Genomic DNA, 105,082 nt, shown 5'->3' with positions numbered 1-105,082 from the left:
GACGAAGAAATTGAAGAAATGTACGATGAAATAAAAGAAATTATTCAGATAGTGAAGGGAGACGAAAATTTAATAGTAATGGGTGACTGGAATTCGAGTGTAGGAAAAGGGAGAGAAGGAAACATAGTAGGTGAATATGGATTGGGGCTAAGAAATGCAAGAGGAAGCCGCCTAGTAGAATTTTGCACAGAGCACAACTTAATCATAGGTAACACTTGGTTTAAGAATCATGAAAGAAGGTTGTATACGTGGAAGAACCCTGGAGATACTAAAAGGTATCAGATAGATTATATAATGGTAAGACAGAGATTTAGGAACCAGGTTTTAAGTTGTAAGACATTCCCAGGGGCAGATGTGGACTCTGACCACAATCTATTGGTTATGACCTGTAGATTAAAACTGAAGAAACTGCAAAAATGTGGGAAACTAAGGAGATGGGACCTGGATAAACTGAAAGATCCAGAGGTTGTACAGAGTTTCAGGGAGAGCATAAGGGAACAATTGACAGGAATAGGGGAAAGAAATACAGCAGAAGAAGAATGGGTAGCTCTGAGAGATGAATTAGTGAAGGCAGCAGAGGATAAAGTAGGTAAAAAGATGAGGGCTGCTAGAAATCCTTGGGTAACAGAAGAAATATTGAATTTAATTGATGAAAGGAGAAAATATAAAAATGCAGTAAATGAAGGAGGCAAAAAGGAATACAAACATCTCAAAAATGAGATCGACAGGAAGTGCAAAGTGGCTAAACAGCGATGGCTAGAGGACAAATGTAAGGATGTAGAAGCTTATCTCACTAGGGGTAAGATAGATACCGCCTACAGGAAAATTAAAGAGACCTTTGGAGAGAAGAGAACCACGTGTATGAATATCAAAAGCTCAGATGGCAACCCAGTTCTAAGCAAAGAAGGGAAGGCAGAAAGGTGGAAGGAGTATGTAGAAGGTTTATACAAGGGTGATGTACTTAAGGACAATATTATGGAAATGGAAGAGGATGTAGATGAAGACGAAATGGGAGATACGATACTGCGTGAAGAGTTTGACAGAGCACTGAAAGACCTGAGTCGAAACAAGGCCCCTGGAGTAGACAACATTCCATTAGAACTACTGACAGCCTTGGGAGAGCCAGTCATGACAAAACTCTACCAGCTGGTGAGCAAGATGTATGAGACAGGCGAAATACCCTCAGACTTCAAGAAGAATATAATAATTCCAATCACAAAGAAAGCAGGTGTTGACAGATGTGAAAATTACAGTTTAATAAGTCACAGCTGCAAAATACTAACGCGAATTCTTTACAGACGAATGGAAAAACTGGTAGATGCGGACCTCGGGGAGGATCAGTTTGGATTCCGTCGAAATGTTGGAACACGTGAGGCAATACTGACCTTACGACTTATCTTAGAAGAAAGATTAAGAAAAGGCAAACCTACGTTTCTAGCATTTGTAGACTTAGAGAAAGCTTTTGACAATGTTGACTGGAATACTCTCTTTCAAATTCTAAAGGTGGCAGGGGTAAAATACAGGGAGCGAAAGGCTATTTACAATTTGTACAGAAACCAGATGGCAGTCATAAGAGTCGAGGGGCATGAAAGGGAAGCAGTGGTTGGGAAAGGAGTGAGACAGGGTTGTAGCCTCTCCCCGATGTTATTCAATCTGTATATTGAGCAAGCAGTAAAGGAAACAAAAGAAAAATTTGGAGTAGGTATTAAAATTCATGGAGACGAAGTAAAAACTTTGAGGTTTGCCGATGACATTGTAATTCTGTCAGAGACGGCAAAGGACTTGGAAGAGCAGTTGAACGGAATGGACAGTGTCTTGAAAGGAGGATATAAGATGAACATCAACAAAAGCAAAACGAGGATAATGGAATGTAGTCAAATTAAATCGGGTGATGCTGAGGGAATTAGATTAGGAAATGAGACACTTAAAGTAGTAAAGGAGTTTTGCTATTTAGGAAGTAAAATAACTGATGATGGTCGAAGTAGAGAGGATATAAAATGTAGACTGGCAATGGCAAGGAAAGCGTTTCTGAAGAAGAGAAATTTGTTAACATCGAATATAGATTTAAGTGTCAGGAAGTCATTTCTGAAAATATTTGTTTGGAGTGTAGCCATGTATGGAAGTGAAACATGGACGATAACTAGTTTGGACAAGAAGAGAATAGAAGCTTTTGAAATGTGGTGCTACAGAAGAATACTGAAGATAAGGTGGATAGATCACGTAACTAATGAGGAGGTATTGAATAGGATTGGGGAGAAGAGAAGTTTGTGGCACAACTTGACTAGAAGAAGGGATCGGTTGGTAGGACATGTTTTGAGGCATCAAGGGATCACAAATTTAGCATTGGAGGGCAGTGTGGAGGGTAAAAATCGTAGAGGGAGACCGAGAGATGAGTACACTAAGCAGATTCAGAAGGATGTAGGTTGTAGTAGGTACTGGGAGATGAAGCAGCTTGCACAGGATAGAGTAGCATGGAGAGCTGCATCAAACCAGTCTCAGGACTGAAAACAACAACAACTGCACATATGCTATGAAAAACATTACAATATCACAGAGAGAGAGAGAGAGAATCTAAAAGATATTGTTGACAATGAAAGAACAAAAAATTTTGATCATCAAATGGAGTCCATTGTTCTGTACATCAAGAAGTACTTTGTGCTAAATTTGCAGCCATAGGGCAATGGTACAAATAGTAAAATTTCTGGAGTCACATGCATTATTCCACTGTCATACACTTGAAAATTCAGAATGGAATACATCATCTTCCTTCCACTGTCAGTTGCAATGGTTTACAGTGGAACTGAACTAAGAGAATAGAGAGTTCGTGTATTACTGGAAAGTATGTTGGTTAAGTCAAAGATCATGCCCTGGACAATTTTTTGATTTCAAACCAGCTGTTGTTGAATTTATGAAGGAAAAAGGAGTGCGGGAATGAAAATTAGAACATCCATAATGGATTACAGATCTTGTATATTTAATTGGATGTGGCTGCTCACTGGCCACAGAGCGACATTGGAAGGTGAGAAAGCTTTCTGATTTGATGGGGATGCATTTAAAAGGAAAATCTCATTGTAGGATGGACACGCACATTACAGTTCCCTGAACTGCCTGGTGTTAAAGAAATGAGGTTTGAAGAATTCATTGCGGCCTTAAAAGAATTACAAGGATAGTTTCCTAAACATTTTTAAGGAAACTGGCAATCAAATATCTGTTTTAGAGCTGTTTTCAAGACCTTTTCAGTTTAAAGTAACCCTGTGCATGTGCAGATGTAACTGATTTATCTGCAAGGTAATTCCAATTTTAAAGGCAAGTCCGATTAATTTTAAAACTGCCCAGGACTTCTACATTGTTTTCCTCAGATAGAGATTCTGTGGCTCCAGAAAGAGGCAGCAAAAGTATTACAATATCTCAGTCAACATGAGTGTATGAAAGACCTTTTTCTGATTACGAAACTAAATGTGTGTCAATTATATGGCAATCTGAATGCAAAAATCTGTGAAAGTGTCTGCATCTGTCCATATAAACAGTTGGAACCAGATAAAAATTGTGTCTTCAGTGCACCAAAAATGAACAATGCAGAAAATTTGTTTTGAATCTGTGTTGTTGATAAATGTGAACTATAAAACAAAGTTCTATGCAGTGTGATTTAAATGTAGTCTGTTCACAATTTCCCCCTCCTTGCAATCAGACAGTGTGGCATGGTGGTGGGGAAAGTGTGCCAGACAGACTGAGCATTGTGGCACTTGTGCTCACAAGATCCATGCCCATCCCTGGTTTAGATACATTGATGACTCCTTTGCCATTTGGACAAGGTATGGCCAACCTGTTACAATTATTGGAACCTCTATATGCAGTCTCCCAATTAAATTTCAAACGATCCTATCGTGAATCTGATGCCACTTGTTTTGACATCATCTCCGAGGATCAGATAAACACTTATATTCACAGTAAACCTACTAACAAACAGCAGTACTTACATTTTGACAGTTTCCATCCTTTCCTTGTCAGATGTTCCCTCCCATACAATCTTGGCATTCGAGGCAAACACTTTTTTTCAGATGCAGACTCTTTACAGCAACACCCCACCATTCTCACCTCTGCATTTAGTGAATGTAATTACTCCAAATATCTAGTTAAAATGCAGATTTCCCAGGCCATCACATCCGATCCTGGTACTTCTGATACCCTCCAAAAACCAACTTAGGAGTCTACCTCTTGTCACTCAGTATTAACCTGTTTTGGATGTATTAATCAGCTTCTTCAACAAGGCTAAGATTTCCTAGAATAATACCCTGAAATGTTTTCCATTCTGTCTGTCATATTACCCACCACACCTAGGATACCTGTTCGTTGCCCTCCTAGTGTCCACACTATCCTTGACAGACCCTGTCAGTTATGTAAATACTGTTCGGCCTTTTACATTGGCATAACTACCACAAAGTTATCAGTTACGTTGAATGGGCATAGGCAAATGATGTATACTTAGGGGGACCAGATGCAATTGTTTAAAAAGGAGGTAAAACAGCTTCAGAAAGGAGGACAAAGGATGAAAAAAAGAGGACACATCAAACAGGTCAACTGCAGATGAGGATACCACCTGTCAGCTTTGGACAAGTCACGTGACTGCCGGGCTGGTAAAACTAGTAGTTAATTGGTACTGATGGTCAGGTGGTGATTCCCAGAGCAATATTTTTTTTATTTTTAATTAAAAACATTGATTGTGGTGACAGTGTGGCATCAATTGTTTTTATATTTATATGTAGTTTTAAGATTTAACAAAGACAGCTTCCTAAACGCCACTCCTGATTGACTACTTTCATGTGACTTGTCCAAAGCTGACGGGTGGTATCCTCATCTGCAGAATTCCCCATCAAACATATGCTCAATTTTAATAAATTAATTTATTATTTATAGACATAACATACATACATTCCTTAACAATTATTGATACTTCTTGGAGGAAGCAATTTTTTTTGCAGAAGTTTAGGCTTACTTAACAGATAATTGTAAAATGACACACACAAAAATTCTTTTAAATTATATTGGACCATCAACAGACCTTTCACTGATTCAAGGTTTAATCTCTTCCTCTCATCAGTGCACTGTGTGGTAATTAGAGAAAATATTCTTTCGGCGTTATCATTATGCTCTGAAATACTGAAAAAGTACTCGGCAAGTTTCAGCAACTCTGAGTGACAGTCAACTGACTTGTTTTTGTTGTTGTTGTTGTTATTGTGGTCTTCAGTCCTGAGACTGGTTTGATGCAGCTCTCCGTGCTACTCTATCCTGTGCAAGCTTCTTCATCTCCCAGTACTTACTGCAACCTACATCCTTCTGAATCTGCTTTGTGTATTCATCCCTTGGTCTCCCTCTACGATTTTTACCCTCCACGCTGCCCTCCAATGCTAAATTTGTGATCCCTTGATGCCTCAAAACATGTCCTACCAACTGGTCCCTTCTTTTTGTCAAGTTGTGCCACAAACTCCTCTTCTCCCCAATTCTATCCAATACCTCCTCGTTAGTTATGTGATCTACCCATCTAATCTTCAGCATTCTTCTGTAGCACCACATTTAGAAAGCTTCTATTCTCTTCTTGTCCAAACTATTTATCGTCCATGTTTCACTTCCATACGTGGCTACACTCCACACAAATACTTTCAGAAATGACTCCCTGACACTTAAATCTATACTCGATGTTACTTACTGTCACAAAAAACTTTGCCCATTTTTTACTACAAGATAAAGTCCTAAATTCTGGATCATCATTATTCCTTTTTAGAAATTGCACAAATGATCAAAACATTTTGCATCTTCAATTTCAAAGGCTTTACATTTCTCCTGCAAATACTCAAGGCTTTTCTCATCATCACTGTAGCAAAAAACATTTTTAAGTGACATCCATCTAAAACATGAGAAGTCCTCAAACATACAGAGCCACCTTTTCAAATATTCATGGCATGATTGATAAAGTAAAATAGCTTCCTCCATAAAAAGTTTGACTTCTTTCTCGAAGCCTTCCTCTGTCGCAATTTTCAGGATCTGCTTGATCTTCAGGCAAATGAATTTTTCACTTAATCTGTCTTCAAGCACCTTACATACTGACTCTAAAATTTCAATGACATCAACTACAGAGTTGTCCTCCTTTTCTAATTCCAGAATACTTGTACTGAACAAAGACATGAATGAATGCAAATACCATATGTAAGCTTCACTCAATCTGTTCTCAAAATATTGGAACAAAACCTTTGATGGTTTGCTTTCAGAGAGAAAGTAAGCCTTAAGAGCAGCATACATTTCCAGTGCCCTTTCAATGGTTGGAAAAAGATACAGCCACCTTGTCTTCACATGAGACAGGACTTGTTTGTAACTAACTTCAACAAATTCGTAGAAAGATCGCAACTGTTCTATTCTAACTGTGTAAATAGAAAAATAATTATGTATTTTTACAATAATACACTTTAAATCAATAGAAAGACAACCAGCTCCATGATGAATTGTATTGTGTAAAATGTGAGCCGGACATCCCACTCCAATTAAATGCTCATTTTTCAGAGATTTCTTTAATCTGTTGTATATATTATTGCCTTCCTTGCAGTTAATACCACCAAAGTTTGTGTTTGCATTATTAACAGTAAATGACACGCACTTATTAACAATACCCAAATGCTGTAAAGTTTCTGTAATGTACTCTGCAACTGTCTCAGATGTTTCATTTGGAGTAGATTTTAGCTTGATTACTTTTGTTTTTAAACCACTCTGTTTTTAGTCAAAATATTGTATAATAATCGGAAACATTTTTATATTGCCATGGTTACTTCCATCAGTAGAGACACCAAAGCGAGATATGCCACTCAAATCTTCCATTGTTACAGTCAAGGCAAGCAAAGCAATCACATTATTAACAATACTTTGAGTATTGGTGCCACCTACTAACACTGCCTTTGTGTGTGTTTATGACGAAGGCTGTGCCAATAGTTAAAGTATTTAAGAAAGGAGCAACAGAACGGGACGAATTGTAAATTTAACTGTATTAGGCACAACTTTTCAAAAAAGCCGGACACTGTAAAAATTCGCCCAGACTCCCGACAAAAAGCTAAAAAGGAGGACATGTGCAGATTAATCTGGACATCTGGTCACCCTATGTATACTGGCAATGCACAATATCCTGTTGCAGAGCATGCTCAACAACATGACACTACAGTGCCTGTTTCAACACACATGCCGTCTGGACTCTGCTCCCAGATGCCAGTATCTCAGAACCTTCACAGGTGGGAACTGGGGTTACAACATGTTCTTGGTTCTCACCACCCACATGGCCTCAGCATTCTGAGAAACTATTCCTTTCTTAACTCCCTATAGTTTCCTGTATATTTTATTTCCTGAGCTATCTATTCCCCCTGCCCTTACCACATACAATGCACTTAGCTTTCCACTCTTTGAGCACGATGTTTTGTCAATAAGCTCTGTCTTGCGTATCACCTTATCTTCCACCTTTAAGCTCCCAGATTTTCAAATTTCAACCAGTGTGTTCCGCAACAATCAGTCTTCCCATCTCATCCTGTCTGGTAAGTCTCCCTCGTCCAGGATTCTGGGCAACTTTTTTTGAACTGTCCCCATTTTCTAAACCCCACCAGTCCTTTTCCCTTGGCCCTCTTCCTTCCCCTTCAATCCTTCTGCCAAAAAAAGAGCCACTGGATTCTAAAGCTTGCAAGTTTCAATACCTTTATGTTCGGCCAAGAAGATTAAACTGAAACGTATTCTCAGCAAATTTAAATAAGAAAAGCAACCATAGAATTTATTAACAATTCTTTAGAGCTGAGGGAGCATTCAATGTATTCTTATGATGTTTATGATGACAAGCTTTGTTGTAATCATGAACTTCTGAAAAACTTGAATTATTCTATTTTCCAAAATTGCACCACATATTATGAAATATTAATGGAGCCTTATGACAACTCTGAAAATGGTTAACAAACATAAGAACTGCTGTGCCTCAAGTATGTAGATGTTGAGATGCTGCTATTGAGAGGTGGTGGTGGATGACTGATCTGATGTCCTAGTGTTCTAGTATGGGTGACTATTATTACAAGCCCTTGTACTCATTGGTGCCAATTTGCTCTTGGTAGCTGCACCCAATGTTGCCATCAATTTTAGTAAAGAAAATCCTGCGTTCCACAACTTATACATAATAACAAACAAATGACTTTTTCCCATTACCTGCTGCTGCCACTTTTGATGTTAGAGATGGTCACATTTTTCTGAAATCTCAACAGTCTTAATGAACTCTACTCATGTCCGCACCCATCTTTTTCACTGTTTGCACACCCTCAGAATTGCAAGGTCACCTTGTCTGCCATAAGGAAAGTCCAAAGTGGGTCCCCTTTATATATGCATTTACATCATTTTACTGATTGAAACTATTAAATCTGAGAGAGTGTCAGTCAATTTCTTTTAGAAAAATAACAATGATCTACTTGAAACTATTAACATTTATTGCATTACGTATCTTCGTTCATATTTGTTGCATGATGGTCACATTCTAGGTGTCATGGCATCCCCAATACAAACTTACCATTGGTAAGAGAAACTTCTTTTACATTTATTTTTTTTACAGGCTATGAAAAATTCTGAACATAAATTTAGGTTATGTTACATATACTGCACTTCGTATGAAATATCTTTATGTGATAGTTCAGCAAGTAGTAGTCTGCGAAGTGTAACTCTTTGCATTGCAAACTCAACAATGATACTCTGATTTATTCCACCAGCATAACGCCCCAAACAACTTGTCCATAATTATATATTGTAACAACAATTATGAGTACTTTCCTCTATTCTTCTATATAAGTATACCTTTTACATTAATTCTCGTGTAACACTATGTAAATGTGTTTTTCCATAGTTTTGTGGAATGTACCAAATTCAGACTATCAAAATATCACTAACTAAATTAAATATTTTTATATAAATATACATAACAAAACACTTTATAATCTAATGACTTCAATTTCTGATGTAGATGAGTATCTTTCGCCTTTATGCCACCCTTCTCCTTCCATATCAGTTTCACTACTTCTTAATGAGTCTTCTGCTCATGCTTTCCATTTCCTTATGTATTTTACCTTATGTGTATACAAGGCTTATCGTGAAGCAAAGTTTTTCACAGTGCCATTACTGGTTTAGAGGTTTTTTGTGACTTAAAGAACTCTTTCAGTATGTGATGCCTACATGAATGTTACATTTGAACAGACACAAACTGAATACATACACACTTTATATATTCTCTGTTTCCTCTTAAATCTTAACATTTAGATACATACAACAGTATTTTTGTAGAGCTTTAACTGTGTCTCAAATCAGACTTGTTTAAACTCTAGTTGCATAACTCTTTAAGGCACTCATACTTCTGCCTCCCTAGTGTGTGCCTCTTATTGTGTGCCTCTTATTGTTTATTCAAAATAATAAGCATGTACATTAGGAATGTCTACTGATTTAAATGGGCCATTGTAAGTGAATTTAAATTTGCTGTTCTCACTGTTTATTTCATTTGAATTCTTGTAGGTTTTCACAAGTATGGGATCACCTACCTTAAATTTGGGCATTCTAACACTCCTGTTGTGCCTACAAATTCTTTCCACTGCCTGCTTTTCCATCTTATCTGTGAACATCAGTTTTATAACACTGATGTTTACCTCATCCCATGGAGGCAACTCTAGTAGCTGCTACACTAAATTCTTAGCTCATCTTTCGTTTAGGATCTCTTCTGGAGTGAAACCAATGCTCTCGTTTGGTAATGAATTCATAATTTCTTCAAAATCATTTCCATACATGCCTCAATTCTTATGGTTTTTGTGACAACACATCTGACATACACGGCCTTTTTACACACGTACTGTTCCGCCAGTTTACTACAAGGATGGTAGCTGAAATGGGGACCATTTCCACCTGTTGCTCAGCCATTCCATCTCAACATTAATTCGAGCAAAACTGAACACTGTCGTCTGACAATATTCTTTTCTGCTTCCCTACATTCACGAAATAGTCTCAAACTATCTTCTCCAGTGTGTATACACCCTGGGGCAACCGGGAAATTCGTGAAAAACCTGGGAATTTTCCCATCCCGGAGAAAAAGGGAAGAGACCCTGGAATTTTCTACAATTCCATGAATTTTTCATTGTTTTTGCAGTAAAATAAAATTTTGACAGGTAAGAGCTGAAACTTAGCCCACTACTACACCAATAAAACATAAATGAGAGAAAAACACCGAATTAAACTTAAGTTGTGCAATTAAACATAGTGCGCAAACAAGCGTCTGCCGACAGCAAAATGTGTCAAAGGTATTAGGTTAAAGACTATGTAATACTTCATGACAACAAACTGTGTTTGATGAGTGTGAGGTCGCAATTGTTTTAATTAGGTGCAGAGATGAAGTCACATATAAGCAGTGCTTTCTCCCATTTCTGGCTACTTGAAGTGTGACTGTTAGCTGTATGAGAAGCAAGCAACTAGATGCTACCCTGAATTATTTTTTTTAGCAAGTCCGTGCTGCCAATTTTGCACATGCATAGAGCAGTGTGAGTTGCGGAGGGGAGGGGGGGGGGGTGAGGGACCTGTGTTTAGTTTTATGATTTTGCTGTTTTCTCTTTGTTTACAGCTCTCACATAAAATGAAAACAAAATGGATTTCCATGGCTGGGAGCTATCAAGTGAATTAAAATACATTCATGTAATTACGGAAGATGAAAATATGTTATTAGTTTCAGTCATTTTATTTTGTTTCCACATAAATGGCAATCAAACATTAATCATCTTGCAGGACAATGAAGTTATTTCTGTCACTTTGTTAAACAAATTTGGATTTTATTAATTTCTCTGCAGAGGCAGTCAGGTTATTTAAAACGAAGTGTTTCAATACACACTACTGGCTAGTTTAAACTGTTCACTGAATTTCAAGTGCACATTTTCATCCTCTGGCACGTATGGCATTATACCATAATAAAGAACCAAACTTGAGATAATACAGGTACTCCAAAAAAACTGGCTTCCTGAAAACCACACTAAAAAGCTTAATACCTGAATCTGGACATACGAATGTGCACTTTAATCACAATTATGTATTTTAGTATGGTTTATGAAATTCTGATGCTCTGTGAGTTCTTTCGTGACATAATGCAAGATCTCTTAATACTATATGCGAACGAACAAAGGTAAATTTTCACTTTAAGATGAATAAGCAGGCATATTGACATAGTAGTGTTGAATAAAATGTTTTGTTTCAAATATATTGACAGTTTTAGCAGAATTTTACCTATCTGCCTTCCATACACTCATTGTTTTTCGATCACAAGACATATTTCAACACTTGTCTGGCCCTTCCTGTAGGCTTGAAGTTATTTCTTAATTTGTGTTGCAGACATCTTAAATTTACACAATGTCATTCTTAATTATAGATGGGCAGCTTACCAGGTTTTATCATTGTAACTCCCCACAAGGCTTTTGATTTAGTTTTGGAGTAAACTGCCAGTTATACAGTTTCTTAGCTTCACAAATACAGTAACTTTGCTAATTTTTTATACTTTTTGAAAAAGTCATGGAAAGCAATTTTTTTCTTTATTTTTGCAAGAAATTGGTATTCCTTTATACTAGCTTTTTACACTGCTGTGTGGATGTAAACCTGATTGGAAATGTTACATAACAGGATTGCAGAATAAGAACAAAAAATTACAATACCTTGAGTTGTAGAGTCTAGTTTTGAAATGGATATTGTGCCAAGGACTGTTTTCTTATTTTGAATTCCTAATCTGTATAGGACCCCCCCCCCCCCCCTCCCCCCCGACAACATGCTGCAGTGTTGCACATGGTCACGTGTTGCTCCGCCACATGAAATGCCAAACAGAAATGTGATGTAAGGCTTATGAGGAAAGCAAACACCAAGCACTGGCTTTTTATGCCATAACTGCTGCGCATGCACAGAACTGTACATTTCCTAGTGCTCTCTGACAGCTGCTTAAATGAACCTATTTCTAGCAGGTCATGGGGAAAAAATGGAGAATGGTGCAATTTCATTACTTTGGAAACTAATATGCTATGTTTAGTGGAATTCATATATATACTTCTGTGCATAACAGATCTTTCCAATAGTCTTGATTTTTTTTTCTGGGTTTTGTTCCTTAAAGTGCCGAGAAGTTCCATACCAGTGCATAAAAACTTTCCCATTCAGGGGAGTGACAAGTTTTACAGTTCCAAGGGAAAGTATACTGTCACTTATCATGGAAAAGTGTGTTTTTAACTGTGGAATCTGGGACTTTTTTTTTTTTTTACTTGTCTCCATATACATCCTGTTTTCATACACTGTCGTTGATGTGCCTTCCTTGTTGGGTATAGTTTAATGTATTTAGAGAAAAAAATCATCTTGAATTAAAATACACCCAAACCACCCACTGTCTTTTGCAGCGAACAAAAAATGTCTACAGTACTACTATTGGCTTTATGGTTTGTGTTGGTTGCATAGTTACTTCTGACTTATAGCAAAGGTCACATGACTTTATCCTATGTGCAACCTTGTGCACCATGTTATTAAATGTCACAGACTAAGACATCATCTTGCTAAATTGTCTTGTCGTAAAATGTCCGTAGGCTGAGTGAAAATAGTCTACAATTGCTTCTATGTGCTGCTAAGGCCAACACACTCTCTGTACGGATGGAGTAGGTATTTTCTTCAAATATGCACCCCTTTGTATATTATATATGAAGCTCTTATATTTCAGTGCACACATCATCAAATCTGATCCGACTTACCTGAGCAGATTGTCAGCCTTCGTATGTTCTGACGTATATCTTTTATTTGACTTTTCCTTCTACTGTCTTGAAATAATTTACTGCATGTTCAGCATCCTTCATATACCTAATTTGCATATTGAATTGCTGCAGGAACAGAGCCTGTCAACCTAACTTATGCAGTAACCGACAGTCTTTTGGGAAGATTAAGGCCCTATGATCAGTATGAATGATTGTCTTGTTTCCCTGTAAAAAATTACAAAAGCTGCACAGTATGGCAAGTGCCTCTGCTTCTGAGAGCGAATAATTTCTTTCATGGTTAGTCATGGTCCAACTTGTAAAGGCAATTTTTATACTGGTTTTTACATGTTTTCTCATTTCGACCTATTGCCCATACCAGTGGCAAGGTTGCTGCCCCCTCTCCCCAGCACTCAGGTGAAGGAAATAGTGTAGTCAGGAGTTTTTCTTTCAAGAAAATGATTTAAAAGTCTCTCTCTCTCTCTCTCTCTCTCTCTCTCTCTCTCTCTCTTTTAAATGAAGGCGGGGGCCAAAAGCTTGGTGTAAGTGTCTTTTAATTGTACCTGTCTGCTACTTAACATGCCATTTTTAAAGTAGCAGTCTATCTTTTCCTATGTTGTTAATTTTCCAGCCTGGGGTTTCCATTCTTTCATTTAAAAAAATCTGTATTACATAGGTTTTTAACAGTGTCAGAAGTGGAACTTTTTTATGGCTACTTAAAAGTTGCCATTTGTCTTACAGTACATAAAAAGGATCCATACCCCCAGGTCTAGCCCTCCCACCCTTACAGACTATCATTCGAAAGCCTTTCCTCTGTACCCATGGCCCAAGTTACCTGTAACCATATGTAATGGCTCATTTGATTTAGCATGCTACAACTTAATATTCTTGGCTAAATTCTCCTTAAGTCAATTAAATGCTGCATTACATTCATCTGTTCAACAGGATGCACAGTGTTCTTCAATAAGTTGTTTAGATGTGCACTATTAAATACCCGATTGTCCACATATTTGTGATAAAATGAACATAAGCCAATAAATGACTAATTGGTTACACGTTCTTGGCACCAAATGATTTTGACAGCTTTTCCGGATCTTTTTCTGACCCTTGTGCCATAAAAATATGTCCTAAGAATTTTTTTTTTTTTTCTTGACAAACTCACACTTTTTTAACCACATGCTCATCACTCATCTTATTAGAGCTCAGAACACCCTATCAATCAATGTCAAAATATTCTTGCCACATTTTCAGGTTTTGGTTGTGATCATTAGGTCATCTACACATACCGCTATCAGCAAACTGATTGTCTAACACACGTATGAAAACAGTGGTGGAAATATGCAGTATGAATGGGACCACAGTGTAGTGATAAAATTTTCCTGCAAACGGAAATGCTGTATACTTCCATGATTCTGCATCCATTTGATTGTGATTGTCGTAAATCTGGTTCTGATTGCCATTGTCATAAATCTGGTTCCTTTCCTTCCCCTAGAATACTCTGCAGTGGACACTATTTATACCTAGATTCTAAACCCAAATTCACTGATTTTTCATACAAGTTACTTTGAAAGGAATATTTATTAACTTCCCTCTTGCATAACATACAATAGTTTCTCAATCACAGTCCGTTATGATCGTCTTCTTAACCAATCAATCGCTAAGATAACCTCTGCATTTAGTTCCAGTACAACCAAAAATATGTAACTGAATAGCTCTCCTTGTGTTCTAAAGTCCAATAACACTTTGTACTTTATGGCCTTCCTACTTTTTCTCTTAGCACCTATTACTTTAATGCCCATTACTAGCATTAGTTCAACCTGAAATTTGTGCATGATCATTTCAAAGAAGAATTCAAAATAGCACTTACAGGCACTCCTGTGCCCACAATTACAAACATCTCTTGTCCATTTACTTTTATGTGAATGATCATATGCAACCTAGTATCTTCCTTTCAATCTTCTTTGCATACCCACAACAGATCCTTTTCGATTGCAAGGTCTTGCCTTGATATCCGGACTTTACACGGAACGTCTTATCTGGAGGTTGTTTCCTCCTCTTCACCTTAACATTTTGCCCTACTTTTTCCCATAACCCAATGGCTATGATTTCTACTGCTACATCCTCATCTACTGTATCTGCCGCATGTAGAAAACTACTTCTGCTCTTACTTCTTCAGCATTGTTCTTTGATGATAATGATGCCTGATCATTTACAGATTCTTTCTGTCCAACCTCTTCTTTAAATAACTCACTCAAGTTAAAAGCAATTCCATCTATCTCTTTTTCTCGAAAAATAAACTCATCATCACAGCTACTTGTGTCTTCCTTGTCTTCCTTTAGATGCTCTAATTCATACAAGATGTCTATGAAAGTACAGTTAGGTTTTTAGGTTTCATCACTGTCAGATACCGCTTGTTCCTTTCTTATATATGACTCTCTTCTGTGGGTATGTACTTCTGCTATCACTAGAACATATTGACTCAGAAAGGGTCTCCACAAACTCCATGTCAGGATCAGAATTACTCTCCTCTTTGACAGTCACCAGTTTGCATGAACAGGATAATATCTGAATATGCATATGTGCCTGGACCATGCTCCTTTTAACTATCTCTCTTTCGCCTAAAACTCCTCCTTGTCATAATTTGTTGACTTTTTGATTGATTTCTGTATACTGCTGCTGTATGCAGTCTCTGTTGACGTCATTTATGGCAACATGCGCCATGATCAGCATTTCCTTTTCTGATTCCACTTGTTGACCTCAAACCCGCTTATCATCTTTACTTCTAGCTGTGATTCCACTCAATTCAACTGTATCCCCCCTCTTCCACTAGCAATTGTTTCTTCTTCTTCTCTTTCCACAGTTTGAATTCCAATGGTAGTCCTTTTATAGGTTTGGTTTCGAAACTGCTCTTCATGCGGATGCGAACACCACTTGACGGTTTTGCTGCTATTGTTTCTTTCCCAGTACTTCGTGAAATGCCTATTATTGTTTTTGGCCATTTATTCTTTCCTGTGAGCATTAGGTCTTCAGCCTGCACTACACTTACTTTTTCACTTCCTAGGACCCCGTTACTATTAAAATTTCCTCTGCCACAGTGAGAATAACTTTCTTGTCCTCAACTCATCATATTATTGTGTGGGCCGTTTTGGTTCCTGAACCCTCTTTCTCCATTCTTGGGCAACTTTTTCCAAAGCTCCAATGCAAACTCTGATTCAGACCTCCTACTCTTCAAATATTCCTTCACAATTATCAATACTCTTTTTTGGATCCACATCCATGTTTTCACATTCTGGTAGCGACAGATTCTAGTCATAAGCTGTCTTTCTTCTGGATAGACTAAAACTCTTCCAGAAAACTTAAAATTTCAATTTCTCCATGTCCAAGTTCAGTCCCCAGTGCTTAGTATGCCCTGCTAATGAATCAGTCACCAGACTGATTTTTCCTGTTGTCGGCATATCTACGGATAAAACATGCTCACAGGTTTTTTATGAAGTTACATGGATGCCAACATCCCTGTCTTCTGAGGATCAAACTTAATCTCTTTACTCAAGATCACAGATGTCTGTACCACAAATGGTATCCAACTACTATGTGTCAGGCTCTGGACTTTTACTCTTAACAGTTCCATCTCACTATGAAGTTGCCGTCACTTCTTGCTTCTCTATACAACAACCTATGCTTTGTTGCACAGTGTTACACAACTCTTTAAATTCAGCCATAGTCTCTCCTGCATGTTCTGTGTTCACTGCAGGTACTATATTCTGCAATTTCCCATAAACTAGAGGTTCCACCATTTCCTCTATTCTCTGAATTTCAGAGTCAAACCTTTCCTAAATTTCGGTAACCTTTGTTTGTACTTTTATCACTTTCTTTCACATTACATACAGATTTACTTATTTCTGTGATGTGTTGGCTTTGTGTAATCAAAATAGGTAAGTTTGCCTCAATTTTTTCTGAAAGGTTTGTATCCAAATTTGATGTTATGCCTTCTAACTTAGAACACTCGGTTTTCATTTTGGTCTCGATTTCATTTTCATATTTTAAATTCCCTACTTGAATATTGGTTTCCAACTGATTCATGTTGGTTTCCATCTGGGTCATAATACCTTCTCTCATATTGTTCATATTAGTTTACATTTGAGCTACCATGCTGTTTAATAAACTAACAAAAATCAGCACCAGTATCCAACTGTGCTGCCTCCATTGTTAGATTTGTTCCACTTTTAATTTGTATGGGAATCATATCCTGCTACACAGTTCAAATCATGGTAGATTTGTTCAACGGATTGTCTAAGCCACTTGCACCATCTATATTTCCTGCTAATGACATGTTCTCCATTTCTGATGCTTGTTGAAGCATGTTGGAACTGTCTGCCAAGGTGTTGTTCTGCCCTGCTTTCTCATCAGGAATCTTGTGATCCGTGCCAAAGGTGTCATCTTGTACATTATGACCTGATGCCATTTTGTACTGCATTTGTTTGGGCCTAATTCAATTTTCCACAGTCAAGTGTTAACTGTTTAATTGTTCTAATTGGTCATTTATGTATTTTTTACAAGTTGTCATCATGAACCTACCAATTTTGCTATGCAGTTTAGAACACAAGATGCACAAAACTGAAGGTTATGTTCATCAAAATTTTGTTGTGATGACATGCAAAATTAACAAAGTCCTGTCACACAGCACTATGTGTAACTAAATCACTTGTCACAACTTTTACTAATATCTCATGTGTAGCTGTAGGTGAAGGGTGACCCACTATATCTTTTTGTAGTGTTGTAATTCAAGTTCAACTGTGATAAACAGTAACTTATGCACCTGTGTATGTGCTTACTGCCACATTCACTGAGAAGATTGTACTAAATGAAGAATATTTTTCTCTGCCTTGAAGGAAGTTAACAGAATCTGTGGCCATGCACTACAAACTTTGCCAACACATTTGCCTGTTATTGCTGCAGAGAGTGGCCACGCAACTCTTAGTCACAAAAAAGAGCCATCAGTCCTGCCTTCTGTGTGTCGCTGCTCTGTCACTGTTCACCTGCATTAGCCCAGTTAGTCCACTGCACATTTCTACATTTGAAAAAACTAAATCTTTTTCACCTTTTTTACGTTACAAGATAATTGCTGTACTTTTGAATGTTGTTGTTTCCTAATTTAATAACACATTTTATAGTCTCAAAGTTCATCGCTAAAGTACAAGAGTTGATTGGATGGTTCAGTACATGATAGAACAATATCCTAACCATCACACAAAATAAATCATGACAAATCTTTTTGTGGTTTTGATCAACTTCCACAACAACAGTTAGCCTCAGTGAGACTTGATGAGAGCTGTGGTCACTTACCATAAGACTTCCCCTGAAAAGTTGAACTAAAACTATGAAGATTGTTCACCAGCTCAGAGGGAGCAAATTTTATTCAACAAATCTGAAGGAAACATGAACAAAATTCAATTCAGGAAAAAAACTTTGTCTGAAATCATTGTTTCAAGAAGAGACTTTGTTTTTATACTGAAATATTTACGTATTCTGTGTTACACATTTCTGTGAACTCAGCCACAACATGGATTAGCCAACTTCAATTTAATGGTAGCACATTTCCTGCCGAAGCAAAACCCTATTGTACAATGTGACTAAAATAAGTTATGTTAGTAAGTACTTCTTTATTCAAAAGAATTTGCTTTAACTGGAACATATTCTCAGCAATTTTAAATAGAAAAGCCGCCACAGAATTTATTAACAATTCTACAGCTCTGAGGGAGCATACAACATTGTATTCTTATGATGTTTATGATACATTTTTGTCATAAATGTGAACTTCTGAAGAACTTTTTATATTCTCAAACTTATCAGTTAAACAGAGGAAACAGGAAAGTTGTTAAGGCAATTAACTTGAATTTCTCTCCTCTCTAAGACTGCACCACATTATTTCAGATACTGTACTGACTGAAATTCTCACAATTCTGAAAACTGTTACCAAAAGTAAGAACTACCTTGCCTTCAGTATTTATATGCTGACATGAGGTGATGGATGATTTATGTCATCACGTCTCAGTATGGGTGACCATTATGACAAGTCCTTGAGTTCATTGACACCAGTTGGGTAGCGATAGCCGTACCAATGTAGCCATACATTTTACTTAAGAAAATCATACATTCCAAAAACTTACATAGTAGAGATGACTTTTTGCCATCATCTGCTGCTGCCACTTTTGATTTTAGAGATGATCACATTAATTCTGAATTCTCAACATTACTATTTTGATGACAGAACTCAACTCACGTTTGCACCCTCTGCCTACCCATCCCCATGTGTCTTTTTCATTACTTGTACACAGCTCAGCATCGCAAGATCACTATGTCCACCAAAAGGAAAGGCCAAAGCAAATTCCCTTCATAACTGCTTTTACATTATTTTACTGATCAAGAACTATTAAATCTGGGATAGCATCAGTCAGTTTCTTTTGTAAAATAACAATGATCAACTTGAACCTATTTGGATTTATTGCATTGCTATCTTCAGTGAGATACGTTGTATGATGTTACTTTCTGGATGTTTTGGCTTTCCTGATACCACTGGTATGGGAAACTTTTACTACGTTTTTTTTATAAATGAAGAAAAATTCTGAACATAAATTTAGGCTATGTTACAGCCTTTGAAAGGTGAATTAGCAGAGAATCAAATTGGCAAAAAGATAAGGCTCAATAGAAATCCTTGGATAACACTGGAGACACTGGATTTAATGGATAAAAGAAGAATTTTTTTTTAAAAAAAATGCAGTGAAGTAGGCAACTGGGAAAACAAACATCTAAAATTAGAATGAAATAAAGTGCAAAATTTCTAATCAGAAATGCCTAGAGAACAGATGCACAGCAGTGCAAGCATGTGTGACTGTGGGAAAGATATTTGCTGCTTACACGCAAATTAATGAACAGGTGAAGTATGTTCTTAGACTCACTTTATTCATACAAACCTGAGAATGTTCTCTGATATTCCGAGAAAAAGGTACATTCTCTGCTTTATTTCTATGACCCCTTGAGGCAGTTATGATTATCAGAGTACAAAGGGCAATTAAAATGAGTAGAAAGATTTACATGTTAAGTAAACTAGATAAAGAAGTAGTACTGTCAGTTTCAATGAAGAACTTTAAACTTTTAGCTAAGGACAGAAGGATGTAAAGAAACTATAACTCAGGTTTAAAAGAATAGTTGACTATCCTCTAGAATCCTAGATGGATGTGTGCCCAGTGAAACAGTTCACGATGTAATAGGATCCTCCATGATATACCGTCATTGCAAAGAAACTTATACAGAAAAAGAGACTACTGCATAATAGGTGTAAAATGAAGCATAGGGTTACACACGGATCAGTGCTGAATGAAATGCATTTGGCTGCCAAGACAATGCAGGATACTGTGGAACGATCTCTCACAAAATTCTGGTCATATGTAGAGGCTGTTAGTGGCACCAAAGTTAGTGCCCACTCACTCACACATGAGATGGGGTAGCACAGCAAAAGCAGAAGTGCTCCTCTTCATTTTCAAATGTTTATTTAAATGAGAATTGTCCCAATTTAATCCACATACCACTAAAAATATGAATGGAATAAGTATTAGTGTCAGTCGCATTGACAAACCATTGAAATCGCTAAAATTGAACAAAGTTTGAAGGCCCAATGGAATCACTATCAGGTTCAATACCGAAATTGCAGTTGAGTTATCTGCTCTTTTAAATATAACATACCAAAGTTGCCTCAAACAAAAAAAATGTGCCCAGTAGTTAGAAGAAAGCACTGATCACAACCATCTACAAGATTAACAAAAGCGATCCACAAAGCTACTGTTGAATATCCTAGACATCCATTTGTTGTAAAATATTAGAACTGATATCAAATGTAATGAGATATCTCAAACAGAATGACCTCCTCGGTAACAATCAACATGGATTCTAAAAACGTCAATCATGTGAAGCCCAACCCACTCTTTTCTCATATGAGACACTGAAAGCCATAGATCAAGGCAGGCAGGCAGGTAGATGCAGTATGCCTCAATTTCCGAAAAACATTTGACTCAGTAACCACAGTTATGCTTATTATCAAAAATATGACTGTATGTGGATGTCAAGGGAAATTTGCAACTGGATTGTGGATTTTTTGGTAGAGAGGACACAGCAAGTTATCTTGTACAGTGTGTCATCATCAGATGTAGAAGTAACTTTGGGTGTGCCCCAGGGAAGTGTGTTCGGCCCCCTACATCTATACTCTGCAAACCACCATGAGGTGCACTGGAGAAGGTATGTCTAACTGGACCGGTTATTAGGGTTTCTTCATGTTCCATTCATGTATGGAGTGCGGGAAGAATGATTGTTTGAATGTCTCTGAGAATGCACCAATTATAGAGAAACAGTAGTAGTAGTAGTAGTAGTAGTAGTAGTAGTATTCATCCGTAGATCTCTTTTTACAAGGAATATAGGACATGTCAAAGTATTTACCAGTTTAGACCAATTTAAAATAATCTAATTCTTATACACATCCATTTACAGACTTCTAGTTACACACAATCGTTAGAAACACACACACACACACACACACACACACACACACACACACACACACACACACACACACACACACACACACCGGTGCTGGGCCATTTTCTGTACTGCAACTTCCCATTTGAAACTTCCCATTTGCTATCCTGAAAAACTTAGTCAGCATCTCTCTATAATCAGTGAGATGTTGAGCTCAGAAAGAGGAAGAGGTGTTGGTATTGTGCTAGCATGGCTTTGGGGTGGGGGTATGTATTTCTAGAAAAGGAAAAAAAGGAGAAAAACAGTGTGAAGGCATTATGTGGAATGTTGGATGTTTTATAATCATTATGATTTATTTATTTGTACAAATTTTTTAACCAAACTCCTACTCTGTTTTATCTAAGTAATCCTTCAATGTATAATATGTATTGCATAGCAGGTACTTGTTAGCTGCCGTTTTAAATAAGTGTATTTTTGCAATTTCTTTAATCTCTTTTAGTAATTTATTGTACAGTTTTATTCCTTGGTAGAAAATGCTGTTTTGAGTTTTCTGTTTATTTTTTCTTGGTAAATGTAAGTTGAGTCTAGCTCTTGTTCCATGGTCATGGATACAGCTGCTTGTGCAGAGAGATTTTAAACTTTCCCAGCGCACATATTATTCCACAAAATTTTGGGAGAACTGCCAGATGTTTGTAACTTCCTGCCACACTATTTCAACACAGTCTTCTGGCCATCTTCAGGTGATACTGGCGAAAACTCCCTCAGCTCTGGAATTTAACTGAGGAACTGTTTGCACAGTAATTACCAAAGTTATTTTTTATGCGTACAACTGACTGGTAAATTTAGTCTCACAGAGCAGTTAAAATCCCCAGTGTTTTGAACACATCTATATAATGTGCTAGACTACTATTTTTGGTTAATATTCTTATGGATCTTTTCTGGAGTTTGACAATTGTGTTTATATTTTGTGCATTTGTTTCCCAAAAAAAGAATGTCATAGCTAAGAATTGAGTGTACACATGAATAGTTTGTAACTAAAAAACACTACCTGTTACACACTGATGATAGGATTCTAAGGGCATAACATGTTGATGACATTCTGTTTGTACCTTTGTGTGTTCACACTACTTCAATTGAGAATCAATATTTATTCCTAGACATTTTGCATTTGTTACACAGTCTATAGAGATACCATCTACATTTAACACTGTCATTTTCCCTTTTCAAACTGAAATTCATGGCATTAGTTTTTGTTATATTCAATGTCACTTTATTGCTTATTGACCAATCGCAAACTTCCTTCAGAGCTTCATTTGCTTTCGCTGCAAGGAGTTATCGTCTTCGCAGCGACTATAATATTGCTGTCATCAGCAAAGAAATTTTTTGCCATGAGTAACACTACTGGGAAAGTAATTGTTATAAATAAGGAATAGTATGGGTCCTAATACGCTACCTTGTGGAGCCCCGTATATTGATGTATTTTGGTTCTTGTAAGTGTTTTAGTAAATGTTTGGATCTGTTTGAAGTATGTGTTATTTCTACTCTTTGTACCCTATATGCTAGGTATGATTGAAACCAGCCATTAGCTACCCCTCATATTCCTAATGCTTCTAATTTAATTTATAGAATCTTGTTGTCGACTGTATGAAAGGCCTTAGACAGATCCAAAACTATGCCTGTGACATACTCATCTTTATCAAGAAAGTACAGCTTTTGTGAATTCTCCTATGGCTGACTCCGTATTTTTGCCACTTGGGAAACCAAACTATGATTCGTTTAAAACATTGTATTTATTCCGATAATTCATTAATCTCTCTTTCATAATTTCTTCTATTATTTTTTAGAATGGTGACAGCAGGGAAATGGGCCAGTAATTTTCTGTCTTCTGTTGTTGTTGTTGTTGTTGGGATGTTTAAGGGGGCTAAACAGCTAAAGTCATCAGTCCCCCATTCCAAAAAAACCGGCGAAACAAAATTTACGGAACAGGTAAAACCCCAAGGGGGGAGGAGACGCCCCTCCCCCCAGTCACTGAAAGAACACCAATGTGGCAGCGAACACTAGAGACAAGAAGAGTACAGACGAACACTGGACAGAAATAAACGGAAGAAAATAAGAGGGTCGGAGACTGGTTGACTGACCATGGGAACAAAAATTGGGAAAGAGTCAACCACCCGAATACACACATTAAAATCTGCGACCAATGGAACACTCGAGGACAAGATACACAGAAAGGGAAAGGGACAGGTCCCCCCTAAATGGAACCATAAAAAGGACTACCACGGATAAAATTTAAAACGTCGTCAGCCATGGAGGCATCGTCGCATAAAACCAAAGGCAACGTGCCCGGGAGATTAAAAGTCTGCCGGAGGGTGCACAGGCGGGGACACTCCAACAAAATATGGGCGACCGTCAACCGGAACCCACACTGACACAGGGGGGGATCCTCCTGACGCAAAAGATGTCCGTGCGTCAGGTAGGTATGGCCGATGCGGAGCCGACACAGGATGACAGAGTCCCTGCGAGAAGCCCGCAGGGAGGACTGCCACACATCGGTCGTCTCCTTAACAGCCCACAGTTTATTCGGAGAAGTCAGGCTACGCCACTCGTCACACCACATCTGAAGCACCTTACGGCGCAACGCCAGCTGCAAATCACGAGCCGGGAGGCCGATCGCCAAAGTGGGGGCGTCGAACGCCCCTTTGGCCAGCCTGTCGACACGTTCATTCCCCGGGATGCCAATGTGACCTGGCGTCCAAACAAAGACCACCGAACGACCGGAGCGGGTAATGGCAAAAACAGACTCCTGAATAAAGGATACCAGAGGAGAAGAGGTATAGCAGCGGTCGATAGCCTGGAGGCTGCTCAGGGAGTCACTGCAGATGACGATGGACGTACCTGAGCAGGAACGCATATGCTCAAGAGCGCGCAATATGGCCACCAGCTCTGCAGTAAAAATACTGCAGCCAGCCGGCAAGGAGCGCTGTTCAACATGGGCAGCATGAGCAAAAGCATAGGCAGGACGACCATCCACCAGGGAACCATCAGTGTAGACAGGCTCACAGCCTGAAAATGAGGCGACGAGCGCAAGAAAACGGTGACGGAGGGCCACATGCGGAACCGAGTCCTTGGGTTCCCGTGCCAAGTCCAGGCGGACGGACGGACGGGTCATACACCAGGGAGGCGTGGGTGCACAGGCCCGGAAGGGCGGCAGAAGAGGGAACGATCCCAGTTCAGACAGCAGAGACTGGACGCGGACAGCAATGGAAAGCCCAGACCTAGGTCGCCGGTCGGGCAGAGGGAGAACCCTGGCAGGGAAAAGCAGGCGATGATTGGGATGGCCCGGTGAGCAATGCACGTGGACAGCATAGTCGGCAAGTAGTCGGTGGCGGCGAATCCGCAGCGGGGGAACCCCGGCCTCCACCAGCAGACTATCCACGGGGCTCGTACGGAAAGCGCCAGTTGCAAGCCGAACCCCACAGTGGTGTATGGGGTCCAACAATGTCAACACTGAGGGCGATGCAGACCCATAGGCCAGGCTCCCATAATCAAGCCTGGACTGCACAAGGGCTCTGTACAATCGCAACAGCGTGCTGCGATCTGCACCCCAAGACGCATGGCTCAGGCAGCGGAGGGCGTTGAGGTGCTGCCAGCACTTTTGCTTCAGCTGAGTAACATGAGGAACCCACGTGAGCTGGGCATCAAAGACGAGTCCTAAGAAGCGGCTAGTGTCCACCACTTCAAGTAGGTGACCGTCGAGGTAAAGTTCCGGATGAGGGTGGACCATCCGACGCCTGCAGAAGTGCATAACTCGAGTCTTGGCCGCAGAGAACTGAAATCCATGAGTCAGAGCCCATGATGCCGCCTTGCGAACGGCTGCTTGCAGCCTGCGTTCGGCGACTCCCGTAGTCGTTGAGCTAAATGAGATGCAGAAGTCGTCAGCATACAAAGAAGGAGACACCGACGACCCCACAGCTGCAGCCAGACCATTAATGGCCACTAGAAATAAGGAAACGCTCAACACCGAGCCCTGCGGGACCCCATTTTCCTGTATATAAGATGAACTAGAGGCGGCACCGACTTGCACCCGGAAAGAGCGTCGCAATAAAAAGTTTTGAAGAAAAGCTGGGAGCTGACCACGAAGACCCCACTCGCGCAACGTAGCAAGGATGTGATGCCTCCATGTTGTGTCATGCCTTCTGCAGATCAAAAAATACAGCAACGAGATGCTGACGGCGGGGAAAAGGCCGTACGGATAGCAGATTCCAGCCGCACCAAATTGTCCGCAGCAGACCGGCCCTGACGGAAGCCACCCTGGGATGGAGCGAGGAGACCGCGCGACTCAAGGACCCAACACAAACGCCGCCCCACCATACGTTTGAGCAATTTGCACAAAACGTTGGTTAGTGTAATGGGACGATAGCCGTCCACCGCCAGAGGGTCCGCACCGGGCTTCAAGATAGGAACGATAACACCCTCTCGCCATTGCGACGGGAACACGCCCTCGCTCCAAATGCGGTTAAAGATGGTGAGGATGTGTCTCTGGCAGTCCCTGGAGAGATGCTTCAGCATCTGCGCGTGGATGCAGTCCGGTCCTGGCGCTGTATCAGGGCAATTGGCGAGGGCAGCGAGGAATTCCCTCTCGCTGAAAGGAGCATTGTATTTTTCAGAACGACGTGTGTGGAACGATAACGGCGTCCGCTCGCGCGCTCCTTTAGAGAGCGAAAGGCAGGAGGGTAAGTTGCAGTCGCAGAGCTCATAGCAAAGTGCGTGGCAAGGTGTTCAGCAATGGTGGCAGCGTCCGTGCAGACAGCGCCGTCCAGGGAGATTCCAGGGACACCCATAGGGGTCTGGTATCCATAAATCCGCCGGATGCGGGACCACACGAGCGACGGGGAGACACGGGAGCCCAAGGATGAAATGTACCTCTCCCAGCATTCCTGCTTACGCCGTGCAATAAGACGACGGGCCAAGGCACGGAGCTTCTTAAAGGCGATGAGGGTCTCCAGAGACGGGTGCCGCTTATGACGCTGGAGAGCCCACCTACGGTCACGAATAGCCTCAGCAATCTCCGGCGACCACCAGGGGACAGACTTCCTCCGAGGGAGTCCAGAAGAGCGAGGGATGGCAGTCTCGGCCGCAGAAATAATTGACGAGGTCAAGACACGGACCACCTCGTCTATGTCACCCTGTGGGAGAGAAGCAATGGTGGCAGCGGAAGTAAAAGCCGGCCAGTCAGCCCTGTTGAGAGCCCAGCGGGGCAGGCGCCCAGAAGAATGACACTGGGGCAGTGACAAATAGATGGGAAAATGGTCACTACCACACAGATCAGGATGCACTCTCCAGTGAAGGGATGGGACAAGTCCGGGGCTGCAAAGAGAGAGATCGATGGCCGAGAACGAGCCATGGGCCACACTGAAATGCGTGGGAGCACCGGTGTTCAAGAGGCTAAGGTCGAGCTGATCCAACACATGCTCCACAGCGCGACCGCGGCCATCGGAGACAGTCCCACCCCATAGAGGGTTGTGGGCGTTGAAATCGCCCAGAAGCAGCAATGGCGGCGGGAGTTGAGCCAGCAGCGCAGCCAAGACATGTCGGGGGAGTTGCCCATACGGAGGAACGTAAACAGAGCAAACAGTAATAGCCGGCGAGAGCTCAATCCTGACAGCGACTGCCTCTAAAGGCGTCAGAAGGGGTACTGGTGAGCTACAGACAGAGTGGTGAACAAAGAGGCAAACTCCACCTGAAGCTCGTTGACAGTCAGCGCGGTACTTATAGTATCCCCGATAACCGCGAAGGGCAGGGGTCCGCATTGCTGGAAACCAAGTTTCCTGAAGAGCAATGCACAGAACAGGGGAAACACTCAGAAGCATCCGGAGCTCAGGCAGGTGGCGGAAATAACCGCCGCAATTCCACTGGAGAATGGAAGCAGGAAGGGACTGGGAGGGCGTGAAGGCGACTAAGAGGCAGACGGCGCCGCAGAGTCAACGGCCGCCACTGAGCGAGAGGCAGCTGTGTCCATAGGAGAGGTCCCCGAGGGTTCCGTGAGGGCGAGATCCCCGGCAGAGGCGAGGATCTCCACCGCATCCCCAGAGCCAGAGCTATTGACAGCAGGCGGTACTGAAACTGCCGGAGTGGCCTTCTTCTTGGATACGTTCCGGTCCTTCTTCTCGCGTCTGTCCTTTGGCTTAGAGGGCTGGGAGAGTTTCTCTGAAGGAGCGTTGGAGGCTGACGACGACGCAGAAGCCCTACGACCAGCAGGTGGATGAACCTTCAGCCACTGGCTGACATCCGGCGGGGTAGCAGAAGAAACGGAAGAAGGGAGGGCCCCGAGGGACCCCTTCCGCGAGAGAGGAGCCGGCAGAGACGACGCCGGCAGAGAAGGGGGAGGGGGAGGGGGAGGGGGAGGGATCGAGCCCCCTGGTTTTGGAGCAGATGTCACTCCTGAAGCATGTGCGGGGGGAGTGACAGAAGGGGGTTTGCCCCCAACTGCTAAGGGGGCAACAGAGGAAGGCTTGCCCCCAGACACGAGGGAGGCAGACAGAGATGGACGGCTCCGAGGGCCAACTGAAGGCGGCACAGAGGCGGCGATAACTGCCGCCCGCGAGGGCGACGATAACGTAGCTGCAGCATAAGAAGTTTGAAGAAGGACAGGATGCAACCTTTCAAATTTCAGTTTTGCCTCGCGATAAGTAAGTCGGTCCAGGGTCTTAAATTCCATAATCTTCGGCTCCTTATGAAGAACGGGACAGTCCGGCGAGCATGGAGAGTGGTGTTCCCCACAGTTGACACAGACAGGCGGAGGCGCACATGGAGAATCGGGATGAGAGGGGCGTCCGCAATCTCGACATGTGGCGCTGGATGGGCAATGGGAGGACATATGCCCAAACTTCCAGCACTGGAAGCACCGCATCGGGGGAGGGACGTATGGCTTGACGTCACAATGGTAAACCATTACCTTGACCTTCTCAGGCAATACAGCACCCTCGAAGGCCAAGATAAAGGCACCGGTGGCCACCCTGTTGGTCTTGGGTCCTCTGTGCACACCACGTCGTTCCAAGTCAGCTCTCAGCTCGTCATCGGACTGTAACAAGAGGTCGCGATGGTAAATAATCCCCTGGACCATATTTAAGCTACTGTGGGGAGTGACGGTAACAGGGACGTCTCCCAGCTTATCACACAAGAGCAACGCCCGTGACTGGGCTGGGGAGGACGTCTTGAGGAGGATGGACCCATTCCTCATTTTAGACAAACCCGCCACTTCCCCAAACTTATCCTCCAGGTGTTCCACAAAAAACATAGGCTTTGTCGAAAGAAAGGAGTCACCATCAGTCCTGCTGCAGACAAGGTATTGTGGTACATAAGGCTCCTCCTTGGCACTAGATCTGCGTCCCTCCCATGGCGCAGCCAACGAGGGGAACGACTGAGGATCATATTGTGCAGCATCGAATTCAATTTTGCCTCGCTTAGAGACGCTGGTGGCTCTGCGACCACCAGCTTGGTGAGATTTATTGCGCTTCATTGCGCCACATCCGCCCAGATGCCACCTACTCCGAACGAGGGCTCTCCCCAAGGGCGCCACCCAGCCAAAGCAACGGGTACCTGGCCGATATCCCATTGCCCGGAGTCCCCGTGCCCCAGACACCAGCTTGGTGAGATTTATTGCGCTTCATTGCGCCACATCCGCCCAGATGCCACCTACTCCGAACGAGGGCTCTCCCCAAGGGCGCCACCCAGCCAAAGCAACGGGTACCTGGCCGATATCCCATTGCCCGGAGTCCCCGTGCCCCAGACAAGATGGGCACATACCCCTTGGCATGCATGGGGAGGAAACAGCTCTGGCATCTGTAGTGCGATCCCTGCGTGGTCAGGGGGCTACCACCAAGAGGGTACATGACGACCCCACCACAACGGACTGGCTACCGTGCTGGATTTTAGGTGTTGAAAGGGTCCACAGTTGCCGTGGGCGCTAAGAAGGGGATTGCGCACAAGACGAGGAGGCAACCCAGAAGACATGGGGTGTAAATCCCTCCACACGACAATAGATAGCATGCAAGATGGAGGTGCACGATGGACCAATAGAAAAACACCACGTAAGGCGTCCTTCCCCAAATGGCACGCACTAACAACGGAAATTTTGAAAATGGCAGGTCAAACCCAAGTGGGGACCATCACATAAGGCCGAAACTTTGAAGACTCCTTTTAGTCGCCTCTTATGACAGGCAGGAATACCGCGGGCCTATTCGTACCCCCGAACCCGCAGGAGGGTGTCTTCTGTATTACCTTTCTTAAGCAAATGTACAACTATTGCCTGTTTTAATTGCTCTGGAAATGCCCCTGATGTGAAGGATTCATTTATTATATTTGTTAAGAGGCCTTGGATAATCCCTATGCATTGTTTCAATACACACATTGGTACGTCACCTAAGCCTACTGACTTTTCATTTTTTTTTTTTATTTTTTTTTTATTTTTAAAGAGTTTTATTGACTTTATTCTCTGTGGTTGGAAGTAACATCATTGCACTTAGTGCAACATTATTTACCGGTGTTATATTTGCTTTGGGGAATTTTTGCTGAAACTTCTCTAGAATACTTGAATCGTCTGCATTGTTTGCTAAGTGTTTGGATCATTTATCATCTTAGCCCCCTCTCTTAGCAGAATGTTATTCTGCATTTGTTTGTCTCTCCCTGTTTTCTTTTTAGAACATCCCAGACTGCTTTACTTTTATTCTATGCATTATATCTAATTTTGTCATTAAATGACTTTTTTGCAGCAGTCAGCACCTTCCTATAGATCTTTTTGGATCTATGATAGAAATTTAAGAATTCTGGATCATTGCGACTCTTTTTCGTGGAAGTGAGGTATTTAAGTGTTTGAGAGGACTTCTCAGTACCTGCTGTTATCCATATATTTTTATGAGATGGTGATACAGACATGCATACTTTTGGAAACGTCTTTTCAAAGTTCAACTTAAATAATGTGGAGAATTTAAAGAATTTCATGTTCACATTGGTTTCCTTATACACTTCATCCGAGCTTTCATTTGCTAGTTCTTTTGAGAAATATTTAATTTTGATTTCAATGTAGTCTGTAGGCTTGTAGTTTAGGGAAAGATCTGACACCTGATATTAGTGTTGTTATTTGACAGAGATGGTCTGATAGTCTGAGATCTTTTACAGCTACATCAAATTTTTCCCTATCCATATTTGTGGCCACATGGTCAATTACTGATGCAGTCATTGTAGTAACCCTTATTGCACTGTTGACTAATAGGGACATGCCAAAACTCTGAAGGATATTTATGAGGGTGCTGCTGGATTCATTTATGATATTAGTGTTGATGTTAATATCAGCACACAGAATTATGTTGACCTTTGTACTTGAGACTATATCTAGAACTTCTGTTAATTTATTGATAAAAGTGTCCACACTACCACTGGGAGATCTATACACACACGAAATAATTAATTTCTTGGTGATATCAATTCAATAGCTGATATTTCAAAGTGTTTGTCTTCAACTACTGTACTGAAGTCATATCTTGATTTGAACTGTGTTCCTTTTCTAATATAAATGTGTGATCCTCCACCCCTTGAAGCAGTTCTGCAGTATGAGTTTGCCCTTTCATACAATGATAATACTTCATGTTTGATTTCTGTGTCTCTACACCAGTGCTCAGTAATACAAACTACTGTGCAGTTCAAAGACTGGAGCTCAATTTCTAATAGTTGTATTTTATTTGTTATTGACTGCGTGTTTTGATGCAGGACTGTTAAGTCTGTAAAATGACCATGTTACTCTTTCCAATGGTTTGTTTTTCTTTGTCACATCTGGTATGTGTGATACCTGAAGTGTTAAAATCTGTCTTGCGGGTGATTGTTTCAGAATTTTTTAAACTGCTAGAGATACTCTTTAGGCAGGGGAACCTGTTGTCTGGATTTATCCTAAAAAAAAGATATTATTATTCTAATCTTATCTTCACAACCCCTATGTTAGCAATACATACGGGGTTGTAGCATATTCCTAGAGTCATCATTTAAAGCCGGTTCTTGAAACACTGTTAATGGACTTTCTCAGAATAGTATATGTCCATCCTCCAAGAGTATCTCAGTTCAGTTCCTTCAGTATCTCAGTGACTCTCTCCCTTGGATTAAACACACCTGTGACCGTTCGTGTTGCCCTCCTCTGTATACATTCAATATCCCGTCAGGCTTATCAGGTGTGAGTCCCACACACGTAAGCAATATTTTAGAACCGGTCACATCAGTGATTTGTAAGCCATCTTCTTTGTAGATTGATAGCACTTTCCCAGTATTTTATGCATAAATTGAAGTCTACCACTTGCTGCTTTATGCATGACTAAATCTATGTGATCATTCCATTTCATATCTCTAGACTTTTTTTGACCAGGAATGCCCTCTTTTCCTGTACTGCTCTGGTTTTTATGTCATCCTTGTCTAGCGAATAAAGTTTTGAACAGTTCTGCGCAGTGACGTGCCGCCGCTACGTCCAGATTGTGTCGTAGTAACTTTTAGTAGGTGTGCGTGACGTGGAATGTCCGTCGGAGAGAGAGAAAGCACACAGGATGTGTGGTGAGGAAATGAGGCTGATTGGTTGCGGCCGAGGCTGCTGGACGCCTGGGCTAGTCAGCGTCCTTGGCACCTGCTTCGGTTCCTGCCGGAGATTGGAGTCGCTGCCGGCGCATTCCTCCCTTGTCACGCACCTGTTTAGTCTTCCACCTTCATTAGGAAATGCATTTCCAAGTTTCTTCGATACAGTACTTTCTGCAACACATGTAGCAGCACGCAACATAGTGCTTTCCCATATTGTATGATTATTTGATAGTGGAACAAACATTGGTAACAGTTACTTCTGTAAAATATCTGGGAGTACATGTACGGAACGATTTGAATGGAATGATCATATAAAATTGTTGATAAGGCGGGTGCCAGGTTAAGATTCATTGGGACAGTCCTTAGAAAATGTAATCCATCAAAACACTCGTTCGACCTATACTTGAGTATTGCTCATCAGTGTGGGATCCATACCAGGTCAGGTTGACAGAGGAGATAGAGAAGATCCAAAGAAGAGTGGTGCGTTTCGTCACAGGGTTATGTGGTAAGCATGATAGCGTTACGGAGATGTTTAGGTAACTCAAGTGGTAGACTGTGCAAGAGAGGCACTCTGCATCGCAATGTATCTTGCTGTCCAGGTTTCGAGAGGGTGCATTTCTGGATGAGGTTATAGAGTATATTGCTTCCCCCTACTTATACCTCCGAGGAGATCACATATGTAAAATTAGAGAGATTAGAGTGCGTACGGAGGCTTTCCGGCAGTTGTTCTTCCCGCGAGCCGTACGCGACTGGAACTGGAACGGGAGGTAATGGCAGTGGCACGTAAAGTGCCCTGTGCCACACACCATTGGGTCGCTTGCAGAGTATAAATGTAGATGCAGAGATATACCGACGTATTTGTATGAATTGGTCGATTCCGCTGCTGTTCCTGTTGTATATTAATGACCTTGTGGACAATATGATAGCAACCTTAGACTTTTTGCAGCTAATACAAAGACCTGGGTGTAACAACTTGCATAGACTGGCAATGGCAAAAAAATGCATTTCTGAATAGAAGAAATTTGTTAACACTGAATATAGATTTAAGCATTATGAATGAAAACATACACAACTCTGCTGTAATATTGTACAGTATTTATCAGTTATTTCACAGATTTCAGCTGTTACACCATCAGGTACAAAGGTAAGTATGTAATTTATTTTTTTTAATCAAAGATTTTAAACTAGTGTGTCTACAATGTACCTCCATTTCCGGAGACGAAAAATGTTTATTTCATATTTAGGAATAAAACATAAGGGATTTGTTCCTAAATCTAACATCAACATTTTCCTTCTCTCAAAAATTGAGAGACGCTTTAGATATACAAGTTTGAAACCTCTGATCCAACAAAACTGCACCACGTACTTATCTTTGTATCTGCTGATGGTGTAAAAGCTGAAACTGGTTTGTGAAATAAGTAATAAATATTATGCCAGTGCAGTGTGTATTTTCATTCACAATGTATAAAATATTCAACCAAAAACTGACAGAACAGTCAATCAGTGCAATACATTTAAAGGTCAGGAACTCTTTTCTGAAAGTATTTGTATAGAGTGTTGCCATGTATGGAAGTTGCAGTAATCAACTGGAGATGAAGAGGCTTGCAAAAACTAGAGTTGCATGGAGAGCTGCATCAAACCAGTCATTGGACAGAAAACAACAACAACAAGAATTTGTAGGAATATGAAATGGAATTGTCACGTAGACTCAGTGGTAGGTAAAGCAAGCCGCTGATCGCAAATCATTGGTAGAATACTAGGGAGGCATTATCAACCTACTAAGGAGACTGCATAAAAAGCGTTCATGTGACCCGTCCTACAATACTGCTCCAGATCGTAGTACATAGACCAAGCAGGTCTGACCACGAATATTGAAAAGATAAAATGAAGGGCACCACGAATGGCCAAAGGTTCATTTGACCCACAGGAGAGAGTCACATAGAGGCACAAACAACTGAACTGGCAGACACTCAGATAGATGCAAACTGCCCTATCAGAACCTGCTTAGAAGTTTCTAGACGCAATTTTAAAAGTGATGAATCTAGGAGTATAGTACAACCCATGACGAATTGCTCCAATAGGGATCACGAGGACGAGATTAGTCTAATTATAGCACATATAGACGCATTCAGGCTATTACTCTTCCCATGCACCATATGTGAATGGAATGGGATAAAGCCCAAAGAACTGGTACAATGGAATGTAACCTCTGCCATGCACATGGCACTGGTCTGCAGGATATAGATGCAGATGTAGAATAAGCTTTCACATCAAAAAAGCCAAATCTTCTGTTCACCAATTTTTGCAATTTGACTAAAATTATGGTGGTGCAACAGAATCTTATCAGACAAATGCTACACATTTGGCACAAGAATGGTGATGCACTTTAAATAAGGATTTTTTTTAGTTTCATTTTACCTCATTAAAGAAATTTTCTTACATTAAAAATGCATGCAAAGATACAACAGCTAAAAATTATAGCCTTTCATAGGCATTGGTCTTGCCACAGATTCAGTCTCCAGAGATTTCGAGAACATTATGTAGACAAATTTAGTTTCCAGTGATAAGCTTACTTTGAAAACACACAAAAATTCTTAAAGAGTTCCATGTACCACTTTACAGTCCTGCAATAATTGTGTACAATAGCAACAAGTATGATGTAATTGTCTCATTTCTTTCGCTACAGAAAGAGAAGTACCAAGTGGCCTGCCCATTTCCAAGGCCTTTAGATGTGTTGCTATTTTCCTGAGGACATTTTAACTGTTTCACTGTGACATTGGAAAAGTGGATGCAAAACCCGTGTATACTGCTAGAACATATAGAGCAGAAGTTACACAAACTGGATCTACAGCCAATACTGGTGATGGAAACATGGCTTTAAAGAAACAGGATTGTGTTCCTGTCTTGACTGTGGGTGGTGGACACTAACTTTGCCACTAACCGCTTTTACATATCACCAGAATTTCTTTGGGTTATGTGAAAAAAGCTTTTTTTAATTGGTTTATTGCTAAAATCTTTTGTGACATCTCTCTTCAGTTGTCTGTTATGTAGAAATCAATGTATATTTTGAAGATGATTTACTGCATGAAATATCCACAATGTCAGATGTATTAGATTCTGAAACTTCACATCAGTGCACACTCCGCTGCAAAGCGAAAATTTCATTCTGGAAAAATTGCCCAGGCTGTGGGTAAGCCTAGTCTCTGCAATATCCTTTCTTTCAGGAGTGCTAATTCTGCAAAGTTTGCAGGAGAGCTTCTGTGAAGTTTGGAAGGTAGGAGATGAGATACTGACAGAATTGAAGCTGTGAGGACAGGGCGTGAGTTGTGCTTGGGTAGCTCAGTTGTTACAGCACTTGCCTACGAAAGGCAAAGGTCCCGAGTTCGAGTCTCGGTCCGACACACAGTTTTAATCTGCCAGGAAGTTTCATATCACTACACTCTCCACTGCAGAGTGAAAATATTCTGTATTAGATTCTGCTTGACATTCATCCTACTCATTTCAAATCACTGTGGTTACCCAAAGACAATCCTCATATTTCTTCAGTGTCATCATTTTATTGGATATATCATTAGGCACTGAGGCATTCAATATTTTAGGTAAATGCAGATGCAATTTTTTATTTAATAAAATAACACTCATAAAATATTCAGGAAATCTCTTTAATTTATTGACAACACTGGCATAGCATATTTACTTCACAACTTGGAATGTTATTTACAAATGAATGAACAGAACCACAAGTTCTTCACTGTACAATCTATGGGTAACATACCCACGGAAAGAGGGACTTCAATGATCAGAGATAAAACATTTAACTTGCAACCATATCTTACACACTTGACTTTATGGCTGTACTCTTGTGCTTACCAAAAATTTACAATAAATTAGTCCTGACCAAAACCAACAGTTATCCATGTACTGGATCCAGGCACCGGAGCACTAATGAACAGTCTAAACATCGCTTCTACAACAAGTAACAACAAAATTTAAAATATCTACAATATATTACATAAGGAGAAAGGTGCCCTACCATATAACTTCCTCCAGCACTCCACACTGAGTTGTAACACTAATCCCTCATAACTGTCAAGTTATTTTTATATACACACTTCCAATAAAAAGAATGCTCTGCATACTGCTGACTATGGGAGACACTTTTTTGTAGTTAGTAAATAAAACTGAGTGATCATATATGACAAGTTCAAGCATGTTTTAGTTTTTATTGGCAATGTGGTATGGTCTTCAATAAAATCTAGTGAACTATACAATAAATATAAACATAAGATAAAACTGTAATTAAGAGAGATGAGAAGGGTGAGGATATTATATGAAGCAGGAGTATTGAATGAGATTCCACAGATTACCATTAATAAAATGCAATTTGGAATCCAGTTCCTTTCCTTTGGGAAGTTAAAGTACTACTGTTATTTGATTATAAAATATTCCAATAACAAATAATTAACGTTTGATATCTCAAAGGCCAGGCAGATGCATGGAGAGCATTTCTTTTTTAGGTTTAAAGTGAAAAGCTTCCTGGAAGTAAAAACTTGAAGTTGTGCTACAGACAATGTACACACAGTTTCAGCTTGCTGCATTTCAGATGATTCTCTCTCATCTAACATTCAATTTATTTTAAATACTAACATTCCAGTGGAAGACTGAATGTCACTACTACAAGAATACTGGCAGCACTGTGCCATCTACACAGAAATAATGTCTGATACAATGTGGAATGTTCTGGAGAAGCTTTTACATTTAAAAAAAATGAACACATACCAACTTCCCTTATTTGCTGTACATAATACTATCCGTAATGAGTTGGCAATATTACAGAAAAGCTTTTTACACTTTAGTATCAACCATATCAACATTAATTTTGTAATAAACATATGGGTAATACTCAGCATGGCCAAACCCAAGTCCTGGTATCTCCACACTCTGCAAAAACATGAAACAAGTTTTAATTGTGGATAAATACTTCGTTTCAAGTCTCACGTACTTTTTGTGTCTAATTATTTAAAGTACCACGAAAGTTACTCACGTCATGTGCCCCCAGGCCTTGTGAAGCACTGCTGTCTAAATGCCCATACAACTGGTTTAAGAGGTCTCGTAACCTCTTGGTACTTTTTTTGTGTGGATGTAGCAGCATGGCTTGAAAGTTCACTGGCAGTCCATACCTGCACAATTAAAATTACTGTAAAACATGATGATGATGATAAGTAAGGTAGCACTTTCACTTTAGAAGAGAATCTATTTTTTACTGTGTTTAAACAATCATATTTCCGCAACTATTGGCCTTCAGCTGCGGCACTCAACTTTTTATATTCCGGCTGGTGCATATTTTTCACATACTTTAACTCTTCAGGGGCAGATTGTGTGAATTAGTGCTTCCTTCTGGAATTTTGGTGAAACTGTTTCGGACTACCTTATTTTATAGCAAGGCACACCAAAATTTGATCAAAGCAAATTTATCTTTTTCATATTGACATTTCATGTTGCACTACTTCTAAGGGGAAGACATATGAAAAAAATACACAACATGCATCCAGTCTGTACTTAAAGAATTTCTGCATTTAAGGAATACACAGTCTGAGATCCACTGATGGAGAGAGAACTATTTTACTGGCAATAGTGTACAGATCTATTCCCAAATGACTTTTCATTGTGCAGCATTGAGTGTGCTCGTTTGAAACTTCTTGGAGAATTGAAACTATGTGATAGATTTGAACTTGGAACCTTTGTCTACTGTGGGTAAGTGTTTTACAGGTTGAACTATCCAAGCTCCACCAACTTCTGCCAGTGCCTCTCTCCTACCTTCCAAACTTCACAGACGTTTTCCTGCACGCCTTGTAGGACTCACACTCCTGCAAGAAAAGATATAAAGAAGAAATGTCTTACCCACAACCTAGGCATTGTTTCTGGAAATAATTTTTGCTCTGCAGCAAAATGTGTGCCGATTTGAAACTTCCGGGATACTACGTAAAAGCCTAACACACAGTTTTAACTTACCAGTAAGTTTCAAATCAGCGCACACTCCACTGCCAAGTGACAGTTCATTCTGGAAACAATCCCCAAGACTGTGTCTAAGCAATTTCTCCATAATATACTTTTTTCTGTACTGTTGGTCTCACAAGGTGTACAGAGGAACTTCTGTAAAGTTTGAAAGATAGTAAGGATGTGCTGGCAGTAGCAGAGCTTTGAGAGTGAGTCTACGGGCAGCGTCTTTGATTCATAATCAAAACGTCTTCGGTCCCGGGTTCGATCCCCGCCACTGCCTAAATTTTGATAAATAATCACCATTGGCGGCCGAAAACTTCCGGCATAAGAAGTCAGCCTCATTCTGCCAACGGCCTTGTCAAAGAGGGCGGAGGAGCGGATAGAGGTTCAGGGCACTCTCTTGTCCTAGGGGTGGGAAATTGCCCCTAAAGGCGGAAGAATCAGCAATGATCAACGACATGAGGATGCAGAAGGCAATGGAAACCACTGCATTAAAGACATGTAACGTGTATCCACAGGACATGTGGCCTGTAGTTGAAGAAGTGTCATGATGATCTCTCCATTGGCAAAAGATTCCGGAATAGTCCCCCATTCGGATCTCCGGGAGGGGACTGCCAAGGGGGAGGTTACCATGAGAAAAAGATTGAATAATCAACGAAAGCATAATGTTCTACGAGTCGGGGCGTGGAATGTCAGAAGCTTGAACGTGGTAGGGAAGCTAGAAAATCTGAAAAGGGAAATGCAAAGGCTCAATCTAGATATAGTAGGGGTCAATGAAGTGAAGTGGAAGGAAGACAAGGATTTCTGGTCAGATGAGTATCGGTTAATATCAACAGCAGCAGAAAATGGTATAACAGGTGTAGGATTCATTATGAATAGGAAGGTAGGGCAGAGGGTCTGTTACTGTGAACAGTTCAGTGACAGAGTTGTTCTAATCAGAATCGACAGCAGACCAACACCGACAACGACAGTTCAGGTATACATGCCGACGTCGCAAGCTGAAGATGAACAGATAGAGAAAGTGTATGAGGATACTGAAAGGGTAATGCAGTATGTAAAGGGGGACGAAAATCTAATAGTCATGGGCGACTGGAATGCAGTTGTAGGGGAAGGAGTAGAAGAAAAGGTTACAGGAGAATATGGGGTTGGGACAAGGAATGAAAGAGGAGAAAGACTAATTGAGTTCTGTAACAAGTTTCAGCTAGTAATAGCAAATACCCTGTTCAAGAATCACAAGAGGAGGAGGTATACTTGGAAAAAGCCGGGAGATACGGGAAGATTTCAGTTATATTACATCATGGTCAGACAGAGATCCCGAAATCAGATACTGGATTGTAAGGCGTACCCAGGAGCAGATATAGACTCAGATCACAATATAGTAGTGATGAAGAGTAGGCTGAAGTTCAAGACATTAGTCAGGAAGAATCAATATGCAAACAAGTGGGATACGGAAGTTCTAAGGAATGACGACATACGTTTGAAGTTCTCTAACGCTATAGATACAGCAATAAGAAATAGCGCAGTAGGCAACACAGTTGAAGAGGAATGGACATCTCTAAAAAGGGCCATCACAGAAGTTGGGAAGAAAAACATAGGTACAAAGAAGGTAGCTGCGAAGAAACCATGGGTAACAGAAGAAATACTTCAGTTGATTGATGAAAGGAGGAAGTACAAACATGTTCCGGGAAAATCAGGAATACAGAAATACAAGTCGCTGAGGAATGAAATAAATAGGAAGTGCAGGGAAGCTAAGACGAAATGGCTGCAGGAAAAATGTGAAGACAACGAGAAAGATATGATTGTCGGAAGGACAGACTCAGCATACAGGAAAGACAAAACAACCTTTGGTGACATTAAAAGCAACGGTGGTAACATTAAGAGTGCAACGGGAATTCCACTGTTAAATGCAGAGGAGAGAGCAGATAGGTGGAAAGAATCCATTGAAAGCCTCTATGAGGGTGAAGATTTGTCTGATGTGATAGAAGAAGAATCAGGAGTCGATTTAGAAGAGATAGGGGATCCAGTATTAGAATCGGAATTTAAAAGAGCTTTGGAGGACTTACGGTCAAATAAGGCAGAAGGGATAGATAACATTCCATCAAAATTTCTAAAATCATTAGGGGAAGTGGCAACTAAACGACTATTCACGTTGGTGTGTAGAATATATGAGTCTGGCAACATACCATCTGACTTTCGGAAAAGCATCGTCCACACAATTCCAAAGACGCAAGAGCTGACAAGTGCGAGAATTATCGCACAATCAGCTTAACAGTTCATGCATCGAAGCTGCTTACAAGAATAATATACAGAAGAATGGAAAAGAAAATTGAAAATGCGCTAGGTGACGATCAGTTTGGCTTTAGGAAAAGTAAAGGCACGAGAGAGGCAATTCTGAAGCTACGGCTAAAGAAAAATCAAGACATGTTCATAGGATTTGTGAACCTGGAAAAAGCGTGCGACAATATAAAATGATGCAAGCTGTTCAAGATTCTGAAAAAAATAGGGGTAAGCTATAGGGAGAGACGGGTTATATACAATATGTACAACAACCAAGAAGGGCTAATAAAAGTGGACGATCAAGAACGAAGTGCTCGTATTAAGAAGGGAGTAAGACAAGGCTGTAGCCTTTCGCCCCTACTCTTCAATCTGTACATCGAGGAAGTAATGATGGAAATAAAAGAAAGGTTCAGGAGTGGAATTAACATACAAGGTGAAAGGATATCAGTGATACGATTCGCTGATGACATTGCTATCCTGAGTGAAAGTGAAGAAGAATTAAATGATCTGCTGAACGGAATGAACAGTCTAATGAGTACACAGTATGGTTTGAGAGTAAATCGCAGAAAGACGAAGGCAATGAGAAGTAGTAGAAATGAGAACAGCGAGAAACATAACATCAGGATTGATGGTCACGAAGTCAATGAAGTTAAGGAATTCTGCTACCTAGGCAGTAAAATAACCAATGACGGAGGGAGCAAGGAGGACATCAAAAGCAGACTCGCTATGGCAACAAAGGCATTTCTGGCCAAGAGAAGTCTACTAATATCAAATACCGGCCTTAATTTGAGGAAGAAATTTCTGAGGATGTACGTCTGGAGTACAGCATTGTATGGTAGTGAAACATGGACTGTGGGAAAACCGGAACAGAAGAGAATCAAAGCATTTGAGATGTGGTGCTATAGACAAATGTTGAAAATTAGGTGGACTGATAGGGTAAGGAATGAGAAGGTTCTACGCAGAATCGGAGAGGAAATGAATATGTGGAAAAAACTGATAAGGAGAAGGGATAGGATGATAGGACATCTGCTAAGACATGAGGGAATGACTTCCACAGTACTAGAGGGAGCTGTAGAGGGCAAAAACTGTAGAGGAAGACAGATTGGAATACGTCAAGCAAATAATCATATTTGGATAGCTCAGAATGCAAAGGCCTTGCCCAAAAAAGGCAAAGGTTCCAGGTCCTAGTCCAAGTCCAGTACTGGCACGCAGTTTTAATGTGTCATTAAAGAGAGATCTTTTGTGTGCTTTGTGGACAGTTAAGACAGAAAACCCAATAGAGAATGAAAGATCCTGTATCTGAAGCCAATGTGTACATTATTGTTTGAGAAATCAGTCTTTCAATCGGTTTGATACTGCTCTCCATATGTGACTACTTTATAATAATTTTTTTCATCTACCCTTACTTACTACCGGCATCCTTCGAAACCAGTTTGACATATTCTAATAGTTTTCTGCCCAAGTGTCTTTCACTTAAACTGCTTATCTCAGAATCAGTTTCACTATTCACTGAGCCCTTGGTATATATTTCATTAACTCATTTGTTCATTAATTCATTATGTTTCGGAGACCACATCCTTTCGTCTTTCCCTCTCCTTCCTGAAGAAGCAACCATCGGTTGCGAAAGCTAGTAATTCTGTGTTTGTGTGTTTTGTTCATGTGCCTGTCTGCCGGCGCTTTCCCGCTTGGTAAGTCTTGGAATCTTTGTTTTTAATAGATCATTTATGTATATAGAGAACAAGAGCGGTCCATCTCATTTCCCTGCGACACGCTCAACAATACCCTTCTCTCTATGAACATTTGTTGTCAGGGACAACGTACTGGGTTTTATTACTTATGAAGTCTTCGAGCCACTTACATCTGAGAATCTATTCCATATGCTCATACCGTCATTAACAGTCTGCAGTGGGGCACTTTTTCAAACATCCTCTGGAGAGTACTGTGTCAAACACCTTCTGGAAACCTAGGAATATGGAATCTGGCTGTTTCCCTTCATCCCTGGTTCTCAGGATATCATGTAAGGATAGATCAAGCTGAGTGTGCTGAATTGTGGACAGAAGCTTTTTCATCTTCAGGAAATTTATTGTATTCACATTCAGAATATGTTATACAATTCTGGCACTATCCAATGTTAAGAAATTAGTCTGGGATTTTGTGGGTCCATTCTTTAATAGTTCATATATAAGTAGTCACCTGCAGTTTTTTGCCATTGCTTGGGACTTTGCAAAGGGTGAGAAATTTGTGATAAACACTAGTTCAGAAAGTGTCAACGCCAAAGATTCCATCTGGACCTGGCCTTGCCAAGGTAGACATCTATTTATTTATGTAACATTTCCTTGATTAAAGTGGTCTCCTTGAAAGAAAATTACTTACATCTGTAAGTACCACGGTATGTTTACAATTCGTTAACATTGGATATGCTGTTTTACAATGAACACTCCTAGTTGCCTTGACCTCACAGAACACTTCCACCATCGAATTTAAATATTCAGATGATTTGCAGGAGCAGTTACAAATGGCATGGTTTTACTTTTATTTTAAATTGTTTAGGATTCACAATTTCTTCCTTTATGTTAGATGTGAGCCTGTGGAATACATTTGCACTATAGTACACAACTCCACTCTGAGCCCAACACAAAGTTTACCTGAAATTTGGTTTTGTGTCCTGCACTGTGTATATGTACACCAGAGTTCAGGTAAAACTGTTTTTTTACTGTCAGTAACAAAAACCATCAAAAGCAAATGTATGAGTAAGTGAGTGCAAAAATTCCAAGAGCCTTAAAAATACCTCTGCAAGAAGTGCAGTTACCTGCTTCACAGAACATTCTTACAGCTTACTTCTTTTGAATGAATACTTTTCTTTAGGTGCACTGCCCCATCAGATAACACCATAAGCAACTGTGTGGAAATACACAAGTGAAGTCAACACTTGTCCTTAAGTCAATACAATGAGAAGACTTCTAAGGGTGAAACATACTGAACTAAGCCCCTTTGCCAGTTTGTCTAAATGTTGCTCTCATTTTAGTTCATTACCTAACTAAACTCCTAAGAAAGTATAACATAGTGTTTCACTTACTGTATGATCATTAAAGTTTATTTCCTCTGCTAGCAGGTCATTTTTGCTTTTTGAAATATTATGAGTATTTGTGAGATTAGGGTGAAAAGTTGTGCAATTAACCAATTGTATAGAGATAATTAGAAATAAAATCTTAACTGGCCAGTATGTAGACAGATAAATTAATTTTTTATATTTTTTTAAAAGCTGTATATAAGTATTCAATGTTTGGTTCTGTTAACACCATTTCAAACTGCAATGTTGGTCAGGAATTTGATACATGGAACTCACTAATTGTTCAGTTACCACATGAGCTGTCCCTGCTAAGATTAAGTTTAGGACCTTGATAAGAAATCCTGTTTCATCAACAAGCTTAGCCTTTGAACTGCTGCTTAAAGTCACTGGATGATCATCTGTGTATATTAAGGACAAGAGTGCATCCAGCGTTAATCGTTGTGATCCCACGTGTTATGTCCCCCCTTTTTCTGAGGTTAGTGGAATGGTCTGAAAGTGGTTACATAATATACCAACAGGATCATTTTTGTTATTTAGTTCTGCTAGCACTTAACTTATGAGGCATTTCATTGCTTTGTCTGTGGAGAAAGATTTACAAAAGCCAAACAAATGCAATTAACAATTTTTGTTCAGAAAAATAAGTGACTATTCTAACATAGGCCTGTCTCTTCTTGATTTGCTCCAGATATGGCAAATGCAAATTCCGAGAGATACAGTATTAATTCTTTATGCACTAATTCACTGTTCAATGTTGCATCTACATGACAAATGATTGCCTTTCCTCATACCAATGTTTAACACGTCACCCAAATCACTTCAATGATATATTGGTTCAGAATGAAATACGAGTATTTGTAATATTTGGCCATTACAATATTCTCTCATTACTCACTCTCTGTGGTAATAGTAAGTACCATGAAGTACATTAGTTCATACTGTGTCTAACATTCATTTTATACCTTAAACTGTGCAGTGAAAGATATGTAAAGATTGCTTCCTGTCAGGAAACAGAGTTCCAAGCATAACTGAATAAAACAAAAGCTGTAAATGTTACCATCAACACAAGATAATTAATCATTAGATTCACATTACTTCTAAGCTTCTTAAGAAAGAAACGTTGTTTAGGAACTTGGTAGTATTTTACTATCCCATATTATTTACATGTAAACATTTTAATATAAATTATCTACATAAATAAAAATCAGCTGTCACATGTTTGAAAGATCGCAATTCAGAAAATCTGGTGGTGGAGGGAAGGATCCAAATGGCACGGGTAGGGAAGCAGCCATTGAAATCAAGTGTGTTATGTTCAGCTGGATGTAGTGCCACAGGGTGGTCTACTTTGCTCTTGGCCACAGTTTGGCAGTGGAAGTTCATCCTGACGGACAGGTGGTTGGTAGTCATACCAATCTAAAAAGCTGTGCAATGATTGCAGCAGAGCTGGTAAACGCCATGGTTACTTTCATATGTGGTCTGGCCCCTGATGGGGTAGGATGGACTTGTGACAGGACTGGAGTAGTAAGTGCTGGGTGGGTGGATTGGGCATGTTTTGTACCTGGGTCTTCCACAGGGATATGATCCTTGTGGCAAGGGTTGGGATTGGGAATAGCATAAAGACAGACTAGGATCTTGTGGAGGTTGGGTGGGTGAAGGAACATCACTTTAGGAGAAGTATATTGGGTAAGATGTCCCTCATTTCAGAGCATGATGATAGGTAATCAAAGCCCTGGCAAAGAATGTGGTACAGTAGTTCCAGACCAGTGTGGTACTGAGAGATGAAGGGGACACTACTTTGTGGCTGGTTCTTGGGGATGGTGGGAGGATTGGGGGAGTGTGAGGGGAAATGGTACAAGAGATCTGTTTGCTGACTAGGTCTGGGTGATAGTGAAGGCCTTGGTGAGACCCTCAGCATACTGGGCATGGGAGTTTTTGTCACAGCAGATATGCCATCCCTGGGTGACCAGGCAGTATGGGAGGGATTTTTTGGTGTGAAAGGGGTGACATCTCTCAAAATGCAGGTACTGATGGTGGTTGGTGCGTTTCATGTCGACAGAGTTTTGTATGGAGCCATCAAAGAAGAGGTGGCCAACAACTGGGAAGGTGGCACATTGAATTGAGGAGAACCAAATGAAGCAGATAGGGGAGAAGGTGTTGAGGTTGTGAAGGAATGAGGATAGGGTGACTTGGCCCTGAGTCCAGATCATGAAGGTGTCATCAATGAACCTGAACCAGACTAAGAGTTTGGTGTTTTGGCCAGCTAGGAAGATCTCATCTAGATCGCCCATAAAAACATTGGCATAAGAGGGTGCCCGTGGCTGTGCCGCAGATTTGTTTGTGTACCTGCCCTTCAAATGAGAAGTAGTTGCAAGTTGGGATAAAGTAAGTCACCTGCAACTATTTATCACTTGAAGGGAAGATATACAAACAAATCTGTGTCAAGCCAAGGGCACCCACATGGCACACTCCTATGCCCACCTTTTCATGGGCCATCTAGAGAAGATCTTCCTAGCCTCCCAAAACACCCAACCTCCGGTCTGGTTCAGGTTCATTGATGATACCTTCATAATCTGGACTCAGGGCCACGACATCCTATCTTCGTTCCTTCCAAACCTCAACATCTTCTCTCCCTTCCATTTCACGTGGTCCTCCTCCATCCACCTTACCACCTTCCTAGATGTTGACCTCTTCCTCTCTGATGGCTCGATGTGCACCTCTGTCCACATTAATTCCACCAACCACCAACAGTACCTGCATTTTGAGAGCTGTCATCCCTTTCACATCAAAAAATCCCTCCCATACTGCCAGGCCACCTGGGGACAGCATATATGCTGTGACAAAAACTCCCTTACTCAGTACACTGACAGTCTCACCAAGGCCTTCACAGGCAGACACTATCCTCTAGACCTAGTCCACCAACAGATCTCCCCATGCCATTTCCCACACATCCCCAAGAACCATCTACAAAGAAGTGGCCCCTTCATCACCCAGTACCACCCTGGACTTGAACAACTGAACCACATCCTTTACCAGAGCTTGGGTTACCTACAATCATCGTCAACCCAACCTCCACAACATCGTAACTAATCCCTATGTCATTCCCTATCCCAACTCCTTGCCACAAGGATCATATCCCTGTGGAAGACCCAGCTGCAAAACTTACCCTATCCACTCACCCAGAACTTCCTATTCCAGTCCTGTCCCAGGTTTAGCCTAACGCATCAAAAGCTGGGCCACCTCTGAAAGCAGCCACATCATTCACCAGCGGTGCTGCAAACATTACACAGCTTTTCATGTAGGTATAACTACCAACCACTTGTCCACGAGAATGAATTGCTGCCACCAAACTGTGACAAAGAGCAAACTAGGTCACCCTGTAGCATAAAATGCTGCTGAACATAACACACCTGATGTCAGTGGCTGCTTCCCTACCTAAGCCATCTGGATCCTTACCTCCTCCACCAGCTTTTCTGAACTGTGCAGATGGTAGTTATTCTTATAATGCACTCTCCACTCTCATAATTATACCGGCCTCAACCTATGGTAACACATTGTCCACACACCCTCCACCCACAGGCTCCACCCCCTCTGTCCTATCATCTCCTCCCCATTCTCATCTTCCACCCTGTTTATTTGCAGTCCTTTGCCAATGCATCCGCCCATCCTTCCCCACTCCTCTCCTTTTTCACTCCCTCCTCCGCTTCTCCCTGCCTCACAACATCCTGACACTGCAACTGTCAGCAGTCTGCTCCCTGCACATTCCACCAGAGAGTATTTGTCTCTCTCCCCACCTATACACTACTATCCCTTCCCCTTCCCTGCCTCCTCCAGATTGCCACTTGCATCCCACCTGATAACTGCATTCCTGCCCAAGAAGCTGGAGTTGGCACTCGTGTGTATGAGATGTGCTTGCTTGTGTGTGAATGGTGTGTCTCTCTCTTTTACTGATGAAGGCTGTGGCCAAAAGCCTTACATAAGTGTCTTTTAATTTTGCCTGTCTACAACTTGTCGTACCTCTCTTCTCCTCCAGTGCTGGAATTTCTTCCTGGTGTTTCTATTGTTTCAATTTCACCAGAAAAGTTTGGAAATTTGGATGGTATTTTTGTATGAAAATCTCAAAGAAATAAATGTGATGGTCCAACTGACAGTTTTGCCATCACTCGTTTTCATTACAACAAAAAATTTCGCATTGAATGTAGGTATTCAAAAATAAATAAATTAATTAAAAAAAAAACAATCAAAAGCAAAATAATCATACTCTTAACTCTGGTGTGTTGCAAAGATCAAACTGATCTCAGTTAGTGTTAATTTGGTGTTATGCAAATGTTCAGCTGATTTCAGTTCGTGGTTTATTTCTTTGGAAAAAATTCCATCAGTGAAGCGTCAAAATTTCACCAGCTTCTGCGTAACACAAACTGGGTATGTGATCGAGTCAATGAGATTGATGAAGAGCGTAGACAGCATTTGGTGACAAATCAAATAAGAATTATGCAATAAACAGTTTCTGTTACAGCAGCTGTGAGCAAGAACTCAATAAGTTGTGTTATGAAAATGTACGGATTTGTTTTCCCTTTTTGCAGTCATTTTTAACAGAAAACAGAGAAGCTGTGTTAATGGCTAACTTTATAATCCTACCCTGTTCACAGATTAAAACCATGCAAAATACTGTCACTAAAGCTACTTTCCTCACAGATCCAGCAGCTACAAAGTTCTCTCTCAGAACCTGTGTACTGACGATTCCAACTGATTCACCGATTCATTCTGAGTTATATTTCCAATCATACTTCCATTTGCAATAACAATAAATAAGGTCATAGAGAGAGAGGGGGGAGAAGAATGAGATGGACAGAGAAGGTGACAGAAAATGGATATATAGAAGGAGCAGGAGGATATGAGGAAGGAGGAGATGGATGGATAGAGTGTGTGGTATAAGAGATGTACAGGAAGCAGCGGGGAAGAGGAGGAAGTGGATGAGGGAAGAGGGGAGGAAGATAGGGAGGAAGGAGAAGATTAGTACATATACTAAATGCCAATGCACATTTAGCAACTGTGAAGCATTGCTGGGTTCCCTACTCTATGTATAATTATTGTTACCAGGAAATACTCACCTTAGAACAGATTCTACAAACACTCTGAGTGCTTTAACATGTATCCATGCACAGAAACATTCACTGAAGTTGACTTTGAGCCAGCGTACTAATGGGCCCTGTAAAGAGATGTTCCTTTCAGTGTATGCTTTAAATTTAGCTCTCAGTGTATTTTCCATAAATATAATTCCAGCCCCTCCATGCCCCCCTCTTCTCTCTCTCTCTCTCTCTCTCTCTCTCTCTCTCTCTCTCTCTCTCTCTCTCTCTCTCTCTCTCTCTCTCTCTCACACACACACACACGCACACGCACACGCACACACAAAGACTAATAGTGCAACTTTCACAATCAAGCCCGAGAACTGATTACTGTAGAAAATACATTGAGATAAAACACACTGAGGTAGGTGCACCCAAGAAGTCTTCATACATTAGCATTCATTAATAACTAGTAATTACAACAAATTAAAGATTTAATGGATTCAGTGACAACACTTTCATTACACACAAACACAAATACATTCTCTTAGAATTATGCTTACAAGTGTCCAAATGAAGCAGGAATATTTCAATACACTGCTACCAAAGACTGGATATTCAGTCTGTATCATTAATAGATCAAAATGCAATGAACACTAGTGTTAAAAATATTAAACAAACCACAAAAATGCTTTAATTAAGTTAAAGCTTTTCTACATAGTCCGAAAAGGATCTAATTACAATGAAAGCAAACTGGTACCAGCATCATAACATGAAATTCTGAAATCTGCTCCAAAATGTGTTTTGACAGCATGAAGTTTCTGAACAAGTACATCACTACAGTGATATTAGCAATATATGATATGTCATCTGGAAACGCAAACACTGTTTGCAACTGAATACAATCGTCCACGCATCTCCTGAACAAGTACATCACTACAGTAATCAGTGAGCAAAGGAAATTGACGAAGATCCGAAATGTGAAATAATTTGGGTAAAGGTCACGGTTAAAGCAGGCTCAAACATGACAAGCAGATGTCTCTATAGGCCTCCTGGTTCAGCAGCTGTTGTGGCAGAACACTTGAAGGAAAATTTGGAAAATATTTCGAGTAGGTTTCCTGACCATGTTATAGTTTTGGGTGATGATTTTAATTTAGCAGATATAGACTGGGAGACTCAAACGTTCATAACAGGTGGCAGGGATAAAGAATCCAGTGAAATTTTTTAAAGTGCATTATCTGAAAACTACCTTGAGCAATTAAACAGATAACCGACTTGTGGCAATAATATATTAGACCTTCTGGTGACAAACAGACCCAAACTATTTGAAACAGTTAACGCACAACAGGGAATCAGCAACCAAAAGCTGTTACACCATCGGTGATTTCAGCCATAAATAGAAATATTAAAAAAGGTAGGAAGATGTTTCTGTTTAGAAAAAGTGACAAAAAGCAGATTTCGGAGTACTTGATGGCTCAACACAAAAGTTGTATCTCAAGTACAGATAGTGTTGAGGATCAGTGGACAAAGTTCAGAACCATCGTACAATATGCACAGGTCATCCCCATTTTCAAGAAAGGACGTCGAACAAATGTGCAGAACTATAGACCTATATCTCTAACGTCGATCAGTTGTAGAATTTTGGAACACGTATTATGTTCGAGTATAATGACTTTCCTGGAGACTAGAAATCTACTCTGCAGGAATCAACATGGGTTTCGAAAAAGACGATCGTGTGAAACCCAGCTCGTGCTATTCGGCCACGAGACTCAGAGGGCCACAGACATGGGTTAGCAGGTAGATGCTGTGTTTCTTGACTTCCACAAGGTGTTCGATACAGTTCCCCCACAGTTGTTTAATGAACATAGTAAGAGTATATGGACTATTAGACCAACTGTGTGATTGGATTGAAGAGTTCCCAGATAACAAAACGCAGCATGTCATTCTCAATGGAGAGAAGTCTTCTGAAGTAAGATCGATTTCAGGTGTGCTGCAGGGGAGTGTTGTAGGACCGTTGCTATTCACAATATATATAAATGACCTTGTGGATAACATTGGAAATTCACTGAGGCTTTTTGCGGATGATGCTGTAGTATATCGAGAGGTTGTAACAATGGAAAATTGTACTGAAATGCAGGAGGATCTGCAATGAATTGACACATGGTGCAGGGAATGGCAATTGAATCTCAATGTAGACAAATGTAATGTGCTGCGAATACGTAGAAAGAAAGATCCCTTATCATTTAGCTACAATATAGCAGGTCAGCAACTGGAAGCAGTTAATTCCATAAATTATCTGGGAGTAGGCATTAAAAGTGATTTAAAATGGAATGACCATATAAAATTAATCATTGGTAAAGCAGATGCCAGACAGATTCATTGGAAGAATCCTAAGGAAATGCAGTCCGAAAATGAAGTAGGTTACAGTACACTTGTTCGCCCACTGCTTGAATACTGCTCACCGGTGTGGGATCTGTACCAGATAGGGTGGATGGGGGGGGGGGGGGGGGGGGGAAGGGGAGAGAGAGAGAGAGGGAGAGAGGATCCAACGGAGTGCAGTGTGCTTCATTACAGGATCATTTAGTAATTGTGAAAGCATTACGGAGATTATAGATAAACTCCAGTAGAAGACTGCAAGAGATACGCTCAGTAGCTCGGTACGGGCTTTTGTTGAAGTTTCAAGAACATACCTTCACCGAGGAGTCAAGCAGTATATTGCTCCCTCCTACGTATATCTCATGAAGAAACCATGAGGATAAAAATCAGAGAGATTAGAGCCCACACAGAGGCATACCGACAATCTTTCTTTCCACGAACAATACGAGACTGGAATAGAAGGGAGAACCGATAGAGGTACTAAAGATACCCTCCGCCACACACCGTCAGGTGGCTTGTGGAGTATGGATGTAGATGTAGACACTAGCAATATATGGTATGTCATCTGGAAATCCAAACACTGTTTGCAACTGAATACAATCTTCCACAGATCTCTTTCAAGTGCATCCTATAAATATCTTATGACCATGGCTAACACTAAAAATGAAATTTTTACCAGTACTTATGTTAACATAATTCTCTTTTCAGTTACAGTGATTTCCCAGTATTTTTTCCATGTTCATTAAATTAGTTTGCCTCTTCGCAATATGCAATAAGAAGTAAATTTTTGTACTAATTTTTCTTTGGCCACATAATATTAATGACAATTATGGTTTTTGTGTTTCCTTTCCAAAACTATCATTTCAATGCTTCATCATTTTCCTAACCAACAATGCAGTGTTATACCTGAACCGAATTTGCTAGGTTACTGCTTCTCAAAATGCTTGCAAAGGTACATTATAATAAAACTATAATTAAATACAAAGCTTAAGACTGCACACATTAGACAGCAGGGCACAACTTACAAGCACTTCATTTTAACTAATTTACTTATTGCTTTCAAGCAACTCCAATACTAGCACACAGAAAGCGGAGTAAAAGCGTGGGTTCTCTCTCATATTCTGGCACCCACACTCTCTTTTTCAACAACTTTATCATGTAATGATAATGGGTCATATCTAAGTGGGCCTTCATATGGTAGTAAATAGCAGTGATGTGTGCTGGAAACACCAATGAAATGGTGGTAGACAGTTACAACCAATTTTTGACATGGTAACATAAGGGCGATGAATGTTGAAACATGTGAGGAACTAAAAGGTAGACAAAATTCCATTCAAATGTTAGCCTTGTAACACTAAATGAGGCTAACAAGCTTTATATTGAATGCTATGTAGAAGTAATAGCATAGTTCATTTTGAAACAGAAAGAAGAAATTTATTTATCTACATTAAAGATCATTACACTTACAACAGATTTACAGTTTAAAATTACTCATAATAACCATAAATACAATTCAAGTGTAATTGTAAATGAGTTTCATTGTATTTGGTAATGGGGTTGCATTATTTTCAAAATGAGGTATTTGAATTATTATTTAATTGCAAGCAGTTCGAAGGTGCAATGTTATAGCTCTAACCCCAGAGATAAATATATTCATAACAGCAGCTTCATTACGGATTTACTATTTTTTATACTATACAACAAGGAAATGTTGAGAATCTGTCTCACCATCAGACAGTATACCATAAAGTGCTTTTTATCCTGCAGAAAACCCAAAGGACTTTTAATACGTGGAATGATGACATACACAAGCATGAATTTCCATGTGATTAACAGCTTTTCACAAATTACATTTCTGGCCTTTCCTATCATAAAATTTCATGAAAATGGTGGGTAACTCCAACAACAGAAAACATATTTTCTTTTCTGTCATCACAACATACACTGAAGTCAGTGAGTAAAATATAACCAAATCAAAGCCACGCAATGTTTACAACAAATAAAAGTAGTTAATGCAGTTCACAGTTACATCCAAACACATGATGTTAACATGAACTAAAAAGTTTTCAGCTGGCACAGAGAGAGCACATCTGCACTACAGAAGCAGATAATATATTTCCAGCAAGCTCACGCTTCAGCATTTATGATCATTAAAACACATTAGTCTATCAAATGTCTAACATTTGTTTGATTCAATTCTTGTTACAGCAGCCTTTAACAAAAACAGGCTGTACAATAGTACCTTTTGCTAGGAATGTTATTCTTGTACAGAATTTTTGTTAGCAAAACACTGTAAATCAATAAGTTTTCAAAAAAAGCCTTCTGATATCATTGCAAAAAATTTTAACTCTACAAAAAGCTCTAGTGTTTTCATGCTGTCTCAACAATTATGATATTTCTTTTAAAATTACACAAAATCTGTACTACCAATGCATAAAATATTCCAAACAAAGACAGAGAAATTTTCTAATAAAGCTGTTTCTCTATTCGCTTGACATAGCAATCATGTATAAAGCCGAAACATTATTTGTCTATTGTTAACTCGGATCTTTAAATCTGTTTTACCAAGTTCTATTTTTTAGAGACCACAATTCTGTTTTGTGTTTTCTATGCATTATATGCTAATTATGAACATATTTTTTTGTCTAGGAGGGCTATTTGTGAAAAATTTTCTGACAAAAGTTCGTGCATTAATACCAGGCACAGTGTTTTCAACAGTACCAATGTAGGTTTGCTGATTATCTTGAGAAGCCCTTTTCATTTAACACTGCAATAGGAACTGTAGCTGTGACACAGTTGGCTTATATTTAACAAGTTCTGCGAAATGAAGCTCTACTAATCAATTTCTTGTGCCTCATACGAGTATGCAGACACAGATCATTGACTGTGAGAGCTTCACCTTTTCCTTTAAAAGGCAATCCACATTTTTCCCGCTTCTAGTGTCTCCCGCACTGGCTGAACAACAAACTTCCAGCTGCAGAAGCTCACAAGTCAGTGGCTCAACTTTTTCACCTTTAGTGACTTTGGAACTGACACTTAACAATATTTGAACTATGTCAGATTTTGGATTGAAAGATAATACATGGTGCATTTTAAAATTGAGATCTGGCCAATGAAAACAGATTCAAGTTTTGAAGAGTAAAGGTATTTTCTTCCATTCGACGGATTTGTAGGGATTGTAATGTAATGAAATGAAATGCTGCTTAATATCCACTTCAAAATAAATACAAAATATGTTAGAAGAATGTAGCTAAAATGGTGATCTACAGGATATCAATCATCTTCAAAAAAAAAAGGTAGGTCCCTCTTATTGTGGGATCTGAGTGTCCTCCCCTTCCTCTGTAAATTTCCCAAACCCATCATTCTCCTCCTCCCCATCCAAGTAAGGAAGGAACTATTACTGTAGTTCTGCCGAAAGACAGGGTAGTATTACCTACTATTAAATGTTCCTATCAGCGATAGTGATATTTCACCACCTGAAGGTAAATTTTGGCCAACACTTCTGTCTCATATTTACAGTCATTCTACATTTTGTTCCAAATCAAATGAAATGCTTGGAATTTCTAGTATGCATTCAACTAAGTTGTACACACTTATCACTGGTAAAACCAGCTGTTGATACATTCCAGGCCATAAATAATTCATTCACTCATACAGTGACATAGCCAGCCTGTGCTGTAAATTGCAGCAGGTAGCAGAACCTACGGGAATGGTATAAGAGTAATTTTACACATTAACAGGTAGAAGCAGCCACTAGAGACCAGTTCAATAAGATATACCAACAAAAAATTATGACCAGTGCTCATCTGCTTGCTCCCACAACTATGCGAATTACTGTTAAATTACTTCATATATGTGTGTTAGGAGAAATACAGCTACTTTGAAAGCAGCTACTGCTACTTGTCCTGTACTATTCAACTGCTGTTTTTATCCAATGCAACAAATAATGCATTTGTGTAGTGATCTGTCCAACGCCAACATTAGAGTTGTGCACTGTTTACATCTCTGAGTCGAAATATTCTGATACATTGTAGAAACAGAGGTTGACAAGTTGTTATTTTACTTTTTTGAATATCTGGTGATTTTTAAGTCTCTGCCTTATACCAGTAAGTAGCTTCTATAAGACATTTGTGTCAGAATATAAAACTCCATTCTGAGCCCTAGTTTACATGAAAATTATTTTTACTTCTAACACTGTGGTTGAGAATTTTACAGTTCATTCTAAATTCATTCTATATACTAACACATGTTTTACTAGGTTGTTTGCGTGTTGGCATGTAGATTTACCAATGTTTAGATCTCTGAAGAGACTTCTGCAAGTTTTTTTTGTTATCAACCATACACACTATTCTCACTTCTGTACGATAAATACCTTTTAGGCTTATTGTGCTCCCCGCATAAGATTATGCCACCAAATAGTGTTAAGAGAAAATAAATAGCAATCCTGTCTGCAAACCAAAATAATGAGAAAGTTTTCTAACTATAACCTGGCAGAACTGGGCTATTTGGTTAACCTATCCATGTGGTGGTTCCACTTTGGTTCATTATCCATATGGATGTGAAAGACAAACTGTTTGCTGTGAACAAGCTGCAAGCCTATTCCATTATTCTCATAGGTATGGCTGGTACAGATGTGTGTGGGCAATTTACAGTATCATTATACTGGTCTCATCAGCAGAGCACAATTTTTGATGAGTACCCTATGTCCCAGGTAAATCATTTGTGAAGATCAAGAACAGGAGTGAGCCATGCACCAAACCATGCAAGGATACCATATCAAATATTTCCCCATTCTGAATGTAGTCTTATTCGTATCCTACTGTTCATTAATGTGATTTTCGTATTTTCAAGAAATGATTTCATCACTCACACAAGGGGAATGCCTTTAATGCCATACCATTTTAGTTTCTGTTGCACAGTTTTATGATCTATACCATGAAAGGTCTTGGCAAGACCACAGAAAATGCCAACAGCATTCTCAGTTGGTTACAACAGAAGTGATTTCGTGAGGTCATAGATGTCTTTCTCAGTAGGGAAGTGTTTATGGAAAAGACAAACTGTGTTTACGTTAAAAGATTATTCTCAAGAATGTGGCTCAATAGTCTGTTGTAAGCTAAATTCTCAAATATTTTTGAGAACACAAAAAAGAGGTATATGGATCTACAATGAGAGAACACTCATTTATCTCCATTTTTATAAATGAGTGTTATTACCACATACTTCAGCCTTTCACAAACTGTACCTTTATTCATTTACTTATTACATAGATATCTAATTTTTGTGATCTCTGTAGCAGATGATTTGGCAAAACTGGTGTCTAGTGGCACACAAGGAACCCTCGCAAAAGGCCTATGAAGTTTACAGAATTTGATGCCCCACATGTTGTCTACAATGAAACTACAATATTGGCTCCTAATGGCAGCAGTGGGCATCACTGGAGATATCCAATGGTGAGCACAGCAAGAGGCTATGGAGTGTAGTTGAACTGCTTAGTCAACAAGAGGTGTTAATACAAAGCGCAACAATCAACAATGCGGCCATCACATTACATGTACAGCAGTTGTTGAAGTTGACGTTTCATCAGAAAGGAACTCAAGGAATTTTGCAGAGTGAGAAAGATACGGTAGATGGAATATTAGCACTTCTGCAAGATTAGTCACTGGAATGTGTGGTGTCATGGACATTCAACTGTGTGGACAATGTGCACAGGGAGTACAATCAAGACGATACGTGCTCAACAAGTGAAAGTAATGAAACAGATGTCGAGCCATGTAGTTCATCGTTCTTGTCCAGCAGGTAGCCACAATTCCTGTCTTCAGTGACATGTAGTAAAGGACAATTGTTTTCCAAGGAGCAAGTATTAAACATAATTACGTATATGGAAGATCACTCGCAGCATAGTTTAAAAAAATATCAGCATAGTTAAAAAAATGTACAGACTTCAAGTAAGTCTACAGCAATATGACTGTAGTGCATAAGAAAAACTATGGCTATTCAAAGGAGGACAAGGCACACTTGTTACATAAACAGGCGTTTGCACGTTTCAAGGATGCTCGATACAATTTACAGGAAGTGCATAATAGTGAGCTTCTATGTTAAGCACATCAAATTGTGCATGATATAGACTGCAGTAATTTCAAGGGAAGCAGTGGATGACAGCATGATTTCAAACAGTGCTACAAAATTGGAAGACATACGATAATTTCAAACAAAGTGTCAACTTAATGGTGCAAAGAAAACTGCGGAATCAGCCCAAAAATTTGAACTGAAGAGGAAATGCAGATGAAAGGAACCCTGGAAATTAGAGGTCTCACAAGATTTGCATCATGATCCAATAACATCAATGCCTTAATGCATTTGTATACAATTATTGATCAAAATAACTTCCTTTTCCTTGATTCCTGGTCTGCATATAAAAATCATACTCCTTTAGAGAGAATTACCCCTCCCGGAAAGTGCATGAAATTGTAACCACCTGAAACCAGTGGACAAATTCAGCCTCTGGATGTTTATTATTTCTGTACCTATAAAACCTATTTCACACTATCTGCACAATAAGCTCCATAACAGATTAGTTCACATTCAGTTGCATGCCATCAGTTCTCATCCCCCCTTACATCAATACGATTCTGTGTGTATTATTTGAGAATGGATACTTAGCTGAACCTCCTGCACAATTTATAACTCCCAAGGAGTTCGCTTTCGATCTTGATGGTGCGAATCTTTGTGATCATCGTGGCATGCCATTATTCATTCAGTGTTCATGGTGCTAGTTAATGGTTTGTTTTGAACATTTCTTGAATGTCAGTGATGTCCATTTTGTGAGGTGTAATACATACATGTCACAGAAGGTTGATCTCTGCATACTCATTTTCTGTCAGCCTCCTGATGCCCATGGTGAGTCATCAGCAGTTAATATTTTAAATGATCACTACTAAAGACTGAACTTGCAACATCACACTCAAAGGGCCCCTTGTAAGAAAGTCTACAGTATCTGCTTCTATTGCTCCATTTTTCTCCCTGTTAAAAAAGAATTCATTGAATTTAGTAATAAAAGACTGGAATTTAATATAATCTTCATTTTTGCAGGTGTTGTCAGGGAGTCGAATATAATTTGCCTTACCAAGTTAATTAATTTTATACCCAATAATAGTCCAAATTGTCTTTGCTTTGTTATTGGAATTTTGAATTCCATGTGTTTTAAAGAACATGATCACAGGCATATCCCGTGAGAGTTGGGGGAGAACAGATGCTCTCAACCATTATGGAGAAACAAAATCATCATCTTCACAAACTGAACTCTCATCTTATTCATGTTTCAATTCAGTAACTGTCTGAAGAAAGAAAGCCAGAATGTGTAATGGATACTCACTAGCAGAAAGTGATTCAGAGATACCTGCCATGACACTGTAGGCTTAAAATAAACTGTGTTCTTAAAAAAAATTCAGAACAGTAGGCCTATTTTTGTTCAAAATCATTCTCTTACTTTAATGTACAGTTGCATGATAAACAGGTTATTTTGAGAATTTTCAGATGCTTACAAAATTATATTTTTGTATGTTACTGGTACAAGTGTTTTGGATGCGTAATTTATTTCAGCATCTGTGATTTACAGTTCAGCCAAAGAATACATCACCCGTGAATCTCATTGTGTATCAACGCAAATAAATGTACATTTTTGAGAATTTTCAAAAGCTCCCACTGTCCTTTGTATATCTATAAGCAATCTGTAGCAAATCAGCATTTGTGATTTAGTTCCTGTAGCAGATTTTCTAACTAACATATTGTGCTACACCTAGCTTTCCCTTGAAAAGGAGAAGCCCTATATATTATCCGCATTTATCGTAAAGTACTCTGTCTTCAAGTTTGCTAACAACTATAATTAACATCAAAACATTTTAGGAAACTATTAATTTTTACCACAGGTTTTTGTGTTGCCTTAATAGAAATCTCATTTTTCTGTATCTTGTTCAGTTCTTATGGAGAATTAGCAACTTTTTAGCTCAACACATTAAAAGATAATCAGTGGGCATAAAGTTATTTGTTTACTACCTTGTAATACACTGAGCCAGCTAAAATGCAGGCCCACTGTGAATGTTCTTCTCCAACATGGGATGAGTTGGTTGACATTCATAAGCAGCTGGAAATTGCCCTGACTACAGTCAAACAAGTGGCAGCTGCTGCGAATCAGTGTGTTGCAAGAGCTCCCAAAAGTCATGCACCTGTTATGCCTATACCACAAGTACCTCAAGTACTATACTCTCCTGTGGATCTTATCTCCTATGCAGAAAGTACATGATCTGTCATTACCTGTCCATTTGACTGTGAGTGGTGTGTCAATGGTACAGCTAGGCATCCTGTACAGGGTGGATGGGGACCAGGGAGAACTCAAGGTGCTCTATCAATCCCCCAAACCAACAAGTCTGAGGTGCTGTCCTTCACTGAAACTGAGCCAGTGGGACTCACTTCATCTGTTTTGTGGAAACCTGTTTTGTCTGGTGTCAGGAAGAGGCAAACAGAAAAGGGCAGGAGTCTATTAATTGTCGGCATTTCTTAGGGAAATGGCAGCAAGGGACAAAAGGACACCAGGTGCACTCAGTGTGTATGTCTGGGGGTCTCATTCAGCATGGTGAACAGGCTGCTCCGACAGCCACTGAGTGAAAAGGTTTCGACAAACTGCAAATTTTGGGCACACTGGAATGAATGATGCTTGTCGTCTGGGCTCTGAGGTCATTCTTTGATCATTCCAGCAACTGGCAGAGGTGGTTGAGATGACCAGTCTTGTGCATGGAGTTTCACAAGGCTTACAATTTGCACCATTATCCCCAGAACTGATCATGGTCCTTTGGATCTGGGTCAAGTGGAACAACTGAATAAGAAACTTTGAAGGATCTGTGACAAGCCAGGCTGTGACTTCCTGGACTTGCACCATACGATTGGCTGTGACTTCCTGGACTTGCACCATAGGGTTGTGCACTGTAGGGTCCCCATAAATAGGTCAGGCGTGCATTACACAACAGACTGCTACTCAGGTAGCTGACTATGTGTGGGTTGCACACAAGGGCTTTTAGATTAGGCAACTCTCCATCCAATCCAGATAACAATAGCTGTAGGAAAATCTAAAGTATTAGTGTCTGGTCGAAAGAAATGCCTCCCACAGGTGAGAGTATTAAAATCCTAATGGTAAACTGCCAAAGCACTCGCAACAAAGCGTCTGAGTTTTAAGCACTTATGAAATGCAGTGAATCTCACATAACACTAGGTAGAGAAAGCTGGTTGAAACCTGAAATTGATATCAGTGACATTTTAGGGGAAAATTTAAGTGTATATTGAAAGGCTAGGCAAATGGGAAATGGAGGTGGCGTACTTGTTGCAGTAGACAAAAAACTCAAATCCCCCCACAGTAGAAACTGAAGCTGAATGTAAGATTGTTAGTATCAGGGGTGGGCACAAAACGATAATTGGATCCTTCTATTACCCATCAGACTTGTCTCCTGATGTCACTGAAAACTACAGAGAAAACCTCTGTTAACTTGTATGTATGTTTCCCAGTCATACTGTAATCATTGGTGGAGACTTTAATCATCCAACAGTTAATTAGGAAAATTAGAGTTATGTTAGTGGCAATCATATAAAACATCCTGTGAAACTTTACTAAATGCCTTCTCTGAAAACTAACAAATAGTTAGGAACCCCACTCATGATGGAAGTACATTGGATCTAATGGCAACAAATAGACCCGACCTCTTTGAGGATGTCCACATCAAAACGTGTTAGTGACCATGACGCGGCTGCGGCAACAATGATTACCAAAATACTAATGACAACTAAAACAAAAAGAAAGGTATATGTGTTCAGTAAACTAGATAAAAAAATCACTAGTGTCATATCTCAACGAGGAACTTGGAAGTTTCAGCACAGGGCGCAAGCATTAGATGAACTCTGGCAAAATAGCTGACCATACACTGGATGGATATGTACCCAGTAGAACAATTCATAATGGGAGGTAAGCTCCATGGTATGTAGTCACTGTAAAGAAACTTCTGAAGAAACAGAGATTACTGCATGATAAGTGTACAACAAAGGGTAGGGCTCTAGATAGAGAGGTGCTGAAAGAAACATGTTTGGCTGTCAAGAGAGCAATGTGTAATGCCTTCGATGACTACCATAGCATAATATTGTAAAGCGATCTTTCACAGAACCCAAAGAAATTATGGTCATATGTAAAGAGGCTGTTAGTGGCACCAAAGTCAGTGTCCAGTCCCTAGTGAATGAGACAGGAACTGAAAGTAATGGCAGCAAAGCAAAAGCAGAAATGCTTAACTCCGTTTTCAAATGTTCCTTTAAAAAGGAAAACCCGGATAATTGCCCAAATTTATTGCTCATACCACTGATAAGATGAATGAAATTGGCATTAGTGACAGTGGTGTTGAAAAACAGCTGAAATTGTTAAAATTGAACAAAGCTTCAGAGCCCAATGGAATTTCTGCCAGATTCCATAGAGAATTTGTGGCTGAGTTACTCCCTCTTCTAACTATAATCTATTGCAGATCCATCGAACAAAAAGCCGTACCCAGTTTTTGGAGAAAGACATAGGCCACATTTGTATACAAGAAGAGTACAATCACACTTTTCTCATAGGACATACTGAAAGCTTTAGGTCAAGGTAGATACAGTATTTCTTGATTTCTGAAAAGCTTTTGACACAGCACCACACCTACACTTATCATCAGAAGTATGATCATACGGGGTTATCAAGAGAAATTTGTAACTGGACCGAGGACCTTTTGGTATGGAGCACAAGCATGTTATCATGGATGAAAAGTCATCGTCACATGAAGAAGTAACTTCAGGTGTGACCCAGGGAAATGTGTTGGGAAACTTCCTTTCATGTTGTATATTAATGACCTTGCAGACAACATTAATAGTAAAATCAGGCTTTTGGAGATGATGCTATTATCTATAATGAAGTACTATCTGAAAGAAGCTCAGATCTTGATGAGACTTCAAGATGTTGCGCAGATTGGCAACTTGCTTTAAACAATCAGAAATTTAAAATTTTGCACTTCACAAAATGAAAAAATGTAGTATCCTGTAACTATAATATAAATGAGTCACTGTTCAAATTGGCCAGCTCATACAAATACTTGGTTGTAACACTTTGTAGTGATATGAAATGGAACGATCACATAGATTCAGTAGAGGGTGAAGCACATGGTGGACTTTGGTTTATTGGTAGGATACTGAGGAAGTGCAATCACTCTGCAAAAGAGATTGCTTACAAACCACTCATGAGGCCCTGCCTAGAATATTACTCAAGTGTGTGGGACCTCTACCAGATAAGACTAACAGGGGATATTGAACATATACAGGGAAGGACAGCACAAATGGTCACAGGTTTGTTTAATCCATGGGAAAGTGCCAAAGAAGTACTGAAGGAACTGAAATGGCAGACTCTTGAAGACAAATGTAAACTATCCTGAAAAAGTCTATTAACAAAGTTTCAAGAACTGGCTTTAAATGATGACTCTAGGAATACACTACAACACCCTACGAAACACTCAGATAGGGATTGTGAGGATAAGATTAGAATAACTGCTGCACGCATGGAGGCATTCAAACAATCATTCTTCCCACACTCCATATGCGAGTGGAACAGGAAGAAACCCTAATAACTGGTACAATGGGATGTACCCTATGCCATGGACCTCACAGTGGTTTGGCATCTACATCTACATACATACTCCACAAGCCACGTATGATGCACGGTGGAGGATATCCTGTACCACAACTAGTCGTTTCCTTTCCTGTTGCCTTCACAGATAGTGCAATGGAAAAATGACTGTCTATATGCCTCCATATGAGCCCTAATTTCTTGTATCTTATCTTCATGGTCCCTGCATGAAATGTATATTGGCAGCAGTAGGATCATTGTGCATTCAGCTTCAAATGCCAGTTCTCTAAATTTTCTCAATAGTGTTTCTCGTCGTCTTCGATTCAGTGATTGACATTTCAGTAGGGTGAGCAACCATAGTAGTATTCTTTGAAATGAATGTCTTCTTCCCTCCAGGGATTCCCATTTTAGCTCCTGAAGCATATCCGCAACACTTGCATGCTGCTCGAACCTACCGGTAACAAATCTAGCAGCTCGTCTCTGAATTGTTTTGATGTCTTCTTCCAATCCAACCTGGTGCGGTCCCAAACACTCTAGCAGAAGTCAAGAAAAGGTTGCAACGGCATCCTATATGTGGTCTCTCAACAGATGAACTACCCCTTTCTAAAATTCTACCAAAAAACTTCCCTAGCACAATTCTCAAACACTCATTCCATTTCATATTGCTTCACAGTGTTATGCCCAGATGTTTAAATGGCATGATTGTGTCAAGCAGGAACTGCTAATGCTGTATCCAAATATTACGGGTTTGTTTTTCCTTCTCATCTGCATTAACTTACATTTTTCTACATTAAGAGCCAGCTGCCTTTCATCTACATCGATACTCCACAAGCCACTCTATAGTGCGTGTCAGAGTGAACCTGTAGTAACCACAACCAACAGTGGGAACGTCTTGGGCTGCGGATGGGAGCCACCAGGCGGGGAAGCTGCCGGCGGTGGAGCACGCACCACCGGGTAAACACAGGACAAGTCGGACGACAGACCAACGACAACTGACGACAACCAACCACAACCGACTACAAGCGACACAACAAGGAAGAGATAAACAACGGAGGCTTGTGGAAACCACAACACCAAACGTAAATCCACTCGGAACCAGAGCCAGGGAAATGTCAACAACGAGCAACGACCAGAACGCAGTACCGCCGAGATAGAAGCAAAATCCAGAGCAAGTACCAGACTGGCTGGACTAGGGCACAGCGGGTCCCTATATACAAAACCGGAGGGAGCAGCTATTGGCCGCTGTCTGCACGTGGCTTAGTGGTGGCGCCCTCGCTGCGCGAGAACCGCTGCGTGGAATACCCGCCGCGGAGGCAGAGCCCTCTATGGACTGACCACGTCCATTTGTTCTGACGCGTGTTCGACTTCCGTGGTGCAAGGTACTAGATCCCCCCCCCCACAACACCCCGAAATTTGTGCATAGGGGCGGAAATGCCTCAGACGATGCTGAGGCGGGCGGAACGAGGGCACGGGTTGGGAGACGTCCGGAGGGACCACTGGGGGAGGGGAGGGGAGACTGTCTGTGGCATCCATCAAGGTGTCACCAGAGGGCAGGGGGTCAGTGGGCGTCTCTATACCACGGCAAGGTGGAAGGGGTGCCTGCAGAGCTGGCGAGGAGATGGAGGTTGCAGGGAAGGGCTCCACCTCGAGGGACATGTACGCACCAGGAAGCAGGGAAGGCGGTGGGGAAGGAATCAAGGCAGGGGCCCGAGGGCACAGTTGGTTATGGTGGTGACACTCGAGCCTTCTGTGTGTCTATACGATCGTCACTCGCCACCCCGTAAACCGCTGTCACCGTAGTGGGCGTCCATGCAGGTATGCTGCCATAGGAGCGGGCCCAAATGGCCATGCCCGGGGCATAGTGCCAGGAGGGGCGAGAGCGGAGCCCAGAAGGGGATGGTGTCAGCAGGTGGAGAGGAGTCTGAGGTGGTCGCCCATGAAGGAGTTCGGCAGGACTATGACCGGCCACCGGCGTAGTGTGATAGGTGCTTAGAAACAAGGTGACGGCCAAGATGGTGGTCGACGGCTCCACTGATTTCATCAGCTGCTGTTTGAAAGTGCAGATCAGGCATTCCGCCGCGCCATTAGATGAAGGATGGAAGGGGGGAGAGCAAATGTGTTTGATACCGTTAGCGGAGCAGAAGGCGTGGAACAAGGACGCTGTGAATTGGGGCCTGTTATCTGTGACCAACATCTGAGGAAGGCCTTCAATGGCCAACACCTGGGCCAAGACGGTGAGGGTGGCGTCAGTGGTGGTGGTGGTGGTGGTGGTGGTGGTGGTGGTGGTGGTGGTGGTGGACGCCATGCGTACCACATTTGGGTATTTGGAATAGGCATCAATGATGAGGAGCCACATGGAGCCTAAGAAGGGGCCTGCAAAATCGAGATGGATCCTGTCCCACGGTTGGCTGGGTGTTGGCCAGGGCATGAAAGATTGTGGAAGACTAGCCTGATGACACGCACACACTGCAACCGCAGACCAGGTGCTCAATGTCTCCATCGATCCCTGGCCAATAGACATGTCGTCCAGCCAACGCCTTCATGCGAGGCATCCCCCAGTGTCCGCGGTGTAATAAGTGCAGGACGCGGTGGCATAAGTCCAGAGGGATGATCACCCGGTGGGCGTCCGAGTCCATGGACAATAGGAGGACGTCCTCGTTAAGATGCGTAGGGCGATGAATAACTTTTGAGCCAATGTGTTGGTCTGAGGGGCGACTGCGTGTAAAGCATGGACAGCCTCCTTTTGGCCCGCAGAGGCGGGACAGGGGCGGTTCGAGCGGCTACGACATACAGATCGAAGGTGGCCCTTTTTCTCACAGAGCCAACAGGTCTTCCAGCGATGGGGACAGTCAGCTCAAGTGTGGGCCAAGAAGCATTGGGGGCACGACGGGAGGGGGCCACGCGGCTGACGTCGAGGGGCGACCGGCGGTTCGAATGCCATATAGATGTCAGACAGCGAGGAACCTCGACGGCGGCGCCCTCTGGAGACTGCGCCCCCTCGACAGCGATAAGGAGCGGAGCGGGAAGTGGATTCGACAGCTGCCACCTGGGGCCACGCCATGAGACATTCGTTCGCCGCTTGAGCAATAGCAATTTCGAAGGAATGGGCAATACGCAGAATGTCTTCCAACGAGGGGTTGTCCAACTTTAACACCGCACTGCGGACCTCTGGATCGGGCGCCAGTTGAACGACCACATCCCGAATTAACGAATCTGCATATGACGCCTTGCACTGGTGATTGGTGCACATGCAGTTGCATTTGCAGCTGAGGCCTTGCAAAACCGCCACCCAGGAACGGTAGGACTGACCCGGCTGCTTGTGATACTGATGGAATTCCAAGCGAGATGCAAGCATGTGGTATTGCTGGGAATAATAGTTAGTTAGCAACACACAGATCTCGTGAAAGGAGAGAGCCACGGGATCGGCCAACAGTGCCAACTTGCGGAGCAAGAAAAACGTGTCCGATGAGGCCCAAGACAAGAACAACGACCGCTGCAGAGAGTCATCCGACACCTGAAAGGCCGTGAAATGTTGCTTCAGACGATGCAGGTACGTTTCCAAATCCTCTTTTGCGTCTTTGAACGGTGGGAACGACGGCGGATGTGGGAACGTTTCTGAAAACGGGGCACCTGGGGAAAGAGATGGGAGGGAATCCCGCTTATTGACCCTGTCCAAGAGTAACTGCAGTGAGGTCTGTAAGACCTCCAACTGCTGCTGCTGCTGCTACTGCTGCTGTCGCAGTAGCTGCTGCTGTTGCTCTAAGAGAGTGAGTAATTTCTCTTCCATACTCGTAAGTTCCGTTTACCTCATTGCCAAATGTAGTAAAGACAACCAACAGCGGGAATGCCTTGTGCTGCGGATCGGAGCTGCCAGGCGGGGAGCCGCCGGTGCTGGAGCACGCACCACCGGGTAAACACAGGACGAGTCGGACGACAGACCAACAACAACTGACCACGACCGACTACAAGCGACACAACAAAGAAGAGATAAACAATGGAGGCTTGTGGAAACCACAACACCAAACACCAAACGAAAATCCACCCAGAACCAGAGCCAGCAAATGTCAACAACGAGTAACGACCAGAATGCAGTACCGCTGAAATAGAAACGAAATCCAGAGCGAGTATCCGACTGGCTGGACTAGGGCAGAGCGGGTCCTTATATATGAAACCGGAGGGAGCGGCTATTGGCCGCTGTCTGCACGTGGCTTAGTGGTGGCGCCCTCGCTGCGCGGAATAGCCGCCACGGAGGCGGAGCGCTCTATGGGCTGACCAGGTCCATTTTTTCAGCCGCATGTTCAACTTCCGTGGCGGAAGGTACTAGAGAATCCTGTACCACTACTTATCATTTCCTTTCCAGTTCCATTCACAAATAGATCGAGAGAAAAATGACTGTCTATATGCCTTGGTGTGAACCCTAATTTCTCATATCTTATCTTCATGCTCCTTATGCGCAACTTATGTTGGCGGCAGTAGAATCACTTGACAGTGAGTTTCAAATGCCACTTTTCAAGAAACACTATTTATAAAATTTAGAAAAGTAAATCGTCTTTGCGAATCATCTCCATAACACTATGTGTTGACTTGTGAAAAATCTAGCAGCCTGCTTCTGAATTGCTTCAATGTCTTCCTTCCAACCTGGTACGGATCCCAAACACTCAATCAATACTTAAGAATAGGTTGCACCAGCATCCTACATGTGGGTTACTTTACAGGTGAACCACTACTTTCCTAAAATTCTCCCAATAAAACAAAGTCGGCCATTCGCCTTCCCTACCACAGTTCCCACATATTCATTTCATCTCATCTCACATTGCTTTGCAATGTTACACCCAGATATTTCAAGAACTTGACTGTGTCAAACAGGACACTACTAATTCAGCAATCCGAATGTTACAGGTTTGATCTTCCTACTCATCTGCATTAACTTACATCTTTCCACATTTAGGGCTAGCTGCCAATCACCATACCAACTGGAAATTTTGTCCATGTTGTCTTGTGTCCTCCTCAACACCTTACTGTACATCACGGCATCATCAGCAAACAATTTCAGATTGCTGCTCACTCTGTTTGGCAAATCATTTATGTATATATAGAATAGGAACAGTCCTATCACACTTCCCTTGGGCACTCCTGACGACACTCTTGTCTCTAATGACCACTCGCCATTGAGGACAACGTACTGGGTTCTATTATTTAAGAAGTCTTTGAGCCGCTCACATGTGTCTGAACTTATTTCATACGCTCGTACCTCTAGTAAAAGCCTGCCCCATTTGCCTGTTCATGCATAGTTCACAGCATATCATGTGATAAAAGAGCAAACTGATTTCTGCATGAGACACACTTTCTAAAACCATGGTGATTCATGGACATAAGCGTCTCAGTTTCAAAAAGGTTTATTATGTTTGAACTGAGAATATGTTAAAGGATTCTGCAGCAAACATCAGTTAGGGATATTGGTATGTAATTTTTGTGGGTCTGTTTTTTTACACTTCAAAATTACCAGGGTCACCTACGTCTTTTTCCAGTCGCTTGGAACTTTGTGCTGGGTGAGAAATTCGTATGTCTGATGATCAAATGATGGGGTGTTTGTATGAATCACAGTTATTCTCCCTAAAACTGGAAATACCAGGTGGACTTGTGTTCTAAGAGCTTCCAGTAACATTGTAACTTCAATTCACAATGTTTTTTTCTTGTCTTAATAGCCAATGTCAAAAACAACTACAAAAGCGTATACAATTATCCATATGTATCCAAAGATTACATGACCCCAAATTAATATGTACAAATCTAACAGAAATAACAATCACTCAATTACATTTACTGTCGGTATTAATATAGGAGCATTTGTATGTTTGGCGTTTATTAATCACAGTTGCACAATAGTTTCATAAGAAATTGTGCTTCGTCTTCTTTAAGGCTCCCCCTTCCAGAAAACTGATGTTAGTTCTGAAACAGTGTTCTGCACAATCTTCTTACTTTTATTGACCCACTATCAAAAAATTTAATACATTACTGATGAGACTTAAACCTGAGAAGCTTCACACTGTTGCTTTGTCATGTAACAACTGAATAATACTACAGCACTGTTTTATTTAATTTATTAGTTTTGGTCATGTATCAGATAAGGTACTATATTTTAAGCTGTTTTACAATTTCTATTCCCTGGTATAATCAAACTTCCTGTAACTTAATTTTATTATATTTTACTTTCTCACCACTGATTACCTCTGCCTGTGAATACAGTGTCAGTTTACTCTTTCAGTACAGTTACACTGGAAGGATTATACAATGAAGCTTGTGTGTGCTAAGTAACATACACTTCTGTGCGATGTGACAGTTTTAGTAATAAGAGCATGCTGAATGTATCATAAGACCTGATACAGGGCAGGTAAGTACACCTGAAAGACACCACTGAAAAAAGAACAGTCACATCAGTAAAAGAAAGAGCATACGTCTGTCAGCACAACCTAATCAAAGGAGTTCCCTGGAATGATAACTGATCACATTTTCATTTGTTAGCTTGAGCATTAACATAAAGCATAGGGTGTCATGCTGCATCCATGCTAACATTGAATGATGAGTGGAAATCAACAGCAAACAGTGATTAAAGCCACTATTACCAATATCCAGTGAACCTAATGAGGGGCAATGTTTCTCTATACACCGATTTAGCACACAGATTTTCTGTACAGCCTTAAACTATGATCACATCTGTCACTCTGGAACAGTAAAAAGTGTACAATGTTGAGAAATCACTTAGACGTTTATTCATGAAAAGGGGGCACTGTTCCTAACACATTCATTAGTACAGCACCTACATCCTGCATAATTACAATGCCATTTGTTCATGAAGCTCAAGGAAATGAATTGCAATTTATTCCTAAAAAATCAATTTGTCTTCAGTGCATCATACATGATGAACATATTTAATACTTTTTTATGTATTATAATATACACACAATGTACTTTCTTTTCAGAAAACTTTTATGTTGCACCACAGATGTACAACAAATAATACCCAACATTACATCTTTCACTTACAGTTCATCAATACATGTTCGTCTTTACTTTTCATTTGTTGAAACAAGTTCACACATTTTGCCTTGTACATTGTTCCTCAATACTGAACACTACCTATGTGTATTTGAGCCTAACAAGGAACATTTGAAAAATAAATAATTAGCTTCTGTATGTGTGTGTGTGTGTGTGTGTGTGTGTGTGTGTGTGTGTGTCTCCTCAGCTCAGTGGTAAAGTGCCAACATATGGCTGCAAAATTCATAGATTCAACTCCTGTTAGTCCTAGGAATTTTATCTGTCATTTTTCATGTGTTTCAGTTCTGGCAACGTTCGTTAATGTGAAAAGCACCGAGCTGCAAGATAGTTTGGAATCAAACTGTTGTCCCTTTATAACATCTGGATACGTCAGTTCAGAAGCAGCCAAGGGCACACCAATGGCTGTAGGACCATGACTAACTTAAAACACTGAGGTGTTCAAACCAACTTTTGGGTTGATAACGGTTCCAACCTTTTTTTATGAGGATCTTAACTGTGACTGCTGTATTTACCTGTCTTACAACTTAAAAAAAAAGATAACCATGCTAGGAAATAGGCTCACTATTGCATTTTTACATATGATTACAAAATTCCTTTAGTTATGGAAATATATTCTCTTGTTTTTATGCACTGCATTTGCTCCTTCATTTATATTATAATACAATACACATAACATAACAGAGGTATGTGAAAAAAGTGGACAGCCATGTGAACCAGGATGGCTCCTTCTTATACCAACCATTTATTGGGTCATTTCAAGGGGGCCTCCCAGGAATCCTAGAACTTTCAAACTTTTGTGTAGTTTCAATACAATAACCATATTACATTTAATTATCCAAGATTTGTAGTGATAACTACAATTTTGTAACTGAGAAGACATCCTGTTACACAATAACAAATTCTTTCTCTGAAAACTACTTAAAACAGATAATTAGACAACAAACTCACAACTGAAATATATTAGATTTAATGGCAACAAATCGATCTGCTGTCTTTGGGTGTATCCTGGGATCAGTTATTGTAATGCAGTTGTAGCAACAATGATTACCAATTATTTTCTATTTACTTCAGTCCACAGTACTGCAGTATTTTAGAAATGACCATTTTCTGTCTGGACTGTTACTACACTTATTTGCCCACAATCACAATTTCAGTCTATCATGCCATTACGATGTGTCAACTGAAACATAAATTGCTTAAGATTGAGTTAAATCTCAAGGCAACATTCTGGTCTCAAAAATTATAAAAACAACGGTCTTGTTTTTAAAAATTATACCTCTTCTTACCTCGCCATGACATGGGTTAATGCACAATCATTCCTTTTAATTGTGTATAGCTTGTTTACATGTTTCATATGCATATTAAGACAGGAGTCTTTGTCTTTATATATACTACAGGTATTTCCTTAGATAGCAGCACCAGCACATTTATACAACATTAGTTGTCAAATGTCACAGCTGGTGGATGCACAGTGAAAAATGAAGAGTGCAGATGACAGGAACTTGACGGGAATTATTACAGTAAGTAATAGGTGTATAATATGGCAAGTGAATTCAAGCTTAAAGATGATCAGCAGCAGCATATGCTGTAGACATTACAAGATAATGAGGTATTTCGAACAGAACAACCTCTTCCACCTCAGAAAATATGAATTCCAAAAACACTGGTCACGCTAAACCCAATTTACAATTTTTTCACATGTATCCTGAATGTCATGAATCCAGGCAAAAGGATGGATGTAATATTTCTTGAATTTCAAAAAGCACTTGACTCAGTACCAGACCAAAGTTTATTAACAAAAGTATGATTGTATGGGGATATCAAACAAAGTTTGTGATTCTATTGATGTTTAGGTAGAGAGGATGCACTATGTTATTTTGGATGGGAAATCATTGACAGATGTAGAAGTAACTTGAGCTATGCCCCAGGGAAATGAGTATTTTTCAAAATTTGATAAATGCAAAAAAGAAAATTTTCAGGAAAAACATTCTTTTAAATATCATACTGAAACGCTAATTATATAAATGGCATATTTTAATGTTTACACAGCTTTTGTAGGCACCATTTCAATTGTATGTCTGAATTTTCTAAAGTTTTCATTGCTTATTTCTGAATAGAAAGACAAAGTTTAAAAGTTTTTCCAGAGATTGATAAATGCAAAGATGGAAGTTAAAAGTATTTTTGATGTACATTTTCAAGTTAATTTTTCTTCATTTTTTATCTTTAACATTAATGACAGAGGGAGCTACTTTACTGTTCATTTTGCAAAGAAATACAATAATGTACAACTTCCACTTGAGTATCACACTTTTCCTTAAATGTATGATGAAAAGAAGTGCAACTTGGGACTGATTTCAAAAACTTGAGTTTTAACAGTCACTCCCCTAGCAGGCAATGCCTGCTCTTGCTACACTCTGCACTGTGACTGTAGTGTGTGGAACCCATAACAAACTGCAATAGCAGAGAATGCTGTATGCATAGAAAGAAAGGCAGCACAAAGGGTTACAAGTTTGTTTGAATCAAGGGAGAGCACAAAAATGCTGGAAGAAAACTGAACAGGCAGATACTATCTCACAAGGACCTATTTTAAAAGTTCAAAAAATCAATATTAAGTGAGCAGTCTTGAAATATGCTGCAGCCTCTTACATATCACTCCCATACGGACTGTGAAGACAGGATTGGATTGTCTATAGTGGGCACTGGAGCATTTACACTGTCATTCCTCCATACCAGAATGGAACAGGAAGAAACCCTAACACATGATACAAGGGAAAGTGACCTCTGCCATGCACTTTATATTGACTTGCAAGGTATGGATGTAGATGCAAATTTTTCACCAGGCCTCCATAGTGAGATTAACTGTTGGAATTCTGTGGTCTCTTGCCTCCTTTTCACAGTTAAATTTCACATGGATATCTCCTAAATCTGATGCCATTTTCCTGGATGTTGAATTCAACATCAGTGAAGGCCAGTTCTACACTTCTGAATCTGTGTGTCAAGCCAAAAAATGAAACTCAGTACTTACACTTTCACAGTTGTCATCTCAATCATAGTAAACATTTCTGCTTGAATGCTGAGTCCTCCCATGATTGTTAGTTTGTAGCCTATCCGTCTTCACTGCCCTTAACTATGCCGATAGCTTACTTCAAAGTTCACTTGGCGCTGACGATTCCTCTCAGTTGTACACCTCTCAATACCCAGTATTAACCTGTTCAAAAATGCATTAACCAGCTTCTTTGGCTATGGCTGTAATTTTCAGAAATCATAATCCGAAATAATGTCCATCCCACACATGAACAAAAAATCTCCATAATATCCTGGTAAAATGCCAGTTTGTGTGTGTACTGCCACAAAAAGACTAGCCAATGAATTCTCCTATCACAACCAACAGCCTACACCAGCCCCATTACCAGAGAGACCATAAACACCACTTGAGAAACTACTCCTGTCTTGTACCAATTATGTGCAATCCCTGCCATGTCTCTGTTAGAATAACCACCATGTTTCCAAGGATGATATGTTGAAAAAGAGTGTACTACTTTTCTGGCTTCACGCAGTATCCATTACAGAGCATGCTCTGCAAAACAATTGTGGAGACTATGTTCAAACTAACTATATCAGAACAAATGTCATGTTCCTCCCATTATTACTATTACAATTCAGGAACTGCTGGCTTTCTAAAAGGAAATGCTTCAAAATCTTATAGCAAATTTCTCTCTAGACATAAGTGAAAAACAGCTATGTATGTGCAGAAGTCTGACTTCAAAGTGTATTGTCTCTTGTAGTTATTCTGACACTGTGTGCAAGTGTCAGCTTTGCTATAATGCTTTGTTTAGAATATTTTATCATTGTATTAACTGCTGTGTTACAAATGGTCATATATGCTGTGCCTACCACAACCTCGTCTTTCAGCACATGTAGATCTGTGCCATTGACAACAAAATCACAGTCGCATTCAATCTCCTTATTTTCATTGGAAAGCTGTTTGAAGAGCAAAAATGTCAAAAAACATGCATTGTTTTGAACAAACAATAAAATATTTATACAAGTGAAGTACACCAATCCTCCTCAACAATCTTACCATACAGTTTTAAATGTTCATTACCGTATCTGTAACAAGTACTTTATAATTACCTAACAATGCTACATTGTCCTCTTCTTATAGGAAAGTCAATATGTATGGGTCAAACATGGTTCAGAGGATTGTCATCAAAGACAAACTATTAAACTTATATAATTAGTTACACAAATATTGTCTTTGATTGTAGAGTGCAGTGTTCTGAGACAGCAAACAATTTCCATGCACTTGAGCAGTATTCAGGTGATGCTTCAAGGAGCCCACCATTTCTTATGCTGTAGTATTAACAACTGACGTGTTTCATGCTTAAAACACAACAAGTGCCACACATAAAAAACCAATTTATTCATAAAGATTAATCACATGTGATCCACAGTATATCTGGATATGGTTACATAAGAAATCTACTCATCAAGCTGCAGCAGAAGGAAACAGATAAAATGATGTGGAAACACACGAGCTTTCAGAGCCAGTGGCTTCTCTTCCTGGCAGAATGGTTGGTAGGACAGGAATTGGGATGAAGGAAAACAACTGGTGTTATTTAGGAAATGGGGACAGTTCTGTAAAAGTTGCACACAACCCCAGAACACGGGAGGCTTATTGGATGAGATGAGAAGGAAAGACTGCTACCTACATTAGACAAGATTTGAAAGTCAGAGAACTTAAAAGTGGAAGTTACAGTATGCATAAGACAGAGATTACTGGAGAAACACCATGAGAGAGTTCTAAGATTGGTAAGCTAATTGGATTATACGTAGTAGCAGGTGGCAGGATGGAGAAAAATAGACAGGACAGAAAATAAATCATAAAAAAAGAAATAAATATAATAAAAAATGAAAGATAAAAGGGAGTAAAGAAAATGAATAGTTACTTGAAGGAAATTCTGAGGTCATATAAATTAACGTAAATTTAGAACAGCTGGATAGTGAGAACTCAGCACGTTGTGAAGCAATTTCCATCTGAGAAGTCCTGTGGAACTGGTGTCAAGAGTGAGTATTTAGATGGCAAGTGTGGTGAAATAGGCACCAAGGTTACAACTGTCACTTTGTGTGCTCTGCAACATGTTTTCTGTTGAAGTTCCCTGTTTATCACCATTCATCCTTACTGATAACTTGATGGTAGTCATACCGATGCAGAAAGCCAAACAGTGTTTACTTAACAGTTGGTACATGACATATGTAGTTTGACAGGTGGCTCCCCCTTTGGTAGTATATATTTTACCGACTATGGGGCTGGTGCATGAAGTGGTAGGACAGTGCATTGGGCAAATCCTACAATGGCAACAATCACAGAGATAGAAGCCATTGAATACAGAAATGGTAGTGGAAGGAGCATAAGGTCTGACCAGAACATTGTGGGGAGGGACAGAAGGTTAAAAGCTATTCCATCAAAATATCAGACAAAATGGAGCTCATTTCCAGGCATATTTTAGGAAGTCATACCCCTCTCATAGTAGCTGATTAATATATTCAATACCAAGACAGTACTGAGTAACAAGAGGTTTACTCGTAAGTTGTGTTTCAGAAACTTCATCAGTACCATGATTGATGACCTGGGAAATCTGCTTTTGATCTAGGATGGTGAGATAACTACACACAGTGCAGGCTGAGGTAAGACTAGTGCTGTATTGCTGTATGGAGATTGCTTGTGAACAAGTATGTTTACATCAAATGCCATCCCTGTGTGGGAAAGATTAAAAAAGAAGGATGGTAAATGTCAAAATGAAAGTATTGTTATTTGTTTACAAGTTTAATGTGAACAGAAGTGTGTAGCTGACTCTTGGTGAGCCTGAGATCAACACCAAGGAAAGTGGCTTGAGATTTGGAATAGGACTATGTGAAATATAATTAGGAGAATGTATTACACAATTACAAAAATTTCAACAGGTGAGCCTCACCCTGAGTCTCTATGGGAAAAATTTCATCTACGTATCTAAACCAAACAAAGGGATGAAGCCTTATGGATGTCATGAAAGCCCACTCCATGTGACCCATAAAAAGGTTGGGCATGGGAAGGAGCCATCCTGATTCCCATAGTGATACCCCTGATCTGTTTGCACACCTGCCCCTTCAAAGGTAAATAAGTTATTTGTAAGTATTAAGTTGGTCAAGGTGAGCAGGAAGGGCATCATAGGTTTGGAATCAGGTGGCTGCTGGTTGAGGTAATCTTAGCAACGGACAGTCCACAAAGATTGTATTGTGAAGTATACTTCCAGTTGACATTAAGTGTGAAGGAAAGTAAAGTCTTTAACCAAAGCTGTATGATTAAAAGCAGGGTGGGGCTGACCTTAGATGAAAGGAAGAGAGCACTTCACAGTTATGGCTGGTCCCTGTGATCATGAGTTGCCACTGTTCTAGGAGACAGTGCCGTAAGCTGAGGGATGTTAAGAAGAATGACCAGATTTGTTTTGTAGGAGACACATGGTAGTCGATGGTATGGCTGTTTAGGGAGAAAGAGTGGGACAGGGATTGCAACACGACTGATGGATGATACCATCTAAGGAAACATGAAGAGCAGATAATTGCAGGATTTTATAAGAGAAGTCTGGCGGACTGAAAATTGGCAGACAAGTTGTATATGTTGCAGATTAGCTGGGATGCTGTATTTGAAACTGTAAGAGGGGATGGTGAAAAGTGAGATTACATCAAGAAATAGGGACTTCCCAAATTAGCTCTGAGCGTAACTCCCAGGGACAACAAGGTTTGCATAGTGCAAAAACATGTTTTTGAAAGGACTGGATGTCATGTGTGATGGGATTCACTGTGGCACTAGATGATGACAGTTTTGACCTCAATGCCTGTTTCACCTCACAATGCCATATGGATTCTCCCTTCTGACAACAGTTTCCCAGAACTATGCAGACGAGAAACACTTTACAACTTGTGCCTAGTTGTTTCCATCTAGCTGGCCTAAATTTGTTTTTTTCTGCGGTCTCCACATTTCTTCCCAGTAGCTAGTCCTTTTCTTCACTCCTTTTTATCTTTTTATTATATTTATTTAATTTTTTATTTTCTGACCTATTTTTCCCCATCCCCTCTTACCTGCCTACCATGTATAATGCACTTAGTTTTCTGCTCTTAAGACACTCTCACGGTCTTTCTTCAATACTCTGTCTTGTTCAAGTCTTGTCCAGCGAAAGAACCAACAATGAGTTTTTACTTCACATCCCATCCAATAAGTCTCCTTACCCAGGATTCTGGGCAACTTTTACAAAATTCATCCTATTCTCTAAATCTCACCAGTTCTTTTCCTTCACACCTCTCCCTTCCCTTCACCGTTCTGCCAGAAGGAGGAGCCACTGGCTCTGAAAGCACTTATGTTTCTCATCTTTAATGGGCTTTCTCCCACAGCCACTTGGCGAGTAGATTTTTTATCTATACATATAATATTTGATATACCTCTAGAGAATTTTAGTCAGTGTTTTAACAGGAGAGTCTCATCATCTCAAACTGTCCTCAAATTATGTTGAGGAAACTAATGCCAAAATTAACAAAACATCAGGTATCCTAGTATGAAGCAAACCTTCAGCCACACAATCATGACATTATATACCCAGAAACACACCAGTTAACTATCAATTACTCATTCAACTAAAAAGAAAAGGATGTGTGTGCTAGCTGAACAAGAGAGCAATAATCAAGCACATCCCTGGATCTAAACTAAACAGCAGCTGTTCAGCATGAAATGCACGTCACACACATTTCAAAATTTGGTCTTTCAACTATTCAAGATATTAGTAACTTTCATTTTGCTGCCAAGTGATTCATCCACTGTTTTGAGTGATGTTACTGAAACTTCATGGTATTCCAATAAAACATGTATTCATTTGCTACAATCAATGTTTGTGAGCCTCAGGAAAGTACAAACTTTCCCCAGAGAATAATTATTGGGTGTATACGTGGATTTGTGTGTCCAGCAATCACAATATTTCAGTAAGCAACCACACTGCCATAATCATCCACCCCAAAATACAGTGCCTGTTGGAAACCAAATTATTCTATCACCATCACCATCACAATCACCATCACAATCACAATCATCAATACCACAAGAAACTCCTGAGCCACAGTAACTGTCTTTGGAAAATAAGGTGTAGGCAGTGGCCAAGCAATTGTTTTTGGCACCGGGAAGTACAGAGCATCCTTCGTTTCTGAAAGACGATTAACAGACCCTCGGCTAGAATGCTGACTACAAGGGTGCAAAGTAATGAACCTTTTCTTTCTGTTGTTGTGCCATTCTCCATAATTTATGGGATTTTAGCGTAACTAATCACAAATCCTGTGGCTTGCTGAGACTGTATCCAGTATTAATTTAATTATCAGTTGTGTGGATCAAGATAATCTACCTGCCCCAGACAAAGGAAGTAGCAATGAGAATTTTTGTAATGCTTTCATGTACTACACATCTGGAATCACGATAGCTACAACCTTAGAAGTTAAAATAACAACATTGATGAATGAGTTTCTAGTTCACTATTCATAGTAAATACCTTAGGAAGAGAGATTAATTCACTAAAGAATGAAAACTGAACTACAATCGAAGCAAAAAGAGCGAGAAAATTTGCAAGCCACTATCATTTTCTGATAAAAACAAATGTGATGTTATACAGTCAAGCGACTGTGAATAGGACTGTCCAAATGATTGTGAACTTACAAAAATCAGTGAGGAGATATGAATGGTCATTTTGAAAATAATCATAACAGCAAAGATGTATCATCAACAAAAATAGATAGTCAAGGAAAAAATCTATCTAGCATGTTCTGAGAGAGAAATCGAGACATAGCAGCGATTAGCACGGTGAAACATAGAGAGGGAACTAAACATATTGCAGACACTGACTTTCAAACAAAAATAACACAACAAACAGACTATCTTTCATATAACTGGTTTGAATCATATAGCAAAAAATGAAGCTGTGGTTTGTGCAAGGAAAAAGGTCTGTGTGAGACCTTATCAATGAAGTAATCAAAGGCAGATTTGAACAGAATCAACCTATTTATCAGAAACCAAAATGAACAAGAAAGAGGACATAAACTGTAACATTAATGGTGATCCTAATTTAAACTAAAGGTATGAGAAGCTGTAAATATAACACACCTACCCAGTTGTGAATAGACACAGCCTACAAATTTGTCATCGTAATGTACAGTTGCCTGTATAATAAGACTGGCAAAATTAACACACTATTAAAAGATGAATTAAAGGATATCTCAGTATTTTGCATTTTGAGGACTGGCTTAATCCTGAAATTATTTAATACACTAAAATACCTAAATTCATTTAATCTCCTTATTATTGTAGAAATAACAGCAAGCAAGGTGAAGCAGCAATTTACATCAAGGAAAACAGATTTTACTACCCTATCCGACTTAACTGGAACAAAAGCAGAAAAGAACTGTGAAATTGCAGCTCCAAAAATTATTAATAGCAAGATGGATTTACAGCAAATTACAGAGTCATTGTAAAGCAAAGTACATAAAATGGAATGTGATTTGATAATCTGTGTCGACATCAACACTGATTTTCCTCCCAAATAGTAGAAACAGAGGGAGGCACCCTTCTGAATGTTGCTGCCTCCTACGATTTAAAGGCTGAAGTAAGCAGTGCTACCATGGTAACAGACACTTATGAAACAGCTTTAGATTAGTTTATAATCCACAAGAATTTACACAGTACTTCACTAAAAATTTTCAGTGGAGCCTTTCGTGGCCATCTTCTTCAAATACTAGGCTTGAAAATAAAATCCAGTATTGTTAACAACATGTCTTTAAGAACTACAAGTAGAAGCTATCTTCAGGGTAACAAACTACTTCAACAGCTTATTAAACAAACAAAAATGGTCATAGGTTTATAAAATTAGTGACCTAAATGAATAATGCAACACCTTCACTGATACACTAATCCATTTCTTCCAAATTGCAGTTCCATGGAAACTACACCTCTAAGGGCCAGTTATTCTAGAACAAATAGTTGGATCACAAGGGGAATAAGGATTCTATCCCACAAGAAGAGACTGCTTCCAGAAATGTATAATCTCAATAATTCCTCGCTTGAATTAATCACCACCACCACCACCACCACCACCACTATCACAATCATCATCATTTAAGACTGATTATGCCTTTCAGCGTTCAGTCTGGAGCATAGCCCCCTTATAAAATTCCTCCATGATCCCCTATTCAGTGCTAACATTGGTGCCTCTTCTGATGTTAAACCTATTACTTCAAAACCATCCTTAGCCAAATCCAGGTACCTTCTCCTTGGTCTGCCCGACTCCTCCTACCCTCTACTGCTGAACCCATAAGTCTCTTGGGTAACCTTGCTTCTCCCATGCGTGTAAGTCATCCGCAAATGCAAACCTGCTTATTTTGTGTTCACATATCTTAATCTCACGCTGCCAGTCTATTGTTTTCAACATATGATCCGTAAATAATATGAACAACAGTGGAGACAGGTTGCAGCCTTGTCTTACCCCTGAAACTACTCTGAACCATGAACTCAATTTACCGTCAACTCTAACTGCTGCCTGACTATCAATGTAAAGCCCTTTAATTGCTTGCAAAAGTTTGCCTCCTATTCCATAATCTCGTAGAACAGACAATAACTTCCTCCTAGGAACCTGGTCATATGCCTTTTCTAGATCTATAAAGCATAGATACAATTCCCTGTTCCACTCATAACACTTCATTATTTGCCGTAAGCTAAAGATCTGGTCCTGACAACCTCTAAGAGGTCTAAACCCACACTGATTTTCATCCAATTGGTCCTCAACTAATACTCGCACTTTGCTTTCAACAATACCTGAGAAGATTTTACCCACAACGCTGATTAAAGAGATACCTCTGTAGTTGTTACAATCTTTTCTGTTTCCATGTTTAAAGATTGGTGTGATTACTGCTTTTGTCCAGTCTGATGGAACCTGTCCCAACTCCCAGGCCATTTCAATTATCCTGTGTAGCCATTTAAGACCTGACATTCGACTGTATTTGATGACTTCCGACTTAATTTCATCCACCCCAGCTGCTTTATTGCACTGCAATCTATTGACCATTTTCTCCACTTCCTCAAATGTGATCCTATTTCCATCATCATTCCTATCCCATTCTACCTCGAAATCTGAAACATTACTGATCGTATTTTCACCTACATTGAGCAACTCTTCAAAATATTCCCTCCATCTGCCCAAGGCATCCACAGGATTCACCAGCAGTTTTCCTGACCTGTCCAAAATACTTGTCATTTCCTTCTTACCTCCTTTTCGAAGACTGCTAATTACACTCCAGAATGGTTTTCCAGCAGCTTGACCCATAGTCTCCAACCTGTTTCCAAAGTCTTCCCAGGATTTCTTCTTGGATGCTGCAATTATCTGTTTGGCTTTGTTTCTTTCTTCAACATAACTTTCTCTGTCTACCTGAGTTATAGTATGTAGCCATTTTTGATATGTCTTCTTTTTCCTTTTACAAGCTGCCTTGACTGTGTCATTCCACCAAGCTGTTTGCTTCATTCTACTTTTACACACTACTGTTCCAAGACATTCTTTAGCCACTTCTAGTACTGTGTCCCTGTACCTTGCCCATTCCTTTTCCAATGATTGTAATTGAATACATTCAATTAACTGGTACCTTTCTGAGATCACTGTTATGTACTTGTGCCTGATTTCCTTATTCTGAAGTTTCTCCACTCTCATCCTCCTACATATGGACCTGACATTCTGCACTTTCGGCCTCACAATCCCAATTTCACTGCAGATTAAATAAGGATCAGTGTCATCAAAGAATCCCCTGAATACACGTGTGTCCCTCACAGCCTCCCTGAATTCCTGATCTGTTATTATATAGTCAATGACAGATCTGGTTCCCCTGCCTTCTCAAGTATACCGGTGAATGTTCTTATGTTTAAAAAAGGAGTTTGTGATTACTAAGCCCATACTGGCACAGAAATCCAAGAGTTGTTTCCCGTTCTTGTCGGCCTCCATATCCTCTCCAAATTTACCCATAACCTTTTCATACCCTTCTGTTCAATTTCCAATCCTGGCATTAAAATCACCCATGAGCAGAACACTGCCCTTGTCCTTTACTCTAACAACTACATCACTGAGTGCCTCATAAAAACTATCCATCTTATCTTGATCTGTCCCTTCACAATGCAAATATACTGACACAATCCTAATTTTCTTGCTAGACACTGTCCAATCTATCCACATCAGTCGTTCGTTTACATACCTTATTGCAACTACGCTGGGTTCCATTTCTTTTCTGATGTAAAGCCCTACACTCCATTGTGCTATTCCTGCTTTGACTCCTGATAGGTAGACCTTGTATTCTCCCACTTCCTCTTCTTTCTCACCCCTTACCCGAATGTCACTAACAGCTAAAACGTCCAGCCCCATCTTACTTGCAGCCTCTGCCAGCTCTACCTTCTTCCCAGAGTAGCCCCCATTGATATTAATAGCTCCCCATCTCATTGCCATATGTTTGCCAAGTCGTATCTTAGGAGTCCCTGGTTTGTCAGTTAGAGGTGGGACTCCGTCACCTCCAAAGGTCCAAGGCATTTTGCTCTGATTGTTGCCAGCTTCATATTTGAAGTACCAGGGAAGCAGGTTGCTAGCTTTACTTGCCCCGAGTCCCACTGAGCTTTACCCCTAACGGTTGAGGGACTAACCGGTGGGTTTGGTAGTCTTTGTCGTATGAGCACAAAGGTGACCACGACTCAGAATATGTCCGAGATGCCCAGCCTTATTCCAAAGTAACTGGTATCCCGACTGTCGGGACCACTTACTTGGCCACTCATACGTTGCCGTGGTTCATGAACTAGGACATGACTAAGGAACCCACACCATGAACCACTGAATTACTCATGTACTAAAAAAAATTGGAATATTTTTTTTAGTACTGAATTACTCATGTACTAAAAAATTCCAAAATACTAAAAAAGTACTATGAGCAACAAAAATACTGAATGATGATTAAAACATTTGTAATTCAGCGATTAAGTCAAGACTGAGCTTGATTGGTCATTAAAATGGGAATGGTAAAAACAGAGCACCACGTAAAAAAATAAAATGAAAAAGTAACAAACCCCTTAAAAGAAGACAAAACATTTAACAACTTTTTCACAGGTGGTATAGACAATATGAAAATATCAGACATAAATAAGAAAATCCAATTCAATGAACATAAAATAAGCTCACAAAGTAGGTCAATGTCCAGCACTGTGTTATAAGATGAAGTAGCAAACTCAACAAAAGAACTAAAAAATTCCAGCTCTGCAAGCATTGTGACACCCTACAACAATCTTAAAGAAGAGTGCTTTAAACGTAATTGTAGTATTTACACACTTATTCAGCTATTCACTTCAAGAAGCCACTTTCCCTGATGTTTATTCCAGTACAGAAAAAAGGGTGTGTGTGTGTGTGTGTGTGTGTGTGTGTGTGTGTGTGAGAGAGAGAGAGAGAGAGAGAGAGAGAGAGAGAGAGAGAGAGAGAGAGAATGTAAGTAACTACAGACCTATCACAATTACTTCTTGTATTTCAAAAATATGTATGACAACTTACAAAATTTGTAACCAGAAACAATATCAACTGTAATGAACAAAACGGATTTAGAAATGAGAGGACAACAACACCTGCCATTTATGAGAGCATCAATTGCACACTAGACCTGAGGGACAAAAAATATTAATCGACACGAGTATTTACAAACCTATCAAAAGTTTTTAACAAGGTAGATCATAGCAGTCTACGAACAAAGCATGAAAAGTACAATATTTGAGTTCTGTTCAACAATTGGATCAGTTCCTTCCTGAGCAATCGTGAACAAGCTATGAGCATAAAGCCCACTAATGTTAACCTAAAAACTATTCTGAGCGCTTTTCAGACTACAAAAAAGTAGATAGCATCTGCCCAGAGGCTCTGTCCCTTCTGTACATTAATGATCAAAGCTTAAAGGTGGATGCTAATAAAATGATCACACCTGCAGATTACAACACAATTCTACTAAAAGAGGAAAATAAGGAAGAATTATACAGTTAGGAAGTATTACACCAAACAGTAAATATTGTCAGAAAATAACTTAGCTACTGGGAGCAATACAATCATAATTTAATAAATAGTAAAAAAACTAATGCACTAAAATTTCACGATGCTCCACATATGGATGTGTACATCTCATTTCTCTCTATCAACGACAAACTAGTGGTAACAGAAGACAAACCAAATTCCAAGGACTATGGCTGCAAAGCAAAATAAAATGGAACAAACATTTTGAATACCTTCATGCAAAACTGAGAAATACTGCTACCTTCTTTGCTCACTAAAATCCTGCTGTAGAAAGGAAACAGTTATGTATGTGTGCATATCATGCCTGCTTTCACTCTTGCCTGAAATATGGGGTCATGTTTCAGGGAAATTCCAATGCAGCTATCAGCACGCCAGTACATTCAAACTGCAAAAAAGGGCTTTTAGAATCATGAAATCAAACAATGGAAAACCCAGGATTGAATGTAACAACATTAATGAATCATGTTTGGATGTGAAGCTCGAGACTCGTGTAAACCTCTATTTGAGATCATTGGTAGTTCTCCTTTACCATGTATCTACATTATGGGAACCATTAAATTATTTATAATAAATGCAATGGGCAAGGACACTAGACCGCTAAAAAGTGCTATTTATAACTTTACCAGAAAGGTCAAAACCTTTGGAAAATCCTTATCATATTCACAGCATCACTGCTTTTACTCCATTGAAAAATATTGAATTTTATGAAGTGTACTATATTAATACTTTATATATAAAGTGTATTATTTGTAATTTTAAATAAGTATGCATAAAAATCACTTTCATCTGTATCCTTGTAAACTGTCTTATCCAATGCTTTTGTAAACATCAAGACCAATAAACACAATACTACACAGACAGTATTCAACAAAAGCTGATTTTTTTGCATCTTTCCTGTCTGTGATATCATCAGATCTATCCTGAACAAAACAATTTAGAAATTAGGAAGTTTGATCAATATGGGTGTTCATGCAGTTGGATAGAATCTCAAGTACTTACTGTCTGAAAACCAGGTTGTCATTTACAGAACCCAGGAGAATGCAGATGATGTGAAAGGGAACAAAGAACATTTTATCACTTAAAATTGGCTGGATCCTTAAAAACAAGAATGGACTTTGAGCCCAAGTTCTGTTAACATGTTGAGCAGATGATTGTGTGTCACTATACCTAACAGACACTGAATATAGTTTCCATGGGCTGTGGAATCTGATGCTGCTCATGACAAAGGATGACGTATCAAGAGAATCAAGTAGTCACCACTTTCCAGGCCAGCCCACTTTTGTTTCCTTTCAGTACAATGCACTGTTAGCCATTGTTTGACATTTGTGCACCAATTGTTCTGCTGCGAATGTTTGCAACCTCCTGGCACCTTTTACCAATAGTGATCATCACCAGAAGATTGTGAGCTGATGCTCTACTGTATTGTATTAAAGTTTCAGGGACAACATCCAATGTAATGACAGAGAACCTCAGTAAAATGTATCAAACCATGCAATTCTTAAATAGCACAACTTTTGTTGTATTACCTCAGTTATCAAATATTTTGCAACATTGCTCATGATAAATTAATGTATTTATTTTCTCTCTGTAACTGTTTGAAACACATCTGGACTTTGCTTCTCTTTTCCTTTAAAGTTTCACAGTGTTATATTGAACTTTGATACAATTCAAAACAAACACTATGTGAATGCACTGCAAAATATAATTGCCAATGTCCTTTTCATGAAATAAGTGATTCCTTTTCAGTAAAATAACTGCATCCTTGTGCATTTATTTGCAATCTGTTCTTTGGTGTTTTGTCTGAAGGACTGGTATTGTAACGTTCAAGACAAGAGTGAAATGCAAAACTCAGTATAATGTTGATTAAGACTACATTGAACACCAAATGATTTTTAAGCCACAAGTTTATTTTAAAAGCTTCTCCCATTGGTTACTACAGTAAAAGTGGTTTTACGAATATTGTTGTCATTGTTGGTAAAGCAGGACTGTGCGTGCATATGAAATGAAAGTGTGCCCACCTCAACAAATGTACCATATTTATAGCTAAAAAGAAAAAACTCATGAGTGGACTAACAGTACAAACTCCTACAACCCTGCAGCTTCAGATGCTCTAAATATATATAGACACTATTAAGCTGCTTAGCAGGTGTTGCAGAATTCACACTCCCCAATGAAACTTACCATCTGAAAACTTGAATCATGGAATACCTCCTTCAAACCTTATACTACGTAACATCTCTCCATTAACAGAACAAGCAATTTTCTAATTTCATCTCTGATCAAATCTACACAAATCACGTAAATATATGAGAGATACAATTGTTACTACAATACAAGAAAATGTGAATTAGATTATTTTCTAAAGGTACTCACAAATTGTTTCTTTTTGTCTGTAACCAATTTTGTCATCTCATTTTTCCCAGCTAATAGTTCTTCCTCATTGTACGTAAAATCTCTTACGACAAACCTGAAACATTACATTAAGTTAAAAATACAAAGGTAACTGTAAAATTAACTTTTTCAGTCATGACTTTCCAATTTGATGTGAATTCAATGGGATAGTTCATTAACATAAATTTCTCGTACATGGATGATGTGAAAGTTGAAAAACAAGCTTTCACTACTGTGATAATATGATTGCTGTTCAAACTCAAGTCTTGGTTGTTGCCTTTATCCAAAGACTGATTTGATGGAGCTCTCCACCCTAGCCTATCATCTGCATGTCTCTTCATTTTAGAATGACTACTGCAACCTACATTCATTTTAATCTGCCTATTATAGTCAAGCCTTCGCCCCCTCTCCAATTTTTAACCCCCCCCCCCCCCCAACACACACACACACACACACACACACACACACACACACACACATACATACATACATACATACATACACACACACACTTGCTTCCAGTACTAAATTAACTATTTCCTCATGCCTCTGGATGTGTCCCAGCATGCGATCTCTTCTTTCAGTCAGTATTTCCTCAGAAGTTATCAGTACCTATCTAATCTTCAGCGTTCTCAAGTATCACAGTCCAAAAGTTTCTCTTCTATTCTTGTCTGAACTGTTTATTACCCACATTTCACTTTTGTAAAAGGCTACGCTCTATAACACCACCTTAAGAAAACACTTTCTAACACAGAAATTTATAGACAATGCTAGCAAATTTCTCTTTTTTAGAAATGCTTCCAAGTGACCCTTTCATAAATACACAAAGTATAAGGGTGTCTGCAGAAGAAGAAAAAAGGGCACATCTTTTTACCAGTTATTTCCAGACAAAGGATGATTATTAATGCTAAAATAACATTTCAACATATTACTAATAGTCTATTATTACGTTTGCAAAGTTCAAATAGGTTGTTTTTAGTGTTTATTCTCATTTTAGCATCTTTTTCTCAGTATTTGAGGAAAAATGATTTTTTAAAATTCTACTCTATAAATAATTAAAACAATAATTTATGTACAAAATGTAATCAAGAAATTAAACAACATATAAAAAAAGACATTATACAAGTACCCAACATCATAAAAGATGTATTGAAGCACTCCTATCTGTTTATGGAATCCACTAATCTAAAATGATGTTACATTTTATAATGTAACATTAGAAAACTACTGAAGCAGTTGATACATTACATTTTACTTTCAGGAGACACCCGCACTACTATTTCTTACAACCCTTAGGTTTGTTCATGTTTTCTCCTCATCTCTTTGTGAGCACGCAAATGAGCCTGGTCATGTTACAATGTATCAGACCTTACACCTTAATGAATGTACTACTTCCCCTTTTACAGAAAAATGGAATAAAATAGGATAGCAATTTGTGTTTCTTTTATCACTACAGCAGTCACAAAACCAATGATTCCCTTTTCAAGAAGATGGTTCATACCTGCAAATCTGAAAAACAGTTCTTCAAGTAAATTACAACACAATATTGAATGTAAACTATCCAGGTGTTAGTTGCCTATGTATGGCACAATTTTTTACAAAATGTGCAAATTCAGATGCTCAGATAAATCATCTTGAATTTAAGTCTGAGTGCTGGAAATTCAGTAATACTTTTGAGCATCACAAATGATAACAAGCTATCTTGGCTAACACACCTCAGAGATATGAAAACAATATTCTCTGAGGCACTGAATATATTGGAAGGCCATGGACACAGGCCATGAAGAACAGAATGTAAAAAGGTTCAAATGGCTCTGAGCACTATGGGACTTAACTTCTAAGATCATCAGCCTCTAGAACTTAAAACCACTTAAACCTAACTAATCTAAGGACATCACACACATCCATGCCCGAGGCACGATTCGAACCTGCAACCGTAGTGGTCATGTGGTTCCAGACTGTAGCACCTAGAACCGCTCGGCCACTCTGGCTGGCAACAGAATGTACCTGCTATAGTTTTATAAAGTCTTATGGGGGGGGGGGGGGGAATTGGGGAGTGGAATGACACCACAAAGGAACTATCTGAATAGGATGGAAATCAGTGGAGTGACGAACACATACAGACAAAAAAATTTCAGAAAAATTTATGATTTATTTAAAAAAAAAAAAATCACAAATCGTGTATGTCAATAACATGTTGGTCCACCTCTGCCCTTTATGCAAGCAGTCATTCGCTTTTGCTTTAATTGATAGTGTTGTATGTTCTCCTGAGGGATATCATGCCAAGTTCTGTCCAACTGATGTGTTGGATCATCAAAATCCTGAGATTGCTGGGGAGCTCTGCCCAAAATGCTCCAAATGTTCTCAATTGGGGAGAGATTGGATGACACTGTTGGCCAAGGAAGGGTTCGACAAGCAAGAGGACAAGCAGTAGAAACTGCCACTATATAAGGGAGGTTTGGTATCGCATCACTGTCTGGTGTGTCTCCAGATTCATCTTTGGCCCGGAATCCTATTGACTGGAATAAAATTGTCTTCAGTGATGAGTCTTGCACTGAATTAAGTGTGATGACCAGCTTTATGCAGGACAAACCTCAGATCTTAATGAGCTATCACTCAACAGGCTAAAGATTGTAATATAAGTGGCATTCAAATGAAAATGAGACAAATGGAAAAAGAATGCAAACTGTTCATTAGGTCAAAGTAATTGCCGTAACTGTTAATACGTTTAGTCCGCTGAGAAATAAGATGGGCAATGGCTTCATGGGAAAATATTTGCAATTGCCTAGGGAACCCCAATTGTAGTGAGGGCTGCTCCTCTTCATTTGAAAGTTGTTTTGACTATGCTCTGGAAGTCCCATTGGAAAGCCCTTACACATCCTAGACACAGTTCCAATCCCTCCCTATGCAATTTCCATATTTTTGAAGTTCAGAAGAAAGACATCAAAAGCTGTCAAATCGGATGAAGAGGTGCATGAATGGGTATAGTCATGGCTCCATACACAACTGTGAACATTTTTTAATGAGGGCACAGATCATCTTGTCTCACAATGGGATGAATACATTGACAGTTATGACAATTATTTTTGAAATAATAAATGGCTTACTTACTTTTTTCCACTTGTCTTATTTTTTAATACTCTGTAGCACCTTAAACTAACATCAAAATTGTATGGCAATATACATGACTGTTCCAAGTGAGATGACAATCTTTGCTGTTCTGCAGCTTTTCTTGATTGTGTCCTCAACATCCACCATACACGCACTCATGAGGTTACAGCAGTAGATATTTACTCACATTTAAAATTAGGTGGTGCTCAGACAACCTGAGTGCACTTCTAGCTATCCAGAGCAAGTATTCAGCAGACACTGCATCTCTAAAGATGATGTCTGTGCAACATTAAACTAATCTTCCCCGTTTCCACCAGAGAAGTAGACAAGGTATACTCCCAAGAATCATCAGGTGCAGTTTCTCTGGTGTTCCAGCAAAGAGAATGTGGGGACCACAACAACAGGGAAGATGGAAATTGCAACAGAGAGAAGTGAGGTGGAGCCCAGCTGGTAAGCCCAACCGAGGACAGGCAGTGGGTGGGCGCAATTCCGAAGCTGTGAAAAGAATAAAATACGAGGGATGAAGAGGTGAAGAGTTGACATTGATGGTATGGCAAAGAAGGAGCTGGGACCACCAAACCAAAGGGGGAGGGGGGAGAGAGAGAGAGAGAGAGAGAGAGAGAGATCCCAATGTCAACCAGAAGACTACTGACATGGCTAGTGCAAAAGGCACTAGCAATGAAACAAGTACCATAATGTTAGACTAGGCCCATGAGGAGCACTGTGTAAATAACATCTGAGTCATAAACTTGACAACTATATAGTCAACATTGGACAGAACTAAGGCCGATAGAGGCACAGAAGAATCAAATGATCTGGTCCCCAAGAGGTGTGGGCAAGGAAGTGTCACGCATTGAGCTTATGGAAACAGACAATCTTCAGAAGGTAGAAATGGGGCAACCAAGTAAGCTTGCTGTCAAAAAGAAGACCCAAGAAGTGGAACTGGGGGACCACAATCAAGCACTGGGTATCGAGGTAGAGCTTCAGATCAGGATAGATCAGAGCATGGTGACAGAAATGCACCACCTGAAATTGAAGGGGGGGGGGGGGGGGGGGGGGCAGGCGGGGGAGGGGAGAGAACTGTTAACCATGTGAGAGCATCCACGCAGAAGTGCACCAAATAGCACCTTGGAGCTGTTGCTTCCAGAGGCCACCGAGTGGGAATAAGCATAGATACAGAACTCAACTACATACAGAACAGGGTGACTAATGGTCCAATGGCCATTAGTAATGGTGAGAAATAGAACACTTCACACAGAACCCAGTGAAATGGCATTCTCCTGGGTCTGCAGAGGGCTGAGAATGTCGCCATACTGAACTCAAAATGATCAGCGGGCCAGACACCGTCAGGTGGCTTGCGGAGTATGGGTGTAGATGTAGAACTGGCAAATAAAAATGGGGAGGGGAGGCGGTGGGCAAATGACACCACTCATGGAGTGTAAGAAAGATGTGATGGCATCAAGCCCCGGCAAGATGTCGGCACTGAGAAAAAGTCTGCCGAACTGCAGTTTCCAATTGAAGCAGATGATTGCTGGGAAACTGTCCCTCCCAAAAGCCACACTGGCAGGGAGACAAAAGGTCCCGAGATTCGAGGACCCAACTGAGATGACAACCCAACATCCATTCAAATAACTTGCAGGAGACATTCGTCAGATTGGTTGGTTGATAACTATCGAAGAATGTCAGATCCTTACTTGGCTTGAGGACAGGAACCACAGCACTGGCCATTCACTGAAAGGGTGAAACATCTTTGAGCGAAATACAGTCTTACACCTGGGGGAAATATTGATGTTGTGGAGGATTGATGTGTTTTGGTAAACTTGGAGGGTCCAGAGCATAGGCCACACCTGTGATGAAGAGGCAGAAGAACCTACAGAGGAGACATAGCATACCCAACACACTCACTAGCTTTGTCTTATTACATAATGCGCTTTGGCGTGAATATGTTTAGTGAGACCAGCAGAGGACTGGTGTCGCTGAAGGCAACACAAGGCCTGACAGTGATCACAGATGGCAACGGCAATGGCACGCTCCACCGAGGGACAAGCTGGTGGTGAAAGGGACCTGTCAAATGGGGGATGGCAACGCCGGCAGCATGAATAAATGTATTTGAAATGTCGCGGACAACATCATTAATACAACCTGACATAATCTGAGAGGTATATATAGGACAATCAGTTCAATGGAAAGCACAGCGAGGTAATCTGACCATCAGGAGATGGGAAGGGAACAAGAGACTCGACGGGAAGTAATCACCATCACAGAGTTCATCATGCAGTGACCACTGAATGAAGAGAGAAGGGGAGGGTAAGTGAGAGAAGGATCTATGGCAGAGAAAGTACCATATGCAGCACTGAAATGGGTAGGGGAACCATCATTAAGTAGGCACATGTCATGGCCTGCAAGAAACTGGTCTATGAGGAGACCCTTACTAACCAAAGAAGCACTGCCCTGTAAGGAGTGATATGCATGAAAATCACTATAGAGTAGAAAGGGAAGGTGTACTTGCTGAAGGAGGAAAGGTAGGGTAGCAGATGTAGGTTGCCTGTCAAGGGGAGATAGAGATTGCAAACTGTAATCACAGAGTCCAAGTGGACCTGGATGGCAGCCACTTCCAATACAGTACAAAGGGGGATCCATGTACTAATGACATCCATGTGGACCAACTTGCAGTCACCACTGCAAGACCTCAAAGGGCTGACACGGTTCCGACAGAAAGCATGATACCTACAAAGGCTTGGTGGGTGAGCATCAGCAATATGTGATTCCTGAAGAATGGCACAAGCTGTGGAGTAAAAGGAAATAAGAGACTGCAACTCTGGAATGTGACAGTAGTATCCATTACAGTTCCATTGAATAAGCACCAAATGGGAGTTGAATGGACCAAAACCAGTCATGCTGCCAGGCCACCATCCAGCACCAACAAGGATGGGGTGACATCCATAAACAAGAGGTCTGACTCAGATGTGTGTGTGTGTGTGTGTGTGTGTGTGTGTGTGTGTGTGTGTGTGTGTGGTGATTGGAGGGGAGGGGGGGTTAAAAGAGAGGCCTCATCCTGTGACTTCTTCTTCTCTTTCATAGTTCAAAAAAGGTAGGGCCCAGAGATGAACTCTGGGTCCCGCAGCCAATTATTTGTAGCAGCATATCTCTGGTCTGGGAGTTACAGGGGGAAGGTGCAGGGAGGGGGGGGGGAGGTTTTGGAGGGGGCTGGCACTGAAGAAGTATTGAGCAATAGCAAAACCCAATCGCAGCTTACTCAGTAAGTTAAATTCAACAAACTTTTCTTCAATAGTTCCCAAGAAAAATAGTGGCTTGGTCGTGATGAAAGTGTCCCGGTCAGTTCTGGTGCAAACTACATAGCAGGGAAAAGGTTTCACCACAAGAGAGCAAGTCTGGCTCTGCTCCCAGGGTGTAGCCAGGCAAGGAAAGGCCACAGGGTTATAAGAAGTCAGCATTAAAAGATCCACTGCCAACTACAAAGACGACCACAGAGGAATGGCCAGCTTGAAGTTTAATGTATTTCATACACAAGGTGTCTGCCCTGATACCACCTTCTACAATCAGAGGTTCTCCCTGTGAATGCCATCCACTCACAGCAAGGGACATCTGAAATGGCAGCTGTTGCTGGGAGTGTTCCAGAATTACAAGCAACCACTCTTAGTCATAGATGGGAAGGTATCAGTAGTGTGATCTCTGTGTTCAGGGGGCTCAACCAAAAGGGTTGATAACAACCTCACCACATGGACTAGTTAAAGAACAATGGTGTGGAGGAAGAGATGGAAGAAGTGCTACTAAGGCCACACACCAAAGATACTAGGTGTCCTTCCCCAGTTGGCTCACACTACAGAGAGAAAATTTAGAAGGGTAAGTCACACCCCAAAAGGGGAGCAAAAAAGGCAAAAAGGAAAGGTGAAAATGAAAAAGCAAGATGAACAAAAACTAGAAGGAATACCAGAAACCAGGAGGATAGCCGGACCAATATAAGGCAATGACACACAGAGAGAGGAAGGGGGTGGCAAAGTGGAAGGAGCAAGGACAAGGGAATGCAGCCCTGGAGGGAAGAAAGAGCCGCAACAGCTCAGGGTCTGTTTGTACCACACACAAACTCATTAAAGAAATGTAATCCCAATTGGGCATTCCAGTCCAGTGGGCCTGCATGAGATATACTGTGTCATCCACTAAAATGACAGGAACTGCACTTCCAAGGCAAAGAGGTCATGCGTCAGTCGCGATTAATGGTTGTAAGGAAACAGTAACAAGCTGAGAAGGGCCTGACCAATGTTTCAACAACTTTGTGCTTCTTTCCAGTCATTTAGGCAATGATCTATAAACTGATTCCAGCCACAGCAATAGAACAACAAGAATGTGACAGAACACCACATTTTAGTAGAAAGTAGTTTTTTTGTTTTGTTTTTGCTGACGATAGACTAGCTCTTGGTACAGTTGGACACTTTTCTAGACACTGCATCCCTAGTCATCTTGCAGAATGTTATTTCGCAAATATATTTTGCTGTCCATAAATCTGGAGCTGTGTTCCTGATACTAAAACACTATAAAAAGTGCATATGAGCTTGGGTCTGAAAATCTTTTGCTAGGGAGTTACTTGGCTTTATTACTAATGTTATAGGTCATACATTTAACAATGTACATATACAAAAATTGCTTGAAGTAACATCCTCCTGTTTCAATGAAGGCCCTGAGCCCCCCTTCCGTGCTTTGTCATAATGGGTTGAAAAGTTCTGGAGTGCACTGTATTTGGTCAAACCTAATTTGGACAAGATCCCTCAGAACATCAACATTAGCTACAGGAGTTAAATACAACATCAATTTTAAATATCTCTGGACATAAAAATTGAATGGATCCACATCTGGTGATTAAGCAGGACTTCAATGAATCCCTCCCCCCTTTTCCTCAAACTATTTATTAATTCTGAAACTTGTAGAGAAAAGTGAAGTTAAGCACTACTGTGCATAAACGACAACCATTAGATGTTTCAAGGTACATTATCAACTGACAGAAGTACCTAATTTCTGAGAAATCTTGTGTGTTTCATCCAGTACAAGGTTCTGAGAAGAAATACAGGTCAACAAGATGAACATGAATGATTCCAGCCCCACACTGACGTTGAACAAATGACAATCAGACGAAACAAAAAAAGGCTAAGATTATCTGTAATGAAGAATGCAAGTAAAAATGCACATCTGAAATGCACTGCATCCAGTACAATTAGACTGTGGTGACAATCAATGAGAAATTATTTTAAATTTTTGATGTCAATGCGAACTTCAAATATACTTAATTGCCGAGAATGGTTTAAGTTTTTTCAACAGCTTTACTGCCCTCTTTGGGGCTCTTCTCACACTTTCACAGAATTCTTTAACACCTCTTACATTTTTATCATTACAACAAAAACAATAATTGTGACTGGTAGTAGCAAATGTTTTACAATGAGATGGTCATTATCTTAAACCATGAGACAAAATTGTTGGCTATTACTTACATATATGAGTTGCAATATTAGGTACTGTCACAAGTAAAAGCATACAACACTACCGAAGCTTTCAGAAGTATCAGAAAAAAGTGTAGGACCCAGCAAATGGGTTCCCTCTGAGTGACCTACCCATCGTTTTTAATCTTCCCTGACCTATTCCTTTCTCTCCCCAAGGAAGGAACTGTTAGTTCTGAAAGACAAACAACAGTGTCATTTAGTTTTATGTGCACCTATTGGTATAGTCCTCTATATTTCGCTTCCTGAAGGTAAGTAATGGCCAGCAATTCCATCTTGCACTTTAACATTTTTCTCGATTGGGTTTCTCTTTTCATACAATAAATGATAGTTTTGATACAACAGGTTTTCACTATCATTTTAGAAGAGATAAAACAACTACTTCAGTATTTTCCCTTAATTTTTAGTATTGTTCTTTCTATTCTGATTTCCTGAATTCATTCCAGGACGAAACAATTTTCTCCAATGAAGTTATATGATGATTCGAATAAATGAAGAATATGAAGGCAAATGATGAACAGACAAAGCAATAATTGAAAATATGTTAGAAAATTGTAGGGAAAACACAACAAGAACAGATTAATTTATATGTGAATGGTCACTCACTTTCTCTCCCGAGCATGGAGTTTAAATTCATCCACAACTTTCTTGAACAAAGTCACTGTGTACAAGCCAAAATCTGAGTCCTGGTAAATTAACTGGCTTGATCGAGGTACAATCATATCTGTAATCTTCTCATAGTTCTGATTCCATTCATTGAACATTATTCTGGAAAAATTGGCATAAAATCACTTAAAAAGTATGTTGTTGGGCTTCTAGCTACACCAAAAGAGCTAAACATACTAGCTGCAAACTTGTAATTTCTATACATACTTTGGTACAATAACCAGTAGGGTAGTAAGGTATTCAGAATCCAATATGAAGTGCTCTTTCTTCACTAAATCAGCAAGATTTCGTGTCAGTAGACTTCCACTGCAAATAAAAAAAAATTTGACAATTTCACAACTGCAATTTGCTCAGATGGCAAGTTTGACAACTGCACTTAAATTAAAACCATTTATACTTACGTCTGTTTCTTCTCCAGATTCTGTAGGTTGCCTTTCAAATTATTATAAGCAGTAGATTTTGTTTTCAAATCAGCATCTATCTGACCTACTTGTTTACTGATGATGTCAGCTATGTTCCGCAAGGATTGTTTGATGGGATACTTTGCCATATCCCACTGGAAACGTGTGATGTATCCAGGTAGGTCACCTATTACAAAAACATATCTCTGACTTGATTTTGAAATGAACAACAACTAAAGGACAGCATAAAAACCATCAAAATCTATGTTTCAATTTGTGTTATTTACAAGTGTATAGTTTTTTTACCCACACATGTAATATTTCTTGAGATTATGAACTGTGATCAGATTAACACCAGGCAAGGAGGGGATAGATCGATGGAGGCACTAGGGAGTGAGGACACGAGTGATGAGTGAACAGGTAGTAACACAGGGTGAAGCAAGGAGATCTTGTGGGAGCAGGGTTGGTGATATAAGTAAATAATTATAGGTGGGGGTGGGGGGGGGAGAAATGAAGGACGGAAATGCGAGGAGGAGGAGGAGGAGGAGGAGGAGGAGGAGGAGGAGGAGGAAAAATGAATAAGAGGGAAAGGGAGTAATGGCAGATACAATAAGTGAGGGCGAGAGGCAGTTAACAGTGATTAAGGAAGCAGAAATAGCATGTTAAAGCAACAATACCAGTGAAAAAATTGCAAGAAGCATCAGCAATGCTTGCTAAAAAACTTAATAAAACACTAGAAGCTTTTCAAGGGGGAAAAAAAGTCGCTCTCCATTTTATGGGTTCTAAAAGACACAAGGAGCATCAGGGCACCATTTAGATCCATGACCACTCAGGACACACACACAACTCCCATAGATCAGAAAGAGTAAGTTCCAAGAAAAATAAATATATTTCACAGAATTCAAAATCTCTACAAGTGCAAGATAGTGCAAGATCAGACAACCCCGGGGGCTGGGGGATGGGGGGGGGGGGGGGGGCGGCTTGAGAGGAGGGAGGCAATAAAGGATCCCAAAGTATTCCACGTGCATTGTACTTCAGAAATTAAGAAATTCAGCCTTCAGTTGCAAGGTAAAATTTTATTAGTTTACCTAGGTTTCGATGCCAATAATGGTATCTTCTTCAGAACCTATAAATTGACCCATACGGACATGTGTTACATATTGAAATACATTATCAATCTAATGATTACATAATAAAGAAAATCATGGTTCTTACAAAAATTAAATTACTTTGTGGGCCAAACATTGGCCATGTCACAGAATAAAATTAAAACATAACAAACATGCATAGTCATAAGATTATGTCTGTCAAAACTAAAAACATTAAGACAAATGTAAATGGAGCTAAGACGGTCAGGAATAAGAGTCACACGTAAACAACAAGGAAACTAGGCATCGCAAGCAGATTCGCAGCGCGGCTCGGCCAGTGGCCAAGCGCATGCTCAATTGCTAGAGATAAGCTGTCTCAAAATTACTTAGAGCAAACGTAAATTGTAAACAAATTGCGACAGGAAAGAGTCCTACAAATGGACAAACCTACCTATTGGTACAGTACATTAAACAATTTACCTGAGAACTACCTACAAAGTCAGTGCATAAAAATTTATATTCAAATATTATAATAAGAGGGCGAAGCCCCATTACAGTAACTAATAAATTAGTATGGGAAACACAAGTGTGCGAAGCATAAAATATCTTGAACATAAAACAGGCAAATTAAGAAACATCTTAGCAACTAGGTGTCATTACCAGTATAATGCAACACACACAGAGACACAATGTAATCACACTACAATAAAGGGACAAACCAGATAGGCAACTGCATCGGCCATTCGAAGCAGACTGTGGGTCAACTCCACTTAAGTACAGGTTGAATTCCTTCGAAATAATTTCTATTTTTTAGTTGCACCTGATGAGTAAGTAAATTTTCTCTATCAATAACAAAAAGATGTTTAAAAATTTACAATTCTTCAAGGGTGTCTAATTTACATCCTTTGAATTGATTATGCAAAAGTTCTGCATCTTTTAGAGGCTTGGGAGCATGCGCCATATGGACTAGATATTTTATGCTTTGCACACTTGTGTTTCCCACACTAATTTATTAGTTACTGCAGTGGGGCTTCACCCTCTTAGAATATTTGAGAGTAAATTTTCATTCCCTGATTTTGTAGCTAGTTCTAAGGTAAACTGTTTAATGTATTGTACCAATAGGTAGGTTTGTACATTTGTAGGACCGCTTCCTGTCGCAATTTGTTTGCAATTTACATTTGCTCGAAGTAATTTTGAGACAGTTTCTCTCTAGCAATTACACATGTGCTTGGCTGCCGGCCAAGCCTTGACATGGAACTGCTTGTGACGCCTAGTTTCCTTGTTGCTTACATGTGACTCTTATTCCTGGCCGGCATAGCTCCGTCTACTTTCGTCTTAATTTTTATAGTTTTGACAGACATAATCTTATGACTATGCTTGTTTGTTATGTTTTAATTTTATTCTGTGACATGGCCAATGTTTGGCCCTCAAAATAATTTAATTTTTGTAAGTACCATGATTTTCTTTATTATGAGATCATTAGACTGATGATGTATTTCAATGTGTAACATATGTCCAAATGGGTCAATTTATAGGTTCTGAAGAAGATACCATTATTGGCATCAAAACCTAGCTAAACTTATAAAATTTTGCCTTGCAACTGAAGGCTGAATTTATTAATTTCTGAACAATTCTCAGTTCCTGAAGTGCTGCACTATGTTAAAGATTTGTGAACATTTTAAGTTTGCTAAATCAGAGATGCAATCCAAAACAGAAGGATTACTGCAGTGTGCAGCTACAGGTACCATCTCCAGGGTATTAATGTAGGCATATCAATGGGTACACACAACCTTCCTGCAGGCCCCTATACATTTTGCTTTCATTAGTCTGTAACTGTTACATCCGCTTACAAACATTCAGGATAAGAGAGCATTATCAGTCTGAAAGGTACAGTAATCACAAGAGTATTCCATTAAATGTATTTTCAATGTGACTGCACCAACACCTACTGACTCTTAATTCTTCTTTTCTCCAGGTGACCACCTCTGATGCTTAAAACATCCAGTGGTTGTGTTTCACCACCTACATTACCTCTGTTTTCCATGACAAATGATTAACAGAGTCATTTGTGTTACATAGACTCCCGGACTACACAAAGAGGAAATGGTTCAAGTGCAATGCCCTGACTTAGCAAGTAACCAGACTGCATATTGGCTTACTCTTCTGCAGCTACAAAGCTGAGTGCACTTACGACCCAATCGTCATGGTTCATAGCGCAATTCCCATTGATTATGGTAAGATATGACCACTCCAATCAAGATAAAAATGGTAACCAACACTGGCATGTTAAAAACAAATTCAGTAATAGAATACCATGTGTGTTTGGCTGAGTGCAAAAGTGAGCAGTTTTTAATTGGTTTCATTGAGAAGAGTGTTACAAATGGGCACCAAGTGTGGCACGAAATATCTTTAATTTTAAATTAAAAATTCAGATCATGGTTTTGGCACTGGCTTAGATCACACGAATTTATTCACACTTGCTGAGCCCCAACCTAATCAAAACCTTGTGTTGTGCTACATATTGCAAATTCACAAACACTCAATTTTGCACTGAATATGAATTGGATGTTATTCCACTCCACTGAAAAAAGTCCTGTAACAGATATGACACCCTTCCTTTTTTTACACTTAACAAATATATTCAGTTACTGGCGGTTATTTCAAAGTAAGACCGACTTAACTGCACATGTGAGTCTTTACTTCTCATCCCGTCTAGTAAGTCTCCCCTGATGTGGGGTTCTGGGCAATAACTCTCCCCATTTCCTAAACCTCACCAGTCCTTTACCTTCAACCCTTCTGCCAGAATAAGGAACCAATGGCTCTGAATGGCTTCTCCAGCTGTCGCTAGTGAATAGATTTTTTTATCTATCCAGTTATAACATATGTTCCTTCTGTTGCACAAAATATTTTCAGTATATCATTTCCCATGAGTGTCAGCAGGGTCTGTTCAATCTATTTCACACAGTAATTTCCTGACTGAAAAATTAATCTTTCTGGATACCGTCCCTCATCTCTGATGACTCCAAACAAAACCTATGTCCTCACTAAAGCCAGCAAACATATGCAATGCCTTCACAGCGAAAAGTGAACACACTTCAGTAACAAAAATCTTTCCCAAAATTTGAATGTCTTGCTAAGGCCATTGCAAACAAACACCCTCCCGAACATCTAGGTGAAAAACTGATACTGCTGCTTCGAGAAATTGAATCAGGTCGTCTGCCAGGTCCATGAAACGGAGCATACCTTGCAGCTGCAATACAACACCCCTAATCTTACGGAACATGGGAGTGATCAGGGGACCATCTACATTTCTCTTACTTTTTGGGTGATACAATGTGCCATTCATCAAGTCCAGTGCTCTAATATAAGATAGTATGTGCTGGATTGTAAGCATCACGGCTCACCCATAAAGTTTGCAACATCAACACTGCCAAGATGACACGTCAATCAATTTCTCTGCTGCCATTACACGGTAGATTGTCTGATGCTATCTGACTAAAATAGTTTTCAGCTGGTGCACACAAATGCACACTCTTGATTCTGGCACTGTCTAAATTACAATTTAATAACTATAACAACAAAAATGAGCAATTTTTGACAATATAAAGTAATTGGACAAATTTAAAAAATCTACTAACCAAGCAGAAGCTCAAGAACATAGGCATTAAAGGGGGAAAAAAAAGATTTTAGGTATGCACGCTTTCGGAGTCGGTGGGTCCTTCTAGCAGAAGGGTTCAGGGTTTCTCATCCCAGCTGCTAAGTTCCCCCTGATACAGGTTTCTGTGTCACTTTCCTGAACTCTAACACTTTTCCTAAACCTTTCTAGTCCTTTTGCTTCACCCCTCTTCCTTACCCTTCAACCCTTCTGCCAAAAGAAGGTACCACTGGCTTTGAAAACTTGCAGTACCAAAATTTGTAAATTTTTCAAAACAGTGGCACACTTTAGGTCATCAGTAATGTTATGAAAGTGAATTATGTAGCTGGGCCTTAAAAAAAAAAACACTCACTATTATTTGCCAGAAGGTTTTCATGGAGTTTGTCTCTTTGGTCTTCCAGTACTTCACCAAGATAGGCTGCTACTTTCCTGGTCACTTGTTCAACGTAACTGTCTAGTTTTCCTAAATCATCAGATAAACCAACCAGCTGATCCAATGTCCCAACCTGCAAATTGAAACAACACAAGTTGCCAATAACCAAGTAAAAAACATGCTAAAAAATGAGATGCAGTAGCAAGTCTTCAACATATTTAGAATTGTGTGTCATCATCATGATGGGCAATCTTTGTTATAGAATCATAATAACTACACATTTCTTTAAACGCTTTTCTTGAGTAATGTGACATGAACAAAGAAAGACTCCCAGAGTCAGACATTTTCAATTTGGGTTTGTAGACAGTACCTAGCACAGTCCAAATTGATTACTGGGTCACTGTATGGCATTTTCACACTGCTTCAGTATACGCTTGAATATTTTCCATTTGGTATGAAAATAAACAATTTGTAATTTTATTACGAGAAGTATCCATGTTTGTGGAAAAACTGTGGTAGCACAGCGTGGTTGAAATACATGTGTAGCAAGTTGCTGTGAACGTCAGGTGGTCAGGGTCACAATGATACATCAACACCACCACAGAACGTCAGAATTAAAATGCTCAATGAAACCTAAAACAAATACATCAGGATCCTGATGTAACAAACATCACGGAAAGTATCATATTAGTAACTTGGTTGAACACTAACATTCTAAACTCTAGCCATTGCAAATCAATAGTTACAACTTCAGTTTTTACATAGAATATAAACTCCTCTATCAAGAATGATACTGAAATAGCTTAGACTAGGTGTTAATTAATGGGAAATTACAGTTAAGAACACCACTGGAAACCAACAAGTGATGATACAGGTTGTATGGAAACCAGTGTGAGTTGATGGAATGTTAGCTCCAATGAGGGTTTAATGTTAAGTCAGTCATGTTTCTGACAGTTAATAGGAAGTTGACTATTTCGAAAATGTTCCCTTCATTCTGCTGTTGTAAATGAGTGTGTTTTGCAAAACTTACTGTCAGATTAAAATCATTTTCCACACTGGGACTCACCCCTGGACCTTATCTTTTGCGGCAAATGTTCTTAATGACTGAGCAATCCAGCCATAACTGTTATTGAAGCTGCCAAGATATCTGAGATTCATTATCATCTCCCAAGAGTCACACAGACATAAATATGTCAAAACAAGCACTATTGCACGATCCAGTTCAAAATCAGTGTATTCTAATAGGTAAAACTACTCTCATGAAAGAAAATCTTCTAAATCAATTCGGAAAGTCAACTGATAAAAAGGAAAGGGAACAAATTCGCCACTTTCTTAAGTTGATGACAAATCTGTTTCAACAGGTAGATTTACATATGAATAACACACATCACCTTCAGGTCTGGAATATGGAATTTGTAGTTTACAGATACATTGTTCTGTTTACTGGTCAGATTATTCAAAGTTTCCCATGTCTGCTGGCAAGTTTTGTCTCCAGGAGCAGATATTAGCCAGTATTCCGTCATGTCTCGCTATGTCCTAAATACCTGAAACAGAGAAAACTAGTCAGTATTTGTAACTAATGCTATCACTCCACTGCTAATATGATCTCGCGGTACATCCATTCATTCTAAATATCTGTGTGTCCCAGTTTTGGTAGCTCACTTTTGGGCAGTGGTTACTCCCACTTCTACAAACGAGCTATCAAAGTGACAAAATCTTTGCTACATGAAATCCAATACAGTCAATTATTCTCATACACATTAAAAATTGAAGTTTTTTTATTTTACCGATCAATGACAGCCAAACAAGATTTAGCAGCCGAAATTTAGCACGCCCCCGCTTCAGCTTTGCAACGATATCCACTATTTAATTCACGTGACTCGCGCCTGACATCTATCGTGAGCACCGTTTACTGATTCGAACAAAACAGAATCTGGAAAATCAGCTGTTCCAGCTGCAACATGCGTCATGAAAACCGCTATGTTTGAATGCAGCGTTGTTTATGATAGCATATCTTCACATCGTTTGGGAAACTACTGATATGCCGTCTATTTCATGGCAATCCATAACTTTAGCAATACAGAAAACTCATGCAGGACTTAAGCATTTATTATTATTTGGTCGCGTATTGAAAAAACATTGCAGCTGCAACAGTAAAGCAGATGCGAAAATATGATAGATTGATAAGTGTTCCATTGAACAATTTGGGGTGAGAACTTCGGATTTGGGCAGCCAGCTTCATGAGGTATGTGATTAAACACGCTCGCTAACAATGCGAATAATTCGTAATACTCTTTTTCTTTTGCTATTATCGAAGAGATGTTGAACTCTTAGCCTTCCATCTAAGGCAATAACCTAACATTTCGTACCGTCACTAAAGCGGCCGTCACTACCATAGGCAACTCATGGTCATTTCTCAGTCCTACAGCATTGGCAGTTATTGATAATTTCAACTGTTAGTAAAAAATTCGAAAAATTAATATCTCTTGTTTCTAGTCTAGAATGTGGGGAGTCCTCCTCTAAAGGAAATTCTTGAGTTCTGCTTCGAAGCAAAAATAAAAAATTACAAGAAATCATTTAAGTATTTTTTAAATTCAGCCTTTGGAAAAAAGGGAACCACTCGCGTATTTGGACTGAAAATAATATATGAATATTCTTAAGGCTTATAGAGGCATCTGATATTCATTTTAGCGTGAAAACGTAACAGTATTCGAAGATAAAAAATAAAACGCTGTAAGAGGAGTAAAACTGTTCCTTCTGTGTAACAAAACATGTCGTCGGTGATGAGTTTGCATTCTGTTGGACCTTGTAGAAACTTCCAGCGAGAAAATAGTCAACAGAGCTATGAAATTAATTTAGGTAACATCTGAGACATTACTGTATTGTGTCACGTATGAACACATTTTATTTACGAGTGACTCGGGGTGCGACAGCGAGCGAGTAGTTGAGTGCTACCACTAGGATTTTACATAGGGTACTAGGAAATTTTTGCCATACATCTTTACTTATTTAATTTTTTCGAAGTAATTTCCACCACGTTGAATATAGCTCTCCATCCTCCGAAACCAATCCCTAAGGCAATTTTCCCAACTTTCTGTAGGGAGTAAGGCACACTCGTTGTCCCAAGCCTTCAGGAGGTCCTCATCACTTGAAAACTGCACTCCTTTCAGCTTCATTTTCACATGTGGGAACAATGCAGTTACGAAGTGCAAGGTTTGGACTGTAAGGAGGGTGCTCAAGAAGTTTCGGCCTGTACCCCACAAATATTTGGGGCATATTTTGGAGCAGTGAAGTGGAATGTTTTCAAGATAGAGCAACCTAGTGCCCATTCTCGACTTTGGTCGCAGGTTCTTCAAAGACTGGATGACCTTGGGTAGGCACTGGTCACTGTACCACTTAACTGTAGCTATCTTCTGTGAGTCCAAAAGTACACACACCACTCCCTAAACCAGTTCTCCCAAGGTTCTGTAGTGAAGTGGCAACTTCTGCCATCAAATGTATCCAGATGACCAAATGTAGCGGGAAGAGGTAGAAGGCACCATATAAAAACTCAGCGAGAACTTTTCAAGTGATTTATTGTTTCCAACTACCGTGCTCTTGTTCCTCTTGATTTGCATCACAGGGCCCTGCAATGCTGAGGAAGCACCCCAGCGGCCCGTGCAACTCAATGGTGTGTCGTGCCGGCCTTGGACAGCTGCAGAATTGTGACCACGTCAGGATGCGCCGACACTTGGCAGTCTGTTTCCCTGCCGACTCAGCGCTCCTTGGTGTGAGCCACAGGCAGCCAGCTGCTACTTATTCTTGCCAGCATGGCTGAGATCACAGAGACGACAACCGCCTGTGATCCGGCAGACCTCGCCTCGGGATGCCTTCAGTGTGTGTTGGAAGCCAGAACGACTGCCCACAGTAGTGAGCCAAAGAATGGCCCACCGCTGGCCGGCTGCCTACGTAATCCGCTTCGGTCTCAGTAGGTCGAACCAAAGACCCACCCTGGACTGGAACGCTGGTGCCACATCTGCTGCTGTGTGTAGCTGGTGGTGTGCCACGTCCCGCTGTCCAGGAGAGCTGCCACACTTGAATGAATCTCATTAGAAAATCGGCACCTATTTATATTTGGCTGTGTGCCTTTGTTTTAGCAAGCGCGCTGCTTTGAGTCACATACTCATAACACGCTGGGTTGGCCAGTGGATCCTTTCTGCCTGCAGCTTGCGACATGCAAAACAGCTACATACACTCTTTCAGCAATTTGATGGCCCTGTGGCCTCTATTCTACTTCGCAACTGTTGGTATGCGTAACTCACTGCAATCCGG

The 105,082-nt window shown here is 40.1% G+C and overlaps 1 protein-coding gene across 1 annotated transcript; it reads right to left on the bottom strand.

Annotated features, from left to right (window-relative positions):
* Window positions 1–35,577: 35,577 nt before the first annotated feature.
* LOC126272118 (V-type proton ATPase subunit C) lies at window positions 35,578–102,706 on the bottom strand. The gene is made up of 10 exons (XM_049974716.1): window positions 102,559–102,706; window positions 102,163–102,315; window positions 100,751–100,904; window positions 95,656–95,842; window positions 95,462–95,560; window positions 95,195–95,356; window positions 85,953–86,046; window positions 48,384–48,481; window positions 36,976–37,111; window positions 35,578–36,872 (listed from the first exon to the last, which is right to left on the bottom strand). Exons 2-10 carry the CDS (start codon window positions 102,292–102,294, stop codon window positions 36,777–36,779), a joined length of 1,158 nt encoding a protein of 385 aa, XP_049830673.1. The 5' UTR covers window positions 102,295–102,315; window positions 102,559–102,706; the 3' UTR covers window positions 35,578–36,776.
* Window positions 102,707–105,082: the final 2,376 nt, after the last annotated feature.

Source organism: Schistocerca gregaria, chromosome 5 (genome assembly GCF_023897955.1).
Source record: "Schistocerca gregaria isolate iqSchGreg1 chromosome 5, iqSchGreg1.2, whole genome shotgun sequence".
NCBI lineage: Eukaryota > Metazoa > Arthropoda > Insecta > Orthoptera > Acrididae > Schistocerca > Schistocerca gregaria.
The sequence above is the reverse complement of the archived record's forward strand: the minus strand, read 5'-3'. Positions and strand labels throughout refer to the sequence as shown.

What these genes read in the sequence shown, in the direction of transcription:
- LOC126272118 (XM_049974716.1), bottom strand. Translation starts at nt 102,294, where the DNA reads ATGACGGAATACTGGCTAATATCTGCTCCTGGAGACAAAACTTGCCAG. An exon ending in AAACCTTCTGGCAAATAATA is followed by an intron (nt 95,843 to 100,750) that starts GTGAGTGTTTTT and finishes TTTTTGTAATAG; the next exon opens with GTGACCTACCTGGATACATC. An exon ending in AATCTGGAGAAGAAACAGAC is followed by an intron (nt 95,561 to 95,655) that starts GTAAGTATAAAT and finishes TTTTATTTGCAG; the next exon opens with TGGAAGTCTACTGACACGAA.